General features: G+C 33.8%; 2 protein-coding genes across 2 annotated transcripts; one reads left to right on the top strand and one right to left on the bottom strand.

The window, feature by feature from the left end:
* Window positions 1-24,608: 24,608 nt before the first annotated feature.
* LOC145293863 (uncharacterized) lies at window positions 24,609-126,319 on the bottom strand. Its single transcript, XM_080140602.1, has 7 exons — window positions 125,877-126,319; window positions 84,710-84,764; window positions 78,396-78,424; window positions 52,902-52,962; window positions 33,774-33,909; window positions 32,397-32,495; window positions 24,609-25,026 (listed from the first exon to the last, which is right to left on the bottom strand). Exons 1-7 carry the CDS (start codon window positions 126,231-126,233, stop codon window positions 24,831-24,833), a joined length of 933 nt encoding a protein of 310 aa, XP_079996728.1. The 5' UTR covers window positions 126,234-126,319; the 3' UTR covers window positions 24,609-24,830.
* On the top strand, window positions 50,364-51,152 carry LOC145293864 (histone H1-delta-like). Its single transcript, XM_080140603.1, has one exon. It carries the CDS (start codon window positions 50,431-50,433, stop codon window positions 51,010-51,012), a length of 582 nt encoding a protein of 193 aa, XP_079996729.1. The 5' UTR covers window positions 50,364-50,430; the 3' UTR covers window positions 51,013-51,152.
* Window positions 126,320-144,179: the final 17,860 nt, after the last annotated feature.

Genomic DNA, 144,179 nt, shown 5'->3' with positions numbered 1-144,179 from the left:
TTTCTTTTTAGAGTGCCTCAGGCGATTTGCAATAAACTAACCCCTTCTCAAAAGGTAGAAAGGTGGACTGCCTAGAACTGGACAAGACCATACCTCTGACTGACAAAGAACAAGCCCTCCTCAAAAAACAACAGAGACTCTGCCAGTCTGATTTTGGTATGCATTAACCCCGAAGGGTAGAAGTAAAGATTGTCCAGTTAATGATGAAGAATATTATGAGAGGATTGAAAATATTTAATGGAATATGTAAAGCTTAATTACCTATCAAGCCAATTCACGATAAGTGTTTGTTGACACAGTAACCACAGGACTGCTTCCCTGCAGGCTACAACATGGCCATCTTCAAATCCAGTGTCCACAAAGACTTGTCATAAACTGCCCTCATAAGCAATCAAATTTTATTCGTTTCATTTGTTATTTTCAATCCTCTCATAATATTTTTCATCATTCAACTGACAATCTATCTATCTCATTAGTCCTAATCTTTGAGTGGTTTTTAGTCTTGATAAATGGTGACTAAATTGATAAATGGAATAAACACACTGAAGATATTGCCAAGGCTGTTGCAACAAAGGTAGATTCTTTCTACTCACACCTAACAGTATCCTATATGTCTACAAAGCCATCATTTACCCATGCATGGAGTATTGTTGCTACATCTGCGCTGGTACATCTACTACAATCTCTCCCGCTTAGACAAAGTCCGAAAAAGAATCTCCAACTTAATAACTTCTTCACTACCAACCAAACTCCGATCACTGTCCGATTGCCGCAATGTTGCATACCTGTGCCTGTTTTACAGGTATTTTAATGGAATATGCTGGTAGCACTTGTCTGCCCTCGATGTAAATACCCCTGAGTAACTTGACAAGCAGCAAAATCTCACCCCTATACTGTAGTTTCTTTCCTCGAACTGCTAGACTTTAGAATTCACCTCTCCCCTGGTCTCCTGCTTCCCTGACTGTACTGACATGAAGAAGTTTAAATATAATGTGGATAGGCATCTCGCTGCTCAACTCCTTACATGATGTCCTTGTAAATATGATCCCAAATTGTAGCTCCGTACATCCAAATGGCACTGTGTCTTGTTCGGAGTGAATAAGAGTAAAAAATAAATAAATAAATAAGATAAATAAGTAAAAAATTTTAAAAATAAAAAAGAAGAGGGTTAATCATTTATGCATACGAGGGGCGTGCAATAAGTAATGCCCCTGATCCACTTCCAGTTGTCTGATCTAGCTGAAATTTTGCATGTGCAATGATTTATATCTCTACGGGTTATGTGGCAAATTACAGCTCTGAACTAATTGTGGTTTCTGTTTTACAGGTGTTTGAACTGAGTCAGGTGTGAAATGGAGCCTGTTGAATGTCGAGCAGTGATCCGGTTTTTGTATTTGAAAGGACGCACACCACAGAAGACTTTTGATGAAATGAAAGAAACTTATGGTGATAATGCCCCATCATATGATATTGTAAAACGCTGGCATTGTAAATTCAAACATGACCGGAAGTCTGTGGAAACAGCTCCCAGACCTGGTCGCCCCCCCCCCCATTTCTGCCATTGATGAGGCATCTGTCCGTCAAGTTGAGGCTGCCATTTTGGAAGATCGGCGCATTACTATTTGCCAAATAGCCCAAGATGTCAAGATTAGTACAGGATCTGTGGAAACTATCATTCATGACCATTTGCATATGTATAAGGTGTCTGCCAGATGGATTCTCAGGTTGCTCACACCATTCCAGAAGTGAGAACGCGTTGAGTGCTCGAGGATGAATTTGGAGATGTGCCAAGAAGATGTCAAAGTTTTTCAAAAGACTGATTACACAGGATGAAACCTGGGTCCATCACTATGATCCAGAGACCAAAGCTCAGTCAATGCAGTGGAAGCACTTGAACTCACCACCTCCAAAGAAGGCAAGGGTGCAGCCCTCCGCTGACAAGGTCATGCTCACAGTCTTCTGGGACCAGGACGGAGTAGTGATGATAGATTTCCTGGCAAAGGGTACCACAATTACAGGAGCCTATTATGCTTCACTTTTGAGGAAATTAAGGGAAGCTATCAAAATCAAGAGGCGAGGCAAGATCAGCAAAGGTACCCTCCTCCTGCAGGACAATGCTCTGGTTCACAACTCATATGGCGCCAGATCAGAAGCACGGGTGTGTGGTTATGAAATCCTTCCCCATCCTCCCTACTCTCCTGACCTTACACCCTCTGACTTTCACCTCTTCCCAGCCATGAAGTTGTTTTTGAAAGGAAAGCATTTCCCAGATGATGCAGCCTTGATTTCTGAAGTCACGTCGTGGTTGGAGGACCAACCTGGGGTGTTCTACAAAAACGGTCTCCAGAGCTGCATCAAACGATGGGAGAAATTCATAACTCTGGGTGGTTCCTATGTAGAAAAAGACTAATAACTGACTAATAAAAGTTTCGTTGCTCTACTGCTATGGGAAGTGGGTCAGGGGCATTACTTATTGCACGCCCCTCGTATGTTGGTCCCAAATTTAAGGAAGGGACCTGATTATTTTTCAATCCTTGTCTTGTAAAAGTTGCCAGCCAATTTTGAACCCACCTCGTGTCAAACTTACCCCCTTGAGAAGGTGAGTTAAGTTCATTTTTCTTGCAGATGTTCTGTCTTTAGAACTGCTGACCTAGATTCACATCTGCAAATTGGGAAACCTTGATTCAACTGTTTCTGAATTGTTGACCTACTTTACAGCAACTCAATGACAAAGAAATGAATGACCTTGATCAAAACTGCTAAATTTTAAAGTTTACTTCGTTTCATAATGGGACTTTTGTCAGTGAACTTGATGTGACCTCCGGCTATTTTTGAAAAATACACCAGATGGTGTCACAAAATTTGAAAATGTATACATGTGTATCTATCTATATCCATTACTTATGGGGATTTTATATCTGTCTATGTTTTCCTGATTCTACTTTTGCTTTTTCTAGCTCACATGTCCCTATTCCGAATTTGTAGCAGTGGGCCGACAGCAGTGGACTTTTTTTTCCAATCAAAACGGCCATTAACAATGTTTTTATTTTTTTAATGTTTAACATATTGCAAACTGATATAATTTTTTTGCATAATAAAAATAATGAAATTAAAACAAAAATCTTTTTTTTTTATTTCGAATTATTTAATCAAGTAAAATTTCATTTTTACTTGATTACTTGATTTTTAATTAAGTAAAATTTCATTTTTACTTGATTACTAAATTTAAAAAGTTATGCTAGCAAATTACCTAACAATTTAATAAAAAAAAATATCGTAAAAACCGAATTTAACTTTAAAATATTATGAAAAAAAGTAGCTTTATAAATTTAGTAATCAAGTAAAGAGAAAATAAATGAATTTTTACTTGATTAAATAATTCGAAATAAGAAAAAATGATTTTTGTTTTAATTTAATTATTTTTATTGTGTAATAATTTCTATCAGTTCGAAATATGTTAAACATTAAAAAAAAAAAAAAAAAAGAACATTGTTAATTACTGTTTTGATAGAAAAAAAAAGTCCACTGATGTCGGCCACTGATACAAATTCAGAATAGGGGCATGTGAGCGAGATTAAGGCGAAAGTAGAATCAGAGAGACATCTGCTACAGGGAGAACCTCTGTCTGTTTGAAGAACCATATTATTTCTATCTTTTAATGTTCATTTTATTTTACTATACAATTTCAGATTAATGTACTATCTGTCAATGCTCAATTCAGGGGATAGTGTTGTATCTGTTATTTTGTCATGATACAATCCCCAAGCATTACCTTCTCCTTTAGTGGGTAGTATAGTATCAGCTCTGTGATCATGATACTATCCTTCCAGGGATTACCATCTTTTTCAGGGTTGAGGGAGTAATGTAGTATGTGTTCAGTTGTCATGAGACCATCCTCCCAGGCGTCACCTCCTCCTTTGTGAGGGTGGGGGAGAACAGTGTAGTATTTGTCATATTTACTAACAGAAATATGTGACCAGTGGGAGCATGTTTTTACTTATACTACTAAAATTCGGTGGATCTTGCTATGCTGATTATTTGTTTGTTTCTGCGTATATTATATGACGTCATCATTTTGTTGATATCCGTTAAATCAGATGTACGGATAAGCATGTGCAGCTGGTGATTTTTATTTTACTAACGAGTCACAACTTATCAAGGCTAAAATACACTTAAGTATAAGGATCAGTTGTAAGAGGGCACGTGTGCAAATATCAGCAACGGCCGAAGGATAGATGGCTAGCGAAGGTATTAGCACTAGCAGCTATTTGAGCACTATGCAAATTAGCAAGTGTGTGTGGGCTTGTGTCACAAGAAAAAGAAAAACAAGGGCAGCACATGATCGGAGAGAAAAAAAAGTGCGCACTGAGCAAGATGGATGGCAGCCAGAAGCTTTTAAGCTGGTGTTGAAATGGCAGAGTTTTGTTAATCTCGTGACAGACGAAATAAAAAGTAAAAAAAAAAAAAAAAAAAAAAAAAAGCAGGCATTGTTTGGAAAGTAATGGTGATAAATGCCTTTTGCTAAAACAGAAAAAAAAAAGAAGCTGAGTCAGATTTATTTATTTTTGTTTGTTTGTTCCTTTATGACGGCACCAGCTGGCATGGGTATCCAAGAGAGGTTTGAATTGTAATGAACATGGTTTAAGCATAATGATTATGTTACATAATGACATCGATGAATTGTCTGTTTAATGATGATGCATAAAAGTCTGATGTCATTCATTAAAACAGATGAAGGATAACCATGCACAATGGATCCATCCATCCATAGCCTTGAGCCCCTGTAGGGGCATAGGCCATCTACAACTTTGTAGATGCTTTTGTAGTGAGGAGTTCTTTTTTCAGGGTAAGGGTGCTGGACCCACGCCCAACCTTCCCAGAAGGTACATACAGCGCCTAGCCTTCCCAAATGGTCACCCATCTGGTACTGGCCAGGCTTAACATTGCTTAACTTCGGTGATCTGCCGACCACCGGTGTATTAACGTGATTGTGCTGTACTATGCACAATAGATGACATAAAATAATGATGTTATCTATCAAACCAGAGAGAAGAGGGGGTGAGGAATCTGTTTTAATTTTTTTATCCAGACAAACTAACAACCGCTGTCAATGAATTCTCATTTCCCCTCTGCATACCTAGAACTAAGTGGAACTTCCATGAGCAAAATTTCTCTCTCAGAACTGTCTGTGTATGGAATACAGTACTATGTGGTTGCTTCTTGGCTGACTATAACATTACTGTTTTCAAGTTCAATGTAAACAAATTCTTGTTGAGTCGTCCTCTTAAATAATGAAATTCTGACCAGTTACAACGATTGTAACCAATCCTCTCGATGTCTCACTGTTCAACTCAATAATCCTTATCCTCAAGTGGCAATGGGCCTTGATACAGTGTTGACTCGTTTGTAAAAAAAGCAAGGTCAGACACTCTGTCTGAGTGACCAATAATGATCTAATGAGAGAGCTGACCAAAAATAAATAATACTTCTGGTAATTTTTAGCTGAAGACATTGCCAAGGCTGCCGCAAAGAAGTGGGCTCCTTTTATTGCGCAAGAAAAATACTCCCACGTGACAATATCTATATTTCTATGAGACCATCATTCATCCATGCATGAAGTATTGTTGTCAAATATGAACCGATGCATCATTTATTAGTCTCTCTGTATATTGGACAGAGTCTAAAATATGGTCTCCAATCTAATAGGTTCCAAACTGTCAACCAAACTCTAACCCCTGTCCCATCACTGCAATGTGCTTGTTTCACAAATATTTTAACAAAATATGCTCCAATGAACTCATAACACTGGTGTGCCCTAAATGTAAATATCCCCACCTAATCCGACAAGCAGCAAAATCCGATGCCTTCACTGTAGAAGTCCCTGATATATATATATCAGAGAGCATTCTAGTCTACTAGTTTCTTCACTCAAACTCCTAGACTTCGGAATACCTTCCTTGTTTCCTGCTTTTGCTTGTAAAGGGTGGAACGATAAAATTGTCGCGCTACAAAAAATGACATTTGAGGAAAACCAGTTTTCTTTTTTTGTTGTTGCAGACCATTTGGCCAGTTGTGTACAAATCCCAAGAGCAATAGGAGCCTTTTATCATGTCTGAAAATGACACAATGTTCAACTAGCAAGATCAGAGATGCATCGCAATACAACTCATACAACTTTCTACCAATTCAAGTTATGAGAACAGGACCATTGCCAGCAGACCCCCGGGTGTGGCAGCAGAACTTAGCACCGGCCCACAAGTCCAAAGATACCCAGGCTTGGCTTCAGAAGAAGTGCTTCGACTTTGTACCCTTCTTTCACTGCTCGCCCTCCTCCCTTGACCCCAACTGCTGGATTACTTTGTTTAGTCACACATTGAGAACATCGCCAACATTTCCCACAACCTCAAAACCAACCTGATCACCACCATCTGCCGAATATTCGCTGAGCTCCTGCAAGCGCTTGTGAAAAAGTTATGCTCCCAGTTCCAGACCCATATTGAGGCAGTGATTGAAGCTGAAGACAGCTACATTGAATAAATGTCAGCTCTACTACATGATCAAATTACCCAAATTGATTTTTTCAATAAAAATTTAAAATAAAGCTGTAGTGTTGTTTTCTTTAGGGCGACAAATTTATTGTTCCAACCTGTATTAACGTACAGAAGTTTAAAATGTAAAGTGAACAGACATCTCACTACCCAGTTTCCTACTTAGGAGGTCCCTGTAGGCATGCTCTCTGTGGCAATGTACCTTATTCAGGGTGAATATGAGTAAAAAAAAAAAAAATGAAAAAAGATGTTTCTTCTTTTAAAACTGGTGAATCTAATTGTGTCCCACCCCTCCTCTCCTACAGCTGAAAAGCCACTTCCTTTGTTACCACTAATCTGGATAATGTCAACCTTTGGTGCATGTCAATAGGTAAGGAGTGTCGAGGGAGGTAAACAATTGTTATCTCTAACCTGACATACACAGGATCTTCACCCACTCCTTCATTCCTTTTTTTTTTTTTATTATATAAATATAAAGGATATAGATGTGTTCATTGCTTGTTCCATAAAGCAGCTGCACTAGTGACCAAATGCCTGAAGAAGTGGTTCAGTTTTACAAAGATTTGTTAGCACATTCAGGCCTGACCTCCTGTCACATCTATACCCAGATGAGGAGGAAGGGGCTTCAAATCAGTACAGTTACCCTCTAATCTTAAATTGACATATTGACCATCAGTTTTCAAATAAGCTGAAATAAAAGAGGTTTTACTTTCTTTATTTTCTTCTTTGTTGATCTGATGATATAATAAAAGTCGATGTAACATGTATTTTCCATATTTTATTTATTACATGAATTGCTCCTCTTAACAATGTAGAGCTTTTACTTTATCTTGACAGGTTTGCTTTGCTTAAAGATATCTTTATAAAATTCATTTATTATATATATATATATATATATATATATATATATATATATATATATATATATATATATATATATATATATATATAAACCTGGGATGATGATGGTCCCCCACCTAGGAATGGTGCACACTATTTTTCAAGGTTAAGATCAAAAGTCAAGGTTCTAGCCTATGTATAGCCCACACCTTGGACTTAACCAAGCCTGACATCATGATGGTCTTTGACCTCGGGATGGTTCACATGATTTTTCAAGGTCAAAGGTTAAGGTCATATTTAATGTGGCTCTTCATAAACTCCCTCACCTAGGTATGATGTTCACCAAGCTTGAATTCGTCATCATCCGGGGTGGGGGGGACACTATGGTGCCAGCTAACTTCTTTGTGAATTTGAATCAGATAACTCTCCTCCACCCCCATCCCCATTAACTCAACCAATTAAACAAATGTTAACCATTGTGATTCTTTGTAATTGTTTCAATCTTTATGTGTCACAATATAAGTGTCAACTTTGATATAACCTATTTGCTTTAAAGTTCATAGTTGGATTTCAGTCACTTCAGGAGGTAAAAAAAAAAAAAATTTTAAACACCTTAAGAAATAGTTACTCTTATACTTACCGCATGCAGGTACCTGAGCATACAGCAAATATCTTTGCTAGTATATATATAATTATTCCCAGTTAAAAGTTTCCAGAGGTGAAGCAACCAATGGATGTTAACATGGTTCATACAAGAGTGCTCAATACTAAAGTAGGGCAAGATATAGTTTTTATTTGTTATACATAAGCATTTATATATCACTACACATTCATAAGCATATTTCGGTCAGTTAGTTAAAACTAACTAGAATCCTCTTCAGGAAATAATGCTTATACAAAAATAGAGTTCAGACTATACTTTTGTATAAGCAGTATCGCCTGAAGAGGTTCCTAGTTACTTGTAACTAGTTAACTGAAACATGTTCATGAATGTGTAGCGACATATAAATGCTTATGTATAACAAATAAAAAGTATATATATACTAGCAGAAGGATCCAACGTTGCCCGGGATTGAATGATGTTCAATGGAGGTTTCATATTCTAATATTTTTATTGTCATTGAAATCTGTGAAATTGCCCATTTTTCAATCAAATCGATTGATTGCCTGTTCTAGTTGGGGACCCATTGTGGTGCACAGGGAGGAAACTTCATATGCCTCTACGCAGTAACTTAGTCCACAATACATTGTAGTCTACATTGCACTGTAGAGAACCTGCTGTTGATTTTATAAAATTATTTTTTTTATATATAATCGCTTGCATTAAAGTTTAAAATGCAAAAGTCAAGTATCATGCTTCAATTGTGCTCTTAACAGAAACATTCATTTCGAATGTGCCCCTGTCATATTAAAGAACGTACTGTTGATTTTATATGTCTGGTCTTATTGCTCATGCGGTGATAATGGCTAGAATTGAAGATTAAAATGAAAAAGTCAAGTATTATGGTGCAATTGGGCTTTAAACTGAAACATTCATTTTGATTATATATATATTTAGTAATGTGATTGATAATTTAAAAATCAAATTATAATTAAATTATTAGTCCACAATACATTGTAGTCTACATTAATAATTATTATGAAACGAATTTTTAATTTAATTATAATTTGATTTTTAAATTATCAATCACATTACTAAATATTAAATTAGCTCTAGGATATTTACCTACCGAGCTTATTATATATCTAAATTACAACGAGCACTTTTTCTTTCCTGTATTTTAATTAAACTAGTAATTTCACTATTACATTAAAATACACTCTGCTCTTTAGACGATTGTTCTAATCTCCTTTAAATTATATATATATATATATATATATATATATATATATATATATATATATATATATATATATATATATATATATATATATATATAAATTAATAATGAAAATCAAAATTGAATGAGTTACAACATGTAATCATCCACAAAAAATTGAAGCAATGAATTATAATAAAAATCCTTAATCTGTCACTTCAAATGGGTGCATTTTTATTTGTATTTTATTATCTTTTGGAGTTTTCAGCGAGTATTAAACTGCCCAGATAACCGCCTCGGCGCCTCATACCTTCCATCTTGTTTTAACTTAACAACCCGACACTACTTGTGTTTCGAACTAAATAAACGCTTTAAAATAAGTTGACATACCAAAATCTTATCCCAGAGTAACTTATCTTGCCTTTGGTAACATTTATTCAATATATATTTGTTTTTTTTTTGTTTTTTTTTTTATCAATATTGTAGTAAAAAAAAATGCACCGATTATTAATTTAAAGTTTATTTGTTTTTAATAGAATAAAATATATTTGATTACTTATGAGGATAATTTAGGACAAGCATTTGTTGATAATTTGATTTTATGAACACGCTCTCTCCAGTTTATACCGAATAGCACAAAAAGGGAAATTTAAATCTATGATTTTTTGTATTTATTTAAAACAAAATCATTCAAATCAACAAATAAAGTTAAAGTGAACCAATTTTTAAATGTTTTACAGTTTCAATAAAAATTCAGTTTTCACCTTTGGATATCCTAGATTAGCTTCTACTTCAGTAACTCGATACATAAAAAAACGTTTCTAAGAAAACGCCCTTTTCAATTGATATTATTTTGCCCGTTGCCCGCTTCTTTTTTAAAAAACGACTGACGTCAGCAGCACGGCTGGTCTGTCCGGTTGAATAAGTCAAAGGCGGGAAAGACTGTTTGTAGGCAGACTGATCTCGGGACAATATATGACATTGTAATTCGAGAACACAGTGTGTGTGTGTGGCGGGGGGCGCATACACTACAACCCTATACGCATACACTACAACCTACTGATTATATAGATTATTACATCGGTCGTAACACACACACACACACACACACACACACACACACACACACGCACACAAAGGAAAATTGAAAGTTATGATTTTTTATTTAAAATATTAAATTTACAAAATAATAGAATATGTATATATACATAAATATATATATATATATATATATATGTATATATATACATATATATACATACACATACATTATACATACATATATATACATATATATACATACACATACATTATATATACATATATATACATATATATATATGCATACACATACATTATATATACACACACACACACACACATATATATATATATATATATATATATATATATATATATATATATATATATATAATAAAAGAATTTTATAAAGATATCTTTGAGCAAAGCAAACCTATCAAGATAAAGTAAAAGCTCTACATGGTTAAGAGGAGCAATTCATGTAATAAATAAAATATGGAAAATACATGTTACATCGACTTTTATTATATCATCAGATCAACAAAGAAGAAAATAAAGAAAGTAAAACCTCTAGGCCATGGCATTTCAAAGCAAAATGCTTCTCATCAGAAGAGGAGAATAGGCAATATTATACGAATACAAAAACAAAAACTGGTACTTAGATTAGAAATGAAAAGTATATATATAGGCAAAGACTATAGGTATATATACAACAACGCGTGTGTGTGTGTGTGTCGTGATTATAGTGTTCACACACACACTTTGCAAACACAAAAACATATTTTAAAAAATTGAGCTGTCGACTCCATCTTAACGAGCACCATTTATTCTTACTACAAGTGTGAAATTTGAAAAAAAAAAGTCTTTTGCTCTTCTTGTAGCTGCAAAGTGTGTGCATGTGTGTGTGTCTGCGTGTGTGTCGTGATTACAATGTCCTCACACACACATACACACACACAGCGGTGCTTATTAAGATAGTCTACAGATCGACTTTCTTAATTATGTCGTTTTAAGCAAAAACAACAGTACTTACCTATCATGTCGAAAATAGTAATATATCCTAAAATTACGAAAATTCACTGAGTAGAAAATTATTTATACAGAAAATTGGAGAAATTGCATTTTCCTAGATGTAAACACCTTGAAGATTGCGAATATAAGGAACATACTTATCTCTCTTTTCGATACTTTAATGGCGGACATTTTTTAAAGACCATAGCTATGGACTTTTTTTAAAAACTAAAAACACAATAGCAGTTGTTTGACTTGATGAACTTTCGTAATTTTTGGACATATTACTATTTTCCACATAACAATTAAGTTGTTTTTTTTTTTTTAATCGATCTGTCGACTCTATGTTAAGCACCGAATAAAACTTAGTTAAGGCAAGTTAAACTGCCCTTTTGAAATAAGAATGTAAATTAGGCCAGCCTCCAGCTGGGTTTATAAAAAATGTTCCCTTCTTATTCATGAGACCATCTTCCCAGGCTTTGTCCTTCCTTTTGGGAAGGAGATGGGGGTAGACTTATTGCCTGCTATATGAGACCCCTTCACCATGTAATGGGTATAAATATAGCTATTTTTATAACCTTTCAGTGACTCATTTTTTTTTTTTTTTAGGAGGCTTAACTTTTGTGGCCCTTATTTCATGTCAGATACAGGAGTAGGAAGAAGAGGGAGATTCTTGGCAAACATGCTGGCAGCCTTGATATTATCTTAAGCTTTTAGTAGTCCTATTCTTTCTTGGAATGAGGTATGGTTCTAGTCAGGGCTAGAAAACCATCTTCTAAAGCATTATCTCCTCCTTGGGAAGGGAGGGATTATTGACGATCGCTTCAGATGCCCCTACTGGAGAATGCCGACGGGTTCGTTCACGGCTATTCCAAGTTAACATTACAACAATAGCATCATGCTATTTTTTTAATGTTAACGTGATGCTAACCCTCTCCCTTGTGCTGATAAAGAGATTATATATGAATGAAGTTGATAGCGTCACTGAAACGATCGTACATAATTTTAAGTCACGGGAAACGGATATTTTTAAGGGAAACAAAACTCTGCGAATATTTCAACAAAAATCTTAAGCAGGTTTAAAGACTACCTTCCTCACTCCCTATCCCTTACTCAAGGAGAACAAGGAGTGTTCTAAAAACATCCGTTTCCCGTGACGGACCATATATATATATATATATATATATATATATATATATATATATATATATATATATATATATATATATAATGTCTGTCTGTCTATCTCTATCTATCTATCTATCTATATATATATATATATATATATATATATATATATATATATATATATATATATATATATATATATATTACACAATAGCAGAGATTAGACCATTCTTATAATGAGCTGGTCCCTCTTGATTGTGGAGTAATGCTGATTCTGTGTTGTTCTACAAGGTCCAACATTCCAGGTTTCTTTTCCTTCTCTCTTAGTCGCCTGTGTCGCCCTTACCGGGGAATGCAGACCGGGCTGCCCTGGCACTTATTTTGCAGGTCAGAGTGCCACTCTTCGGTGGAAGGGAAAGGTATTGCTGACATCTCAATCCCACTTCCCGACCTTGGTGTCGCAGTTCTTGCAGTGGGAGAAAACGAAATATCTACCAGTAGAATCAGATTAGACAAAACATAATACTCTGTTTATGAGAGAGTCAGCATTTTTATAGGCCAACAAAATAGGAATATATACCACTCCTTATCGACATTCTTTCCTATCAGTTTCAACAGAACAGCAAGCGACTTCAATTTCCTAGAGACTGCTGTGGTGTGCTTCTTCACCTCACCCTTACATTCCTCCTCAACGAACTCTTGAACAGTGTGTGTGTGAGGGGGGGGGTATAAGGAAAATTAATTGAAAGGTCCAGAAAAATGAAAACAACAATCCAACATGGATGAATGTGGATGGAAGCCCCACCCCAATACCCAGTAGATAACAGGAGCAAAGGTGGACATGAATGCTGGTCTTTAGTCATAGGACATGGTGATTCATGGATATTTTAGATCTATTGCATAGATGATAAATAAATAAATGAAATAAAAAAGCTTGCAAACAGACGATCAATTTCAGCATTTTTTATTCATATAAATTGCCTTTAAACAAAAAAAAAAACAACGTGTAAAGTTTTTTAAGGAATAGATAAAAAAAATCCTTTTTTTTTAAGCACGGGTTAATGAATTTATTTTCACAATTACAAAACATAAACATCTCAAAGTGTGTCAGATATTTAAAATGGAAAACAATGGTAGGATTTTGACGTAAAATATTTTAACGTAGGAGAATTTGAATATGACTTTCTTAAATAGAAGGCCATTTCATTAAAAGTCACATGACATGCTAACGTCACAAAATAAAGCAAAACGGCCACACTACTGTCTATTTATTAAGTTCACATCTAACTCAAAGTTAAATTTGAAAAAAAAAAAAAAAAAATAGTAATATTTGTATGAATTGAAATATTTTCCAACAAAAACAAGACTTTATAAAAGTAAAATTTATATTTACCTAAAAAAAAAAAAAAATTGTAGCTGTTTATCCATAGCCAACACAAAGCACTTTTAAAACCAAAGATCGAATTTTATTAACAAATGAATCCTCAGATTTGTAGAAAAAAGCGACATCATATATATATATATATATATATATATATATATATATATATATATATATATATATATATATATATATATATATATGATATCCCTTCATAGTTTTGTAAATATTGAAAACTAGCATGGGTCTCCGGCGTTGCCCAGGTGTTTGGAGGTGTGTGTTGAGCAAAAAAAAAAAAAAAAAAATGGTAGTAGGAAGGCAGGCTCGAACCCGTACCGCAGAGAAGGAAGAGAACAGGAAAAAATGTGACGTCTTTGCTGTTACGACCACCGCCAAACTGGAAGTGACGTAGGTTTAAATTAAGGCTAGACAATCGAAAAGAGGGGATGACTTTTGAAAATATCGGTGAAAAAAGCGACCCCTCCCTGTAGAAAAGTGCCCAGTTGAGGGTGAAGAAATTAATGTTTTTAGCCAATTTTTCGATATTTGTCGTCTTAACAGTCGAGCTTCAAAACAATACTGATCTTGTGAAAATCCGTTGCCTCTGTCAAAAGTTTTAGGCAGATATGCAAACATACATTTATATATTCGTAGCTCAAATTTTCGACCCAAACCGATTAAAAAGCTTGCCCTATATTTGAATACCCTTTATGTGAAATTTCAAATGTTTAGACCAGAAATTGTCTAAGTAATTTGGTAGAGACTGCACAAGTCAAATTTTTTAAAACTTTAACCCCTATTATGACCCCTTAACATTTATTGTTTTGGGCTCAAATCAAGTTATTAAGTTAGATCCATGTCCAAGGAACCTATATCTAAAATTTCAATTGTTTATACCCAAAATTGTCGGAGGAGTTTGGTAGAGTTCTCAAAGGTCAAATCGTTGAACTTTGACCCCTTAACAGTCAAATTTCTGGCTGCAAACGGATTACAAAAATTTTCCCAAATCTCAATACCCTGTATATCAAATTTCGAGTTTGCAGACTGAAAATTGAGAGTTATTGTGTCCGGAAATGTACACAGACAGACACACACACAGACAGAAACTTTCACTTTTATAGATATATAGATTTATACATAAAATATATATATCTCCTTCTAACATTTTATGTGTAAGTGGTATATATCTCCACTTTCCTCGGCATTGTTTCCACTCATCCTGAACTTATATACTTGCAATTGGAATTAAAACAGTGCTGACTCAGGAGACATATGATTGGAGATTGTGCAACTCTTGGACAAAAATTTCATGTGTAAGCACCCTTCAGTGGGTATCTATGGTCTGTCAAGAATGAATGGTGCCTTTCGCCTTTTATATATCTAAGCTAAAAGTTTTTTAGTTTTCTAAGGAGTATACACATGAAAAAAGTTGATACTGACATAATAATAATTGATTGTTTCTGTGTAACGAAACAGATCTGTGAAAAATGTGCTGAAGTTTTGAAATGCTGAAAGAATTGTTTGGTAAGAAAAATAAATATTTGGAACTTGGAATGTAGCTATATATATATATATATATATATATATATATATATATATATATATATATATATATATATATATATATATACATATGTATGTATATATAAAGTTATATATGTGTATATGTTTATCTATTTGTATGCATAGAATTCTAAACTAACAAACCAATTTGGAACACAGCTGCTAGCTATATGGTCTATATTAATATTTAGTTTAATTTAGTTTTATACAAAGCGATGGAAGCATGTTATGAAAATTCAGATACCTCTGATTTTTGTTAAATTTTTATAATAAATATATAAGTATTCCAAAAAATTCATTTTTTTGGGGGGAGAGGGGGGTATTTTAAAAAGTACATAAGGGGCATTATACGATACAACCTCCAATTTAAAAAATCTATTGCTTTTATAGGATATCAAGTTAAATGCAATTTGTACGTTTTTTTTTTTGCTTGTTTTTTTATTACATTGCAAGTACAGAATTGTTAACATGTTCAGAATGTGTTTGTAAATAATAACGCTATTATTTCAGCACAGTCTGTAAACTTCAAAAGTAATGCTTATGCATGTACATTTATAAATAAATGAAGGGGGTGCATTTTTATTTTATTTATCTTTATATTAAATTAGATTTGCTACTTCTACAGTTTATGAACTGTGCCAAACTGATACTGTTAATATTTAGAAACCGATTCTCAACATCTTAAGTATTCTGTACTTTCACCTAACAATTTAATAAACAAAAAGTGCAGTAAAAACCGAAAGTACCTTGAAAATTCTATCCAAGAAATAGCACGGTCCATAAACTGCAGAAGCATGAAACTTTAATCATGTATATACAATTACAGATAAGTTAGTGGTTGATTTGTTTTTAGTTACTTTTTTTTTTTTTTATTCCTGCAGTTTACCAACTGCAATATTTCTTGCATAGGATTTTTAAGTAAAATGCAATTAATACGGTATCTTTCAATTATTGAATTGTTGTATGAAAGGGCAGAATAGTCAACATGTTATGAATGGGTTGGTAAATAATGTTACTATTTCAGCACGTATGGTAAACTGCAGACCTACCCTTATCATAACTGTTGTGAGGAATCACCCATGCACAAGATATGAACTCTTCCGAACGGTATAAATTAGAGTTACAACTCTCTGTGTGGTCAGTGTACTTTTGTAGTTCGCCATCTTGGCGGTATTTATTACAACGGTTGCTCTTTGTATATGCTGTTTTTTGTTTCACTATATTTTACCTTTTCTAACTCTTCTCCGTGTCCATGTTAGTGGCTCTTCCAGGGTCACAACACTAACTCATATACTACTGTAATCTCTCATCTTTTTTTATTTTTTTTTATTTTTATTTTTTTTAGGGAAGAGATCCTTTTTTAACACAAAAAAAGCCAGGTTACATGTAAATACTGACATACTTTTGCAGGAAATAAAAATATGGTTGCATTGTGGGGAGAGGAGAGGAATCGTTTTTATTTTATTTTTGAAATGAAATTACTTCTGCAGTTTAGGGATAACTTTGCTGAAATAGTAATGTTATTAGTTAGAAACTTGTTCTTAAAATGTGAATTATTCTGTATTTACATTTATTTAATATTTAATAAATAAAATATACCATAAGAAAATGATATTAACTTGTAAATTCCATCCAAGAAATATTACAGCCTGTAAAATACAGAATAACAAAAATGTGCTCATGTGTGTACATTTATTGATAATTTTGTTTTTATTGTATTTACTTTTTTTTTTTTTTTTTTAGCAATTAATGCTATTTTAGTCTTAGAAATTATATAAATTCGATACGTTGTAAGAATTTTTTTTTTTCACAAATGCTACGGTAGTAGTTATTGTTTTTAAAGTTTAATTCTTCAAATATGTTCCAGTCACTGCATGTTATTGAAGGCATTGCCAGGGCCGCTGCAAGAAAGGTGGGCTCTCTCTACCGTGCTAGACAACTACTAGCACCCGAAAGTATCCTGTACCTCTATAAGGCCACCATTCGCCCATGTATGGAGTATTGCTGTCACATCTGGACTGGTGCATCTGCTACTAGTCTCTCGCTCCTTGACAAGGTTCAAAAGAGAGTCGCAAACCTGATAGGCCCTGAACTGGCATCTAAGCTTCAGCCTCTGTCCCATCGACGAAATGTTGCATCCCTCTGCCTTTTCTACAAGTATTTTAGTGGTGAATGCTCTGACGAACTGCAATCACTTGTGCCCCCACGACGTGAACACCCTCGACAAACCCGACAGGCTGCTAAATCCCACCCCCACACTGTAGAGATCCCTAGATGTAAAAGATCTTTTTACTCCAATAGTTTCTTCCTCAGAATCGCTAGACTCTGGAATTCCATTCCCGGTCCCTGCTTCCCCAACAGTACTGACGTGCAAAAGTTCAAGTGTAACGTGAACCGACATCTTGCTGCCCAAATCCCTACATAGTACCCCAGTAGTTGTTGCCCCTGATAGTAGCCCCCTACACCAAAGTGGCAATTTGCCTTGTTTGGGGTGAAAATGTAATAAAAAAAAAAAATGTTATGGACAGAATGTGTGACTTGTTTATGCTCTGTTATAATACTGCATATAATATATATTCTATGCTGAATTAGGGATGGAGAAATCGTTTTAGACTGAGACAATTTTCAAATAGGTTGCTTATAACTTTCGAAAGGTCACCAGAAAGAAATGCCTCATACAATCCATCAACATTAATTCTATTTTGAATAATATGGAAGTATGCTGTATTTTCAATGATATTCCCTCATTTTGTGAATGCAGTCGTATTGACTGGTAAGAAGATAAATAATTTTCGGGAGCATTTGTTCTGTATATAAACGATTGAACATGGTTTATATCTGAAGAAATATAGTATTTGTTAAGATAAATATTTTAGTAAAAAGGGAATAATTGTTGTTTAAAGATTGCTTGTTAATAATCAAAGGTGTTTTAGTAATTGTAGGATTAGGAGATGCTATATTTGTTTATTGTTTGTCAATTATATTTGCATATTCCATAAATAGAATCGTATCAAAATTCCATAAAAATAAGAATCTAAGATGAAAGGACCGGTCTGTATTAATTTAGGAAAGTTCTAATTGGTGAAAGATAAAATCATGGAATTAAAAAATGAAACAATGACGACCCGAGCTGAAAATCAAGAGGAAGTCACAGTGATTAATCAGAGAGTGGTAGGAGATGTTTGTATGTGAGTGAAAGTTATGCCAACTTTCTGTAAGTATAATTGTTTTGTGAGAGTTAGATAGATTAATGTAGGAAATTCTGAAATTGAAATGAACTGACAGGAACTGGAAACATGCATCAGTTATTGGTAGGAAGCATGACCATATTGAAATTATATATAGTGCCTGTGTTTATAGTTCTATATGACTGAATTTGCAGGGGAAAAATCGACTTTATCCTGTTAATATATATATATATATATATATATATATATATATATATATATATAGACAGAGACACACACACATATACATATATATATATATATATATATATATATATATATATATATATATATGCTAATAGGGTGACCCGACATTGCTCGGGATTTAAAGAGGATTATTAACAAATTTTCCACACTTCTAATACTTTTATTGTCATCGAAATTGGTGAAATTGCTTCTCCAATCAAATCAATTGAAACTGGTGAAATCGATTCTTCAATCAAATCAATTGATTGCCTGCTCTAGTCAGGAACTCACTGTTGCGCACTGGGAGGAAGTTTCACCTGCCTCCCCATAATGGCTTAGTCCACAATTCATTGTAGTCTACATTGCAATGCAGAGAACCTACTGTTGATTTTATGAAATTATTTGGAATTTTATATAATGACTTGAATTAGGTTTAAAATGCAAAAGTCAAGTACAAGGGTCCAACAGAACAGAACAGAAGTGTTCATTTTGAACACGCCTCTGTCTTATTAAAGAACGTACTGTTGATTTATAGGCCGAGCCATTCTACTTGTGAGGTCATATAACTTCTTGAATGCAATTATGTTGGTAGGCTGCATAAAAGTGTTAACTTTGACCAAAATTGGACTGTTTTTTCTTTAATCAGATTTTTTTGATTATTGATTTTTGATATTTGTCAGAGGTATTAAAACACTCCCATGCACATAAGGTACATTGTGAAATTTAAAAAAAAATCGGCTCAATTGTTTTGGAGTCTATAGGAAATGAACTCACACACAGAAAAAGTGCCTTTTATATATAAGTAGAGAAGAGATGGAGATAATCTTCTTTTGCAGTTAACGAAAAAAACATTAAGAAATTTATGTGCAGGATTTGAACCTTTCAAGTCTTATAAAATTCTTTGCAATTAATGGAAAAAAATGAAAAAATTTAAGTGTGGAGTTTGAATCTACAGACCACATCATACAAAAAAAAAAAAAACACACTATCAACTTACCCATAGTAGAATTTTCATGGCCCGTTATTCTATCATAGTTGCTAAGCGACATGGAAAAAATGGCTTCATCAATGATAGATAAATTAAAATAACAGTTTTGATTATCGATTATCGGTAATTATCAGGGGTATTCTGAGGCCAAACCTAACTAAGATCACTCCCAGACTTATACACTAAAGTTCTGTAAATTTTAAAGAAAATCTGTTCAGCCATTTCGGAGTTTATAAGGAACAAACTCACACGCACACAGACAAAGTTGTATTTATATAATTGTAGATATATATATATATATATATATATATATATATATATATATATATAGCGCTTATAACAGCAACAACTATGGAAATTGTATTAATATTTTTGATTTTGATACAAAAAAGATTATAAGGAAAATCGAAAAATTAAAAAAATGAATCATAAAGCAAAGTGTCTCCATTGCATTTAATAATATTTGCTTGAATATATATATATATATATATATATATATATATATATATATATATATATATTCAAGCATATATATATATATATTCATTCCATGCTAGTATATATATATATATATATATATATATATATATATATATATATATATATATATATATACTAGCATGGGTGCCCGGTTGTTTGGAAGTGTATGTTGAGCAAAAGAAAAAAAAAAAAAAGTGGTAGTAGGAAGGCAGGCTCGAACCCGTACCGCAAAGGAGGAAAAGAATGGGGAAAAAACATGACATCTTTGCTGTTACGAGCACCGCCAAACCAGAAGTGATGTAGGTTTTAATTAAGGCTAGACAATCGAAAGGAGAGGATGACTTTCGAAAATATCGGCGAAAAAAAGCAACCCCTTCCCCTGTAGAAAAGTGCCCAGTTGAAGGTGAAGATATTAATGTTTTAGCCAATTTTTCGATATTTGTCATCTGAAAGGTCAACCTTCAAAACGATACTGATCTTGTAAAAATCCGTTGCCTCTGTCAAAAGTTTTAGGCAGACATGCAAACATACATACATTTATATATTAGTAGCTCAAATTTTTGACCCAAACCGATTAAAAAGCTTGCCCTATCTCTGAATACCCTTTATGTAAGATTTCAAATGTTTAGACCAAAAATTGTCTGAGTAATTTTGTAGAGATCGAAGCGGTCAAATTTTTTGTAACTTTGACCCCCATTATTATGTGTATGTATATAAATATAGTATGTTTATTTAGGCAAACATTGTTAGCTACATATGTGCATACATGTTTCTGTAGTGATCTCTATTCAGAGATCGTACATCATCAGGCTAGCAGATCGAAAGTCATATATATATATATATATATATATATATATATATATATATATATATATATATATATGCATGCATGTAAAAAGTTGGTTATATGCATATGTTATGTTTGTATAGCTGTATGTTGTATGTTTTATTACACCCAAAGTCAAAAATTTTCTAAAAATGTGCAGAAAAAAAATGGTACTTTTGCAGAATACATGTTTATGAAACTGCATTTGTTGCATATTCTGTTTAGTTGAAATGTTTGCCTGTTATTTTTTGTTGAATACTTGGTTTGTGGTCATTAAATCTAACTATAAAAGTCATCTAATCTCACTTATGCATTTGCCATATATATGATATATAATGAAAACTGTATCCACGCATATGCGTGTGTGCTTGTGTCAGACATGAATTTATATAGTTTTAGTAGAAATTAAATCCAATAGATAATTTACAAAGATTATTTATAAAAAAAGAGAATTCATATTTGAGACAGGAATTGTGTTAATAAGGAGACCATATTTTAATGTAACATAAACAAAATAATGGCACACAAATGAGACTAAGGTAAGATTTAAACCTACAATCTGATATGAAAGTCGCTTGATTGCTCGGCAAAAATTGAAAATTCAATCTGGTCTATTATAGTCATTTATACACTAATACTGTTGGTAAACATATGGGCAAGATAGTAACTTGTGAATTTTTTTTTTTTTTTACATTGGTGCTTTTTTAAACCAACACATTTCAGGTGAAAACATTATTACGTACTTATGTGTCATTGTGAAAGTAGTAGGAATTCAAAAAATCATGAAAAATGATCCAGTAGGTGATATGCTAGAACTATTTTAAATAAAAAATTAGCCACAATTACATTCTCAGAGAGTGTGTTTAAAGAAGGCAGATCCTTAATTTTATCAATTGAAGTCAAGGGTTATCTCCCTTGTTTGTCATGCTGAATTGGTCACACAACTCTTCCACATTAAAACGTGCAATAAAAGTTAATAATTCCATAAATTCTATTTTCACTTGTAGTTATTTATCTATGGGATAATTTGTTGCAATTTTTGGAATTTTAACTAATTTCATCCTGACGAGTTAAGTATGCCATAATGTTTTCACCTGAAATGATTTGCTTTAAAAGATCACCAATGCAAACAAGCAGCTAACTTGTATTCAATTAATCGCATACAATGAATCGCTTACAACATGTATTGAATATGTCAAACAGGGTTGACGTGCCATTTAGCAGACAAGCCAAACTAAATTACCGATTGATAAATTAGAAATTTTGGCGCTTCTACAGAATTGGGACGAGATTTTCAGAAATTGTAAAACTGAATTTCACATGAAAACAATGGTATCTACATATTCCTCATATTTTTAAGATGATTATATCCAAAAATTATAAAAATTGATAAGGTAGAAATTTTTTTATTAAAGAAAATAAAAAATAGAATTTGATAAAAACGAGTGTAAAACACAGGAGAGTTTAACAGGGAGGTAATTTTCTGTTAAAATTAAACAAAGATGGTGGCAATTTTTCACCTGCTAACACGATTAAAGTTGTTTTTTTTTTAATAATTTAGGTAATATTCAGGTAATTTCGACTGCATAATTTGGAAGCTACCATTGTAACTTATTAGAATCGACAAAAAAATCAGTTGAGACCATTGTTTTTTTTATCTGAAAACTCCATTTATCGACTACAAAATCTCGTTCCAAAAATGTAGAAGTACCGAAATTTTCTTCTCAGAATTTGATTTGTATTATTCAAACTACAGGTCTCGCCCTATTTGCTACATTCACAACGTTTTTTCTGTTATAACCGCTGAGCTTCTTTGAGTGCATTTTTTGTTATACTATTGAGGTTACAATTATCAAGGCCAAGCCAAGAGATGCTCAAAGATAAATACTAATGAGATGGGAATGATTTCCAACTGAGTGATGTAGAACACGGAACACTATGTGAGTACTAACATTAATCTATGGTATAAACTATGTTTAATTATTTTTTGGAATGATCCATGTCAAGAATTTTTTGACATTGGATTTGAAGTTGACTAAGTCCTGTCGTTCTATAGATGGAAAGCCCTTTCATAAAAGCTCAGTCCATGGAAATACTGCTTGACAAATGGCACTTAGAGTGAGCTTTTCTATTCAAATTTAGGGATCTTTATGTCAAACTACAGAATTTCGAACTGAACCCTTTATTTAACCCATTTTTTAAATTCTATCTGTCATTACTGGGTAGAAGTGTTGATGCACCTGAAGAAGTTTGCAGCTTATACCTGTTGCAGCATTATGAGCATAACAATGATGATAACAATAATTCAAATAATGTAAATTAATACCCCCCACCTCCCTCAAGGTTCTGAAACAGAATTTTATTTGTTAAACACATGTTCTTTTCATTATGAGAATTATTGTCTTAAATATGACTTCTCTGTTAAGTAAATAACATTTGTGAACATATTGACATATAAATATATTAATGGGATTCCTTGTAAAATCCCTTTTTGTTTTCTTGAATTCGGTTGGAAATAAGTTTGTTTTTTTTTTCATCAAAAACAAATAAAAAACAAAAATTTATCAAAAACAAATAAACTCATTTTGTAATATTTGGGTTATTCGAGTGACTGTTCTCATCTTGAGTGCTGTTTTCACAACATTCCAGTCGATGTAACCTTCAACCTTCTTCACGTATATCTTATTGAACTCAAGAAAGATCCATGGCATAGTATATAGAGTACTTGGTAAAATTTCAGTTGTAAAGTCTCACTTTTCTGGAGGTTGAAGGTTCAATCTTCAGTGCAGACGACACTCACAATAGTTGTGAATTACTTAGGACTTCTACTCATGACTGATGGAACAAGAGCATACTACCTCTACAGATTAAGGTTTCCATCCAAAATTCTGTGTAGATTCTGAGGTTCAACAGAAAAATGCCCAAGTTCAACAGAAAAATTCCCGAGTTCGAAAAGATACATCTGAAGAAGGTCGGAGGTTACAACGACCGAAATGTTGTGAAAAGGACACCCAAGATGAGAACAATAATCCAAAGAATTCAGATAATGTGAATAAACAATCGACAGCTAAAAAAAATTCAGAAATTTAATCTCATTTCAGTTTCTCTTTTGACAATGCTACGGACATGTAACTTTGTTCAGGTGCATTAATTAGAACAAAAGAATTTTTATATTGAAGCCTGTTATCTATACCAAATTTTGAACTGAACACTTTATTTACATCGATGGGAGGGGCAGATTCTTTATGCTCCATTATGGACCTATGTGGCACAACAGATAAAGGCGTCGAATATCAAACATTTCTGATCGAGTTTTCTGCTGGTTAATGGTTCAATCCTCATTAGAGGCAATACTAACTTAGAATAAAATAAAAATTACTTAATGCTTCTACTCAGTTATGGCTGACAGGACAAGGACAATCTACCACTGTGGTTTACATAAAGGATTTAGTTCAAAATTCTGTATCAATTCCTGAGTTTGACATAAAGATTCTCTCAACTTCTAAAGGATGCACCTAAAAATTCTATCCAAACTTAGAAATTTTTATGTAAAACGTGGAGACCTATAATAGAATTCCAAAGACACTTTATTCAACCCACGGAGATAGATTGTTTTTGTTCCATCAGTCATGACCAGGTAGAAATGCTGGCCCACCTGAAGAAGGTTACATCGGCTGAAATGTTGTGAAAAGAACAAGATCAGAATAGTAGTTTGAATAATCCAAATTATCAATCCTTATCTCAAGAACTCCGAAACAAAGAAATTATATTGTATGTGAATCATCTGCTGTTCAGACAGTCCACAAATCGAGGCTGACAATGGAGAAATAACTATTCTTCTCTGTCATATAATAGTTCACATTATAATTGTTAGTATAAGGTTTTATTGCAATCATGTCATGTATGTTGAAATGCCGTATCACCGAATGAGAAATGCTGTCAGTTGCACAATGACTTAAATTTTCAGGCGTCCTATGACAGATCCCTCTGAAAAAAAGAAAAGAAAAATATACATGTTAAATATTGAATGGGTAGATCATCTAGTATATAATTTAGCGGAAAATTACCAGAAATGAGACAGCAGGGGTCAATTTGCTGAACCCAGGGTAAAAAAAATACTTATATCATGGAAATCGGGGATTTGGTAGAGAAGTCAACAAAAGAAAAAAGAAAACATCAAAAATTTAAATACCAAAAATAAGAGGACTTAAAGCAACATGAAAACTGCAAATGTTAAAATGAAGCTTGTTTTCCATGAACAAGATGTTGACGCCATCTTGTTCACAAACAAAATTGAATATTGCAGATGAAATAAAGAACATTTAAAACTACTCAAAAGCACAAAAAAATGAGCCAGGTAACTATAAAAGTAACTTTTATTGACTATGATAACATTTATTTATTATATATTTAATTTTTTTCCCTTAATCATTTGTTGGCTTCTCTGTTAAATCCTCTGGAAATTTATTAAAAATGGACATGGCATCACATGGCTTAGAGAAAAAGGGGTGATAGCAAGTGCTAGTCTGTCTAGAAGTATGCAAGACATCAGTTGTATAATGTATAATGACATGAGCTGACAAGATATAACTAATCAGTAGAGCTAGGACAACAGCATATTTTTTCATTGTTTTAACTCTCAAGTGTGTATTCATTGATATCTTATGTGCTTTTATATAGAGTAATGTGGTTCTCGGTTGATTAACTGTGTCGGATATATACTCGAGAGGCAAAACAAAAAGAATATGCTGTTGACATAGCCCCTACTAATCAGTGATTTTGAATCTCTTCCCTTTCTGTTAGACAACTTTTGAAAAGTTAGCTATTAACCATTAATTATGTCTGCTAATTTTTTTAAACAAAAAAAAAGAAAACAAAACAAGATTACTCCAGAAGATATTTTTTAACAAGCATTAGACTTCTAAGTATTTACTTACTGGTGTCAAAATGTGTCTTAGACAAGGTCCAAAACAATGTCTCAAATATAATAGGTCATGTATTAACGATCAAGCTCCAACCTCTGTCCTATCGCTACAATATATCCCTGTTTTACAAGTACTTTCATGAAATGTGCTGTGATAACCTCATAGCACAAACCCCCTCGACATACATACTCCCAACAAGCAGCAAAATCCCCCCTACCTTTTATTGTTGAGGTCCCTAGACGCCGGAAAGTCTTCTATCCTAATAGTTTCTTCCATCGGACTGCTAGACTTTGGAATTTACTCCCTGTTTCCCTGTTTGTTTTGCAGAAGTTTAAATATAATGTGAACAGACATCTTGCTGTAGCAATAACACAGCATTTTTTTCTTTAGATCAAATAAACTCAAATCAAGAAAAGAGCATAAAAAACAAAGAAATAATATCTAGGTTTTAAAATCGGCCCATTAGAACTGGAGTTATTCAAAGTATAAAAAAAATGTGTGGTCTACTGGACATTTTGCCTTAAGTCAGTCCTATTCAAATGCATATAAGCTTGTGACTAAAAATGGTAGGAAATTTGCTCAATTTACAGACTAACCCATCTTTAAAAAGCTGAATCTTCAGATCTTTTTAAGATATTATGATGAAATTTTGAATATATTATCATAATACCATGAACGTTCAGTTGGCATTATTTACGACCATCTCACTTGGTAACTTATGTAACTTAGTATATTTCAATTTCGTTTTAACAGCTTTAAGTAGAAACATCATAAAGACAGCGAAGAAAAATGGTAAGTAAGGCTTTATCATCATAGGAAGTATTATTCTGATGAACATGATCATTTGCCATTATAATATCATGAAAAATCCAAGATGGCGACCGGGAAATCCAAAATGCCACCATGACATGATTCAAAGAAATTATTAACAAAATATGGCTTGTAGCATATCAAATTAAAGGAAATTTGGTACAGATCAGAATTATGTTTTCAAGTACATTAAACTAATTAGCATACAAATTAGCATAATTAAGTTTCATTTTAACAGCTTCAAGTAGAAGCATCATTAAAAACAGTTTAAAAAATGGGAGGTAAGAAATGCGAAATGTTATTCTGATGGACTTATTTGTCATCATTACATTAAATTATCATTTGTCATCATTACATTAAATTATCGTTTGTCATCATTACATTAAATTATCATTTGTCATCATTACATTAAATTATCATTTGTCATCATTACATTAAATTATCATTTGTCATCATTACATTAAATTATCGTTTGTCATCATTACATTAAATTATCATTTGTCATCATTACATTAAATTATCATTTGTCATCATTACATTAAATTATCATTTGTCATCATTACATTAAATTATCGTTTGTCATCATTACATTAAATTATCATTTGTCATCATTACATTAAATTATCGTTTGTCATCATTACATTAAATTATCATTTGTCATCATTACATTAAATTATCATTTGTCATCATTACATTAAATTATCATTTGTCATCATTACATTAAATTATCATTTGTCATCATTACATTAAATTATCATTTGTCATCATTACACTGTGAAAAATCCAAGATGGTAACCAGGAAATCCAAGATAGCAACTAGGAAATCCAAGATGGCCACCACGACACGCTTCAAAGAAATTATTAACAAAATATGGCTTGTAGCGTATTAAATGAAAGGAAATTTTGTACAGATTACAATTATAATGTTTTCCAGTTCATTAAACTAATTAAGATAATTAAATTTCATTTTTAACGGCTTCAAGTTACCATGACAATTATCAGGTGAGTTTCTACCACGATTTTGTATTTATAAGTCATTGTCGAGACTTCAAGAGACATTGTGGCCATTTTTTTCTTGTGTCATATAATGCTCAACACTACTTATTATTTGAACAGAATAACTACTTACAACACCAAAAATTTATCAAGGTAGGTAGAAGAGTAACTTGCCTTTGGTAACATTTATTTGTTATAAATTTGTTTTTTGACCACTTTTTCAGACCTCTGTGGATTTTAAAACAAACCCAATAAAGTTATTCTTTTACCTAACTGGATAAATGGTTTGTATATTTTAACTCATTTAAAAGCGTGGTCATTGTCGGTTATTGTTTTTCAAAGAATTTATTTTTTTAAAATATTTATTTACTTTCCATAATTAAAAATTTATGTTTTCTAAATAATAACAAAAATAAAATGAATACTTTATGTTTGTAAATCGATGAACATTTTGTTTACAGATTCTCATGTTTATATTAGTTCATCACTACTTCTAGGCCCTGTCGGTGGGGCATTAGAATATGCCGACTGCCCCTCTGCAGAGGGTAAAAGTCCCTCAATGGGCGTCTTTGATATGACCTTAAACTATATCCAGTGGTGAGGCCCCAGCTTGTGGGCTTTGGGGAGTGTGGAGCCACCCTTTAATTACCATTGCTCCCAGGTCCACTCTGACCCGAAGTGGTAGTACCTGTTAGGGTCCCAACTATGGGTTGAATAGAAACCAACGTAAAAACAACAAACATATTCTATTAAAAAAGTTTTTCTTCAAAATCTTTGGATTCGGCATTAAATAACCTGAAAAGGGTTGATATGCCGTAAAACAGAAACAACCAATCATCACTACTTCTATCGATTCGTGCATAAAAAGTTTTTATCCAATTCTTTTCAAATTTTAGGACAAAAGAAATTAATATATTCGCTATTAAATAGCATTTGAACACAGTTTCTATCTTTACTTATCTTTGTATTACAAAGTATTAACTTTGAAGTGTTTTATTTGCTATTCGAAAACCAACAACAACAAAAACAATGTTCATTGTCGGTTATTCTTTTTCAAAGAAATATTCTTTTCCAGACCATAATTAAAACTTGTTTTCTAAATTACAAAAATAAAATGAATACTTTGTTCATAAGTTAGTTGATGAACACTTGTTTACAGATTTTTTGTGTGCGCCACGACGCACAAAAATTCTCATATTTATATGTGCTTGTCACGACTTCCATCAATTCATGAATAAAAAGTTTTTATCCAATTCTTTTCAAATTTTAGGACAAAAGAAATTAATATATTCGTTATTAAATAGCATTTGAACATAGTTTCTGTCTACTTATTTTTATACTACAAAGCATCAACTTTGAGATATTGTAACTCTTGACAGGAAAGTCGTACATGTTATGTTCAAATTATGTAGTAAAGACAATTCTTTTCCCTGATTAGCTAAAACAACTAGAAACGTTGTTGATCGGTACAACTTCCGCTTCGAGTATTTAAAGAAAAAGGTGATTACACATGAATGGATAGTCTGATGGAAGATAAATAATCCAGTGATGGTAAAATCCAAATGTATAACTTCAAGAAGGTTAATTGAATTTTACTTGTGCAAATGGAAATTCAATTAACTTTCTTGAAGTTATACATTTGGATTTTACCGTCACTGGATTATTTATCTTCCACCAGACTATCCATTCATATGTAATCACCTTTTTCTTCACCATATTCCCTCTGCTTCACTTTTTTTGTTTTCAAGTAAGATCTTTGACTTACTTGTTGTTTCATCAAATACTTTTGCATGCAAATTCCGATCCCGCATTTTGCTAATTCCTACCCTCTGATGAGAAGGAAAGTATTTCTTCGAAACTCTGCGGATTAAGGACTATCCACTTATCTAGTGTTTCCTTTTCAGATTAAATATGTTTTTAACTCATTTCAAAGTGTTTTTTAACATGTTTTATTAACTGTTTGCTCGTATTATAAGCTCTATTTCCTATTTGGTTTTATCGAGCTTTTACATCTGGCTGAGATAACTTTATAAATATTAATTCTTTAATATTTATAGTATACTTTAATTTTACCATCTTGGATCATTTTGGTAAATTTAATTGTAATTTTCATTTTATATATATATATATATATATATATATATATATATATATATATATATATATATATATATATATATATATAAGAGCAAATAGTTAATAAAACATGTTTAAAAACACTTTGAAAAAGAGTTAAAAACATATTTAATCTGAAAAGGAAACACTTAATAAGTAGATAGTCCTTAATTCACAGAGTTTCGAAGAAATACTTTCCTTCTCATCAGAGGGTAGGAATTAGCAAAATGTGGGACTAGATTTTGCATACAAAAGTATTTGAAGTCAAAGATTACACGTGAATGGATAGTCTGGTGAAAGGTAAATTATCCAATGACGGTGGAATCCAAAAATATAAATCCAAGAAAGTTAATTGAATTTCCATTCGCACAAGTAAAATCCAAGGAAATGACGTAATTGGAACATGGTCCAAAATAATCCAAAAGGCCGAGATCCATGGAATAATGCACAAATATGTACAAGGAAAAGGGGAAAAAACTCCAATAATATTAATAAAAGAAAAAATAAGATATGCGTTTGACATGGCTGCTGAAACAAAATGTAATTAAGAAAGATCAGTGAAGAAGAAGAGAAAAAAATCAGTGAAGAAGAAGAGAGAGAGAAAAAAATTTAATGGTGATAGAATTAAATAGAAAATAGAAAAGCAAATGTCAAAATGACCCAGACAAAATGATGTTAAAAGGCGCAAAAAATATAGGGCAAAAAAATATTTTATTTTTTATATATATATATAAATATATATAAATATATATATATATGTATGTATAGGTGAAATAAAATAGAAATAAAGAATAAATTTAATTTCTATGGAAGGTGTTCGACTGAGCTCCAATTTTTGGTTCATCCTTGCAGACATTCACAAAAAGAAGCTGTTTTCTTACCACAACTGTAAAGAACTTTCCCTTCTTCTTCTGCGTGTCTAACATCAAACGGAATTTCAATGGATGAATGAAATGAACAAAATTTGATTTCCGAGAATTTCAGCACACAGTGGAAGTAAGGAAAGTTCTTTGCAATTGTGGTAGGAAGACGAGTTTTTGCAGTCATGGAGAAAGCAGAGATTGAAGCTCAGTCAAGCACCTTTGATGGAAATAACGATAGAGTAGCGATTAGCAATGTCTCTCTCTTGGGTTATATTTGATGCTGGAAGGCATGAACGAACATACCCAGAGATGCATAACATTTTCCCCTTCATTTTTCATGAGAAATTTATATCGAATTGTTTAAGGTTATGAGGGTTGTGTTGGAATTTTTTTACCAACAATTATGTAGTCCTCTATGTATTTTTATATCATATTTGTATTTTATATTATACTAGCAGGGAGTACCCAGCGATGCCCGGGTGTCTTGAGGTAAATCAAAACTCCGAGGGGGCTTAAATAATGAAAAAAAAATGTTTTGGTAGGTAAGTATGAGAATCAAACCCGTACCCTTGAGTTGGAAATTAATGTGTGAAAAAAAAAAAAAAACGGGTGACGTTAGTCATTGGGCCACGGCGACATACAAAATACACAGGTTTGAATTTATTTATTTAACTATAAAAACAGGCATGCGCAATAAAAATTAACTCTGCTGCTTCCATTTTACCTAATTAAGAAGGTCAAATAGAAGTCATGCAGTCGTTTACCCAAATTTGACTGTTTTTTTCCCCAACAGATGTTGGGGAGAGGGAAACCAGCTCCCAATTGTCCAGATTGAATAGCAATTGTCTGATGTACAACATTGATCAAAGCTGATTGCTTCTGGATATTTCCCGGCACAATGCTGAGGATTTGTTAATTTTGAATTAGTTTCGCTTGAATTAGCCTCATCAACACGCGAGAAGCCAAAATAGCAATAATTTTGTAAAAGTCAACGTAATAAATCTAGATGCGATGCGCTTTCCCAAATCGTACATATCATTATTTAGGACCTATATAAACAGTTGTAAGCGATCGTAACGACCCCGGAACCGTGTGCGAGAAAAGCTTTTTGAAGACATACACAAAATGGTCACACACATTTTGCCTTTTATATATATAGATTTTGTTGTATTCTATATCCTTTATTGAATTTGTTTTCATACCCTTAAATTTTTGTATAAAACTACTATTAATTTGCTGATGGAAGCAGAGATTGGAGCTTAATCAAGCATTTTCCATGTGAATAACAATATAGCAGAGAAAGACTAGCAATGTATCTTCTTTAAGAAAAAAAAAGATAATCCACGACTAGATTGCAAATTTAATTCTGTACTCTCCCAATGTAATAAATTATATGAAAGACTCAGAGATCTTGCTTTCTCATGATATGTACTTTCTTTTTTTATCATAAAAGATTTTACAATTTTTGGTTTTCAGTATTTTTTTCTTTTTTACTTGAAATAAATATGCTTTGCAATTTACCAGACAAAAAAAAAAAAATCAGATTTTCAAGATTTCATTAGGAAAGTATGGTTGTGCCAAAATTTGGAACTTTTGTAAATTTAAAATTCAGACAAAAAACAATTCTAAATTGATAAAGAATTCCAACCTGTTATTTTGCGTAATTTCTGATAGCATCAATACTTCTTCGTGATTAGCCTTCACTAATACTGTTTTGTATCCATAACTTATGCCATAATTTTGTTGGCTGAAAAAAAAAAAAAAATATCATTAGTCTTATATATATATATATATTGTATTTTGTGTACAGAAAGTTGTTAGATGAGATAAGTCATTGGTACCGTCGGTTTCAAGCCCGATAACTAGAACCGTTTTAGATATCTATATCAAAGCTCTCTTCAGCCAATACTCATCTCATTTGTTGGACAGAAAGATCAAAAATGTGAGAGATGAATATTGGCTGAAGAGAGCTTTGATATAGATATCTAAAACGATCCTAATTATCAGGCTTGAAACCGACAGTACCAATGATTATCTCATCTAACAACTTTCTGTACACAAAATACAAAATATAAATACGCTCTTATTTTTTTGGATATCTTCGGATTTTCCTTTTAATTGTGCACTCTGCTGGATTTCTTCCCCCCCCCCAAAAAAATCATATATATATATATATATATATATATATATATATATATATATATATAGTTCGAATTGCATGTTGTATCCATGTTATTCCTTGTGATGTACATAAATATGTATGGATAAAAAATCAATACAACAAATATATAAATGTTTATGTTTATATTTTTTCTGTATTTATTTTTTATGTGTTGACATGTAGGAATACAAAAAGTCTTTCGAAAAAACAAAAATGTTTCTTTCAAAAGCACATAATTTTCGACCAATCCTTTGGTTTTCTTCAGCATTCACACTGTAAGAATGTAATCTTATTGGCTATCTCTATCGATGATTAATAATTTTGTTAAGTTAAATACACAACACATATCCCATTAAAAATAACTGCAGCAAAACGGATGTTCCGGAGTTTTTTTTTTTTATTTTATTGATGAGGAATGAGAACTTGCATTATTTGTTTTATCCAAACTATGATTCTCATCTTGAAAGTTGTTTTCACAAAGTTTTGGCTGCCATAACCTCTGATCTTTTTGTATGTTTCCCATTGAAGCTGTACAGAATTTCCAAAGAAACTTCTTATTTTATCCTTTCAGGGACCCTTGGTCCAACAGATAATCAGTCTTATGTTACAGCCTCTGGAGACTAATGGTTTATCAATGACATGCTACACTGCGAGCCATCGTAAATTGACTTAAGTACAAATACCTCTCTGTCACCTTGCCAGTAGGACATCCAATAAAACTTCCTGATGTTCTAAATATATAAGTTTTTTAAATTTCGTGGTTGAAATCTAATAATTTTCATATTTTATCAAATGTTGAATTACATATTTATTGAATAAATTTATTATGTAAGAACAAAAATGGATTAAAAAAAATCAAAGTACTTATCGATTCCTTTGACAGTCACTTGGGAAGCAACGAGATAGAACCCCTTTCTTTTGAAAGTAAAAGTCCCATTGGAATTGATGTTGACAAAATCATCTTCAGTGCCTGCATATGTCAAGTTCCATCTAAAGTAACCTAAAAGAAAGAGGAATATATATATATATATATATATATATATATATATATATATATATATATATATATATATATATATATATATAATAAAAACATAAACATCATCCATCATCTATCTAAAAATAACCTAAAAGAACAAAAATCGGAAAAATGAGAAATCAAAACTTTTTCGGTTATTGGGATCAGAAAATTTTCTCTCTATTTTTTGATGCCAAAAACGATTCTTTTAATTGTTTCTTTTTTGTCTTTGTTTAAAACTTAAACTATTGATATTAATGATAAAATATTAAATATTTACAGATTTTGAACTACAAGTAAAACTAAAATTTATAAATCATCCTAATCCCCAGGTGTATTTTTATGTTTTCAAAAATATATGCACATATTACACGGATCTTTACGATAATTCTAACCCCTTTCCCCCACCACCAAAAGAAACAACAAAAAAACTCTATAGTTAAATATTTGAAGTTTTACAAAGAATAGTAAATTGTACTGGAATTTGAAATTTAAAACAAAATCGATAATTATATCTGAATCAGGAAAAATATTGGAATCATCTCATCACTAATCTCTCTCTCTCTCTCTCTCTCTCTCTCTATATATATATATATATATATATATATATATATTATATATATATTACACATATATTATATGTATATATATATTATATATATTATATATATATGTATATATGATATATATATATTATATATATATAATATATATTACATATATATATTATATATATATTATATATATATACATATATATATATTATATATATATTACATATATATATACACATATTATATATATTATATATATATTATATATACTATATATATATTATATATATATATATTACATATATATATTATATATATATTATATATACATATATATATATAATATATATATATTACATATATATACATATATTATATATATATTATATATATATTATATTATATATATATTATATTATATTACATATATATATTATATATATATATATTATATTATATATATATTATATATTATATAATATATTATATTATATATATTATATTATATTACATATATATATCATATATATACATATATTATATATATATATTATATTATATTACATATATATATTATATTATATATATATATATATATATATATATATATATATATATATATATATATATATATATATATATGTGTGTGTGTGTGTGTGTGTGTGTGTGTATTACTAGCAAAAGCACCCCTTGTTGACTGGGTTCAAAAACAGCCTACAGAAAATGGACTCTGATTTATGAAAGTATGATAGGTTATGAAAAGGAAGGGTTGTAAAGAGATAGCTTCGAATTTGGGGGTATCAAAACCAAAGCAAAATATAATGAAAGTAAAAATAAAATAGATAAACCACATAATTTATTATAACATACTTGTTCACACTGAAACACTTATCACAATATTCTGTGGATCTATATAAAAAACCTTGTTAAACTTTGTGACATATTTCCATTCTATGGAGGGCAGGTGCGAACGAACACCCCATAATTTTATTATGCCATATTTCTTCAAACTGAAATATAATTATCAAAGTATACTTATGTAGATAGGTATGAAAAATCTTTATTAAAGTTTGTACCTATTTCCATTCTATGGAGGCCAGGCGTGAACGCAGACCCCACAATTTTATTATATCATCCCTATTTAAGTTAAAACATACTTATCGAAGTATTATTATGTGCATCTATATCAAAAACACTTGTAAACGTTTTTTTTTTTAATTTTTAATTTTTTTATTTCCATCCTTTGTGGACCAGGCGCGATCGCAGACCTCACAATTTTAATGAACCACCGTTCTGCCAGATCATTCTTGTGTCTTGATACATCTTCTATCATTATATGTAATTAGTTTTTTTTAAAATAGTCAACCATATAGGAGCCTATTCGTGACCAGACACACACACACAAACACACACACACACACACATTCAGCTTTATATTATATATATATATATATATATATATATATATATATATATATATATATATACATATACGAAAATCACGACCACCACCCCTCCTCCTCCTCCACCTCCCTGGATAATGCTTGTAAAATACAAATGAAAAGCAATTGACTTGGTAAAGATCCTGATGTACTTCCACTTTTATATTAAAGCTGTCACTACACTTGCTGTTAATTCCAACATGACTTTGAGACTTTAGTAATTTGCTTGAACAGCATTTGCTTGTTCCTCATATATGCAAACCTACTAGACAACATCTCTTAGCATTCTGTCACACCATCTCCTTCCTGTCCCTCAATAGTATCACCAAGAACACAATTTCAATCCTTTTAATATTCAAATCACATTTTCCTTAAACATATTGAAGTATATTTAAACTCCTCTGCACTTTTTCTAAAACACAAGGCCATAATTTGTACTGATTCTATGTCGCAGTGACTAATTCCATCCTATTGTGCTCAATTCTCTCCAAAACAATTATTTGCATGTGTGTGACATTTTTATAATACAAGTTTAAATGAACAAACTTGAACAAATCGTTCGCACGTAATCTTTTTCAACAAATGCATACTTTTGCACTTGTGGAGTTTTTGCTAGTGAGCGATTACGAAACAAATAAAATAATAAAAGTCTTTTTACATACATGCGTGGTCGTTGGTCTTTCATTCTTTATTATTATGATTGCTTTTCCGTATGTGGACTGTGATCCCTTATGGTTGTTGATTTTCTGTTTAACTCAAAACGAATCTATTCATGTGTGAAACACAATGGAAACGTGTTGGCATTCAAAAGTTTTATTCAGGGAGTTTTCTCTTTGGGGAAGAGACCACATAAATTAATTTTTACTTCATTTTCTTACTTAGCCTTAAAATGGTCAACGAATGGACAGAGTTTTAAAAAAATATTCACTTAGATTTCTAAGATCGTCGGGCACGTCTTGTCTGTCTGTTTCCCGACTCAAACTGCTTAAAAACTGTTCCATCTCCTGAACACCTGATCATTTCTAACTAAATTATTTGACACCTGCATTTCTAGTGTGTTTTTTTCTCGGAAGCTAACTTTTGAACTCTCATCTCAATCACACAAGCTGTGCTGAGTCTATTTCCATTTTCCACCAGGTTATTCTGACATGTACTCTGCGTAACTTTCATCGAAATTCATACTAATTAACATAATTTCATAAGGTACTAATATATAAAAACACTACTAATAGCAATTCAATTTTATTTATTAAAAAATATGGATGCTAAAAAGGTTTAAACTTCTCATTTGGCAATTCATTATTCGGAGCCATTATATTTACCAAAAGTAATAATAGCTTCACCCGGTGCAAAAATAAATTAAAAAAATAAAAATAAGTTTATTGGATATACTTCTTTATATATTGTATTTATAGGCAGGAGCTTCACGGATTCCTATCCTGTCTTGACAAAGTTCAAAATTGGCTTTGAAACAAAGTAGATGATGCCCTTCTCTCTTCCCTACAACCTCTTTCCTACAGAAGAGACATTGCGAGCCTGTCTCTGCTCTATTGTTATTTTCATGGCAAGTGATTATCTGAGCATCAATCTATATTCCCCTCTCCTGCTAAGCATTCACAAAAAACACCTGCCTAGGTACAATGACTATCAATAATTTCCTCCACTCTCAACTGTACCTAAATCTAAACGCAAATTCCATGAAGAAAGCCTCTTTCCTAGAACTGCTTGCCTGTGGAATTCTGTTCCACTGACCTGCTTTTCAGCTGACTACAATATGATCATCTTTAAGTCCAATGTAAACAAGTTTTTGTTGAGCCGTCCCCCGAAATAATCCATTTCTACCTTATTTCTATCACTAACTATTACCAGGCTCTCCCAGTGACCAACTTACGCTCATTAACCCTAATCCTTGAGTGGCGCTCAGGTCTTGATAAGTAATGACTCCCTTGTAAGAAAAGAAAAACTGTTCCAATATTTAACATTTGTGGTACTGTTTTGACTTTTAATTTAATCAATCTATGGTAAATTATGAGTCTAACAGTGTCAACAGAATGCAACAAAAAATTGTGTATAGGCGATAAAAATGGTTTTATATTATTGCTTTGTGTGTGTTTTTTTTAAATATTATTAAATGAGGAACCATTTCATATATTAATTTATTTTTATTTCGGACTATTATTCTCATCTTTATTAATTGTTTTTTTTTTTTATCTTTTATTGATTTTTGTTTATTCACAACGTTTCGGCCAACTATTCCTCTGGCCTTCGTCAGGTGGTAACCGCAACGGATAGGAACTTTGAATCTCCTAACTGCATTCTCAGCCATCACTGCCATCCGTAGTTGTTGTCGTCTCACCACATTTTGACCAATTAACCTCTGGCACGCTTTGGGTGGGATTGAAACCGCTATCTTCAGACAATGTCCATCTGGAACTGTAGAGATTCAACGTCTCTATCAACTGCGCCACAGGCCCCGAAGGGCGATCAAGGTTGGATAAAAGATAAAAAAACAACAACTAATAAAGATGAGAATAATAGTCCGAAATAAAAATAAATTAATATATAATGCTCATCTCAAAAATGAATTCGAATTAAGGAATAATATATATATATGAACCATTTCATGTTAAAATCTTTTTAGGATTATGCATTTAATCAGAAGAAAAACATATTTGAAATGTTTAAATATGCTAGAATAATCAAGATTTTAACAAAAAGGAACCAAAACGTATTTAATTCATAGCACCATACATTTTTTTCTTTGTATTACTCAAAAAGAAATATATAACGTCCTTTTTTCCCTACTACTATTTAATATTAAATTCATTAAAATTTAAAATCCACATAAATTAACCTTAAAAATCTCTGGAAAAATAATTATCAGTTTCCTTATTATTTTCAATGATAATTAGTAGATTAAGGTATGAAGATACTGATTAAAAAAAAAAAGTGTATATATGCTTTTTACTAAAAATTGAATAATTATCCAAAGAAGTGATTCACATTTCAAAAATGTCTTTGGACAAATGTAAATACAAAATGCCTGCTGACTTTCAAAAAAGTATGGAACACACATGCCAAAATAATTTTGCTTAATTAATTTAATTTTGTTCTAATAATAAAGGAGATTCTTATTTAATTATAATATTTTTGAATGTACATGAGTAAGAATTTATTTATCTTTATCTAAAATAGATTCATACTTAACTTGGTATAAGTTTTTTATTCAATAACACTCTAAAATTATTGATGACATTTATTTACCAATGTTTTTCCTTTGAAATGAAACTTTTATAAAATGTTCAAAACTTTTTATTTTTGTTCCTGACAAACTGCATACTGCATGATTTTTAGCAATTACATTACTTAATTTATTCTTAAATTTTATTATTCATTAAAAACTAAGCTAAAGCAATTCTTTATTAATGATTAAATAGAATTCAAATTTGAAAGAAAATGATTATTTATTAATGAAAGAATTACAAACTTACTTTTTATTTATTTATTTTTTTTGCTATTCTGTCCATAGATACTTCTTCAAATTAATCTAAGTAGAAATCATCTCAATTTAAAAATATCTTAATAGTCCAGGACCTCAATCTTTTAAAAACTTTTTTGCATTGTAAATACAAAAAAGTTCTTACGTTGGCATTTACACATTCATGCATATAAGGGAAATATTAGAATATCACAAAATTTTCCCAGAAACTGTTATATTAAAAATCACATGAAATATTTTTTGCAATTTTATTATTTTTTTTTGGTGAAAAATTAATGTTTCTTTGAGTTATATTGATTTCATTAACATTGATTTGGGGGGCTTTTTTTTTTTTGTAGTATATAAGAAATATCTGAAAAAAAATTTATATTATTAACATTCACGATGCTTTATTGTCATAATAAAAACAAAAATAAACCCATGCGTTTTTTAAGTACTTAAAAATATAACTTTAATAAAGGTAATCTTTTTTACACAAAATAACACATTTTCATCACCATTTTACAAAATATAATAAGTTTATTAGATTATGTGATTGTTAATTCATAAATATTGAAAATTTCATTATAATTGATTGATTTCTAGAATTTTGTTTAATTTTCCATTTTTGAGTGATTATGGAGACTCCAAATATTACTGTCTCATGTCCACCACCCTTTTCTTGTTCTAACATAACACTTAACACCACTTGTGTTTCAAATTAATTAAACACTTTAAAATAAGTTAAAATACCAAAAACTTATCCAGGTAGGTAGAAGAGTAACTTATCTTGCCTTTGGTGAAATTTATTTGTTATATATTTGTTTATTAACCACTTTTTTAATTTTGTTGCCTATACTAATAAATTCCCAAATATTTTTACATTTTGAGGATCGCACATTGGTTTTGCATGTACCTAGTGAACTTAAATATACTGTCACATGAACTAGGATCAAAGTGTAGTACTCGTTGGAGATATTTTAATTATGATAGCTTGTAAGAGTAAATTTGGTATTGTGGAGACTGCTAATGAATTTAGTTAAAAACAGGATTGACAGAGGATGACCATTGTCTCCTTACTCACTCTGCACATTTTTAAGGACCTTGTGCCTAATTTTTATCACTTCTTTTAGCAACTAAATAATCCAAAGTGTAGTATCTGTTCTGGCTTCATTTAGAAAAAAAAAATCCTTCTAGACTGAGTCAGTTTTTATTTTTGTCCCAATCAAGAGTGCCAACTTTGGGGAGTTGGATATCTTTTCCATATTAAAAACTGTTCTTATGTTTGACTTTGTCCTTGCGTGGAAATCAGCAAATAGGCACAACATTATTGACTCGTATCTGAAACCATCATATTTTTCTATATTTATGTAAGTTAATCACTGAACAGCAAATTGGTAAATAAAGTCACCTTTTTTTTTGTGACAATTTTGTTTAGTGATGCAGTGGAGGGTAACATACTAAATTGACCAATAAGTATACAAGTTGGGCGTTGAAAGCAACAAATAATTACGAGCTAAAAATATTTCAGATTATTTGGGTGTCATTTTAATACACACATTTTTCTGCAACTACGTGAAGCGAAGTGTGAAGTGATCGCGTACTGTTAAAAAGTCTACATCCATTTTAAACTGTTTTTTAGGGATGGGAGCGCAAAAAAACAAAAAAAAAAAAACAAAAAAAAAACATTATCCAATAAAAAAATGTTTATTCATAATTTTGGCACAGACCAAGGGAAATAACTCTGCTGATTATTTGATCAAATGTTAGCCGTAAATATTCGCTATCATTTATGTCTATGAATTTAGGTATTACTGGCACAAGTTAAATGGCACAAATAACAATGATAAAGTTGATAAATAAGAAAATATGGCATGTGGGAAAAATATAAGCGAAAATCTCACAATAAGTTTATACAAAAGCTTGGATGGAAAATATTTTAAAAATTGTCAGATAAAAAAGAAAATTGTATTTACTTTTAAAAGTAAAAATGTAAATCCTAACCTTAACCTTTTCCAAATCTGTTGTAGTGCGGCTGCGAATTAAAGGTAACCTTTAATGCTACAAAGGCCAAACTGCTTTCATTTAACAATTACAAAAAAACATTCTCAACAACCGATTGCCATAACAAATAACATTCTACTTAAACCTGAGAGTATCCTATACCTCTACGAAGCCAACCATTCACCTATGTATGGAATATTATCTCTCTCTCTCTTAGAGTCAAAAAAAGAAAAAAAGAAAGAAAAAGAATCTCAAATCTAATAGGTCTTGCACTGTATACCAAGCTCCAACCTCTGTCCCAATGCTGCAATATTGCATCTCTGTACCTGTTTTACAAAAACTTTTATGGAATGTGCCCTGATGAACTCATAGTACTTGCGCTCCTTAGACATACATACTCCTGACCAACCTCACAAGCGGCAAAATCTCACCCCTTCACTGTTGAGGTCCTGCGATACCAGGAAACCTTCTATTCTAATAATTTCTTCCCTCAGATTGCTAGACTTTGTATTTCCCTCCCTGTTTTCTACTTCTCTGCCTGTACTGACAAGCAGAAGTTTAAAAGTAATCTGTACAGACATTGCGATATTCAACTCCCCGAGAGTACCTTGTCAGATATGATCCCAAATAATAGCCAAATGGCAATACAAGTTTTTGGAGGTAAAAATAGTAAAAAAAATTTTTTATGCTTTTCCTTTACTAATACAGTGAGCAATTAATCATATAAAATAACATATATGCAACTAACACTTATGAGGATCATGGTCTTTAAGTGCACGATTAAGGTCAACTGAGAAAAAAGTTTGAGAACCACTGCTCTATATTCTTGCTTTGTGACATATTTCCTATTTATCTGCTTGAGCCATTTTTTACTGTGCCATTATTATTGTGCACCATTTTCTTATATCTAGATATAAAATACAATGTTTGTCACCAAATTTTATTTTTCTGTCCCCATTCAGGCCTTGATTCTAACGTTCATATCAGCCAGTTCACCTTGGCACCATTCTGGCTCTTAGGGTCTGACTTGATCCATCAGAGTTTTCTTTGTTGGAATCAGGAATGGTTTGGCCAGGCTAGTGGTTCTCAACCACTGTGCCGTGGCACATTAGGATGCTGTAGAATGATTAATGGTATGCTGTGAAGGGGTTATAGGTTTAAGTTACAAAGTGGAAAAAAGTTTTAATATCGTTAGAAGTGAAGTTGTTTGTATTGATGCAGTAAATATTAACTCACACTTTATTAATTGCTTGATATTCATGATTAACCGATAAAAAGAGAAGATGTTATATAAATCGTTTGTTTAAATCGTTAGATATTTGTATTTTTCTGATAATAATAAACATTCGTAAGCGTTGTTATGCTTTATATGAGTAATTTCATTTAAAATATTAACAAATTCTTTGTAGGTGTTTCTTATCTATTTAGGTGTTGCAAATTAAGGTTTTAATTGGGAAAATAATAAATAAAAAAAAACATGATTGAATATCATAAAAATTCTCTTTATGTTTCTGTTCAATTTTAGATCCAATTCATATTTAATTATCGACAAATTTCTACAAAGAAAAAGGTCATGATGACAACAGTAATTCTATATAATTTTATAAAAAAGAATAAAAACAGAAGTTCATCGATTGTATGGTGATGATTACTTGAAATTTGGATTTTGCTGGCATGAAGATGCACAGATTTCTTCTCCGATTTGTGTTGTGTGCAGTCAAACATTATCTAATGAAGCAATGGTTTCAAGTTAGATGGAAAGGCACCTTACTACCGATCACAACTTAGCCTTCAAACTAAACTTTATTATTTTGTTGCAAAAAAAAAAAAAAAGAAAAAAAAAGAAAAAGAAAGCTTTATGAATAGAAAATATTGATTTTTCTTTTTTTAGATAGATGTGCCATGAGAATTTAAAGAGCTCAATAGTGTGCCACTGTAAAAAAATTTGGGAACCACTTGACTAGGTTATAATATGAGGTACACCCTCCCAGCTGTGATGTACTCAAAGGAATGGGGGTGGGGGGACAGACAATTAAGTAGTTGGGCCCAGACATCACCAGATCTCTGCATGCCACTATCTCCTAAGTATTACCCTACTTCTTCAAGAGCAGGGGTTATTGTCAATCACTTCAACTGAAAAACACTGAGACATCCATTCTCAGCTATTGTACCCAACCAGAGCGCTGCCTCAGAGCTGGTTTGACCTACCTCCCAGCCTTACTTCAGTGGTAAGCATTTAAATAGGGTGCCTATCTACGTGGGATTCATTCTAAACCTAATTAACTGATTATTATGAATTTTGGAACCAAGCTGCTAGGTGTACGGGTGAGTAGTAATGTGGGGTATATTTAGTTTTATGCAAAGAGACACTGGAAGCCTTCTGTGAAAATTCAAATAGTATATGAGATACCTTTGATTTTGATGAAGTTTCAACCGTAGATATTAGACAGCAGTTAATAAATATTCAAAAATATGCCAGTTTTTGGGAAGCACAATATGGGCACAATCTCCGATTTGAAAATTCCAATATTACTGATTTGCATGAAATTTGATCCATAATTATGAGATGCCAATTAAGTGAGATCATTTCAATTTGTTCTTAAGCCCTTCCCCCTTAGCCCTAAATTTTAAACATTTTCCTAGATTCAAAATCATTTCACGGATTTTTATCAAAATTGGAACAAGACTTATAGATATAAGATTTAATCTACTATATAAAGGGCAATGTATGTGTGTATGTTTGTATATCCACCTAAAACTACAAAACAAACACCTACAAAGTTGGTATATTCTTGATTGGTATTGCTCTGAATAATTAATAAAATCTAAAACTTAAGAAAATATAATTCATTCTCTGAGGGTCAACTGGGCTGGGTTCCGCCGGTAGTGGGGGAGTGTGTTAGTTTTATTATGTATCAATTTGGAAAGAAAATACCAACTAATTCCACCAGGAATCTTTTGTATAAAGGAGAGTGTGAATATCTAGCTAGAGAAGATTGAGCCGAGGAGAAAGAGGGGTTGAGGAGGGGGGAAGAGAGAGGTAGAGAGATATAAGTTTTAATAGAAATGTTACACTCTTGGCCTAAGCAACACCGGTTAGCTCTGCTAGTAGTTTATATATATATATATATATATATATATATATATATATATATATATATATATATATATATATATTAATCTTCATAAGAAGGCATGAAAATGGTACAAAAACGTTGTCTTTAGCAAATTCTTTTAGTATTAACAACTCATAAGTTCAATATAAAACAATATTATTTGGCTTCCAGGCTAAACTCAAAGTGTATTTTTCTAATGAAATGTTATTACTGTAAATAATTCAATATAACTTTTTTCAAATTTGGGGTTATTTTAAGGACAGTCCCTGGAATGAATGTGGTATTGTGGTAACTGAGATATTTCTAGTTAAGTTCATCACACCCTTGTTCAATGTATTGACTTGAAAAAAAAAAAATAATAGACAATTTAATGTATTTGAAACCAACAACACCCATTATCCCCACACTTTTGAATGGCAGTGTGCTTAATTTGTTCATAATGTATTTTTATATATAATATTTATTTGTGCAATAAATATTTCAAAGTATATTTTTCTAATCTCAGGAGGCTATCAGCTCAGGCATTAGTTTCTCCTTTCGAAGTGAAGGTGGATTGTACCCTTGTTCATGAGGGATTGCTGACAGGACCGTACATGTTTTGATCCAAAGTAATCCTTTTTGGGAAACCAGATTTTTCTCAACACTGACCTAAAGTTGCCCTTGTGGGGAAACAAAGGGACATAACTAAAACAAATGGTTACTGGATCTTTTGGTCAACGGATGATGAAACAATTAATTTCACTATAAAATAATATTCATATTTTAGTAAAAAATTCATTTTTTTCCATGCCAGGATGTTAGACATAAGGCTAAGTAGTGATTAAAAAAAAACAGCATACTAAAGGAAGTGCAGTCTGACCTACAAAAAATGCTTGAGCAGCCGAATTAACATTCTTCATTAGGAGTGCCTCAGGAGATTAGCAATAAACTAACCCCTTCTCAAGAAACAAGATAAAGCCTAGGAGGATGGACCTTCTAAGACTGTATGTAAGTGAGTAAATATAAAATAGGATAGTCAAGGATTCGAACTTGCAAAGCTAGATTTGGAATTGAGAATTCCAATCATAAGTTAAAATAAATACAGAATGTTATTGAAAATAAGGAATGTGGAATTGCCATTAGCTCACACAAAATAGTTAGATATCTATTTATTAAAAAAGGAATGTAATGATGAATTTTGTTTCTGTTATAAAAATGAAAATTAAAATAAGGAATTTAAAAACGGACAATGGAAAATGTTATTTGTGAAGTTAGTTACGAAAATTAGGTTAGAGGGCCAGCTTTGTAAGAAACATGTGAATAACAATGCATGCTTAAACACAGAGGCATGTCATGCCATGTGTCTGAGAGGCACGTGGATCATGCAGTGACGTCATGAGTTATGAAGTTAGTTAAATAAGTCAGAATCAGAATCAGTCAGGAGGAGAACCCAGAGAAGGCAGTCAGATCAGAGAAGCAGAGGAGATCAGACCGATTCTCCATTAGAGTCAAGGCTCCCTCTGGAAGCGAGAGGGTTTAGAGATAACCATGTAACAACTTGAATCCCTGAAATACAAAATCATGTTCGACCGGTCGAAGAAGAAATAAACGTATCATCATGTGTTTTTATAACTGCCGTCTTGTGTTGTGTCATTCTATCAAAACAAAGGTAAAGTGAAATAGTATTAATATGAACTTTGTGTTTATAAAAATGTACAACTGCCAAAACGTAAATGTCAAATGCACTCTCGGTCTATCTATCAAGATATCCATAAATCTCCTCTCATTGAATTATAGGCTTGGTTCTCTTGTAGTAACATGTACACTGTCTATTATATATATACAGAACTGTCTCTCTCTTCATATGTACCCTGTTTATGTCTCCAATATGCTATCTCCACAAACATGAACATCCTAAGACAACATGAACACTCACAATGAATATATATAATATCTAGCATCTCACAACATGATCACACACATGAACACACTAAGACTCTTACAACATGAACAACAACAAATATATAAGTTGTCATCTAAATAAAAACAACGTAACATATTCGCATATTTGGTACTTCAAAAATAACACTTACAACATAACATGTATAGCACCATAAAATTAAATACAATTTTTAACTTTGCTTAAAATGTCTTACTCAGGGAAAAATTACTTGTGGACCATTTATAGACTTGCACCCAAAAGTTATACTGATAATATTAATTTATAATAAAGTTACATTACATATAGAGTGGGGTAATTCTGTGGTGAATTTTGGCAGTCCCTAAGTATTTGCTAACTAGGTAAAAAAGCAGCCAAGAAATTGTAAAAACATCACTATTCGAAACCTGTATACTTTTAACGAGCTGGAACTGTTTTTAAGATTTGTTTTGTTATCTTTACATTTTCCACTTAGTTTCCGGTTGCTCTTCCCCATCTTAGGAATGATTTTTATAAATAATAACATTATTATTTAGAAAAGCTCCTTTTAATATGGGGGAAGGACGGAGACTTCCTTTACCTATTTTCACTTACCAATTTAATCGATAAAAAAATCAATTAAAAACGGACGAACAACCGGAAGAGAAATGGAAACAGTAATCGTAAAGATAACCTTTTTATTTTGAATTTTTATTTCGTGAAACAAATGGGCGTTCCGTTGCGCCGTTGCGTTTGTTGTTGCTAAACCGTTGGAAAAGGGTGGGATAATTTCCAAAAAGTTGTAAACAAAAATGAATTTTCCTGCCACTAACCCTAAGTCAAAGTGGCTAGTCCCGACTTAGGGTTAGCTGTATGGGATTTAAAAAACTTTTCAGGAATTACCCCCCCTCCCTCCAACAGTTAAGCGGCAAGTTAATATCGTTTCATGTGTATGTAAATACAGCTGAAAATGAACAAAAATTAAATAATAAAATTAAAAAAAATAATTTTAGCATATAGGTCAGTAGCTAATTAAATTCTAATTCGTTGTGTATAAGTTATTTTTACAATTGATCGACTGTTAACTATTCTGTACTTTTACCATTAAATTCTCTTATCTAAATTGGTGAAGACTATTGTCGACCCCCCCCTATAGTTTTAAATAGGAGCTACAAGTGAACATTAAAGTTATTTTTCTTGTTGTTTGGTTCATTTTATCCATTTTAAATAAACCGTTGTATTGTATCATTTATTTTTCGTGAATAAAAAAAAAACAAAACAAAAAAAAAAAACAAAAAAAAACAAAACGAAACAATTATTTCAAAATGCAGAATGATGGACCAGCTTGCATATCAATTTAACGTAAAATGGGAAGAACTTGTTATGCCCACCACCAATCAAACATGCATCCCTCTTCTTTAAATTAGTTCCAGTCACCAAAATACCACATTCACTCTATGGGTAAAATTTACTTTGGGAGAAAACACACGCACGCGCGAAGTCTAGTATATTAATATATATAATTATTAATAATAATTATCAATAGATATCATTATATTACTAGGCAAAAGTTTACTACAAAAAACTTCAATTTTTATTTATTGCGAATTATTATCCTCATCTGTTCTTAGCTGTTTCTCTTCGGGGCCCGTGGCGCGTGATAGAGATGTTGAATATTTCTACGGTTCTAGGTGAAAATTGTCTGAAGATAGCGGTTTCAATCCAACCCAAAGCCGGCCAGAGGCTTACTTGGACAAAACGTGGTGAGATGACAACAACTACGGAAGAAGGCCGTAATTGCAGTGAATGCAGTCAGGAGATTCCTATCCCGTTGTGGTTACCACCTGACGAAGGCCAGAGAGATAGTTGGCCGAAACGTCGTGAAACAACTAAAAAAAAGATGAGGATCTGCAATAAATAAAAATTAATAAATAATACTAATCTCAATGAATTCCAATTAAAACAATAAAAAACTTTAAAACGGCCAATAAAGATACATTAAATAAAAACAGAAAAATTATGAAAATAATATTTTTACATTAACTTCTAGTTATTAACAATTTTTACCTTGACAACGCATTTTAGATTTTAATTTTTATGCGTACTTAACCCAAATCGGAGACAGATGCAAAAAATTGAAAAGTGAAAAAAATGGACAAACAATACAGTGTTTACAAATTCTCTTTGGCCTTTTGACAAGGAGTAAAGTATAGTATCTGTTTTTAAATAGCACGTTTAATATTTTCTGTCCTCAGTCAGAGAAGGAGAACTCCTTATATACTGAGGCAATTTAAATTTTTGTCTCAATCAAGAGTGCCCATTTTTGAGAAATGGATTTCCTCCACATTAAATGCCGACCTTGTGTCTAACTCTGCCCACGTCGGGAGGCAAGTAAAAAGAAACATTGGAATGTGATTTTCACGTTTTTCTGGCCAGATTTAAAGTCTTATGCATACATTTATAAAAAATAAATTTAAAAAAAAAGTCGATTCGGGAATTTTAAGTTGAACGGTCCCCTGGAGTGAATGTGGTATTATGGCGACTGAGGATTCTAGCTAGGAATACCTTAAACAATTATAAGGCAGATTGACAAGGGTGACCACAAACACATCCATCTCAACACTTTTGAATGGCCTTGTACATAATTTACTTTATAATTATTGTAAAAACTTCTGAAATTAATAAAATTTTCAAAGTTTTGATGCAAAAGTCAATTTCAATTGCGCCTCCTGCCCATATTTTTCGGAGGAGTCACTATTCTAAAAAAGAACTAAACAAAATTACTTGAAATAAATAAAGATTTAAGCCTAAAAATTGCAACGAACGAAAACTTTGACGAATGGCCAGACGAAATTTAACGTGCTTTGCTTTGCTGAAAATTCAGATAATTTTTGATGCATGAAAATTGACGAAATAATTATTCATTAAAAAAAAAAAAAAACAAGCAAGCGATTTTTAATATTGTAACATCTGAACCTATTGAACCAAAACCAATACAAAAAAAGACAATATCGAATTTAGTAAAAAAAAAAAAAACTAGTCAATAATCAATATTAACGACATTTTTTTAAACAAAAATCTGTTTTTTCTTTTTAAATTTTACATTAAAATTCGTTTAAATATATATACTTTTTAATTATCTTTATTGCAATTTATTCATAAATAATCTATTTCAATTTCACTAAAAACTCAATATAAAGTATTTTTAATTAAAAATATGCGAAACATGATTAGTTATAAATTAGATTTGATCAAAAAATGGAGTCCGCTTGAAGCGAACATACTTTGAACTGGGGCCCATTGTTGCTGTTTGCGTTTAAAGATTATGCTTTTATAACGAAACTGAAATGATTTTATTAAATTGTTTAAAGTGATCGAAAGTATCAATAAAATATTGCTAAACCTAAAAAATGTTACTTTATAAGAGTTAAATTAGTATATGTACACTTGCAATTTCCTGAAGTGCCTCCACCAGTCGTGTGCTTTAGCGATCAAATTTTAAATGGTTTTTATCAAATTATAAATTAATGTTTAAATGAAAATGGTATTGAAATATTAAGAATATGCATCTGACAATCATTTGATATAAAAAACATGATAAAAAAATTAAAAAAAGTAATTTTATAAGAATTTTCATAAATGGGGTACTGTTGTTTGCTTGTGTTATGGCGTTCTAAAATCTCTTTTAAAGTAAAAAGTAATTAGTTTAGCGGACAAAAACTACATACTGAGTAAAAAGAAATATCTCTGCTATCGATATATGAGTGAGGCAATTATATTTTAACACATAATTAATAAAAGAAGAATTGTTTTTAATATCACTATAGCACATATCGCTGAAAATTTTAATTTGTTAGTGCCCGCCGAGACAAGTTTGTATTTTGTCTACAACTACGTCCGCGCGTTTGGTATAAAAGCAGTGAGCGTGCGACTGCTGATCACAATTCACTTTCGCATTCGAGAGTAAACATCTTTCACCGCGTCACTCACTCGCCAACCTGCACGACTAACCATGACTGACACCGAAGCTCCCGTTGAGGCTCCCGCTGCCCCAGCCGCTCCTGCGGCTAAGGCCAAGAAAGCCAAGTCCAAATCCAAGAAGCCATCTCAAAATAACCACCCCAAATACAGGGAAATGGTCATTGCCGCCATCACTGCCTTGAAAGAGAGAGGAGGTTCTTCCAGACAGGCGATCGTCAAGTACATCAATGCCAACTACAAAGTTGGTGACAACCTCAAAATTGTCAACAACAGCGTAAAACTTTCATTGAAAGCCGGCGTTACTGCTAAAATCCTTAAGCAAGTGTCTGGTACTGGTGCATCCGGATCCTTTAAACTTGCCAAGCCAGATAGCAAACCCAAGGCTAAGAAACCCGCCAGCAAGACCAAGAAACCTGCCAAAGCCAAGGCTACCAAGAAGACCGCTACTAAGAAAGTAAAAAAAGCCGCACCTAAGAAATCTGCAAAGGCTAAGAAGTCTACCCCTAAAAAGTCTCCTAAGGTGAAGAAATCCCCTGCCAAGAAGAAGCCTGCTGCCAAAGCTAAGAAACCGGCTGCCAAAAAAGCTGCAAAGGCAAAGAAGTCCAAAAAGTAATTCAAACAAGTTTTTAGTATAACTAGAACTTGTAAACGGCCCTTTTAAGGGCCATCCATTCTGTGTTGAAAGTTTTTTACTTCCTACAAATGTTCTCCTTTCAACTGTTTTCCTCATCTGATTTCATTTTCACCATCATATGCAAGTGGCGCTTGTTTTCATAACCGTTTTTTTTTTTTTTTTTTTTTTTTTTTCTATTCAGAATTTTAACTTCGAGCAACTTTTATGAGCATTTGTTTCTTTAAAAAAAAACTCATTTTTAACTGGAAAGTTATACTAACAATTTTTAATTTGAGATTTTTATGCTTTCGGCGGACGTTGTCGAGTGACCCCCCCCCCTTAAATTCCACAATTTTCATTTTTACTTTTTTCGATTACAGACTCGAGTTTCAGATTGTGTTTTCACGTGGGGGCTATAGTTTTCAATTATAACGTTGTACTAAATTGAACACAAACTTTGACCACGATGAAAAAAAAAAAAAAGGGGGTAACTCTGACCGGAAGGTAGGGGTTAAAAAAAAAAAAAGGATTTATTTACCCCGCTCTCATTCATCGTGGTCGCAAAGTTTGTTCAATTTAGTACAACGTTATAATTAAAAACTGGGCTGATATACACGAGTACCCCTCGGCTCCTATGTTGTACGTAGTTCGACTTGGGGGTCGCTATTTTTACAAGGAAAGAATTTTTGCGTGTGTGACTTGTTTATTTACTTTGGCTTGGACTTAGCGTATTTTATTATTGCATTTTTTTTCTTTTTCTCCCCGAAGTTTATCGGGTTAAAAAAAAACTTAAGGAAAGTCAAAATTAGCACGTGTGGCGATGAACAAAAAGCTTTAGAGTGTACGTACCTCTAATGGAATGTCGTCGAAATAGTGAAATGTTATGGTGCTAGTGACTGCACCTATTGATCCGCGCTATTTTTAGATAGTATTTAAGTTTTACGCTGTTATTAAATTGTTAGGTGAAAGTACCCGCGCTATTTTCAATTTTCCTGCTGATTACCTTATAACGGTAAACTTTCAGATTAGGTCCAGGTCCACCTCAATTTTCTTTTAAATGACGACTTTTAAGGGGTTTCGACTACGCTGAATACGAAAATCGCATTGAAATTTTGCAGAAATAAGTAGTTATCGAAAAATGCAATTTTCGTAGTCGGCATAATCGAAAAAAGAAAATTGGAGGTGACCTAATCTAAAAAAAAAAAATACCCCTATAATAAACTCCGGCAAAAAAAAATATCCATCCAAAACTCGCACACCCAAATTTCTTTCCGTATGCGTTTCGCTACAAGGGTAGCACTCGTGTACGTCGGCCGAAAACTGAACCCCCACAAGACTAATCGATATTAACAAAAAAGCTTTTTCCTAACTGAAAATATCTGCCGCAAATTTTATTCGCCCTAAGCACCATCAACACTGCCATTTCTGAAATGTCTCTTCCCTTTTGACAACGGTATGTTGCTGGTCCTTCCTTTGCAGTTTAGGAGGTACGGCCTCCTTGAAGGGATTAGTTTATTGCTAATCGCTTGAAGCGCCCTTTCCAGAGAACAGCGGAGAGAGAGGCCTCTTCAATCCCACTTTCTAACCCTAGTATCACATCTTTTCACCATAAATACCATATTCCCCTTTAAATTTGCGCTTTACAATATTAAAGCCCTATTTAATGTTTTCATCCTTGCATCAGTCTCGGTATTGAAATGAAGCCTCGCGATCGTAAAAATCTAACCGATATACACTTTCAGATAATTTTCCAGTTGTACGATTTACCTTTGCAACTACATGCGTTTTTTTTTTTTTTTTTTTTTTTTTCCCCCCCTCTTAACTGTTTTGAAACACAGCCGTTAAAATCTTACAATCTGTTTAAAACTTGAAAAGAAAAAATCGCTCACCTTCTGTTTGTCGCTTTATTCCCGGTAAAAACAATGTATATGTATTATTCTTCATATAATCCTACAAAAGAAAAAACATTTGACTTCACTTGAGCGATTTCTACCGTCGAAACTTTAAACTTGGCAAACAAAAAGTGGGTTTGTATTACTGTACACAGATTCGAACAAGTTGTCAAACTAAATTACTTTTCTACCAAACTGGATATTTTTTCGTGTTTTTTATTCAATGTAACATGTTTATTCAGCTCAAAACATGCAGTGTTTACCGATGTATTGAAAAATTCATGGCTCCCGACACTCTTTAACACGGTAAGTTTGGGAAAAGGTGTTATAAATAATAAACTAGACAATATTAAAATACCACTGAATGTCAACCTATGTCACGATAATATATATTGAGCGAATTTCTAATAGTATTTTGTCTAGTTTATTATTTATAACACCTTTTCCCAAACTTACGTGTTAAAGAGTGTCGGGAGCCATTATGAATTTTTCAATACATCGGTAAACACTGTTTCGAGCGCCATTTGGAATTTTCCATTACATCGGTAAACAGTTTTTCGAGCTGAATAAACATGTTACATTGAATAAAAACACGAAAATTATATCCAGTTAGGTAGAAAACTCTTGCCTTTTGGTAACATTTATTTTTTATTTATTTATTTTTTTTTTTTTTTGACAACTCTTTCGAATCTGTACAGTAATACAAATCCCCAAAAAGTTTTTATTACTCGACCCAGCTAGGTTTTCTTTCTAGTTTGAAACTCCCCTGATTACGGGAAGGTTGAAAACAAAACGATTTTAGGAATAAACACCCTCTCCATGTTAAGAACGGTGGACAAGTACATTGACCTTTTTTTAATGATCGCTCCCTTTTCACTTTCGTATAACTCTGACTTTTTTTTTTTTTTTTTTTTTTTTTTTTTAGTCGATCGCGTATTTTTATATTTCTTTGGGTAAATTTGATTCATACTTTTATTTCGTGCTTTATTTTTCTCCACTAAATATTTTTCATGTTCAATGCTTTTGCCCCCTTCCTCAAATTGTACCATCAGTTTTCGTGATTAAATAAACCGGTACTCAAGACATTAAAAAAATGAAAATATCGAAAAAGGTTATATTGTACGTATCCGTTTTGAACTGAAGATCTCCGAAAAAAATCACTTAATTTGATAGTTTTTTTTTTGTACTGGTCGCGATTGAGTTCCCTGCCGAACACCATAAAAAACACTGACTTCTACGCATAAGCAAAGGACATGTTTTAGTTGCCATAGTACCTAAACGATCATGAATTTTTATCGACTTTTTTTTATAAGTTTTACTGTTTATGAATATTGAAATAAAGTAAATTACTACACATTTATTAGTAAATTTTATCGACTTTTTTAATAGCATTTTCTATATATATTTATCATATAGCGCGAATCATAAGTGCACTAGCACCCATTGTTTTTAATAAATGTTTAGTAATTTTTAAAGTCGATAAAATTATTAAATGTGTAGTAATTTCAATTCATAAACAGTATCGATTTTCTTTTAAATAACATTTTTTTAAATGACGTTTTACTGTTTGTCTCACTTTTATCGACTTTTTATAAGTTTTACTTATTCATAAACAGTAAAACTTATAAAAAGTCGATAAAAATTCATGATCGTTTAGTAACTATGGCAACTAAAACATGTCCTTTGCTTATGCGTAGAAGTCAGTGTTTTTTTTTTTTTTCTTATTGTGTTCGGCAGGGAACTCAAATCGCGACCAGTACCTTTTTTACAGCGGAAAAACGGTTTTTATGAGAGCGCGTTGAAGTCGGCCATTATGAAATTTATGGAGCACGCCACGGAGATAACCTCCAGTTAAAACGCCCGACACTCCCTTCCCATCTTTAATATTAGCTTTTCTTAAAAATCTAACCTTTTGCTCGTTATCATAAATTTTTCACTGTAAACCAAATACTACTTGGATATTATGAATTTCATTCCATAACGGGGCTAACCTATACGGATAGGGTCCCGCCTCGTGAGTTCGGAGAAAAGCTCTGTAAGTGGTGTCGAGGCAGAAAATTACCCTAACCCCTTCAGCATGGATTTGACAATCATGTGCAAATTTTGGAGTTGTTACAAGGAGGCGAAAATTCTTACGAGAAAATAACCTCTTACAAAAAGGACTAATGACAGAAGTAAAAAGGAACAAATTGGAGGTGCCATAAAGAAATTAGCAACCCAAACAAAATTAAGGGGCCTCCGGAATGGTTGTGGAGATAGCTGAAAGTCAGTGTCGTTAACGAAAAGAAAATACAACCGAGAGGGCTCATACGACAGTTATTTTAAATTCTAATTATTTGAACTGTTAAATTAAAAATCGGTATGCCAAAAATTCTATTTGTGGAATTAAGGGGGTAAAAAATACTAATTTGAACTGTTTATTTAGTTTTTTCTAAACTTTTTTTTTCGATATTTTCATTTTTCATCAAACCCGTCGCAAATTTAGCGTTTGCATGGTATTAACTCCTGAAACCAAGACCTTTTCCAACAGATTTGCCGTTTAGTTGCACAAATAGGCTCGAAGCCTATTATCACAAAGCCACACGTTAAGTCGACACCGGTATATAACGATTAATGTAAACAAACGTTTGTTTATATTTACGTGATTATTTAAAATGTAATCTTGTGATTAAAATTTGATATCGATTAATCAAGGTGTTTAAAGAATGCAAGATGAAGTCTTAAACTTCATTTTTTTTTTTTTTTTTTTTTTTTTAACGTATTTGTATTGTTCGATATTTTAAATTATAAAAACACATTTAATCATTAAACTTAATCTTTATTTGTTAAAGAACGTGGTTTCGCTATATACCGGTGTCGACCCAACGTGTCCATTTCTGTGATAATAGGCTTCGAGGCTATTTGTACAACTAAACGGCAAATCTGCCCATTTTACAGCTTCCGTTTACGCCGCGCGCGTAAACGACGGCCGTTGAATGTCTCTTCACGTAGCAAACTGCCTTTTCACATGGCGTACGAATCTTATGGAACATTTAAAATTATGAGGAATTACTCCCCCTTCAAATTCCTTTTACCACTCTAATCGGTTTTCGGGGTCGCTGAAAAACCAAAATAACGTTTAAAATTGCGGCAAATTAGTTTCCAAGATATGAAGAAATGTATGTTTTAAAAGTAGGGATCACTTTTCTATAATTTAACGTAAAATGAGCACCCACTTTGTGGCCACGATTCTTTCCACCCTCGGAAAATCGTTTAAAATTACCACTTCCTTTAAAATTCCAGGAAACAAGTAGTTTCCAAGATATGAAGAAATGCAGTATGCACTCACTTTATGGTCACTTTTTTTTTAGGGGGGGGGGGCTGCCGATTTCATTTATTTATTTTTAAGGGGATTCAGTTATAGAACTTATATATAGTTATAGAAGTTATAGTACAGTTTAACTGTTTTGTTTCGGCCGCCACAACACCGCCTCCCACCGAATGTAAACAGAATTTTTAAAAATTTTTTTAATTTTAAACGTTATTTTCGTTTTCAGCAACTCCGAAAACCTATAACAGTGGTAATTTTCGAGGGTGGAGTAATTCTAGGTGTATCAGAATTTTTGTAGGAATTTGACACCCCTAACACGAAACTGCAAATAAAATATAAAACTCGTAATTTCTTTTAAAGGTGGGTTGTTTATTTTCTTTATGGATTATACTTCCAAAATTAACTATTAAAGTTGTATAAAAAGTAATAGAAATATTAAAAACAATGAAATTAATTGAATTTTACGAGTTCAGTATTTTTCAATTTTTAAACTTTAAAAATCAAAATTTTTCTATTTTTACGATATTTTCAGGGTCAATGTGAAATTTTATGCTCTTTCCAATAAATCGAATATGATTTAGACAAACGTTTTTTAAAAATTTTTTTTTAATTCACCCCCCTCATTTTAAAATGTCTATTAAACATTAAATAATTTTATGTACCAAAATTTTATATATCACAAATTGAAGATAAAAGATCGATAAATATACTCAAATTTAAAACAAAAGTGTTTTTTTAGAAATTTACCTGTAGTCCGAAGTTTAAAACCTTTTTAAAAACTTTTTTTTTTTTTTTTAATGAAACCTTGGTCCTTGCTCCTTTTAATTGGGGGGGGGGGGCGAATTAGGGCTTGAATTACATTTTTCGAGGAGTTATAAGCTTCGAAAGATAGCGAGTGGAATTATTCAATAGTTTTCACGAAATTTCTGACACTGCTAGTAATTCTTCATATTTACTAATGAAAAGCATTCAAAGTGTGTGGGGGAGGGGTAACGTCGGAAAGACTTTTTTTTTTTTTTTTTTTTTTTTTTATCAGAACAACTTAATTTTTCATTAGCGGATAACTTAACTTAAAATTCGATGAAAATTGTCTAAAACAATTTAAAGCATAGTACTTTTGGGATTTTTGGATTTTTTTTTTTTTTACGTTTTTAGTACGGTTTACAAAAACCTAAGCATCAAACATTTGTTTTTTAACAGGTGTTTCTGCTGTTTAATGAACCGTTTTTCCGTAAGTAACGCGCCGACATTTACCGATTAGAATACCTTTTAACATTTTTAGATTTTAACTGTTTTCTGTTTACATTTAGGGGGGGGGGGTTAGAGCGCACGTGCCTATGGAAACAAAATCTAAAAATGTTATCTTAAGGCTTTAACTTAATACTTAACTTGGAAATAATTCCAGAATGTAAACCCTATCATTGTCATAATGAATTTTTACGTGAAATGTAGAGTTTTCCAGATTTGAGATAAAAAAGATTATTCCATGTATTTATTTCACTTTTTTTTTTCTTGGGGGGGGGGGATTAACTTGAAAGATTAGTTTAAAGTACAATAAAGTAATTTAAAATTATTAACCGGCGTTAACCCCCCCCCCACCCTACCGAAGCAGCCATTTAATTGCCCATACCTAAGAAACACTCAAAGTAAAAACTGAAAACACGCTCGATTAATTTAGAGTTTAAAATCAATTTGGTTTTTTTTTTCCTGAAAGTTTTTCATGGCTAAATAGACCAGTGTTTGCGCAGGGTCCACACCACTCCACACTCGTTATCAAGTGCCGCAAGTGCTAATCTGGTCTTCAGACACCTCCAAAGGTCACCACAGAATTACCCCCCCCCCCATACGTAAAATGATGCAACTTTATTATAAATTAATATCAATAACTTTTTTTTTTTAAAAGGGCAAAATAAACTAGTAATGATTTAAACAATTTTTTTTTTCATTGTACGAAAATAATAAAAATTGCGAGACGAAAATTGTGTTTACATAATTGGCGCTTTGAAATAACGTTCCCATTTCGTTCCCATGCATTTCGAACGTGAAAACAGCAAAAAATCTAGCAAAAATCAATTAATGGTCAGATTTTCGTGAAATTTTCGATACTTATCCATTTTAGAATGAAATTACATATAAAATGCAGTTTCCGTAAAATATACGAGAGAAAATATTTTTAGTGCGTGCCCCCCATTTATTTTTATTTTTTATTTTTTTGAAATTCGAACAAAATATATTTAAATCTATCGACAGTTCTATTTTATGAAAGAGTTTACACGTATTGAACAAAAATTTACCTTGAAGTTGCAATTAAAAGATATAAATTTAATGTTTTTATTTTGAAATAGCCTTTTTTCGAATTAAATTGCTAAAAAGAAACTTCCTAAATTTTTTTTAATTTTAAAAAGATTAAAACGACTAAAATTCCATTTCAAAATGTCCCGTTACAACATAGATTTTTAATTGTTTAAATTTTTTAAAATATTAAGTTTTAATATAAACATGACTCTTGTCTGGCGATTTTATCGCCAGATTAAAACCAATTTGAAAATATTGCACAAATATTAAGCATTTTGTAAGCCCCCCCCCCCACTTATATTATTTCTTTTTTACTGAACAAAATATGGAAGCCCGTAGGTAACCAATTGAGCATTAAGTAAAACCGTATTGCATATTTAATATACAAATGTTTGATATTAATCGTTAAACTATGTAAATCTTAAAACCTAACAAGTATAATATCAATTATTAATTGCAATTTGAAGATAAACAAAGGTTTTAAAAAATCATTAAGTCTCTTCCGCTTTTGCATAGTTCGTATAGTTAACACAAATGCGGTCCATTTTTCAATCATTTGGCAAACCCTACTGGACTTGCACCAATTTTTCTGTTAATTAACGGCAAATGTGTAGTTTAGCGGCGTAAATTATTTGACAAAGTTTTTATGACACCTTAGACGCTAAGGCTGAAATGAACCCCGAAAAAATTTTTTTATTTTTATTTTTTTAACAATTATTAGACTAAATGTAAAACAGTCGTGACCGCAATCTTGTTTGGAAAATATGGCTTTTCTAAGGCTTCACAGATTGGCCTTTTTGAGGCCAAATTTGCACGGAACCATGGTCCATGCAAGAGCTTAAAAGGGGGGTGTGCAAGTAAAGAATTTGTAGCTTAACATTGGGGAAGGGGTGGTGTTGGGACGCCTCCTCCCCAATGTAAACAGAAAACGGATCTAAATGGTATTCTAATCGGTAAATATCGGCGCGTTACTTACGGAAAAACGGTTAATTAACCTGCAGAAGCACCTATTAAGCTACACAAGTTATATAATTGTAATCCCCCCCCAAAAAAAAACGCAAAATGTTTGGTGCTTGTTTTTGTAAACTGCTCGTTAACTTTTTATTTTTAACTTTATTTCAAACTAGCGGGAGTACCCGGCGTTGCCCGGGTGTGGTGTTAAATAAAAAAACGGGGGAGTGGTAGGATCGAACTGGAAGCCTTGAGGCAAAGTTTGAAAATAAAATCGGCCAGCCAGAATGAGTTAGTGAAAGATTGAATTTAAGAACCAAATTGACAGGTGCGAGCCTGGAAGTCGTAAATCGTTACGACGACGTCAATGACCAGGTTTGTTATAAGCAAAGTAAAAAAAAAAAAAAAAATTTAACACTTAAGCGGGGGACAAAAAACTAACGTAAGGCAAACGAATGATGAAACCAGAAAAACCAACACGTAAAAAAATGGCTTAAATAAGCCTGTTTCGATATTAAAATTTAAATCGGTGGGTACCTGGGTGTGTGGTCGGGGGTGGATAAGCGAAGTTTAAAAAAAACGAACGTTACGTGAAAAATGACTTAAATAACACTGGTTCAATATTTAAATTTAAAAAATCGAAAAGTCTCGCACCACCGTTTTTGTTGACCGCCCCCCCCCCCCGTCCCTGTCGAAATTGTCGATTTCAGGGTGAAAAAGTTAACGTTTTTGGCCAATTTTTCGATATTTTTCAAGCAAAGGATGGAGCTTTGATGTGATACAGAGTTTGTGAATTTTCGTTGCGTCTGTCGAAATTTTTTAGCAGACATCCATACATACATTTTCGCTTTTATATATATATATATATATATATATATATGACTAGCAAGGGGTACCCGGCGTTGCCCGGGTGTTTGGAGGTGTGTATGTGGTTTTGGGTAAATCAAAACTCCGGGTGGGGTGGGGGTTAAAATAAAAAGTTTTGGTAGGTAAGTATGAGGATCGAACCCTTGAGGCAAAGTTGGAAATTAAAGTGTGAAAAAAGAGAGCAACGTTAACCATTGGGCCACCATGAGATGCTAACGGTGGAATTTATTTAACTTTACTTAGATTTTGCAGGTGCACGTTTTAATGACTTAATGAGGTCAAGTTTGACTGCGGGATAGTATTTCATTTACTGCAGGAACGCCATTTTTATTTTACCGAGATGTTGGTGGGAGGTGGGGACCAGCTCCACTTGTCCAAATTTAATAGCAATTGTTTGATATATGGAAAATATTTCCACATTGATCAAAGCTGATTGCTTTTGGACATTTCCGCCGATAGACGGAAAATACCGCCAGGATTAGTGTTCCTTTTATTATAGGAAAAAGACTAATCTACATGCGACAAATGTTGAATATTTATCTTCCCGAAGTCGAGCAAATTAAATAGACAGGCGAGCTCCGTTGTTAACTCTGAGATATTACGATTTACATGTGATATAAAGTTTTAAAAAGTTGTGAACCGACTGACCGCTTCTCTGAAAAAAGCCTTTTGTAGACATACAGAAAAAGCGAACACACATACATACATTTTTGCTTTTATATTTATAGATAGCTGCTTAAAAATTCTTGCGCGACAAGTCACTTCACTGCTAGTCAGAATTTTTTGGGAATTTTTGACACCCCTAACACAAAACTGGGAATAAAATATAAAAAAAACTCGTAATTTCCCTTTTAAAAGTGGGTTGTTTGTTTTTTATGGAATATACTTTCAAAATAAGTTTAAAAAAAAAAAAAATAAGAGAAATATTTTTTAAGTGTTTACAATGAGCCTGCGCGCGTTCATGCAGCCAATTTTTTTTTTTTACGTAATGAAATAAATTTAATTTTAAGAGTTAAATTTTTCAATTTTTAAACTTAAAAAATCTATCAATGGTTTAATTTTTACGATATTTTCAAGTTTGATGGGAAATTTTATGCTCTTTCCAATAAACCGAATATAATATTCTAGATTTTTTTTAATCCCCCCCCCCCATTTTGAACTGTCTATTCAAATGAAAATTCATTTTCTCCCCTTCAATTTATATCACAAATTGAAAATAAAAGATCAATAAATAAAATAAGCTAATTTAAAACAACAAAAAAAAGTTATTTGCAAATTTACCTGTAAAGTCGAAAGTTTAAAACCTTTTTAAAAACCATGTTGAATTGTTTTAAGTGAAACCTTATCTTGTTATAGTGTCCAGAATATTTCGTACAATTAAAATTCTTTTTTCTATTTCATTCAATGTTTTTTTTTAGATTAAGTTAAAATTCATTGAATTCCGTGAAATCTTTTTAAAGAAAAACCTGATGTGTAAAAAAATTTTTTATATTTTTCTATAAAACCTATTTTAAAGTTTGGTCTTTGCTCCTTTTATTGAAAAAAAAAAAAAAATTTAAATTACATTATTTATATTGTTACAAGCTTCAAAAGATAACAAGTCTAATTAATCACTTTTTTAATGGCGACTTCTGACACTCCTACTTCACTACACCTGTTCGCACACAAATGCATCATGTAAGAAAAACATTACTGAAGGCGGTGAAATCGCAAAATAGTCCCAAGGTCCAGGGGTTCATACCATGTAAATGGTAAACTTGCAACGGGTTTGATTCAGATTCGTTGTCAGCGACCTCGAATACCCCCCCCCAAAAAAAAAACAAATTAGTGGTCAGTTTTCTGTCGTAGTGTAAGATATTTACCCATACAATAAAAACATAAATTTAGACTATACACATAGATTCCAAAGTTGTCAAAAAACAAATATATAACAAATGTTATCAAAGGCGAGATAAGTTACTTTTTTACCTAACTGGATAATTTTTTAAATGTTATTTAATGTAAAATGTTTTAGTTCGAAAAACAGTGTTTACCGATGCATTGGAAAACTAAATGACGCTGGACTCTCTGAACACGTTAAGTTTGGGAAAATGAATTAAAAATGAAAAACTGCACAAACTAGCTCCATGTTACCGTGACATAGACTAACATATTCGGTGGGTTTTTAACAGTATTTTGTATATTTTGACTCCTTTTCCCAAATGTAAGAAATTTCTTTCCTACGCACTCAATTTTCTCCCTGCAGAATCAAATGAATTCCACAAAGGTTCTGGATATGACCTTGAACTATATCCAGTGGTGAGGCCCCAGCTTGTGGGCTTTAGGGAGTGTGGAGCCACCCTTTAATTGCCATTGCTCCCAGGTCCACTCTGACCCGGAGTGGTAGTACCTGCTAGGGTCCCAACTATGGGTTAAATAGAAACCGACGTGAAAACAATATATTCTATTAAAAAAATTTTTTCTTCCGAATCTTTGGATTCGGCATTAAATAACCCAAAAAGGGTTCATATGCCGTAAAACAACCAACCAACAAACAAAAGCCATACCTTTTAAACTCAAAATTTATTCACAAGTAACTGCAATGAAAGTTCTTTCGTTCTGGTATAGTCTTTTTGCAAAACAGTAGCCCGATTTGTTCCCATATACATGGAGCCTTTAGTTCGAATTCTTATTGTTGGAATGTTAGTTCGTTGTTCCTTTGGAAGAATCCATGATGTTCATGGAGAACATGGCGCGAATGATGGCGCCTATAATCAGGCATAATGTGAGCCCATTGGGACTCAAGAAGAAATGAGATAAGATCCAATATTTGGACAATAAACATGACAGTTTCTTGAATGTCCTCTTTGATTTGAATAGATTCAGCAATATAAGTTGTCTCTGCTTGTAGAGAAGTGTTCTGCATTCACCAACTGTTTGGTGTCCATGAAGGAATTGTCATGGCTTCCTAGTGAGAGAACCGCTGTGGTTTGAGTCTATCCTGATCCCGTGTTTTTCTTAGACTGAAAATAAATGCATGAATGCAAAAAAGGTGCCAAGTCAAATCACCTGACACATTCAAATTAAACCAATCACAGACCAGCTACTAGAGCTGTATGGCCGGCCTAAATGAAAGATGGCGGTTGTATATGGAATTTCTCACACACAGCCAAGGAGAAGAGGAAAAAGTAATGGATAATCATTACTTTTTTCCCAATACAAGTTAATTAATAAAACGGTTGGATAAACGATAAATAGCAAGTTAATCCAATAAACATAAGTCTTAGGCAAATTTATAATTCGATATGTTTTAATTCAGTTAAATTTCTTATTAATGTTTGTTGACAATTTAAAGAGATTCAAAAATTATAACATTAATTCTTAACAGACTTTCTTAATAGTACACAGAGGAAAAAGTAATGGATAATCATTACTTTTTCCCAATACAAGTTAATTACGACTTAAACTTTTTTATTATTGTGTGCCACTCTGTCAATTTTCAGTTTAAACTTAATTCTCATGCATCCAGAGATTAGCTAATTTCTACTCCTAAGGTATTTTGCCAATTAACTCCTACGCAGCTGAAATGGTACCAGCTGTCACAGGAATCTCAGCACACGATTGCCGATGTTCCATCATTAGGAACATAACAGGATGGACAGAAAAAGGGACCTCCTTCTATAAACTCAGTTGATGTAATATGATCATTACCCTTCTAAGGGCACAAGATTTTTTAAGGAATGGACCTGTTCGCACCCATCCTTAAGAACAACCGCGGAACTAACGTTATTGTCGCTTCCAGTAATTAATTTATTTTACCAAGATTCCAAAATTGTCTGGTTTTGTTGGGCGTCTTAATAAGTACTCTCTCCAACAGATAACTTGGGGACAAAATTGCTCCCGCTTTTGGCATTGACTTCTCTTAATGTCAAGTGGTAATCATTATGCCAGATACGATTAAATTTTACAACAAATTTATTCCTCATTTCAAGGGAATGTAATAAGGCAGTCCTATTTGGGGGGGGGAGGGTCAGGACATAATTCAGCATCATAATTGTTAATAAGCAAATGAGGTTGATATCCTGTTTGAAGAAAATAATTTGGACTGAAAATACTAAAGTCTTTGTTGGCAGAAGCAATATAAGTGAGGGGTCTGTCATTTATTGCCTTTTGCACATTCTGATGTGAAGTGCAGTCAAATTCAAAATAAGGAAACTTTCTTCTGTCCAACAGTTTCCTCAAACATTGTTTGACAGTTTTAATTAGACTCTCCCAGGCTCCCTCCTTGCCAGGCAGAGTAAAGGGGAATTGTTCGATGGATGATGTGTATGGATTTAAATTGTTCCTTCAACTTGTCCGATTCAAGCATGTTAGATAACAATATTCCGAATGCAACAAAAGATTTTGCGTTATTGGAATATACATGCGTAAGGATACCGAATAAATTGGTAAACCTAACAAAGGCCAGCATGAAAGAGCGGGTGCTCATATCCGGCAATTCTAAGTGAATTGCACGTAAACTCATGCATGTAAAGAGTAATATGTACATTTTAACTTCTACCCCTCCAACCTTTATAGAAAATTGACCGGTGAAATCCACACCAACTTGTTTGAATGGGCGAACAAAGTTCGCCCTATGAGCAGGTAATATCGACTCTACAGGTGCCTTACAAGGCAGAGCATTTATTTTTTACATATAGTGTAAGTATGTACGAAGGCTTTTACGGCTTGTCTCCCCTGAGGAATCCAAACTCCAGACAGCCTTAACTTACTGAGGGTTGAATTAATTCCCATGTGGCAACAGTTAAGATGAGCTTCCTTAATTGCCAGTTTTGTTAAATGATTTTTTCCCAACAAAAGGGGAAACCTCAAAGGGCAGAATATCAGAATTCTGTATCCTACCTCTGGTTCTAATTAACCCATCTTTATCAAGGAATAACCCTAAGGCAGTTACCCTAGGGGGAGGCGCTTTACCAGATGGTTCTTTCAAGTAACCTAGTTCATGAGAAAAGGCCTCCATTTTCATATTAGCAAATAGCAATAATTTGGCCCTGTTAAAATTGTTAGCACTACGGTGATGTAACAAATAAAATTTGAACACTTTTTCTAAGATGCTGATTGTCTTAGATAAGCTGGAATACCTTGTAATATCCAACGGGAAAGTATTTTCAGAAGGATGTGTCTCCTGAGAGTACAAACATGATACGATTTTATTAGTTTCGTTTAGACAAAGGGTGAGATTGGCCGATCAATGCTATCTCTATTGAGCCATTCCGGGCCATACATCCAGAAATTGAATAATTGGGAAAATTTAAAAGTATTGATACCTCTAGTTAGATCTGCCGGATTTTCCGACGAAGAAACATTTCAATTTCAGTAAAACGCCAAATTTAATATTTTCTGAAAAGTTTTTGATCTCTGCGATCCTGTTTTCAATGAATATATTTTTCTTGGATCCTTTACCGTTCAGGACCCACGAGAGGGCAACTTGGGAATCGGACATCAGGAAAAAATTATCAATGTTAAGGGGCCCCAGAGCACCCAAAACCTGAGAGGCTACCTTAAGGGCTAAAAACATAGCCAATAGTTCCAAAGTGGGAAGTGACTTCCCTTTAATTGGGGCCACTCTGGCCTTTGCGAATAACAGAACAATTTGCTCCCTGTTTCACATACAGGGTGAATCCGTACGCATTTTTCGAAGCATCACAAATAAATTCAACACTGATTTTCTGACAATACATGCCTGGGAAATTCAAACTTCCCCAAGTCCTTTAGATCCTTGGCATGGGTTTGAGCTCTTCGGGTATCTATTCATGCCATGATAACTTCCTTTTCCAGATCAAGCTGACAATGATATTCCCCTGTATCGTGACGGGGAGAAGCATACATAAAGGGTCATATACTCCTGATATTTGCGAAAGAATCCCCCGGTTGGTATTGACCTCAGGGCCCACTAAAGTGGGAGAAAGTTTGAACGTGTCCCGAATAGGATCATATAGATATCCCAATACCTTCTCAAAGGTTGGGAAGGGAGAAGAAATAGTTTTATCCTCCAACATTTTATATTGTATCTTAGAACAGTTAGAAATGCAGGATCGCAAATCGAAGCGTGCCTCTAATAATCTGCTATGAACATTGTTATAAATAGCAAGTAGGGACTCTCCATCACAACTGATGACAAGATTATCCACATAAAAATTGTGGAAATAGCATATGATGCTGCATCTTTTGCATATTTTTCTGCATGGAATTTCAAAATGAAGTTCAGAATGAAGGGGCTAGCATTGAACCCAAATATAATTGTTTTGTACCTGTAAGTGCACAATTTGTCACCCTTTTAAGGAAAAAAAACAATGTTTTTATCCTCTTCCGATTTAAGGTGAATTTGTAAAAAGGCCTTCTTATATCGCCTAGGACATATTCAGTTTTCCTGAATCTCAGCAATAAATCCAATAAATTAGCAGGTAAGTTCATGCTCACGTAGGCAGCGTCATTAATTGACGTCCCCTCTCGACGTTTCAGGGAGCAGTTAAATACGGGACGAATTCTTGTCATCACTCCAGTTCCCTCCTTAATAATGGGTCTATGAGGAACCCAAATATAATCTTCCCAGGTGACTTCTTTGCTGTCTCTAAACTGGAAGTAACGAATATTTAACTTAAGGCTTGACTTTCGAAAATATCGTCGATAAAAGTGACCCCCCCCCTCTCAGTAGGAAAGTGCCCAGTTGAGGGTGGAGGAATTAATGTTTTTAGCCAATTTTTTTATATTTGTCGTCCAAAGGGAAGCTTCAAAACGATACCAATCTCGTGAAAATTCATCACCTCTGTCGAAAGTTTTAGGCAGACATAGATACAAACATACATTTAAACAGACAGGTGAGATTTATATTATAGAATAGCGGGAGTGCCGGGTGTTGCCTGGGTGTTTGGAGAGAGAGAGAGAAAAAAAGTGGTGGCAAGCAGGCTAGAAGTGGAAAAGAAAGTGAAAGAAAAGCTGAGATCTTAGCGCTATGCTACGACGCAGGAGGAAGTGAAAAGCATTCAAATTTATCAATGTCAATCAAAGTTGACTTGCTAAATGAATGAGTTTACGCAGGCGCAGAAATGAACGTCTGGCTGCAGGCCAGTTAATCTTCCCGCTCTCTGCCGTATTTATCCATTTCCCACGATGTTGGGGAAAACTAGCTCCGCAATAAAAGTGGGGAGCTCTGGCAGTGTCCAAATGAATAGCAATTGTCTGATATGAAAGGGTTTGCCCCACATTGATCAAAGCTAATTGCCTTTCTGGACGTCCTGGCATGAAAGTCAGGCGATCTATTTTGCTTTGATTAGTTTCGCTTTATTTATAAGAAAAAAGACTAACAAATACACAAAAGGACGGAATAGAGGGAATTTTTTTAAAAGTTGATCAAAATAAATGTAGAGACGATGTCCGTTCGCAAATCCTAGATATTATAATCTAGGAAGTATATAAAAAGTTCTAAATAAATGTAACCTCGTCGAGAACCCCGGTGAAAAAAAAGCTTTTTGTGAACATACAAAAACGTGTGGGGCCGTTGTGCCTTAAGTAGGGGTGCCCGGCATTGCCCAGGTGTTTGGAGAGCACTAAAGTGTTATTAGGCAGGCAGGCTTGAACCTGTTTGTCCCTCATGTTGAACAAAAAAATGTTCATGTATCTGGTCGGGGGCCGGCCTGATGTCTTTCCATTAGAGTACACAGTTCGTGAAAAGTTTTCTGCTCAGGCTTGTTTTTGGCTAAACCCCTAAGGATAGCATAATGTTTGGCACCAATAACTGATAAAAAAAAAAAAAAAAATAGCATGTTTCTTACCTTCACTCAACACATCATTGGCAGCAAAAAAACTTTACTGTTTTGATATAGTGCGACAATTCTTCTTTTGCACTGTCCCAATCTTTAATTGTGCTTAACAGCAATGCCATTTTATTCATTCTTTTCTGATGCAGCAACGTTTACTCTGGTTCGTTGGGTTGTGAGTTTTCACTATTTAAAAATTTTTTTATTATAAATTGTTTCTGTATTATTCCCCCGCATTATTTGTGCTTTGTCAATGTGTACTTGCTGGAACACTTAGTATAAATAAAAACACACGAGACTGAATTAACATGGTAACAAAATAAGTAGTCGTTAAGATCGTACCAAAATGACCACTCCCATGCTCTCTATTTACACTCAATATCGGAAAAACTATGCCCCCTGGTTATAAAGAGCCATAATTAGTTCCATTAAAATTAGTGGTGTAAGGGAACTAACTCTGCCCAATATATTAGATGTTTTGAGGTCTTAATTCACCTTAAGGCTAATTCGTTGGGCCAGTAAACGATTAATCAAGATCAGCAATTTTTACCTAGAAAACAGCAATTCTCCCCTGTGAGAAACATCGCTCATGGAAAGTAAGAACTAAAGGATAAGGGACGTTTCCATGCATTTGCTTGAACGAATCTGTTAATTGTATTAAGGCATGTCTAATTATATATCTGGTAATGAAACTGACCACTCTTCTGTTTTACTGTCAAACTAGTTGAAATAAGCGTTCGATGTTGCACATATTTTTTTATTACATTTACATTTTCACCCCAAACAAGGCACATTGCCACTTTGGTGTAGGGGGCTACTATCAGGGGAAACATCTACTGGGGTACTATGTAGGGGATTAGGGCAGCAAGATGTTGGTTCACGTTGCACTTGAACTTCTGCATGTCAGTACAGTTGGGGAAGCAGTGATCTGGAATGGAATTCCAAAGTCTAGCAGTTCTGGGGAAGAAACTACTGGAGTAGAAAGATCTTTTACATCTAGGGATCTCTACAGTGTGGGGGTGGGAATTTGCAGCTTGTCGGGTCTGTCGAGGGTGTTCACGTCGTGGGGGCACAAGTGCTTGCAGTTCTTCAGAGCATTCACCATTATAATACTTGTAGAACAGGCAGAGGGATGCAACGTTTCTACGATGGGACAGAGGCTGAAGTTTAGATGCCAGTTTAGGGCCTATCAGATTTGCGACTCTCTTTTGAACCCTGTCAAGGAGCGAGAGACTAGTAGCCGATGCACCGGCCCAAATATGACAGCAATACTCCATACATGGGCAAATAGTGGCCTTATAGAGGTACAGGATACTTTCGGGTGTTAGAAGTTTTCTAGCACGGTAGAGAGAGCCCACCTTCCTTGCAGCGGCCCTGGCAATGCCCTCGATGTAATTGTTCCAACTCATGTTTCCTGTGAACGTTAGGCCAAGGAGCTTGAGACGTACTCTCAGATAAAGAGTCGTTGGCCATTGCTACAGGTGGTAGAGAAGGTTTCTTGTAATTATTGAATGAAACCAGTTTTGTCTTGGTGGCATTGAACGTTACCATCCATTTTTGTCCTCCATTCCACTACTGATTGGAGGTCATCCTCTAGTGTTTCTGCCATTACTTTAGATATATGTTCATTTGTTTTCCTGTCGTGCCTGCTATAGAGTGTGGTGTCATCAGCATATATACCCATCTCAGAGGCAATCTTGTCGGGGAGGTCATTTATGAATATCAGGACCAGCAGAGGTCCAAGGATAGATCCTTGGGGCACTCCCGCATTTATATCATATTGTTTAGATGTACGACCGTCGAGGACAACCTCGATTTTTCTCTTATCTAAGAAGGATTTAATTATGTTGAGTATTCTACCAGTGATACCGTAAGATCTAATCTTCCTGAGGAGACCCTCATGCCATACCCTGTCAAAAGCCTTAGATATATCTAGAGCTACCGCTCTGCCCTCTCCCGCTTTGTCCAGTGAATGGTATATGCGTTCAGAGATTACAGTGAGGATGTCTGCCGTGGAACGGGCTTGTCTAAATCCATATTGATGGTCGGTCAGAAGTTTAGCATCTCTAAGGTGCTGGACTAGAGCATGGTTAATTAAGGTCTCAAATATTTTGGCAAAAAGTGGGAGGAGGCTAATAGGGCGATAATTTAATGGGTCAGTTCTTTCGCCAGAATTCTTGAATACTGGTACTACAGAAGCAGTTTTCCAACAGCACGGAAAGCAAGATTCATTAAGGCATTTGTTGTAGAGTTTGGAGAGAACTGGAGCTACTTCGGCTGAGCACTTTTTTAATAGCACAGCTGGGATGAGGTCGGGTCCACATGCTTTGGAAGTGTCAAGGTTTTTTATGATAGCATGCACCTGAGCAGGGGTGATTTTCAGATCGTCTAGCGTGGCGTCTGTCCGCATAGGAAATTGAGGTAGGGGGTGGTTTAGAGGGTCCAGTGTGGAGTTTGAGGCAAACCGACTGGCAAGCATGTTAGCCTTCTCGGTTGCTGAGCAAAGAAGCTCGTGATTGTTGGTTAGTGGGGGAATTGTTGATTGCCCATTATTTACTACACTGTTGTAGATTTTCCAGAAGTCACGAGTTCCTAGTTTTTGTGCTTCGATGCGTTTTTTAGTGGGTTTCCGTAAATTCCCTCTTAGCTGTCGCTATTTCTTTCTTAACGTTACTTCTAGCTTCTATGTACTTCTGTCTGTTTGAACTGGACTTATGTCGATTAAACCTGCGGAATGCATGCTGCCTTTGAGCAATGGCAGTTGTGCAAGTCGAAGTAAACCATTGGGGAGAGTGGGGCTTGCTATAGAATTTCCACATGGGAACATGCGCTTCGATTGCAGTTTTGAACCATTCAGTGGTCTCGGTTGCGCACTGTTCAGCAGGAAGAGAAAAAATATTTCCCCATGGGGCGTCTCTGATAAGATCTCTGATAGCTTCCCAGTCAGCCTTTTTATAATATCTCGTTGTTTTGAGCACTGGCTCTTCAGTTTTGGGTCTAGAGTTTAGTGCGATTTCCACCATTATCACCGCATGATCAGCGTTCCCAAGTGGGCTGTCGGCTTTCGTTACACAATCATCAGGAACTGTGGTCAAAAACAGATCTAATAGTGATGCGTGTTGTTCTTCCTGATCAGGGAAGCGGGTTGGAAAAGTAACAATTTGTGATAGGGAGTGAGATACAGAGAAGCTATGAGTTGCGCTGCCTGCTGCATCTGTAAGTAGAGAATCCAAGCCAGTTTTTGTGATGGACATTAAAGTCGCCAAATACATGTACTTGAGCGCTAGTGTCGAAGGAGAGTGCTGTGTCTATGCTGTCAGATACTTTGTTTATTATGGTGCAGTCTTGGGTCGAGGGAGAGCGGTAGAGAAAGTAAAAGTAGCTAATGTTGTGTTGCATGATTAGTCTAAAGCACATAAAGGCTTGATCATCCGTTTCTAGGTTTGTTTCTCTAGTCAAGGGAAGGGTATTACGAATGTAAACTCCATTATTCCAATTTTTTTAAGGTGGCCGGAAAATTGGGCAAAGTAGGAAAATTTAGTATTTATGGAATAAATACTTTTAAGAAAAAAGGCCTTTTCCCCTAGGTATGAAATTTGGGCAGTCATGGAGTAAATATAATAAAATTTAGGAACCTTCCCTCTAATATCATTTTAAATATTTACTGTTTAAAGCAAACAATCTATTTTTCCGTCTTTCTAAAACATAGTTATTCGATATTATCTTTTCTAATTAAATTAGTAAATTAAGATAATATTAAAAGATAAAATCCATAATGCATTGTATTCTTAAATAAGTCGGCAATTTTAATGTTAATAATTGAAATCACTTCGTGACTGTTTGAAATTTGAAAGTAAAATAATCTTTAAACTATCGAATCGTCCTTTAGGTGTGTTTTCTGAACTGAACTTATCTGCTCGGGTTTGAATTCTTGCAAAAAAAAGTTTGGAAGTTTCTCTTGAAAAAAAATCTATATCTCAGCTGTGTGTGTCTGCTAAAAACTTGTCATCCACATTGAAGCGGCACAAATGTAGTGTTTTAATATAATATCGAAAAATTAGAAAAAAATCGTCAATTATTTCATATAGAAATGTTTTGTTTTAAAAAGCTAAATTTGCAACGTCATAACGGTCGATAACATGCTTGCTTAGAAACTTATATTTTCCAAGTTCGTTTTGTTTTTTAATTGTAATTCGTATCCAATGAATGTTGTGTCGTAATATTTGTAAGATTTACCCTACGATGCTCAGCATAATATCAATTACGAAGGTGAATTATTAGTTTGAAGGTTTAAGATTATGACGTTAAAAATGTTTTAGACTTTTAAGTTAATATTACATAATAATTAAAAGATGTTTTCAATAGTTTTTTTCAATGTGAGCGATACAAAAACACAATCTTGTAAAAATAGCGCTTACATACACGATTTTTTTTTTTTTTTTTTTTTTTAAGATTACATGCGTTGTACCAAGTTGAAATGGTTTCTAATTTAATATTAAACAGTTTTATTACACATACACTTATTTTATCACATTCTTTGCTCCTTCAGAAACTCCAGCCCCCAACGCCCCAAATGTAATAGAATTAGAATTTATTATGAGATTAAATCCCCAATTCAGTTTAAGCAACCCTGGATCTTCTATAACATTTGCTGCGGCTGGTGTGGTAAGGAATGCAATGGTTTAACACATATTGTAACCAGTGGTTTATGGTCTGTGATGATGGAAAAAGCTTTTCCATAGAGGTAGGTGTGACGTCGTTGAATACCATACAAAATTGCCAACATCTCCCGATGTTGCTGTATCTCGTTTGTGCATCAGTTAATATTTTGAATCCAAATACCTCTCGGATCAGGCCTTTCTGAGAGGTATCCACCTCCAGTAATATGGTATTAATCTTTTTGTAGTCTGAAAGGCATATGCAATCATTTCTTTGAGTGCATAGCACTTTTGATGGTCAGGGTCCCAAATTCATGGTGATCACAAGGTAAGACTGAGCAATTGGGGAGCCTTTTAAGCAACATATGGAATATATGCTGAAAGACAACTCAGCATACCTAGAAAATGTAGTTACTCTTTGTTTTGTGGATGATGTTGCACATCTTATCCAGGTCTGGTTTAATTTCAGTAGAAGTATATTTCAAAGATATATTGGGCTGCTTTGTAAAAATGCTTATACCTGTCCAGATCCAGCTGCTCAAGCCATGAGGTTATACAAGTTTGTCAGGGTCCTTATTGTTTTGGCCAAATAAGGCTACATCGTTGCATAAGCCATCTGGGTCCATTTTTGCATGGAAAATATCTTGAGACATCTTGCAGGCTGTTAACATTTGTAATTCTTCATCCAGGTGGGCTGACCAGTATCCTGCCTTGGCATAAAGTTTACTGAACTACTTGGCTATTGCAAAGGCTGGGTTTAGCTCTTTTACTGTCGCTATTTTGTGCGAACATCTTTTGAGTCTAGCATAGGGGTGAGCAAACTATAGGCCGCATGCGGCCCGCCAAAGGAATTCATGCGGCCCTCCAAGTACTGAATATTGAATTGTGGTTTTCTCATAGCTGTGCGGACTGCCAGACACAAGTACGGGCAGATCCTTGCAAAAAAATTTTGGAGATGAAAAAATACCTTCGTTAACAATCTAACTAAATTTCTGAAGAAAGAAAAACAAAGTAAAAGAAAATGAAGAAACCTTAGGAATTACACATTAAAAAATGACTTTTATGGGGACTGGTAAGTTTACACTTGGTTCCCAGCTAGACTGCCAGGCGTAGCTTTATCGGATCCTTTTGGATTTGCCGTGCCCGAAACTTTTGCCTGGCCGAAAACGGGCAATAAATTATTTTGATATACTAAAAATATTGTGGGGACCATAAAATCTGGCGCTTGTTGTCTGGGGTACAGCCGATCGACCGGTCAAGTCTTAGCGAACTCTCTCTCCCATCTCCGTTACTCCTAAAAGACACTAAAATTTCCATATGATATTTAGAATTTCCAAAGAAAGGACATCTTATAAATTCATTGCCAAGCATTTTAGTAAGTAAAAAAATATTGACTAATTATTTTGTTTACATCTGTAATTATGCTAATTTGTTACAAAAATTTAGTAAATTTAAATTCCCATTATGTAATTTCGTAAGTCAAACTTTTTAGAATATCAATAAGAGGGTTTTATGCAAATTCAAGCAAAATATTTAAAAAAAAATGTAATCAATATTGACCCGTTTTGTCAAATATTTACTTGTTCAAAATATCTTGATTGAAATATCTAAAATTTAAAATTTTACAGGACGCCTCCATATATATATATATTAGTCAATTTTGTACATTTATTACTAATTAAAATTAACTGATAAAATATTAATAAATATTTTTATCTTGTTTTACATTTTTCTATAAATGATCAAAAATTAATTCAATATATGCAAAAAGTTTATAAAAGGTAACATTTGTGGGTGTTTAAAAAAAAAAAAAAAAAATTGCAAAAAATGTGTGAATACCAATCGAATCTTCGATTTGTTTCATGCAGTTTCTAATTTTTTGTTTTCGATATATTTTGAAGTCCTCATTTTACTTTTTTTTTTTTTTTTAATATTTTCGTAAATTGTATCAACATTTATGGTAAATATGGATAAGCACGCTATGTTTTTCGGTTGTCACAAAAATGGAATGGAACTTCTAATTTCGTTCGGGTTTTACTGTTTAACTACGAATGCGTGAAATAAGTCAATTTTAATAGAAAAAACAAATTCAGCGAAAAAATAATTTATCGAAAAAAATATAAAAAAAACAAATAATTTAAAATAAATTTATAAATTTAACGTTTCATGTTAATACAAATAAACTAGTAATAATTAAAAAAATTTTCATCGTACAAAAATAATGAAATTGCGAGACGAAAATCGTGTTTACATAATTGGCGCTTTAAAATAACGTTCCCCCGTAGTAAGCATTGAAAACATATCCGTTTAACAAATCTAGCAAAAATCAAGTAATCGTCAGATTTTCGTGAAATTTCCGATGCTTATCCATTTTTGAATTGACAAAAACTTTGAAATTACAGAATTGCTATCCATGGAGTCTCTCAAAGACACAACCACTGGAAACGATTTATACAACAGTATCATTAGCAGTCTAATCAGGTCTAGGTTAAGCCTGGATAAACTGGCAAGTATTACAACTGATGGCGCTCCTTCACTCAGGGGCAAACACTGTGACCTTGATGAATAAAAAAAAATCCAAGATTTTCCATCACACAGTGTGTTGTCTTTTTACTGCATCATACATCAAGAAAGCCTCTGTAAATCATCTTTGAAACTCAAACATGTTATGGATCCAGTAGTGCGTGCAGTGAACTTAAGAGCACAGGGACTGAAACACAGGCAGTTCCAATGTTTCTTGTAAGATATCGAGGCAGATTTTACTGATGTGCTGTATCACACAAATATCCGATGGTTAAGTATGGGAGAAGTACTGAAGAGAATATGGGACGTCAAAGCAGAGGTTGTTTTTTTTAATATGAAATTCCTTGTGACTTTTTAAAAGAAATGGAGTGTGACGAATGGGTTTGTGATTTTGCATTTGCTGTAGACATATTGCAAAAGCTGAGTGAGTTAAATACAAAACCACAACGCAAAAGTGTATTTGCTCATGAATTGTATGTTGAAGTGAAAGCGTTTCAATTGAAACTTAAGCTTTTTGCCAAAGAGCAAAACTTTATTCATTTTCTGCTGTTGAAAACACGAGCTGTTACACAAGCATTATCAGACAAATACAGTTCCCACTTGATGGCTCTAAAAGAGGAATTTATCAGATTTGCTGATTTCAAGGCAATTGAAGGACAGTTTGATTTGCTCAGCTCACCTTTTGCATGTGACGTTGAAACAGTTGCCGAAGAACTACAGGTAGATCTTATTGATTTGCAAGCTGACAGCTCTTTAAAAAGGCTCTTTGAAAATAAACCACTAGTCGAATTTTATGCATCTCTGCACCCAGAAAAGTTTAAAAATGAAAAATTTTCCAAGGAAGATGTTTGTGTTATTTGCTTCAACTTATATATGTAAGCAGACTTTTCCATATTGAAAATTAACAAGTCAAAGAACAGATCACTTCTCACAGACTTAAATCTTTAGCCAGTGTTAAGAATCAGTATAAGCAACTTGACACCTAATTTCAACAAACTGGTAAATGATTGCAGTCAGTTGCATCATTCTCACTGAGTCATTTTGATCCTTCTGTTGCTCAGTTGCTGAGCTATTATGTTTTTCAAATAAATATATTTCATAGGAAGTTACTGTTTTAAAATATCAATAGAAATGTTTTCCTCTTAAAATTGAGTTACTTTATTTTTAAATAAATGTGCTTCATGTGACGGTTCTTTTTTAATATATAAATTCATTTTTGTCCTTTGAGTTACTTTATATGTGTATGTTTTAAAGATTTTATCCTAAAATATTAAGATTTTTTAATCTCTTTAAACAGTTACTTAAGAATTGCTTTTATTCTTCAAACAAGGTTATTTGTTTTTCAAATGTTTCATGTGAAGCTCATACTTAAAAATACATATTAATAAAATTGTTTTCTTTTAAAGTTACTCCATCTTTCAAATGTGTTTTATGGGAATCTTCTATAGCACTTTAAAATGCTAATAAATGAAAATTATATTTTTTCTCTGAAATCCTTTTTTGTCTTTTTTAAATATCAATTATATTGGAAAATATACTATGCGGCCCAGTAAAATTTAGAATTTTTTAATGCGGTCCTTGCACTGAAAAGTTTGCCCACCCCTGGTCTAGCGTTAAGTTTCTATGAATCCATATATATTTGGAGAAACCTTTCATTGTGCTGTATGCTAAACTGGAGCACCAGTCTGTTCCTCTACTTTCTGGAGCACATTTTCCTCAAGGAACCTCCAATTTGACTTAAGTGGATACTGCATTTATGTGGAAGATCGATGGAAGGTTTTGTGACATAAGTTGGCTGATAGATAAGTGTATTTAAACACTTCAAAGGTGTCCATGTATGGTTATTAACTTCAGCATTTTACATGCTGGAAGCCATATGATTGCAAGTCCTGGTACTTCTACAACATAAAATGTATTTGTCCATTCTGAATTCCTATACTGACATGAAAAGCTGGTTCCAAGACGTTGAATTCAGTCATCTCCGTATGAGATGAATTTCTCATGTGGGCAGTGTTGTAGAATGGAGATGGTTTTTAAAAATTAATAATCCATAGCCTCCATTTTGGCATCCAAGGATTGTAAATTATTTTCTACCCCAGCAGTGCTGTGTCTTTTTCTTAGTTTCAGTTTTAGGATTAAAGAACAATGTTCCATTAACATCATGTCTTACTTGACCGGCAAGCAATTTTGCTTGCCATTAGTTTTAAAATTAAAGATAACTTTAAGTATACATATTTCTATGTCCGGTATTAGATTTATAAGAATCCAAGTAATAAAATTCTAACAAAAAATAAAAGCACTAGATATGGTTTAAAAACATGTTGCTCAGCATAGTCTGTGCTAAGAATTGGACATTTTTTTTAGTAATTGGTAAAAAAAAACAAAATTGGAGATATTTTTTCTCAGCTGGAGTCAGATATCACTTGAACAGCCATAATACCAATTTACAAGAATATACATGTTTATTTTAAAATGTTTAATTCTAAATTCTCATTAAAAACCGAATAAGCATGAACTACACTATTGAGATTATAAAAATTTACCTAGAGCCTCCCCTGTGTCCAATTTTACATTTTTAGATTGATCTTTTAAACCAACACCTTACATGTTGAAATTATAAATTACAAAAAATGATTTAGTAGTATTTTTAACAATCACTTATTATGTTCTGACAAAGATGACAAAATGTCGAATCCTTAATTTAGGTTGAGAATTATCTCCTTTGTTGGTCATAATGCATTGGTTGCTCAACTTTTCCACTATATATATATATATATATATATATATATATATATATATATATATATAGTATAATTCGATTAATTTTATTTTTACTTGTAATTTTTCTACTGGGTAATTCTTTTCAAAATTTATATTGATTTGGACATAACGTGTAAGTATGTAATGTTTTCACTTGAAATGTGTTGGTTTAAAAGATCACCAATGTAAACAAGCATCCTGAAAACAAACAAAAAAAATGTTTAAATCGTAGAAAAAATTTTTGTAGATGAGACAAAATTGAATTTCATGAGAAATGTCAAACAGGTTACATTTTAAGCAACTTCAAAAATATCTTAACAATTCAACTTACATGAATTGCCTCCTTTATTTTCCCATCACCTGCAAAACAAAAATAAAACTCATTGATACAATGTGTGGCCAACAGTGCGGATTAAAAAAAGTACCCAAGCTTTAACTAATAAAGATTTAAAATAAATTCTTCATTATGGCATAAATAATTTTGGTGCTTTAGAATTCAACCTAATTTCAAATCAAATAAGTTTAAAACAAGGCTTAAATTTTTTTTTATCTGCCACAAAGGGAGATAACTCAATTTCAACTACAACATTCAAAATCAGCTTTGTAACTACAATTTACTATTATCACACAAAAAAAAATCGTAAAATGATTATCTATAATATAAATTTCACCTGTCTGTTTAAATGTATGTATGTTTGTATGTCTAGTAAAAACTTTCGACAGAGGTGACAATCTTGACAAGATTGGTATCATTTTGAAGCTTGATGTCTTGGATGATAAATATCGAAAAACTGGCCCAAAACATTAATTCTTTCAACCTAAAAGCGGCCGTTTTGTACAAGGAGGGGGTCGATTTTTTAAACCAACATTTTAGCAAGCCATCATCACCGTTGGATTGACTTTGGTTAATTTCAACGCTTTTGGCTTCTGGTCTCGTCATGACTTCGACTAAGATGTCAGATTTTCTTTCACTTTTTTTTTTTTCATCCTTTCTACTACCACTTTTTTTTTTTTTTTTCTCAACACACACCTACAAACACCCGAGCAACAAGGATATACATATATGATCTGCGTGATTTTTGGAATGACGTTTTTGTTCTGAGACGGGTACGTGTATAGATTTTTGGATTGAACTCTAATAATTACCTAAACTAATTTAGATTTTTCAAAGTTTTAAATGAATCTCCGCAATATTGAATTTTTTTGCTGAGAAGTTATGTTCCTTGCATTAATTTTTCAGAGTATTTTAATGGATGTGTTGTACAACACTCTTTAATGTCCTCATTTGTAAAGTCTTTCAGTTGTAAATATGCATAAGACTTCATTAGAAATCATTTTTGTATTTGTTCTTGCAGAATCTCACTTTAATTACTGGCAACCCTAACAAACAGCACAAGTTTAAAACTATGCAGGTTGGAAGAAAACTAAATTTTATTTAGTAATCTATTTGTTTGGATAATGATGCAAATTAGTCGCATATGAGTTTCCAACACTATTTTATAATTTATATCGTTAATAGTAATAATTACCATCTTTTGAAATTACCTAACGTTAATCGGTAGCAATTTAGCAAGAATTTTGCTTTCTGCACTTAAAGGAATGACTGCTCCATTTATTCCCCAAATATTTAACACTATGAAACTGATCTAATTTATAACTTTTGTACCAGAAGAAGCTTCAAATTAATAATTTTAATTTCTTCACCATACAAAAATGAAAATGTGAGACTAAAATGGTATTTACATTATCAACATCTTTCTGATGTAGTGATCATTTTGAAAATGTAAATACACGTTTTAAAAATCTAGCAAAAATAAAACTAATGGTCAGATTTCATGAAATTTTCATTACTTACTCATTTTTAAATTAACTTATATTTTAAAAGCAATATTCATTAAATATGAGGGGAATTTTGTCCCCCCCCCCCCTATTTTATATTCAAAACCTAAACAAAATAAATTTAGGTTGATAAAAAGTGCAACAATTTATAAAGCTGAAGTGTGTGTGTGTATATATATATATATATATATATATATATATATATATATATATATATGTATGAACCATTATTTTACTTGAAGTTGTAAATAAAAATGGGCATAAAATCAATATTGTCCATTTTTATTTACAGCTTCAATTCAAATAAAAAAATGGATTTATATATAATATATAAAACATTAAAAAAAAAAGAAAAAATTTCAAACTCTTCAGCTTTTTAAAATTTTGCAATTTTTATCAACCTAAATGTTAATTTTTATAATATAGGGGCAGGGAACACCACTACAAAAATACTCATATTTTAAAAGCAGTTTTTTTTTTTTAATATATAAGTTAATTTATAAATGAGTATCAAATTTCATGAAAATCTGATCATTAGTTGATTTTTGCTATATATTTTTTTTTTTTTTTTTTTTTTTAAACAAGAGTATGTTTACACTTTCAAAATGATCTGTGCAAGCATCAATAATGTAGACACTATTTTAATCTCATTTTCCTTATTTTGATATGCTGAAAAATATTTTAAATATTACTAGTTTATTTGTTTTTTCTTTTAAATGATACATAAATTATATTAAATTAGATAAGTTACATTGTGTTATATATATATATATATATATATATGGGTGGGTGTAAATCTGTCGCGTGCATTGGAAGTACTTACTGCTCCATCTTTTCATTAGGAGCAAACTGTAGTTTGTTTTCATCATCCATCGTTTGTTCTGTCTTTGGTCAATGAAGGAGAAATTTTAATTTGTCTCTATCCAGAAAGCCTTCCTTTTTCATTTATCCAAACAATGAAAATCTATAGACAAATTGTGAATACACATTTCAAACTGGGATCAAAGTGTGGTCTATCCTGTCAGATGAAATCTTTACTGCCATGTTTATTTTTTACCCCCCCCCCTTCTCTTTTATCTCGCACGAAAAAAAAACGTTCTGATTTGGCGCTTCTGCGGTATTTATCCACTTTTATACATTATGTCGACAAAAACTTTTCTGAACGAACTTGTACAAATTGGAACGAGTCCATTTTAAAAGGGAACTAATCTTAAGGGAGGTAATCCTTGCCCAACTCCTTAAAGCAGTTTGGTTAGATTACCTCCCTTTGAAATAAATTTCATCCTCCCTTTGACTTCTGGTAACTTTATTTTTAAAATTTTTTTTCTCTTCATAATTCAATGTTTTTACAGAATTTTTTTCCAAAACAAACCTTAAAAGAAAAATTTATTTTTTAAAACTTTTAAATGTCAAATTTTAAAAAATATTTAGTGCTAGAAAATTGATGCCAAAATTGTCAGTTTCCAAAAGACTGCCATAAGTTGTATATAAAAAAAAAATGCAAAGATTTGTGCAAATATTAGCTCTCTCTTTCCTTTATAAAAAAAAAAAAAAAAAATTAGATAACTGTCAGTTGTTCCTCGGTAACTTCCTAGGCAGGAAGTTGAGTGAAAGACTAACTTATAGGCAAGTCCACCACTCTCAACGTTTGTATATAAAACTAGATATTTTATAAATGAAAGCAAATCTGAACACGCTAAGTATTCACGTTGATCAGACCAAAGTATTAAAGATGTTTATCGGATGACAAATATTGAAGTGCAGTCGAAATCATAATGGATGCTAGCAACAAATGAAAGATGACAATGCGGCATTCTACAGTATAATGGTGCCATTTTCAAGCAAGTGATGAAGAAGAATAAAGCTAGCAGACCTTCAAGTTTTATTGAAACCTTGAAGACTAGGGATGAAACAAGCACTGAGATGATCAGACTTGGTGAAGACTGGAGAAAAATCCAATACACTTTTAAACTGTCACAAGGATGAAGGTACTCTGAAGCAGTAATTAGAGGTTTAAAATTAAGGGATCAGGTTTTGAAGTAGTTGAGAATAGTAGAGCATCAAATAAATCTGAAATGCAGTTTTTTCTTATGACTTGGCAAAGTATCACTGATGCTATATTTATCCTTAGACAAAATACAAGTAAAGTACGTTTGGTAAGAAAAACTTGCACTTTGTTTTGGAAAAGACTTTTGAGGTGTTTTCTGGGATTTGTGTAAGCTAGGGGCATTAATGTTGGGTGAAAGAATCTATATATCTATAAAAGTGAACGTGTGTGTCTGTCTGTCTGTGTACATTTCCCTACGCAATAACTGTCAATTTTTAGTCTATAGACTCGAAATTTGAAATACCGGGTACTGAGATTTGGGAAAATCGATGTGACGGGTGTCAGCCAGAAATTTGGCTGTTAAGGGGTCAAATTTCAACGATTTGACCTTTAAGAACTCTACCAAACTCCGACAATTTTAGGTCTAGACACTTGAAATTTTAGATTTAGGTTCCTTGAACCTGGATCTAACTTAATAAAGTGATTTGAGCCCGAAACAATAAATTTTAAGGGGTCATAATAAGGGTCAAAGTTTTAAAAAATTAACCATTTTTTTTGTTTTTTTTGCACAGCATACACCCCCAAACACCCGAGCAACGCCGGGCACCCCTGCTAGTATTCAATAAATGTTTAAAGTTTTTAGAATTAACAGTACATTTATTAGCCACTGTAATTATGTGGGATCTGCACAGTCCATTGCTTTTCATTTGTCTTAGAAGCATTGTTTAAGGTGTCCAGGAGATGGTTTATGTTGATTTTAATGCTTGCTTAATGTCCGAAAGTTATGGAAAATAAAAGTCTGAGAGTGTTGGAAAGTTTCCATTTTTAGTTGGATGTGTATATACGGCACAATCGCATTGTCACACTGATTCTCGCCAGATCACCAAAGTTAAGCAATGTTGAGCCTGGCCAGTATCAAATGGGTGACCATTTGGGAAGGTGAGGCACTGTATGTATCGTGAGGTAATATACCGGGTTGGGAAACTGGCGTGGACTATCTCTTGAGGGTAGATGGGACTCTCTTAAGCCGTGGTAGGCAACCCATCTAGTAATGGCGTCACGATAAAAAATATCCTTGATAGTTCTAGTGATGCATCAAGTATTTGGCTATGGACAAGATTTGAATTACACTACAAACTCGTGTAGTGAGTTCAATCTTGGCTGCAGGCACATATTACATTTACATGGAGGGGAGTTTAGCAGCTGTATTTTCTGTGTGGTAGTTATAAGCAATGGATATGCAAGTGCAATGGAATTACAGATTAGTTGAAATGTTAACCAATTTGTGTACAAGATGTTTAAGCCAGTGGAGATGGATGTAAACTTGAACTTAGTTTTAGAAAAGACTCGACTGTGCCAAGAGATGTTTTCTAGGTTAGGTGAAGGGTGTTCAAGAAATGTTCAGTTTTTTTTTTTAATTAACCATACCTTTTTATTAATCACCATAATAATGCAGGATCAGTACAGCATATGGCACAATCACGTTGACACACCAGTTCTCGCCAAATCAAAGTTAAGCAATGTTGAGCCTGACCAGTACCAGATGGGTGACCATTTGAGAAGGCAAGGCGCTGTATGTATCGCGAGGTAAAAATACCAGGTTGGGGTAACTGGCGTGGTTTATCCTTCTCTTGAGGGTAGATGGGGCTCTCTTAAGCCATGGTAGGCAACCCATTTAGTGATGGTGTCACGATAAAAAACCCCTTGATCGCCTTGGTGAAGCATCAAGTATTTCCAGCCATTAGAAAAAAAACGTGAAAGATTCCGCAGAATTTGTTCGCGTTTCACCTGCGCCTACTGGCATTGGATGAAATAATAACAGTACAAAGTTTGTTGCTTTTGTCTTAAGCATTGTTTAGGGTGTCCAGGAGATGTTTTATGCTGATTTAATGCTTGCCTGTGAAATGATGGAAGGTTTACTTGAAGGAAAATAATGGTCTGAGAGTGAATGTTGGAAAGTTCCCATTTTTAGTTGTAGGGGAAATGAGTTTAGCAACACCATTTTACTACAGGCAAAATATAAACATTGGATAGATAAGTGCAGTAGAATTACAATGGAAATGAAAACTCTAATGTAAAGAAAGGATTTGGATAGCGAAGCCATTGTGGCTAAAGTGTTACCATTGAAACACTAGGAGGTGCTGGTGTGATAGTAAAAGTTAAGCATGGATGACATAAGTTCAGGGAACTTGTCATTACTAACCAGCAGAGAGTTACCACTGTCAGCCAAGCAAAAAGTTTATCTGGTATATGAATTGGTGTCATGTATGCAGCAGTGAAATCTGGCCAGTGAGAGTTGAAGATATGTGTTGCATGAAGATAAATGATATGAAAATGATGTAGTTTTAGACGGGATAAGATCTGAGGAAGATTAAATCTGGCTTGTAGAGGGCGGTGTATGAAGAACAGGATTTTGTCAGTCACATTGAAATAATGGATGCAAGATGTAGAACAGTTGAGATAGCAGGGTCAAGTGGCAGGGAAGGCAAAGTAAAACTTGAAAGGAAATAAAGATTAGAGGGAAGGATTAAGATTTGACCAGATGCGTTTGTTTGGAAATCCATTTTTAAAAGCCGTGCAATGTATAAAACGGATGTTAAACTGAATATGATTATTTAAATATCAGAAAAGACATTGGTTAGATTCACAACCTTTACTATAACATAATGTGATGCACTACATTGGCTGAAATGAAATATCTTGTCTAAGGACAAACAAGCCCAGATATTTTAAAATTTGAATCCAAGATTTATACTTACGTTGTCGTCGCTTTCTCCTCCGTCTATTTTGGGCTGAGTGTTTGTAAACCATATGCTAAAATAAACAAGACATTTTTTTAAATTTCAGATGACAAAATTTTAAGCAACATCTAACAAAAGCATTCTGAAAAAGATTCTGAAAAAGATTCTGAATATTAGCGAAAGCATTCTGAAAAAGATTCTGAATAAAGTGAATCTGTTCACCTGTGATACTATTGGCCTTCTTCCCTTCCAAGTGGTAGGAAGGAAAAAGGAAAGGAGGAAAAAGTATGACAAAGAGGAAAGAAAAGTATAGGAAATAGGGTTACGGTTGAAAGACAATGGATAGGAAGTTATTCAACAATGTGCACAAAAGAAAGCTGAAATAGGATTGTTAGTCAAGGTGTGGCGATGATTGGGGCAGAGGTCAATGTCTTTTAGAGCTAGTTTTAGTGTCATTGAGTAATGCGAAAATTCACAACTAAAGGGATGGTTTGTAGAGTCCGCCTTGGGTTTGCGACTGAAGCCAGTTACAGTTGACAAGAGTTGCAAGTTTAACACAGAGGAATGCAGATTGTGGCTCAAAGCAGATCAAGATGATCTAATGAACAGTCTTGACAGACTAAGATGCAGATGTTAGCATGTAATCAAAATGCAACAGAGATCCACAAAATCTACTTTCTGTTTTATTTTGAGCTATTGTTTTTTTTTTTTTTTTTTATACTTGTGAACCTATATGCACCCTCTTGGCAGCTGCCGATATAGACTGATATGGTCAGAAAAGTATACAAAGAATACCATGGAACACAATGTTGGGGTTGGCGACCATCATGTAATTTTTATTTTTTCTTTGAAAATTTTCTTTCAAACTTGCATTTTATCTAATAAATTTTAGCCATCTTTTTACAACAGAAAGTGATGAGTGTAAAGCCATTCTTTCTTTCATACTTAGAATGTGCTTCGTAGTTTAAAAAGTTAAATTTAAGAATTTCAGTAACGAATTCCAATTTTTTTTACTCTTCAAAATGAAATATTTAATGACATTAATATTTAAAACTATAAAACTTGTGTATTATATAAAAATTAAAAGGAAAACTTATTTCCAAACCATTTGTTTTATAAGGTTAAAAATAATAAAACAAATTGTGGTTTGTGTCTTTTATTACTTGTCAATTTAAGTAAACATTTTTATTATCTTTCAAAAATAAAGAAATTAAGGGATAATTTTTGATATTCTATAAACTATTACAAGACCATATCTAGAAGTGTAAGCCATGTTTAGTTTCATAAAAGTTTCAGATGGTTCGTTGTTTTAAACAAGTCTTGAGAGGTGACTGGTTTGCAGTAGACAGAACAGTTTCCGATGGTTCGTTGTTCTAAACAAGTTTTGAGAGGTGACTTGTTTGCAGTAGACAGTTCCACAGAGCAAAATATTCTTATCGTGTCGAGACCGGGGGGGGGGGGCGGGCATGTGAAATTGCTCCAGAAAAGGTTTAATATTTATGAAGCAATTCTGGTTTCTGATTGGTTGGTAGTAGAACTTAAATTAATTCGATTCGTCAGTTCCTAGCAGCATCGTTTATAAATAGAATCGTCCGACTGTGTGGGATCATACCCCATCACAAGTCCAAAATATTGCAATATCCTCCCTATTTTTTATAATGGGGAAGTCCCTTGTGTTCGTTCTGCTCAAAAATAAATATATATTTGTATATTCAATTATACATAACAAAAAATTAGAAATCATTTGTATCTTAGAATTTTAGCATGTAAAAAGACACCATTTTTAATTGTGTTCAAATGTCAAAAACAGATGTGTACAGAGAAGAGAAATAAAAGAAATGGAAGGTATTTCAACCTAAAAAGCGGTGGGTATGTGAAAAAGAAACCATTTCTTAAATTTGATTATGCAGTTTTGTAAAAAAAAAAGAAAAAAGCATACATATAAATAAATATACATGCAATATGTACCCGTTTAAAGAGTTGTTTTTTTTTTTTTGTTAATGAAAATAATGCAAAAAACATAGGACATTTTTGAAAAATAAGAAAGAAAACTAATGTGCACAAAAAAAGTCAATTGTAATTACTGCGCACCTTAAAATAAGCATGCAAAAAGTATTTTGTCAAAAAGGAAAATTGTAAAGAGTTTTTTATTTTATTTTTTTTTTTTCAGCAAAAGTATTAGTTATGCATTAGTAGGTTAAAGTGTTAATACAAATAAAATGGATCCAGTTTAACGTCTTGTCCAGGACGTTTTTTTTTTTCTTTTTTTTTTTTGATATATAGATATCTATATACATACAGAGCCGTGGAAAAAAAAACATTATTCAGTCGAATCCCCCAACAAGTTTTGAGAAAAAACGATGTAACTTTATTCTTGTTGCGGGTTTCGTGAATACATCAGCGATATTTTGTTCTGATGATATGTAATTCAAAATAATCGATTCCTTTTTCACCTCGTTTTTTATGAAATGGTATTTTATATCTATATGCTTAGATCTTTGGTTGATTACCGTGTTCTGTGCTAAGACTATACTGGCTTGATTATCACAATTAATTACTACGGGGCTTTTAGTTAATTCTGGCTCTAAAATAGTCTTTAGGATATTTTTAAGGTAGAGTGCTTCCTGGGTCGTGTGCGTGATCACGATAAATTCTGCTTCACACATAGAGAGAGATACAATCTGTTGCTTTTTAGATTTCCATGAAATAATAGGCCCATTTTCTGAGAGTCTGAAACAATATCCAGATATACTCTTGCTATCTTCGTTTCCCCAATCTGAATCCGAAAAACCTAATTTTAGGGGATTTCTTGATTTTCTAAATACTAACTTCTGTTCTTTAGTTCCTTATAAATAATGCAGGACTTGTTTAGCTCTGTTTAAATCCTTCATTGTTGGTCGTGTTAATTTTTGTGACAGTTTTGTTACTGTATAGCATATGTCTGGCCTGGTTGCAGTCATTAAATATATAAGACTACCTATAATTTGGCGATATTGTGTGTCATTTATTATTTCAGATTCTGTGTGTATATTTTTATTAATATCATTTTCAACCGGTGTAGAGCGTTTCTTGTACTCTCCCATTCCAAATTTTAATAGTATTTTGTCAATGTATCTCGATTGATTCATCGTAACAAGTCCTTTGCTTTGAGTAAATTCTATCCCCAGAAACCAGGATATTTTGCCGAGATCGGTCATTTTGAATCTTTTACTTAATTTGTTCTTAACATCAGTTAACATTATGTCACAATTTGATGCAATTAAAATATCATCGACCCATAAAACCAAAAATCAGTAGTTTATCGTCTTTGTGTTGGGTATATAAACAGGGGTCTACAGCGCATTGTCTAAATTGTTGTTTAATAATATAATCATGAAGTACTGTGTTCCAACACTGAGCACACTGCTTTAGACCATATAATGACTTGTTAAGTCGCCACACACTATTTTTATTTTTCATTATAAATCCCTTATATAGGGGTTATATAAATTTCACAGTCTGTTGGTGCATTCAAATAAGCATTTTTTACGTCCATTTGATGGATGTTTAGGTCATATTGTGATGCGACTTGCAGTAAAATTCTGATTGTCGTTAGGTTTGTGGTCGATGAAAACATAGAAAAATATTCTATACCGTGAATCTGAGAGTACCCTTTAGCAACAAATCTAGCTTTGTACTGTTCTACGCCTGATGCTGTAGTTTTTTTTTTGTAAAGACCCATCTTGTAGAAATAATATGTTTATCTTTTGGGAGAGGCACTACCGTATAGGTATCATTTTCGGTTAAGGCATCTATTTCTTTTTTCATGGCAATTTTCCATTCATCACAATGTTCTGAATTAATTGCTTCGTTGAAGCTTTTTGGCGCATTTTCTATTGAATAGCAATAGTCGATTTGATAATCTTTTATATTGTCGACCACAAATATCATGTTGCACAACTCCCCACTTAGGGTGCCCTGCCCCCATTAAATCTGGCTTTAAATTCACAATAGCTCTTGCATCTCAGTGGTAATATGCCTTGTTTGGGATGAACCAAAGTAAAATATGAACCAAACATCTGCACTTTGACCTGATTTTCAGAAGCAATTTCTGCCAAAAAGAGAGCGAAGACCGTGATCAAATTGCCTAAAGTGGTACTCTCTGACCAAGGGTGGAAATTCATGTCGAAGATATTTTAACAGACTGTGAAACATTGGGTGTTAAGATAAGGCAATCGAATGCATATGTAACACTATTTCTAGTGCCAAGCAGCACTAGATTGACTTGCTGGGTAGGCCTGGTAGGTCAGATGTGGTCATGTTATGGTTGACACTTTGCCAAGGATCCCAGATGGCTCAAGGTGTGATGAAATGTCTTCTCTATTTTTTTGCTTTTTTTTGTTTATAATATCTCAATGATAAATGGCAATTGTTGGACAGGTCTAGCTGGTGTTGGCAGATTGTCAACCACTGGCCATCTGTCTAATATTCCAAAAAAAAAAGTTTTTATTTTTATTATTTTTTTTTTGATAAAGGATTTTGAGAAATGAGGGATCGAAAATGACATGTTTGCTTTCCTGAATTAGAGTGAGAGCGGGGAGGGATTGTGAACACATCAGTGAATGATCTCCCAGAGAGTTGACCACGAAGACAGGAGATAATTTAAATAATGCTGAAAGGGGATTGTAAGCATACAAATAGATGATAATCAATTTGGGAGAAAGAGAAAAAGAGGGTTTCAGAAGAAAGATGGGGGGAGGGCGAAAGAGGAGAGACAAGGGTGATTTTAAAGAGCTGGAGGAAGAAATAGCCAACTTCGTAAAAACCAGGTGCTCAGCAAAAATCGTTGCTCTTTTACCTCTGGTCAGCTGGAAGATACAGGTCTCCACTTTGTAAGCTATTTGAAAAAATTTGTTTTAGTTAAAAATCCTGCATCCAGAAACAATTTGTTTTGCTTAAGTCCAAAAAGGCTCCGAATTCTTTTTTTTTTTTTTTTTTTGTTACAGACTAAATATTGAATTATTTTATGCAAATAATTATTTTTGATAAGAAAATGATCTCTGGTATTTCATTAATTATTGATTGCCTGTTGATTTGAAAATGACTCAGTTGTTTCCAGACTCGTCAGGATTCTCAACACTCAGGTTGCAGCTGGGAGAAGTGGCATATCAACCAACTCTAGAGCATCTATGAATGAAAAGTTCAACCATAATGTTTGACAACAAATGACCAGTCAAGAGACCCGACTGGTAGGGTCACAAACCAGCTAGCGTGTCAAAGGTATTGCCACACGGACTTAGGGTTGTTTCGCATTTTGCGCAGTCAGAGCATTAAATTCCAGTGAGTTTCTGCTTACATTTTGAGGGATCTAGCACTAGACAGAACTAAAGATGTTGCCACTGGGACTTAAAGTTAATACGCATCTTCTTGCCCGTATGAACAACCTGTACCCAGAGGGTTACACATTTCAAGGTTTCACTCGAGATTATGCAGGCACATACCAATTTGACCATCAACAAAATTGCATTGAGTGCATCCCATTTTTAATGTTTGCTTAAAAGTTCAGTGACTGAAAACTTCATGTAGTAGGCATCAGCAGGTAAAAGAAACACTGAACTGAATATCATGACAAAGACAATATGTAACAAGCATAAACAAAGTAAAGATTTCTTTTCTCCTTAAAATCGATGTCCGTGCTAAGCAATTTGGCCACGCATTGACTAATCAGCTTGCAGGGTGCACTGATTCAATCCATCCCCTAAGAGTTTTTTAGTCTCTTTGGGAATCATGATCGGTGAGCAAAAAGAACCCAACAAGCATCGAAGAAAGACCTCTCTTCTCTTCCTTTACTGTCTTTGCACACTGGATGCTCCAACATTGACGATCTTCGCTTGAAGATAACTGCTAGCTGGCCTTAGAAAGCCAGCAGAACTTTCAACTCTTCTTTTACATCACTTGGCCACTGTCCAACTTTCTGCCGCTGAAATAATTTAAAAAATTTTTTTATTATTTATTCCATGTCGTGTTTTCAACTACTAATTGATTTATAGAGTTACAATCTTGCATCTCTAAAGATATTCTAATGCGTAGGTTTAGCTTTGCAGAACCGGCATACTTTGGGAGTGACGATCGTACTTGCTCGATAAATGATGTGAAAGAAGCAAGAAACTACAGAAGATATGAATGAAGAAGACATTAAGTAGTATGTTGGTTCAATTGGCATGGAATTTGCATAATGCATACAAAGCTTGTCACCTGAATTTTGCTTTAATCTGAATGTGTTACGGTCGAACGAATGTGATTTTGTTAAATTTTGTCTATTTGTGTTTTGATTGGCTAAAAAGTTGCTGACGTCATAATTTTAAAAATACTGCGGTTGACTCTTTTTTGTTGTTACTTCGCAATGTTGTTTTGTTTGATGTCATTTGAGAAGGCGAATTTAATTGCATGTGACGACTACAGCAGTTGTCCATAAATCCTTGGATTGCAATGAGGGTTTAAAATAATTTAATCTAACCCGACGGTTATCATTGTGTAAGTTTCATCTTAATACTGATTTTGATAATTAGAAAATATATGAGACCTCCGAATGCAAATGGCACCATTAACTGTAATTGGAAAATTGAGAAAAAAAAAAAAAAAAAATCAGAACTTTATGGAGTATCAGAATCAGAAAAATTTGTGCCTATTTTCTGATGCTAAAAACGATTCTTTTTTTTTTTTTCTTTGTTTTTGTTTAAAACTTTTTCACGGCTCGTATTAATAATGATGCAATGCTAAATATTTATTGATTTTTAAACTAGCAATAAAACTAAAATCTATAGGTCACAACCATAAGTGTAATGATTTAAAAAGTTAAAAATGCACCATCATTGAGAATCTAAACCAAAACGTTTAGCTTACGATTTACTTTTTCTTTTGACGTTAATGCCAGAGCTATGAAGACCTGTTTGCTGCAATGCTAAAAATAAAAACATGAACTAATAGCTATTACATTACATATTCATAATGTCATCGTTCAACCATCACCTAGCAAATTCCATTTCTTTAATTTTCATACTTTTGCATGGGTTCAAATACCCTATATGGACCAAAAACTGTAGACCAAAAACTGATACGAGTTTGGTAGGCAAAATTTTTTAAACAAAAATATATATATATATATATGCATACATAAATATATATAGAAAGACGTTTGTGTTTACTATAACCTTTTTACGCAAATATTATGCAAGTATAACTCATGTAGAATGTCTGCATGAATATAATTACATGTAATAGTTAACTAAAGATGATCATCCCATAGGAAAACCGAAAAAACTAATAAGGAATTAAAATGAATGTTTAAAAGAATATACAAATTAGCTAGATCTTTTGCAGATGAATGCAATTCCACGACCAATATATAAGTTTTATTTTCTTTGCAAATAAATAGAAAAAAGGGTTTTTAATAATATGAGTATAGATAAGATAGATAAGTAATTATGCGCTATCTAGGTGTAAATATTAAGTATTTTATGAATACATCAACAAAGATTTAATCTATGTATTTCTAAAACTGTGAGGATGTTATGTGCTTGTCGCCATGCACACTTTAGGTGGTGGGAAGAAAGTGAAATAATGTAAATGAAGGGAATCACGAAAGGTGTAGTAATCTGAAGGTTGAGTTAGCCTCGAACCCCGACTTTAAGTGTAAATAATATATGGGACAGGCCCAACCTATTTTTTTACTAGCAGGTTACCACTTATCAAAGCCCAAGGGCCACTTGAGGATAAGGGTTAATGAGTGTCGGGTGAACTGTGAGACAACACCTTGATGATCAGTAATGGTGGAATTTGGATAAGGTTTAATTATTTAAGAGGACAACTAAACAAGAACTTACTTACATTAGACTGGAAAACGACCGTGTTATAATCAGCTGAGAAGTAACTTGAAGGTTAAGTTTGCCCTGAACCCTAACTTCAAGTGTAAGAGATACGGGAGATAGGCTCTTTCTATTTACGGTTGTCTGTACAACATGGTACTAGATGACAATATCCTGAGACTAGTAAAGTTTTTTTTGTTATCTTGAAGATGTGCTAAGTGCAGGTGGTGGACATTAATGTAGTACGGCTACAAAAGTGAAGACAGCTTGGGTGAAATTATTTTGAGGTTTTGAAATCTCCCTTTTCTACATTCGGGGTAAATAGTATAGCTGCTGTGTCAAGAGCATTATGATATATGGATAGTCAATGCTGGGCAACATCTACAATGCAAATTTCCCAACACATCAGGTCAGAGGATTTACTGAATCCATAGAGGTTATCTTAAGGATGAATCAATTACATTGGTATGATCATATAGACAGTTCATTCTTCTAGGTTAGGGGTCTCCAAAGTGGTCATATTGCTAACGTTGTAGAGCTATGCAGATCAAAATAAAAACATGACCAAGAAACCATGAACAAATAACTATAAAAACAGGATTAATAGGCCATTTGTTTTCAAAATCTGAATCAGTGCAGAATTTTCTATTAAAAAAATTAACCTTTCAACTTTATTATACTAAATAATACTAACAAATAATGATATAGTTAATTTAGAAGCATGAAGTTGGTGCATTTCTGACATAATCGTATGAGAAGGAGGGGATCCATCACAAATGTACTATCAACTTTATCAAGTTTATCAACATTATTAAGTAAACCTCAACCTTTTAGAGTCCTGGATATGACCTTAAACTATATCCAGTGGTGAGGCCCTAGCTTGCGGGTTTTGGAGAGTGTGGAGCCACCCTTTAATTACCATTGCTCCCAGGTCCATTCTGACCCGAAGTGGTAGTACCTGTTAGGGTCCCAACTATGGGTTAAATAGAAACCGATTTGAAAACAACAAATATATTTTATTTTAAAATATTTTCTTCAAAATCTTTGGATTCGGCATTAAATAACCCGAAAAGGGGTTGATACGACGTAAAACAACCAACCAACCATCAACCTTTTAGGGGGGGGGGGGAAAGAAGGAAAATTTGTCTTGGATGCAATGCACAGGTGCAGAAGACAATTGAAACTGAGGGCCACCAGTGGAGAGTCAAGATAAAGAAAAAGAAGATTCGGCATACCCATACAAAAGGGCGTGTTTAATGCTATTCTGCCAAATAGTTTTGCTTTTTAGTGAAATTAGTGCTCTAAAACCTAATTTGTAAAAATTTTTCCAAACAAAAATAAAAACCACCATACTATTTTCAGACATTTCCATTCTAAACATTTTTCCTGAATATCTTTTACATTTTGCATAAGAGCTCTGAAGGTCAGATTAAAGACCTTGGTGGTCTGGGTTTGGTGTGCATATAATACTTTGGAGACTCTTGTTCTAGATAAACCATTGTAGAAGCATGAATGTTCTAAATCCCAGAAAGATTGGCTGGCCAAGGAAAACACTGAAGCAAACGATTAGACAAGATTGTACAGAGCAAAATTTGGAGGCAATTGACCTGCTGAACCATAACATCCACAGAGTGAGCTTGCATAATATCAGAAAACGTTTGACTCCTTGAACAATAGAAAAATGGTATTAAATGAATGAGGAAGAAAGAAGAGATAAATTAAATCAAATCAACAAAATTTCGAATAAATATATTGGAAATAAATCAATTAAATGTATAATGTAAAGAAGATTGGCCATCCAAAAAGAACCTGGAAGCAGATGGTTGAACAGGATTGCACAGAATTAAAGTTTAGAAATTATACATTTAATCTATATATCTATAAAAGTGAGAATGTGTGCGCGTGTGTGAGGACACTTCTCAACCTATATACTCAGTGGATTTTCGATCTACAGACTTGAAATTTGGTATATAGGATACTCAGACATATGGAAAACTTTTTAATTGGTTTTCATCCAGAAAAAAGGGCTATTAAAGGGTCAAAATTGAAAAATTGGTACGTGAGAGCAATCAGATTTTTATCTGTTTGCTAACTGTTTCACCAATGCGCATGCACGAACCATTCACATGACAGATTCGTTATGTTAAGAATAAGTAGGTTTGAAAACACTTTTTAAAAAACGTGTCAAGCTGATCTAATGGTTATTGTACTTGATTCTATATATTTAGGTTTTGGTTTCGATCTCAACTCGAGTATTCTTTTTTTTTTTTTTTTTTTTTTTTTTTACAAGAAGTGAATTGTTTTGAAAAATATAATACTCGCATGCACATATCTCAATTTCTGTATGAATTAAAATATAATATTTATGGATATTTTATGACCAGGCAATGCTGGAAGGGGGGTGCTGCTAGTAATCTATATAACAAATACTTATCAAAGGAGGAAGTTTGTAGGGAATATTCAGTTAACAAACAGTTCTCAGTTGCATCAGTATGCCGTTCATTATCGCAAGTTGTTTGTTTCTTTTTTTTTTTAAAAAAAGCTGGTGTTACGATACCATGGTGTATCCAGTAGAAGTGTTATGTAGTTAATCTTTAATGAGTGCCCAACAGCAGTAATATTAGCATGTTTATTAATAGTTTACGATTTTTTGAGGCAGTAGAAATTAATCTGAATTCTAATCAACAGTAAAAAATGCAAATTTTTTCAAGCATGTATGCAGAGTGATGCAGTATGAAAATGAAACTTGGCCATTGAGGGTTGAGGATATGCGTTGCATGGAGAGAAATGATATAATAAAAATGATACAATAGATGTTTAATGTGAGTCTTAAAGACATGCATACATCTGCTAATGTTAGAGGAAGATTAAATTTGTGCAGAACAGGAGACTTTGTTGGTTTGATCAGATTGAAATAATGGATAAGGATGAATTTTAATCAACAACAGCAAAAAAAAAAAAAAAAAAAATACAACAAACAGAATTTGTCCATCCTTAAGAGTGATCTTGATTTCTGAAGAACTATGATGCATTTCTTTAACTTCTGCAAACTAATTGGGTTCATAGTTAAGTAAGTCAGATTTTCAGGAATTAACCTTGTCCAATATTACCAAAGGTCCTGTTCTGTTCTTGTGTGGCATGCATCCAGGGTGGATTGAGTCGGTTTCATACAAAGGAGGAAGTTTGTAGGGAATATTAAGTTAACAAACAGTTCTCAGTGATGAGTATCCCGTTCATTTGAGATGATTTTAATATTATTATTACTTTTTTTTTTTTTTTTTTGCAGGAAAATGTTGCTATCCTCCCACATACAGCGCCTGGTATTCCCAAATAGTTACCCATCTGGTACTGACTAAGCTTAAAGTTGCTTAAACCTGGTGATCTAATGAGAACTGATGCGTCAACATGATCATGCCATATATTGGTAAGGGTTGAGATTACTCTACTATGGTGATTTGAATGGACTGTTATGACATCATTCAAGTTCCAAATATTGAAGGATGATTGTATCCATCCTGCAATGTTAGGGTGGAAAAGAGGGGACCAAGAAGGTGATCTTGTTAGACCTCTGTGGATGATGAGATTAAATTTTTATCAAATATTAAAATGAATAGTTATAGATAAGGTATGTACAAAGTGGAATGTAGTTGAATATTATGTTTGGCAAACTTCAAGAATATGACTCCATGCAGTTATGGAGTCAGAAACATTATTTTCAACTCTTCTAATATTCAGACTGTTTATTCTTTGAAAATTAAATTCAGACCACAAGCATTGTAAGAACAAATCCGATTCTCGCCAAAACCCTTAACTTTGCGACCCTGTTTCAAACACTATTGAAAGCATTGTGCAAGTTAACTTTCAAAAGAGTCAGAACTCATTATCATTTCTTGCATCACGAGTGGAACCTTTACGGCAACTAGAATTGGGAATTAAGCTATGAAGAGATTCTATCTAATTTATTTATGAAGGCAAGTCGATGAATTTGTCCATCTTTCTACGAGACCAGAACATCATTTAAATGTGAGAGTATCTTATACATCCACAAAGCCACCATTCGTCTATGCATGGAGTATTGTTGCCACATTGGGGCGGGTGTATCTACCACTAGTCTCTCCCTATTAAACATATCTAAAAATATCTAAAATCTAATTGGTCCTACAGTATCGGCCAAGCTCCAACCTTTTCCCCCATCGCGGCAATATTACATCCCTCTTTTATAATTATAATAGAATATGCTCTGATGAAATCATAGCACTTGTGCTTTCTCAACGTGTATACTCTCGACTAACCAGACAAGCAGCAAAATCCCACCACTTTACTGTTGAGATCTTTAGGTGACAGGAAGCCTTTTACTCCTATAATTTCTTCCCTCAGACTGCTAGACTTTGGAATTCCCTCCCTGACTGTACTGACATGCAGAAGTTTAAATGTGTTGCAATATTTTGGACTGGTAATGGGGTATGATCCCACACAGTCGGACGATTCTATTTATAAACGATGCTGCTAAGAACTGACGAATCAAATTAATTCACGTTCTGCTACCAACCAATCAGAAACCAGAATTGCTTCATAAATATTAAACCTTTTCTGGAGCAATTTCACATGTTCTTTTCCCGGGTTTTGACACGGTAAGAATATTTTGTTCTGTGGAACTGTCTACTACAAACAAGTCACCTCCCAGGACTTGTGTGTAACAGCGAACCATCTGAAACTGTTCTGAAAGTCAAAATGGCTTACACTTCTAGAAAATGTAATGTAAACAGCCATCTCACTACTCAACTCCCCACAGTCCCCTGTTAGACATGATTCCAAATAGTAGTCCCTTACATCCAAGTGGCAATATACCTTGTTTGGGGTGAAAAAATACTTCTGTACGCATCAACGTGCATGCACGCATGCACACACGCACACACACCCACAAATTATATGAATTTTGATAAGAATTTGTCAATATTTTTGCACCTAAAGCGTTAATGATTAAACAAAATGAAAAATAGAATTATATTGTTAACCAAATCAGTTTTCTGCGGAAAACGGTTTATAATAAATCTATTTAGAATTAATAACTCTGAAAGTTCGCTTTGAAATGTAGGGATTTGTGTAGGAGGCCAAGTGTGTAAGTTTTAGTTTTGAATGTGACAGTGAATTGGTTGTTGACATTGCGACTAGATACTGAGTGTCACTCTGACATTTTGACTTGTGTTACATCTTATAGCAAGTGTCCTTATTTACTTGTCTCCTTATGAGGGCAAAGTTAGTTACGAGGTCTGTTTTTTTTTTGTTTTTAGGCCGAGAATTTGAAGCTCTAGAAAAAAAAAAAAGGATCGCTCTGATGGGACAAAAATAAAAAATTGCTTCAGTCATAAAGGATCTCTCCTCCTTACAGTTAATACAGAACTGATACTATGATTTTGCCTTAACTTGTAGGCCAATAAATAACAAATGTTCTTATTTACTTACCTCATTGCTAGGAGAGTTACACTCAAGGTCGGTTTTTAATGTAGGGAAAAATCTAGCTTCTTAAAAAGGGTGAAGATAAGAAAATGCATTAAAGCCAAAAGGAGTTCTTCTACTTCTATAAACTGTAATTCTAACAACTGGAAGTTGTAAATGTTGCATATCGCTAGTTGATCACCTGTTCTTTTTATTCTCCAGATAGGGTTCAGTTGTAATAATCTTAAAAGTGGCTTATAATCATAAATATTAATTACTAGCAGTACCTGCTAACTGGCATTGCCCGGTGGAAGCGTGCCCCCCCCCGCCCTCGTAAGCAGCTCAGGTGGAGAGAGGTGAAAAAAAAAAAAAAAAAAGAAAACATCCATTTAGCTGTTGAAGCTGTGATCATTTTGACTGATTACTTATCAGCCTCAGCGACTAAAAATAGTTTGTATCAAAGTTATATTAAGAAGCAGAAATTTATTTAAGAACAAAAACATGGAATCCTATCTTAAAGAAATGAAACGAAACTTTTTCTGTGTATTTTTCATTTATTATTATTTTTATTAATTACTGCAGTACTTGATTTCAAATATTTTACTTTTCACTGTAAAAAAAAAAAAAAAAAAAATAAAATAAATATAAACCCAAAAAAAACCCCAAAAGAAAACACCCTAAAAACAAACGTTTCATTTCGATAATAAAAAAAACAATAAAAAGGGGGGAAAAAAAACCCCAAATAAACTGTTTGAATTAAACATAGTTGTGACCGTCTGAATTTGTTGTGTTTTCAATAACGAAAATAAGGAAACACATTATCTAGCGTGAGTATCTGGTGTTGCTCAGGTGTGTAGAGATAGTGTAATAATGATATTGAGCAAGGGTGAGGCGTAAAAAAAGAGCATGGGAAAATAAAAAAGAAATAAAAACAGGAAAACAAATGAAAAAAAATCACATAAATAACCCTGTTTAAATGTTAAAATTTCACACACAAAAAAAAAAAATCCTGTAGGTTACGATGCAGTCCCAATATCTACTGCTCCACAACGACGTACTCGATATAACATCATGTTGTTAATTGATTTAAACCAATCTCAGAAAGAATCCTAGACGCACATGTGTGGTTGTCAAAGTCAGTTAAAAAGGAACGATTTTTTGCAACCCTCGCTGAATTTGTTGTTTTCAACATGTTATCGTACATTCATAAATAATACCCCCCCCCAATCTGCCCCCAAAAAATGAAATGAAAAATAAAAGAAATGTGGGTTATATATGAATGCTTTTTAGTTGGTTAAAATGTAATTGTATTTATGTAGTGGCAAGTGAGGACAATAATGTTAAGTTATTGAAGCGTTTGTTAAATACTAGGATTAGCTTCATTCTGGAATTGGAGAATGACACGTATTAGCCATTTATAAAAGCTGAAACATGCCTGGGGAGCTTATTATTTTTTGTTTTGAGTAATGGAAGTTTAGGGATCAATTTTGAAGGGTGGGGTCTCAATATAAGTACCCTGTGTGTAAAATTACATGGTATATGTGGGGAATGGTGGAAGGACTTAGTGAATAGGAGGGAAATTGGGAACTACTTTGTCTGTAAGTTATTGCGATGATGATGATGTCACTCCTAGGATTAAATCTAGGGTTTTATTATAATGAATTAATGTGTATAAAATGTCGTTCTTTAGTTAAATAAGGTAACGGCTAATAGTGTAAACAATAAATTTGTATGTGCCATCTGTTGTTGTAAACCTATGGTGTTTTGGTCCAGATAGGAAAAACTGCAATGTTTTTATTATTTATAGGGATTATTTTATGCTTACAAACACATGTTTAATGCTTCCGCAATCATCAGTGCAGGAAGTGATAATTACTGCTGATCAAGAAATTCGAATCCAGTTATAAAGTCACCTTTGACTCCATTGGCTAAGATGTTACCTCTGGGTCAGCATCAAGTTACACGAGAATTAAGGGAAATTAAACACCTATAAATGCTAAATGTGGGTATAACAGTAAAGCAGTCTGAAAGTTTTTTTAATGACCAGAAATCGTGAATGTTGCATATTGCTAGTTGATTGCCTTTTTGTTTTTCCCAGATAGTGCTCAATTTTAATAATCCTCAAGGGCTTATAATTATAAATATTAATAATTATTTTTATACATATGGACACTAGTGTTTCATGCTTTTGCAATCATCAGTGCAGAAAGTGATTATATATATTTCTTTTTAAGGCACACAAAGAAGAGCTAATAACTAAATAGGATTGTTTGCTATTTACAAAAATAGCACAGAAAAAAGACTCAGAACTCAATATAAGATAAAATCTAGACAAAGTTAAAGCATCTATACAGCTATTTAACCCAGCGGAAAAAATAGCATTTTGTTAATTTATATCAGTATAATGGTTCACATAAGATTTTCAGTAATAAAATAAAAATAAAAACATCATCTTTAGAAATAAATGCATTGTTTTCAAGATTGATTGTGAGTTTTTCTTTACATTATCTAGTCATTCAAGCAGCCTAAAGAAAATTATTCTGTTCAAAGGTTTTCAGCAAATCAAAACAGAGTTGTGTACAAAAAACCAGAACCTTGAAAATATAGGTGTTTTTTTTCACACCTGCCCACTTTGAATCTAATATGGATGACGAAAAACCCCAATAAGATCGAAAGAAGTTTAAGACTTAGTAGTAATCTCGTTTTAAAGCAACCAGATGATTAGTGATGTATTTTGCTACAAAAGTTAATAACAGTAATAAATTCATCTAGTTAATAATTCAAGGGGAAGTAACTCTAATTATTTACAGTCATATATTATCTTCCTTTAGTATTTTTAATAAGGAAATTTAATTAACAAAAAGGGTGAGATAATACAGTCTTGCTTACATAAAAGCATTTTCGAATATAAAAAATTCAAAACTCCATAAAAATTGATAAACCTAAATAATTAAACTAGTTGAATTGGATATATATTATTGAATTAATTTTCTTGACGAACTTTATAGAATATGAATAGATGATCTCTAGTATCAATTAGAAAGAGAATATATTAATTGATACACTTTAGTATAGATATAATGATCTATAATTTGAACCTTTAGAATGATTTCAACTCTTTTTAATAAAACTTTCTGAAGAGGAGAATTTTTTTAAAAAAGATTTTCGAAAGGTTTTTAAAGAATATTTTTATGAGTTTTAAAGTAAAAACAAAACATTTTAGAGAATTTTTTCCAAGAAAAATGTTATACATTTTCTTTTCTCTTTTAGTTGGGGGAATAGTGACTAAGTTTTTAAAAAAAAAATTGTTCAACAGTTTTTTTGGGTTTTTTTTTTTAAGCTCTTTTAGAATTAAAATTTTTTTTTTTTTATAATTAGATTTTCAGAATTTATTTTTTTAGGGTTTTAAAAGATCTGAGAGGATTTTTTACAAAATATTTTGGGTTTATTTTGTATCAGTTTAGATAAAAACAAAATATAATAAGTCTTCAGACGTACCTCTCCACCTGTATATCGATACTCTACAGCTGACTGGGATAGCTTCCGTACATTTATATCTGATCTACCCCTGTTTAAAAAAGATGTGTCCTCTATACTATCAGACCTGACCGAATGGTTAATTGTAGGCATAGATAGTTCTCCCCAGAATATGCTGCTGCCATCGCACACAGAAATCACTTTTTCCATAGCTACCAACATGATCGATGTACTGAGACTAAAGCTACTTTCAGGACTGCCAGCAACCACTGTAAAAGAGTAATAAAAAATGCAAGAGAGCTATATGCTCAATCCATTAAATCCAAAGTAGCTGAGCAGCGGCTTGGTTCCCACCAGTTTTGGCAAATAGCAAACAGGATCCTGAACAGAAGCGTGCGTTCTATCCCAACCATCATCAATGGACCTGAGGTCATCTCATCAGCATCAGACAAAGTAAAACTATTTGCAACGAACTTTGCAGCTAATTCTACACTATGCGACGAAGGTCATCAACTCCCCGTATTTCCTTCCATAACAGACAACACGCTATGCAACATACAAATATCTGTGTGTGAGGTCACCAGGTTAATCAAGAACCTAGATTTCAGTAAAGCAACTGGCCCTGACGACATTCCAGTTGTAGTGCTGAAAAAGCTCCAACCAGAACTTGCCCCCATACTTACAAAACTGTTTAAGCGTTGCCTTAAGGAGAAGTGCTTCTCAACACCCTGGAAAACCTCATCAGTATGCCCTGTATTTAAGAATTCAGGTGATAAGTCATCTCCCTCTCAGTACAGACCAATAAGTCTCCTGTGTGTCATGAGTAAGTTGCTGGAAACCATATTAAATAGAGAAGTAGTCAACCACCTCAGCAGAAATAACCTTCTTAGTGACATGCAATATGGTTTCTGTTCTGACAGATCTACAGCAGATGTGCTAACGGTTATATCTCATAGGATTAGTGAATCTCTCGACAAAGGCTTCCTTTCTAGGGCAGTTGCTCTTGACATATCAAAGGCCTTCGATAAGGTATGGCATAAGGGCCTACTTCACAAGATTTCCAGTTATGGTATAGCTGGAAATGTTTTCTCAATCATTAAATCATTTCTCTTTGATAGGCTCATAAGAGTAGTGGTTGATGTGCAGAAATCAGAGGCCGACAGTATTAATGCTGGAGTCCCTCAGGGGTCCATACTGGGCCTAACTCTCTTCCTGATCTACATCGATGATCTCCCAAAACACATACTTAAATCATTCGTTTTCATTGACATCTATGCTGATGACACGACCATCTATTGCAACACATCAAAGGCCATAAATGACAAAGTTCTCTCTGATTCTCTCTCCTCTGATCCTGAGTGCGTGGTACAGTGGGGGAAGAGGTGTCTGGTTACTTTTAATGCATCTAAAACCATTCTATCTTTACATCATCAACACTCTGATCCCCATCTGGCATCAATTGAAATGGATGGATCTCGTCTAGAGGAAGCTCCATGTTTTGATAAGCTTCTGGGCTTGACCTTTACTCCTGATCTGAAATGGAACACGTACATCAAGTCAGTTGCCAAGGTCGCTGGTAAAATGGTAGGATCCTTCTACAGTTCCAGAAGATATCTCTTTGCTGATGCAATTCTCTATCTATATAAAAGCCACGTACATCCAAGGATGGAATACTGCTGCCACATCTGGGCAGGAGCTGCTAAAAACAGTCTATCGACAGAGTACAAAATAGGCTTTGTGGCTTAGTGGGGGATGCCCTTTTCTCTTCCCCGCAACCTCTCTCCCACAGGAGAGATGTTGCAAGCCTGTCTTTGTTTTATCATTACTTCCATGGCAAGTGCTCGTCTGAGCTCCAATCTCTGGTCCCTCCTTGCCAATCTTTCATGATAAACACACGTCTAGCTGAAACCACCGTCCAAAATTTTCCCCACTCTTTATCTGTGCCAAAACCAAAATGTAGATTCCATAAACAAAGCTTCTTTCTTAGAAGTGCACACCTGTGTAACTCTGTTCCGTTTTCCGGTTTCCCACCTGACTACAACCTGGATGTCTTCAAGTCCAACTTAAGCAAATATCTGATGAACCGCCCCCTTAAGTAAGACACTTTATCAAATCTCAAATACTAACGATTACTACAATACTATCCCACTGATTACTGTACATGCAATAACTTTTATCCCCCAGTGGCTTCCAGGCCTTGATAAGTAGTGCCTACCTTGTAATAAAAAAAAAAGAAAAAAACGTGGGTTTCAAATATAGCACAAAGTTTTTCAGTGGTGTAAAACTAGAGCTACAATAAAAATATTTTAATCTTCATAAAAGTGAGAACGTGTGTGTGTGTGTGTGTGTGTGTGTGTGAGGACACTTCTCAACCTACATACTCAATAGATTTTTGATCTATAAACTTATAATTTTGTATATAGGGCATTCAGACATGAGAAAATTTTTTAATCCGTTTTCATCTTGAAAAAAGGCTACTAAGGGGTCAAAATTGAAAAATTGGTCCTACATATACAAATCAACCATTACTATTGAAGAAAATCCCAATATAAGTAAATACTATATTGGCATGGCTGGTAACACCTTCAAAGAGAGGTTCTCCAGTCATAAATGTTCATTTAATAATCCAAAACACAAAAACAGAACATCGCATCACTTGCCACATACTATGGGAATTTAAAAGAGCAGAACATAAACACAAGTTGTTAAATAGGACATTCTTAGGAAAACAAATGCGTGCAAATCCCTTAACTCACCTTGCTATCTTTGCTTGAGTGAAAAACTGTTTATTTCTAGATTCAAGCAAAGATATAAGCTCCTTAATAAAAAAAATGAAACCTCTATTAACTGTGGACACTATAAATCCCACCTTCTTAGCCACTTTGATTTCCTTTCGTAACTGTGTGCTATCTTTAATGTTAGCTTCATTTTTCATTCATGCACTGTTATGAACTATACAGCACGCAAAATTATGTGTTGATTACTTATCATTTTGCAATCTTAATCTTGTTGCATGTCTTGCCTTTCTAATTACATTCTAATATACTATCTCTTACCCTTTTGTCTTCCTTAGTTTACTGTTCATTTGTTTTTAACTTTCATAACTCCAAGTTGATAACTTCCCTCTTAGATTTATTACTCTTTATTGTCATTATACTCCTCCACTATAATTAAAAAAAAAATTTTTTTTTAATTCCAAATTTTTTAATCTAAATCCTTTATTATTTACTTCTACATCTATGATTGCATTATGTTTTAACCCTTACTTATTTGACATCACTTAACGTCCATCCCACTTCCATAATTATTACTGCATTTAATTTTTACCTCCTATTATGTCATTCTAATCATTAATTATTACTCTTATTCTTATATTCTAGTTTATTTTCTACTTAGTATTTTGCATATTCTTATTACTTCCTAAATATTATTTATATTTTTATATTTATTATATATTTATTTTATTAGCTATTACTATGCCTCCGCTATTTACTAATTTATTCTCCTAAAATTTCTTACTTTATTATTTTATTTATGTTATGAATTCCCCTCCGTTGGGAACGACGAAGGAGGATTATGCAAAAAAAAGAAAAAAAAAGAAAATATATTTTTGTCCTAGGGTTTGAACGCATGCAGTGTATTGAACAAGAGGGGAAGGGAATACCTTTCTCAGACCAAGAAACACAAAAAAGTAAACAAATAAAATAAAATATAAAAAAGGAGTCGCTATAGAAGAGACAATTCTTTACAATAATTATCACTTTGAAGCAATAAAATGAAAAAATAAAACAGGAACTAATCCTGCTTTTCTATCACAAAACAAAGAAAAAACAAGTTTTACTTGAAAAAAAAAAGAAAGACTGAAAAACTGAAGAATATGCAATAAAAATTCAATAAAAATTGTTTTTCATAAGAAAGTCTAAAAATGTCCTTTTCTTTTCAGTTTTCTTCTTTCAACTAATTCCCTTCAGATTGGGTTCTCTTTTTTATCCAAAATTTTCCAAAAGTTCAATATTTTGAGGTTTTCTTACTCAAAAATGTTAAATGAAAATACCTTTTTTCCTTTATTTTTTTGTTATAACTTCTCCTTTTCACAGAAAATGAAATTCTTCTCTTTTTAAAATGCTTCTGGTTTGACTTTTCTTTAGACTTTCTCGTCTTTGCCAATAAACATTTTTCTTTTTGCATCAAAACGGAATACTTTTCTTTCCTTCAAAAGAAAACTTTCAAATTAACAGTCGAGGACTTTCCTTTTTTTTTTTTCCAGGCCAAGCTAGTTCAAACATTTAACGTCTGTATCCTTACAGATAGAGAACGAAAAAACACACAATCTTCCATCATGGAGGGAATTCTGAATCTGAATCCAAGATAGGCATAAAAAAGGTACCAAGGGATTCTATTCCAGCATCCAATTATCGCTCAGTATACCTGACTGCTACAGTGCCCCACCACATGCCAAAACAGAAAGTGACAATGATGATGATTCATAAGGAACTAACAGCCCCACATCGGGCAAGAAAGGTTGACCTCTCCACCTCACTTTGACATTACCGAATAGCTTAATAAAACTTTTTAAATTATTAAAAGCAACTGCATAAATAAAAAAGCAAATTCTTTGAAAAAGAGATGTCTTTTAAGGTTAAACCAGAGTAAAAATAATTAAAATAAAACATTGAATTCTATATGACCGTTATATATTCCAATTTCTTTGATTTTTATAGAGAAACCCGCATCGAGTATTTACTGGAAAAAAATATGAGAAAGACTAATAATAAAAAGTAAAGTAATAAAAAGTTTTTTTTTCTTTTTAAGAATGCCTGTTAAAATCAAACCAATGAAGAGATCATTAATTCTTCCTTTCATTTTTTTATAATTATTTTTTCAGGGTTCTTTTTGGATAGTTTTGAAGGAGAACACCACAAATTAGCTGTCAGAAAAGAGAAATAATAAGCATATTTTAATAACAGTAAATTTATACCAGAAGATCACCTATTTTCCCAATAGATCAAATATGGTTGAAACAAGCCAGTGAACAGTTTTTGATTAAAAGTCTAGAAAACTCAGCTGTCTTTTGCCCGGGTCAGCTTCTTCAGCTTGAAACCTAAGGTACTATGTTTATCTGAACTTTTGTAATATTATAAATAAATATTATATTTTTATTATTAAAATATTGAACATTGTTGGAGTTCTAAATGAAATGAAATCAAGAATTATAAAATATAACAAACGAAATGAATGAAATAAAATATAACAAATGAAATGAAAAATTACGTTGAGCATATTTAGAAGTGATATACGAATTACCATTAGCGTATTAAGCGATGCTCTTTGTGTAAACAAATCAAGCTTAAGTATTCGGACGATGTCAAAACATATTTTATTCACTACCTGCACAGCAGCAGCCATTTAGCATAATGGTTAGAAGCCTTGACTGTCGTACGGGTGGTTGGTTTTCGATCCTGGCTTGAGGTAGTTGCCTGTCTAGCCGCAGTGATGAGTCGTGATACAGCAAAACAGTACTTTATGTGGATGACTACATATATACATACATATATATATATATATATATATATATATATGCATGTATTATTTTCAAACATTTATTTTTACATAATTTTTACATATTATATTATAAAAATCTCTCCAGACAAGGCATAAAGCCAATTACTGTAAGGGTTAACAAGAAAAAAAAGATGATTATCACAAAAACAGGTGATGCCTATTGACCTTAGTCTTGAAAAGATCAAGGTTATAGGTAGGAGGAAAACAGTGAGCAGGAAGAGAATTCCAGAAGTCCACGGTTCTTGGAAAGAAGGTATTAGAAAAAGGAGCCATGTTGCAATGACGTATCAAAACAGTGAATTGATGGAAACCACTAGAACAATGAGTCAAAAAATAAAAAAGAATCAGGGAATAGATCAGACAATTCTGAAGGACACATATCATAGTAATGTTTGTAGAAAACACTGAGACTAGCAACATCACGTCTGTGAGAGAGAAGTTGCAGAGAAGAAAGGGGTGAGGGCCAATCAAATCACAGATACGCTTCTGCACCTTATCCAAATCCCTCAAATGGGGCAAAAATTCACCAGCTCAAATATGACAATAATACTCCATGAATGGTCTGATAGCGTCAGGTGTGAGAAAGTGTTTAGAACGATAGAGAGAACCTACTTTAAAAGCAGAAAGAGCAAGGGATCTAATATATGAACTCCAAAAAGAATTTGATGAGAATGAAAGATCAAGAAGTTTCAGAGTCGATTTCTCAAGAGCAGAATCATCTATAAGAATCTCAGGAAGAAAAACGGGCACACCTATGATTAAAAGACACAAGCTTTGTATTAAGGGAATTCAATGAAACAGCCAAACTCAGATCAATTTTTAGATCAGCTGCATATTTCAACTGATCTGAGGGAGATGGATAATGCCAGGATAGAGAATGGTATCTGCATAGATCTTAATTTTCTGAATAATATTCCCAAAAAGATCAGTGATATAGAGATAAAACAGTGTCGGGCCTAGAATATAGCCTTGAGGAATACCAGTATTGATAGAGGGAAAGAGGAATGAGGAGACACCATCTAAAATTACTTTCAAGTTCAGAAAGAAAAGACCTAATAATGTCAAGAACGTTATTATTAATAGCATAACCCTGAAGTTTGTATAGAAAACCGAAATGCCACACTGTCAAATGCCTTCGAAATGTCAAGCACACTGGTCTTACCCTCTTCTAAATTATCTATAAACCGACAGATCTGCTCAGTTACAATATTTAAAAAATCAGCGGTTGAACAAAAACCAAGAAAGCCATACTAAACATCACTAAAGAGGTTCAGACTTTCCAGAAAATGAACAAATTTGCTGTTGACTAACCTCTCATTAAAACGGAATACTTTTCTTTCCTTCAAAAGAAAAATTTCAAATTAACAGTTGAGGACTTTCCTTTTTTTTTTTTTTTTTTTTTTTTTTTTTTTTCAGACCAAGCTAGTTCAAACATTTAACGTCTGTATCCTTACAGATAGAGAACGGAAAAACAAACAATCTTCCATCTTGGAGGGAATTCTCAAAAATACAGACAATTACAACCTCTCATTAACTTAGTTAATAACAGAGAGGGGACTAACAGGATGATAGTTGGGTTGGACCGATCATCAACATTTCTGAAAATAGAGATTCTTTCCAACAAGGAGGGAAACAGAGAAATCAAAGAAAGTTCAGGAGCATAATGTTTGAGAATAACAACAGGAATTGAATCAAGACAAAAAGCTTTAGACTGGTCCACATCGAAAAAAAAAATCCTTAGCAACCAGTCACGAGAGTAATTATTTTTCAAAGGAAAATCAGGAAGAACAAAATCAAAATCGTCAGGAGAAGAATTGTCAGCAAAAAGACAAACAAAGAGATCAGCCTTATCCTTAGAAGATGAAATAACTTGAATATCATCTACAAGAGGAGAAACAGCAGACTTGCCATAATTAACAACACTGTTGTACGTTCTCCAAAAATCACGAGAGCCAAGCTTTTGAGATAAGATAGTTACAAATTCTTTGGGAATATATACATTGAACATCATCATGTAACCTCAAACATTGATATCCCAACAATTGTGAGTTCTCTCTGACCTGGCCCTTGGCTCAGCATGCCTTACCCCTCAATGACTTGCTATGCAGTGCAGGATTAGAAGATTTGAGGTTTTTTTTTTCTTTTTTAGAATTTTTCATCACAATTCTGATACCCTCTCGTCGTCAATCTGATAACTTCTCTGGGATAATATAATTAGTATAAAATAATGATACTCAACACACAGAGTAAGTTATAACAAATTTATTCTACAACGGTACAATATAACAAATAGATATTGGCACTTGAACGTATCTTGAATGCCGTAATATCAAGATTAGCTTACTCGCCGTCCGGTTACCGCTTTCTGCAAAATGAAGACAGAAGAAATACCAGATTACACTTTCTTCTTGAGCAGTGCTGAAAGCATCCTCTGTGGTTAACCACGACTCATGTAATTGACAACATTGGACCGTTATCAGACAAGGAAAGATAATGCTTTTGCAATTTTGGCTGTAGCATGAGTGACAGTGTAAACATCGCATATGAGAACAGGATGAATCTTTCAATGATCAGAATCTGATTGCATTCTTCAAGCATCAGCTTAAAGTCAGGATGATGTATTATAAAAAGATTACATTCCTCAGAATTGGATAAAATGTGGATACAAGTTGTGAGCTTGTGTGTATAAAAAGGAGTCAAGTGTGAGTATGTGTTCTCTGTCTGAACAGTGCATGTGCGGTTCCTGGTTCTGTTGGACCCTACCCCTTCAGGTAAGTTAGCGAACGCTTTTTCAGTACAAATCAAATTTTTTCTTTTTTTCTGTGTACTATTATGTCGCCAGAGAATTCCTTTTAGTTTTTAATTTTTTTGCCCAATATTTTGAATTTTAGAGTGTGTGTTGTGGGAGGGGGGGGGGGTCGTTTCTTCTGTAAATTTAACCTAAAATGATTGCCCATTTCTTGAACATCAATTTCCGGAAACTTAAAAAAAATGTAATGGATTTTTTGTGACGCTTATGCACATATTGTACTGTGCTAGTATTTTCAAGGTAAATTCAAGTTTTATGATATCTTTTTTTTTTTTTTTAATTGTTAGGCGAAAGTACAGAATAGTTACAAAACACCTTCCCCTCCCCATGTTAAGAATGACTTTCTAAATAATAATGTTATTATTTCAGCAAGGTACAATAAGTTCATAATTTACTGTTTTTTGTTTATTTTTACTTTGTCTTTTATTTTATAATGGTAACAATTTGTTTCTTTTTTTTGGGGGGGGGGCTTATTGACTAGTTTGGAATTGTAGAATTAAAAAAAAAATTTTTTAACACAAAAAGAAAACAAAGTGCCAAAACATCATCCGAACATTAGTGATATAATTATTTTTTGTTTGTGCTCAACAATTTCCATAAAGTAGTGAATTTTGACATAAGGTTAAAACAATTTCATCCCACCCCTCATGTTTGAGCATATTACCAAAAATGATGCCAAATGAATCTTGAACGCATTAGTTTGCCCATGCAACTGAAACTGGTGAACAAGCGCAGCTACCACTCGACTTGTCTAGCCTCTATGGGCAATGACTTTTAAAGAAAAATGCATAAAGGAAAAAATACTACAAAATACAAGAGAAAAATGCAACAGCAAAATGTAACAGATGAAAGATACAACTCTGGAATTTCCATGGGTCTCGCTAGCGATTTAAAAATTTTCTTACAACCTCACATTATCCTCACATATACCCACTCTCTCAGATATGCAGGTCGCCTCAAAAATACCTTGTTGGTCCCCTGACAAAAGGAGGGTGGACTTGTAAATTCACCCTTGTCCGGTCATCTGTCCACACTTTTCTCAATAACTACGCCTTGGAATTTTTGGAAATTTTGCACAAACATTAAACACGAGTAAAAAAGTAACAGAACGGATTTTCCGGGAAAACTCCGGTTGCTCCCATAAGGGTGCCTTTCGGATTAAAATGGCTAAAATTGACACTTTTGTGCTTATTTAAAAAAAATTGATGCCTTGGATTTTTATAAAATTTTCTGAAAGGTTATAACTAACTGATATCTATATAATTTTGTTTGTCTATACTTTGCAATAATTCTTGGGTGTGCTCCAAGGGCTCTTTTAGGGCTAATAAAAACACTCCATTTTTAGGACTATTTTACCATATTTGTCCAAAATTTTCTGTGTATGTCTATTTAGCAGTTTTGCATGGTGCTGAACTCAAATTTAAATATGTTAAGGCCTTGGGGACTATTGGGGCTAAATGGGAGGAGTGGGGGGGACAAATGATTAACTTAGTCATTTCTTTTTTTGCATGGTGCAGAACTCAAATTTACATATGTTCAGGCCTAAAACTACACCGTTTGTTCATTTTCACCAGGATTTGACAGGGGACTTTTGGGGCTAAATGAGAGGGGGGGGGGCAAATGCTGAACTTAGTCATTTTTTTATGCCTTGTTTACTGTGCACTCACAGGGGACCATGCATGCTTCACTTGTTTTATCAGATATGAGAGTCTGATCGTTCATAGAGAGTGAGGGAGTATTTATAGAGGTCGTGTTTCTTTTGTTTCAAATGTCTTGGTGTAAAGCATATTGCTTGAAACATTCCAAATCTATGCATACATTTCTGAGTGTAACGAAAGATTAGTTTGAAATGAGCACAAGGCCAGCCTAAATCGGTTACCTATGAGAAGATGTGGTTTGCTGATTCATTCAGAAATGGAATGTGCCAGTTCAATGAGATTTTATTTTATTTAACACGTTATATCTACTTATTTATTGCCATTACATAATGGGTAGGAAATTCTCAGAATTGAATATTACAGAAATTTATTTTATTTAAAGCTCTGTGATTTTATATTTTCGGGGTGGAGATGGCATACGAATACAACTGCAATTTTAAATTATAGATCCTACTACGGTGAACAAGTTGTAACTAGACCTTGAAAAAATAATCTAAAAAAGAAGATAAATTTTTAAATAATTGCGTCCTAGCAAGCATCCAGATTTCAAAAAAGAAAAAAAAACGGGGGGGGGGGGCAGCTCCTGAGTTGGTGGTTTAAAAGAATGCGGTTCTGACTCCTTCAAAAATGACCAACTTCCAACTGACTCCCTCTATCAGAGGTGGGATATTAGCTAAAAATAACAGGTTTCATGCATGCAGCGGCTCTGCTGTTTTAACAATGTTGGCGACCATGGCTCTCTAAATTGTAGATCCATTGTAATCTCAGGAAGACAAGTAAAGACGGTAGTTTCCTGTTACTTTCCGTCTTGATTTGGTGGTGTATCTCCCCTGGTGAGTTAAACGTACCCCCAGATACCAACCTAGAAATTTCTATAACTCGGCATGGTACATACAGTGCCTAGCCTTCTCAAACGGTCACCCATCTGGTACTGGCCAGGCTCATCGTTGCTTAACTTTGCTGATCTGGCGAGAATTGGTGTGTCAACATGATTGTGCTGTATATTTCACAGTGGTTTCAGGGTTGGTTAAAAAATAATACCTTTGATTCTTTATCCGTGTAAAAATCACAGACTCTGAACTCTTATGCCCATCTTTTGAAACATCTAAAATTGTGCCAGTTCCTCTGTACTTTGTACAGATGTTGCATCCTCATCGATTCATGGGTAAATAGTCATGTGTTATTCTATCTTATTATTGCTATGTATAGTGAATCACCTCTTGTATCAACTTCAATAACACGCCTAATTTTACCACGCACTAGAAAGCATGATTGACCATAGAAGACCTGGCTTGAGTGCGTAAGAAGTGATTTGACTGAATGCGATATGACTGATATCAACCTTTTGAATCTGATCGCAAGGAGAGCAGGCATGGAATGTTGCCTGGTGTTGCTCATCTTGGAGTCTGGCACACTCACAGCATCTTAAATGACAAAGCATGATGATGCTGGTTCCATCTTACATATACTTAAAAGACTGAAAATTCAAAAGAAGTTTCAAAAATCATTATTAAGCTAGAATTATTTATCAAGAATTCAATACTATTAAAGATTGATCTTCAATTTCTGTGTTTAGGCCATCAATTCTTTCATTGGCTGTTTTATTTCTAGGCTGAAAAGTTGTTTTGATATATCTGCAAGGATCGTATGACTACAGCAATTACAATGCTGAGATCTTTTTCTTTTGTGTTTACACATAATCTATTATATAGTGATTAGTTGTGGTTCGGTTGGTTGGAACAGGCATTGGGGAATTTGAATACTTCTGTATATACTTAGTGTTCCTAATTTTTGTCCAGCCTAAAAAGACAACTAACCCCAACCAAGCCTGAGTTTACTGCTAAAAATAAAAGCAGTTCCTAAATAGATGTCATGGAGACTAGATGCTATAAACATGAAATGGCAAGACTAGATGAAACTCCTAAAACGCAATTCTCTTTCTATAAATAAAGCCTGCCTACCGAACCAACTTGCCTTACATTTTTTTTGTTTCTGGGTTTAATGAAACTGTTAAATAAAGTTGATTTATTTTGTATTACTCTGAATAGTCAGACTAATGTTCTCATCTTGAGTGTTATTTGGACAACTTTTCAGTCAAGGTAACCTCCGACCTTCTTCAAGTTTATAAGTTGCCATATTTGATAAATGTGAGAACATTAGTCCAATTAATCTAAATAATATAAACAATCATCCCTCATCTAAAAAAAAAAATCGGAACTGTAAAATGTTGTGGGGTACAAATCACCCCTATTTGAGAACTAAGTGGAATCAACTAGTCCTATGAATACCACTGGTTTCAGAGACAAAATGAAGACATTCATACCATGATTAACTGCATGCTATGAACACGTTCCTCTTATACCACTTTAGTGGCTCCTGTATTCTTTATGATAAATGCATATTATATTTTATACACTTTACACTACTTGTGGTTTCTTTCATTTGTAACCTCTAGCACGGGTCTACAACAACTGGCTAACGAAGACGATTCAAGAACTTCCTGGATCAATCTACAATAATTGCTAACAACAACTCAATGACGAACATTCGGGCAACGAATTCACTCTAAAAATAAAACAGCCATTGGAAGACAGCATTTGATGACCAAATGGATTCAAGAAAGAGAACACATGTGGATATTTGAAATAATTTTTTCCTACACTCGGGGGAAATTCGAAACTTCAAGAGTATTTATTTTTCAAAAGTTCGGTGAAGAATGGGAAAAACTACTGGTCTACATTCGGGGAAAAAACAACATTTGAGCTTAAAAATCCACAAACATGGGATAAAGGACACTCCGAAAAAGGACAACAATTCTTGCCGAAAAAAGGATTTTATAGAGACGTTGTCAAAAAGCCTTATCTTGCTGTTAAAAAAGCTAATAAACCGTAAACTATGAGCTGAAATGGAATTAATAAGACGATTTGCATGGAGAACTATTATTACTGAATTAACGAGACCAAGTTTTCAGTAAGTACAAAAAAAAATTTGTCGTTCTGAGAAGCATGTCTTGCTAATACGTCTTATGGTAAAAAGGCATTAGCGTTGGAAAAAGAAAAACACTCCTGCAAAAATAAATGATATATTTTATTTTATTGGTTAAAGCAAGTATTCACACAAATTAAAAACGACGTCAGATTTTAATCCGATTAAAATAAACTTTTCATTGGTCAACGGGACTGCATGTCGAAGAGAAAAAAACAATTTCGCTAAGCACGATAAATAAAATGTTAACGAAAAAAGGACATTCTTTTTCACAAAGATCAAAAAGAATAGCCAGTGGTTCCTGGCAATGAAGCAAGATTCCCGAAACATAGAGGAAGCAGGTATCGCTCACATTAAAAAAATATGCTTAAAAAATAACACCTGCCCACCAGCAATTACCAATAAAGAGGCAAAAAGAACCCTTCACAAAATTATCAGGATAGACAAAATCCTAAGACCCCTTGTAGCAAATGTGGAGGACCTCATGGGTACAATGCATGTCAGTACCAAAGGAAAATAACATATGACCTATGCAAGCGGGCATGGCACAAGGCCTCATATTACAGAGCAAAAGTAGCAAAAAAGAGCTACGTAAAAACTGCAAAAATGGACCTTTCACCAACAGAGAACATAAGGAAGTATGTTACGGGGAGAATCAGAAATAAAGAAGTAAAACTGCAGCTTGATTCAGGGTCGGATTTATCAATTATAAATTTTTACACGTGGAAGAGAATAGGAAAGCCCACGATGACAAAGACGAATAAAGTTGGAAGATCAGTAACTGGTGAAAAAATAAATTTTGAGGGTGAGCTAGTTATTAATGTGTCAAAAAAAAGAATGACGAAAAAGTTAAAAGTGTTCGTTCTAAGGAATGCAATAAAGTTATTTGGGATCGATTTGATTCAGGAATTTGAATTATAGAACTCGCCAATGAGTGATTTTTGTCACAAAGTCAAAAACCTGATGGCCGAAGCTGACAAACTCAAAAAGGATCTCAAAAAATGTTTCCCAACTGTTTTCTCCGAAAAACTTGGATACTGCACAAAAATAAAGGCAAGATTCGAATTGCTGGACGAAGCAAAATTAATATTCAAAAAGCCACGGAGCGTACAGTTCACTTTGAGGGTAAAAATTGAAAAAGAATTGGAAAGACTAGTTAACACTGTGATTTTAACCCCTACTAACTATAGTGAGTGGGCAGCCCCCACTGTATACGTGAAAAAAAAATCTAAAGAGATTAGGGTATGCGCGGACTTCTCGACCGGATTGAATGTGGCGCTCAAGGATCATTACTACCCACTACCAAACCCAGACGAAATATTCGCTAAGTTAAATGGCGGAAAATATTTTTACAAAATAGACTTAAGCGAGGCGTACCTACAAATACCAGTAGAGGAAGATGGCTCAAAACTTTTGTGTATCTCAACACACAAAGAACTTTATAAATTCAATAGATTAGTATTTGGTATAAAAGTAGTACCTGCAATTTTCCAACAGGTAATTGATACTTTGCTAAGCGGTTTGGATTTCGCAATAGGCTATCTGGACAATATTCTTATGCATAGTCAAAATGTTGAACAACATAGAGATCATGTATTTCAAGTGTTTGACAGAATAAAAGAATATGGCTTCACATTGAAGGAAGCAAAATGCGAATTTTTTTTGGAACAACTTAAATACCTGGGTCATATCATAAATAAGGATGGGAGGAAACCCGATCCAGACAGGTCCACAGCTATAAAAGACATGCCAGAACCTCGTAATGTAACTACATTGCAGAGTTTTTTTAGGGCTTGCAAACTATTATCAAACGTTCATTAAGAACATGCACAAATTGCATGCATCATTGAATTTACTATTAAAAAAGGACAAAAAAAGGGACTGGAAGCCTGAGTGCCAGGCAGCGTTTAAGAAATTAAAAGATGTATTAACGTCAGATTTATCCCTGACTCATTTCAGTCTGAAACAAGAGATTATTGTCGCAACTGATGCAAGTTCTTATGGGATCGGGGCGTGCATTCTACACAAGATGCCTGATGGGTCCATTAAGCTGATTGTCCATGCGTCAAGAACTTTACTTCCTGCTGAGAAGAAGGACCCCCAAATCGAAAAAGAAGCACTGGGATTCATATTCGTTGTTACAAAATTCCACCAATTTTTACACGGTTGTAAATTTAAATTGAAAACTGACCATAAGCTGCTTATAACCATCCTTTGCTCTAAAAAAGGTTTGCCAACTTACACAGCCAACAGACTGCAAAGATGGGGGACCATTCTACTGAATTACGATTTCAGTATGGAATTTCTTACATCTGCAAAGTTAAGTCACACAGACAAATTGTCACGGTTAATGCCGAAATCAAGGGAACCGCTCGAAGGCACAGTAATAGCGTCACTACAAAGTGAAAAGGACTATACACAAATACTATGTAAGGAACTACCAGTCACTTTGAAAGATATAATAAAGGAGGCTGAAGAAAATAGTTTCATCAAAGAAATGAAAAAAAATTTCAATCGGATGAATCAGCGGTGGAAGCTTATTCTATGTGCAATGAGGTACTGCTGTACCGGGAAAGAGTAGTAATTCCAGCTACACTACAAACGAAAATTCTAAAGGATTTTCATACAGAGCAACCTGGGGCTATGTGAATGAAGAGCCTCATGAGGTCCTATGTTTACTGAAAGAATATGGACACTGATATAGAAGGCACGGTAAAGTTGTGTAAGGGATGCGCATTGGCTACAAAAGTGCCCCAAATACAATTTAGCCCTTGGCCTAAGGTGGACCATCCATGGCAAAGAATACACGTAGATTATGCAGGCCCACTGGATGGAAACTATTATTTAATAGTGGTAGACAGTTTTTCAAAATGGCCTGAGGTATTTCGATGTAAAAGTCCAACGACGGATTTTACAATCAGTGCTCTTCATGAATTGTTCACTAGGTTTGGTGTGGTTGATTGTCTAGTGTCAGACAATGCCACACAATTCACTTCAGCAGATTTTAAAAACTTCTGCGAGGATTTCCAGGTTGACCACATAACGACGCCAACATATCATTCCCGATCGAACGATCAGGCAGTGAGGTTTGTAGACACGTTAAAAAGAGCCCTGAAGAAGACTAAAGGAACGTCCTCAGAAAAGGCATTACAACAGTTTTTACAAGTTTATCGAATTACGCCAAATGAAAGGACTCCATCGAAGATGTCGCCAGTAGAGTTAATGTTTGTGAGGAAAATTAGGCCGGTCTTCGAGAAACTTTTATCAAAACAGGTGAAACTGCCAAATACTATAGTTCCTAAAAAGATATATTTACCTGGTGAAAAGGTACTTTTCCAGGTACACAAAAATAATAGTACGATGTGGGAACTAGGAAAGGTCCAGAAAAGGATAGGGTGGATGGTCTACATTATCGAAGGTCTTACCCACAAGAAACATTTAAACCAAAAGATTTACCCACAAGAAACATTTAAACCAAATTCGGAAATGTACAACTGATGACAAAAGACAACCACCTGCTGAACAAGAAGTAATGGACCAGATACATGACATGTTCGACTTGGTAACACCACAAGTAGCTGGACAACGCCGGTCCTCCAGGAAAAGGAAAATGACTGACCCGATAGAGATTAACCCCAGGAAAAAGAGCTATACGATCATCCCAGGGGAATGAAAAGCTCGGGGGGTGGGGGGTTACAAAGCACCCCTATTTGAGAACTAAGTGGAATCAACTAGTCCTATGAATACCACTGGTTTCAGAGACAAAATGGAGACATTCATATCATGTTTAACTGCATGCTACGAACACGTTCCCTTCATACCACTTTAGTGGCTCCTGTATTCTTTATGATAAATACATATTATATTTTATACACTTTACACAACTTGTGGTTTCTTTCATTTGTAATCCCTAGCACGGGTCTACAACATAAAGTTGATTTAATTGTTGAGAAAATGTTGGTATTTTTATATGGAACTCTGATGACCCTATTTTCTTCAATTCAATATGAGGTAAATACAGACGCTACTACAAAATGGTTATCTTAAGTCTCTATGAACCCTAACCTAACATTTACAAATTCTTCCTCTAAAAAATTTCTAAAATTTTTTTAAATTCATAAATAATCAGTTAATCCCAATTGCTGCCTTCTCCCTTCTGTCCATTTATTTTTTATTACTTATTTTTTTTTTTTATTTACACTTTTAAATTCGTTACTTGTTCAAAATTAGTCTTTCACGCTTCACAGTACAATTGCAAAAAGAAATTAAATGGTTCATGAATGATGACAATGCTGTTGATTATGACCATGATGAAGAAATATGCAGGTAGGAAGGATGTTTTTCTGATCAGTCCAAAGCTAGAATATGCCACATCAGTATGGTCACCGTGATATATGCGTGACATTGGAATCACAGAAGTGGTGCAGAGGAGGGCTGCAAAATTGGTTCTAGATTTGCATGATCTGTCGTACAAGGAGCGACTGAAGCAACTGAATCTTCCAACTCTGATGATGAGGGGATGCTACCCAAATCTTCAAATATTTCCATGGGGATCACGATGTGGACTGTCTCAAGATACTTCCTTTGAAACAAGATTGTAGGACCTGTGGATATTTCCTTGTGCTTACATAAGCAGTAACATTGGAAGCAGGCAGCTGGGTCTGTTTGAGCACACGTCTCCCAACACCGGAAGAAGTGGTATTTGCAGAGTCACTCAATGCCTTCAAAGTCAGACTAGACAAACATTGGAGGAATCACGCACTTCGCTTTGGTTACAAATCTAGAGATGATGTATATTGAGACATTGTAATCTCGGGGTTATAGGCCTGTGTTCCTTCTCACAGTATATTGTATTGTATTATATTGTATTGTAGATATAAAGTGCAACTCTTGGCCAATCATGATTTTTGTTTGCTTTTCCCACTGAGATTCTTACTTTGACTTTAAATTTACAACAAGTTTGTTTAGTTTTTAGTTGTTTTTGTTTCGATCAATTCACAGTTTTCAATTCATGTACAAAATTCTTTGTGTCAAAGTGACAAAAATCTGAAAAAGTTTTAACTAAATTCTTATCAGGAAGTATTGTCAAATAAAATCTTTAAAGCTGTCGATTGAAATGTTTCAGTCATTGTGTATAAGTGTTGATAATAGCACAGCAACAGATAAGAGACTAATCCCCTTTTTTTCTTCAGCCAACGTCTGCCATTCGAATGTGTAACAACTACAATTACAGACAACCACAGCAGTAGTAGCAGTGACACCTCGCAGTTTTCGAGTTTGAATCTCTTTGGTTTTTAAACTCAGTACTGATTGGTGCAAGCATTTAACTCCTCTTCTAATCTCCTGTAATAGAAATCATCACTCTCACAAACGACCTCGTGTTTGCTTAGCCTTTAAAATGACAGCAGAAAATGTAGAAAAGAAAAGACAAATCTAATTTTGTCATTGGTGAATGTATGCCACTAATTTGCATATGTGCACAATTGATAACTGTTAAAAGGGACGAATTCTAAAGCATGGGCATTGAGTTGAGATTTTTGTTGGACAGCTTAGAATGAGAACGAATGGTGGAAGATAATATCGAATACACAAGGATTAATTGCAAATTGAGGAAAGAAAGGAAAAAAGACTTTTTGCATTGTATCAATAAGAGGACGGTTTGACCCTGCCATTTTTTTGTTGTTTTGTTCCCTTTTCATTTTATAATTTGTGGAATCGGAGGAAATCTCTCAGGCGAACTAAGCACATGACATGACAGCACATGGCTACTTCCTCTTTCCTTGGTCAGGTCATGATACCCACAAAATTCCACATGACTCAAACCATTTTTACATAACAACAGATGAGAGAAGAGCTCAAATACATAAAATTAAAAAAAAAAAAAAAAAAGAATAGAGAAACAGACCCAGATGCATGTGCATATCTACATATTTTAAAAGATTTTTCTGTTATGAAATTGACTTGATATGTTTGGCCTTCCTCTCTGTTGGGACATCGATTGGCTGTCAGATATTCCCAGGACACTGTTGATGCCCAAAGTCTCCATATCATGCTTCACATCAGCTGTCACCTGGTGGGTCTCCTTCCAGTGGCCAGGAGATTTTCGAGGATGCTTCCATCTAGCAGACAGTGGACATGGTCCAGCCAACATAGTTTGCATTGTCTGAGTAGTGTAAACATGCTGGGTAGACCTGTTTGAGACAGGACCTCAGTGTTGGGCACCCATCTTCTCATGTTACTCCCAGAATGTAGCAGATGCTTCTCATGTAGAAGATGCTGAGGTGTCTTTAATGTATGGTCCAATGCTCACTGCAATATAGCAGGAGAAGGGGGCTGATGACACAGGGGCTATACACAAGATTCTTGGCCTTCACTAAAAGCTTCAGATGGGTCAACATATGTATTGTGAGATGCACAAGCATCATGGCTGCCTTCCCGATTTTCTGTCATTCTTTGCATCTAAGGAGAGATTGTGAGTGATGAAGGGGCCAAGGTACGAGGGGTATTACAAAAGTAATGCTTCCTATTTTTTATTCTGCCTGAATGAAGATGATTATAAATTACATTGTTATGATAACTGGAGTTATGCATTCATAACTCGAGAGTTTCCACTCTCTGTTGCAGATATTGATGGTGTGAAACTATAAAAATCCAACCGCTATCATAAAAAGCAGAGATATGTAGCTCATCAAGTTTTGGAGTAAAAAAAGTAGGAGGCTCATATGACAAGGTGAACTCTGGACTCCCATGCACAGCCATCGTTAATCACTAGCAGAAGTACATTGAGTCACTACCTATGAAGGGCAAAAGCCACTTAAGGATAAACATTACTGAGATTGTCAGTTGATGAATGAAACATTACTCTGAGAGGATTAAAAACAATGGACAAAAGCTGATTACTGACTGTTGACACTGGACTTGAAGACGACCATATTTTAGTATGTAGAGAAGCAGTGGCATAGGAATGTGTCTCATTGAATAGTTCTTGGAAAAATCTTTGTTCATGGAAATTCCATTTACTTTTAGGTCAAGGAAGAAAGGAAAGTTTTTGTAATCGTGGTAATAAGATGAGTTCTTGCTGTGAATGTTTTAGAGAAAGGAACAAAAAGTTGGAGCTCAGTCGATTATCTGTCATAAAAATAAGGGTGAAGTAGAGAAAGATTAGTAATGTTGCCTCTGTGAAAAAGGGGCTGTGAGGAAAAGGCCAGATTATCTCCCACTAGATTGCAAAGTTGATTTTGTAGTCTGTCAAGGCAAGGAAGAGTACTCAGCTTGTCATCGAGCTTGCTGAATCTTTATGCCTTAGTGAATGTTCATGCGAGCTACTCTATTGTTAGTATATTATAGGGAAATCTGTTCAGGTTAGCGTTGAGATTTTGTAAATTGATGCATATTCAGAGAGATCCATCCTTTTTTGGGATTGAAAGCCAAACTGGAACATAAATCTGTCTTCTACTTTTCTGCTTGTCTATTTCTTCCCTTAGTTCATTGAATAGTGTCTTTGTGTAGAAGATCACTAAAAGTTGGCTTTGCAAGAAAGATTGGTGAAAGTTGTCTTTGCCTGGAGGATTGATGAAAACTGCCTTTGTGTGAAGAATCAGTGAATGCTGTCTTTGTGTGGAGGATCAATAAAAGTTACCTTTGTAAGAAAGATCAACAAATGCTGCTTTTAAGTGGAGAATCGATAAAAGTTGCTTTTGCATGGAAGATCAGTAAATGCTGCCTTTGTGTGGAGGATCAATGAATAGTTCTGCATCATTTTTAAGTAGGAGTTTAGCTGTTCTGCTGAAGTTGCTGATTTTATAAAACTGTTTCAGATACATGGTTCTCGGTTGTTCCATACCTAAGATAGGTGATTACTCCAAGATTGTCTACTTTTTTTTTTAATTGTTAACAGCATTGGGTTCACAAGAGGTGCAGTGGGCTATGGGGAAGATTAATCCCTATTGTAAACTATCTCTGTGGAAGATGTGCTGGTACTGCTCGCTCAATTAAAGGCAGGCCCTGTATTGAGTTCTGTGTGAATGGTCTGCAGAAGTTGAAAGTCAACAACTTCTTTTGCTATCTGTGTGATATGAGCTGTGTTAGTGGAGGATGTGAATTAACTGAAATCTTACGTGCACGGATTGCTTGGGGAAAGTTTTGTGAGTTTTCCTCATTTTTAACTGCCATTCACTTTCACATGTTACTTGGGGTCATGTTTACAACAGCTATGTTCATAGTGTAATGTTATATGTAATTGAATGCTAAGCCCCAACTGTTAGATAGCAATCGTCAAGCATACTCAAACAATGAGAATAAATAGTCCTGGTTATTGAACTCAGGTGGTGCAATCAAATCAAAGAGAAGGAGGAGATGGCACTTCTGCAGTTTAACATTCCCAAGCAAATTTAGAAAGCCATTCTTAATATGGGGAGAGGTGGCTTTATTAATTCTATGCGAACAGAACTCTCCTAAAATGAATACAATTAATTTGCTTTGTGGATGTTAAACTGCACTAGGGCTGAGGAGTTTAATGAGGGGCGATAATTGAACGGGTCAGAAATTTAAGGAGACTTGTCACTCAAACTCCAGGGAACAGCACTTGTTATTGTTAGTGAGAAATTACTGATAATGATTCGTGTGAAGACTCCTAGTAAGTAAATAATTATGGAATGGAAAATAATAGACATTTGAGAAGATTTGATGTCATTCATATTCTATGGCAAGCCATCGTTTTTTATTAGCAATAAATCACTGATAATAACTGGTGTGATAACTCCGTTAGTTACAATAATAATAATAATTTGCAAAGGTTGTCGAAAGAGGTAGAGAATACTGTTGTATTACTCAGACTCCAAGGAAGACTACAGACTGTTTTCAAAGAAAATTCTTAGATGATGGCCTGTGTGAAACCTCCTAGTAGGTAATAATAATAATAATGATAATAATAATAGAAAAGTTATGGTACTGTCCAATCAAACAGAGATGAGGGCACAAGGTGAACATGATAGCTACAAATACTTGGAAACAAATACCATTAAATGAAGGAGAAAATTGGAAAGGAATACCTCAGAAAAACAAGAAAACTCGAAATTAAACTATATAGTAGAAACCTAATTAAAGGAATAAACACATAGCAGTGACACTAGTAAGATACTGTAGACCGTTTATAAGTTGGACCAAAGAAGAACTGAGGAATCTCGACCAGAAGACCAAGAAACTTATGACAAAGCACAATGCACTACACCCAAAGGATGAAACTGACCGACAATGTGAAAAGGAAAGACGGAGGAAGAGGGCTGGTTCATGTAGAAGATCGCATAAATACCCCCCCCCCCAAAAAAAAAAATTAGAAAAATATATAATGCAGAACACTGAAACAATAATTCCTGCAGCAAGAGACATTGAAGAAACAAACAAGATAGAAAAAGAAGAGATGAGGAAAGAAAAATGGGAAGAGAAACAGCTACATGGGCGATTCATAAGGATTACAAAAGATGAGACTAACAAAAACACTTGGAAAAACAAAAGGAAACCTAAACAAGGAAACTGAATCACTAATTACAGCTGCACAAGATAATGCAATTAAAACCAACCACATCAAAGCAAGGATCGACAAGGCACAAGAAAACAGCAAATGCAAACTCTGCAGACAAAGAGACAAAGCAATAAACCACATAATAAGTGAATGCAGCAAACTAGCCCAAAAAGAATATAAAAATAGACACGATCAAGTGTGGGGGGGTCAGTGCATTGGCAATTATGCATCTTGAACACCCAGACAAATGTTACAAGCACAAACCGGCAGCAGTACTTGAAAATGAAAGTCACAAGATCCTATGGGGCATGGATATACAAACGGATAAACCCATCCAAGCAAGAAGACCAGATACCGTAATAGTTAACAAGAAGGAAAAGTCCTGCCAAAGTATAGATTTTGCCGTTCCAGCAGAGTACAGAGTGAAGATCAAGGAGACGGAGAAGCAGAGCAAATACACGGAATTGGCCAGAGAGCCTAAAGGGATTTGGAAGATGAAGAAAGTCAAGATAACGCCACTAATAGTAGGAATGCTAGGAATGATGCCGAAAAACTTGGAAAAAAGAATGGGAGAGATTGGAATCGGAGGAATGGTTGAGAAGATACAATGGATAACAATAATGAAAACGGCTGAAATATTAAGACCTCTGCTGGATAAGTGCAAAAAGGACTGGGACCTTGGGGAGGCGTATTGCCACCCAAATCCCAGTAAAGACCAATAGTTGCTGCCAACGAGAAGTCAATGGTAAGCCGCTGTTGCGATAACGCAAATTCTTTTGCAAAGGTTATCAAAAGAGGTGGAGAGTACTGGAAATCTGGGGAGTTGTCACTCAGACTCCAGAGAACACCACAAGTTATTCTCAAAGAGAAATCTTTGATGATGGCCTGTGTGATTACTCCTAGTGAGTAAATAATAATAATAATAATAATTGGAAACCCGGGAAAACTTGTCATCCAGATTCCAGGGAACATCACCGATTATTGTCAGTGATGATAATGATAGCCAGTGTGAGAACTCTTAGTGAGTACAAATAATAACAAATAACATTAAATTATCATGTGTTAAAAGCCGGGGAAAATGTAAAATAAAACAAAAGCAATAAGCGTTTATTTTACGGACTTTTTTTTTTTTTTTTTTTTTTGATAATCTAGATTATTTGGACTATGCAACCTCCGATATTATTCAAATACAACTTTTCGAACTTGTGAATCTTTACATCGATTTCGGGAATGTTTATGTCATTTCGAACATGGACTCATGGCATAACGGTGAAATGCTTTGATTAGCACCAAATTCTAAGCGACAGTCTTCTGGGATTTAGTACAGACGATAATATCTAAGAATAACACATACCTCTCTCTCTCCCTCCTTTCTCTCTCTCTCTCTCTCTCTCTCTCTCAACAAGGCAATTGATGATGAAAATAAAAATAGAATAAAGCGCAATATTTATTTATCAATCCATCAAATATTCAAAGAACGAATCAAAATAACGTTTTAATATTTAATAAATAAATATTGTAACTTATCCAATTTTTATTAGCATCATCATTTTTTTGGGGGGGGGGGAGTTAATCGCTCTATCTAGTATACTGAGCTTTCTATTATTTTGATAGGTTACAATATGAGGATAAATATTATCTTTGTAATTATTTATATAATCAAAATATTTACCCGATCATGGCTGACGGAACGAGAACAATCTACCTTTGTGGATTAAATAAAGGGTGTTCAGTTCGGAATTCTGCATAGGTTCCCAAGTTCGGGATAAAGGTCCCCGAGTTCAAACAGATGCACCTAAATACATCGGCCAGTACGTTGTGAAAATAACAATTGATCCGAACGATCAAAATATTAAAATAAAAAGGGTATGTAAACTGTCGTAGTAGCACTCACCTCAACATCAAAACGGTTAAAGCCCGGTTCGGGTTGCACCTTTAATGGGTGACCTTTCTCCACCTGGTTTGAATCGAAAGAACCAAATGCGTTTCTTAATTCTTTAATGTCAGCAGAGAGTTGATAGTTGCTCCATTGCAACCAACACATCCAAGTAAACAAAACGCAAACGGCACACGATTTAACCACCGATATCAAATCGGACTTCACACAAGATAAGCCCAACATCACAGAAGGAGGGCAGTAGTGGTACTTCCGATGATTTTCAAGTGGTTGGGTAGCATAATGATGAGACGTGGTTGTCTTGTCGACAAGAACAGTCAGTTTCTCCGGTTGCATATTTTTGTGGATTGTCATTGTAATTTTATTTTTAGCAGCTTACAAGAAAGTAAAACCGCCCAGATGAAAACAAGGTAAACAAACTAACTCGGCCAAACAAACTAACCCGGGCAAGTAAAACAGGAAGTGTTTGCTTTCTAAGCGACGAATCAGATTTGACTGCTTCAATAAAATTATCTATGAACCAATCAAAACGGTCAACCTTGAACATGTTTTATTTTCTTTTTTCTTTTTTAGCACGTTTCTCGGAAAATAAAAAGGTGCCTGTAAAGTACAGCAACTGAACTTTTTATCTAGGTATGACACTAATAAAGTCGGAATTTTCGACATCCATAGTAAATAATGACAGTAAAAACTTATAAAATCAAATTGATTCATCGTAATTTTTGCTGCATTCTCAAGAAGAAAGATTACATAAAAGAAAATCTCATATATATTTTTTTACTCTCCGTAAATCCAGTGAATTTTCCAAAAATTCTCTAAAATACTAAAAACGGGAAAAACGGAACCGAGTATTTGGTGCTTTTGTCTATAATTGGGCCTAAAAAATATTTTACAAGAAAAATCTGAAAAAAAAAAACAACAACTTTATAATGTACGTATTTTTCACTGCTTGAAGATGTCATATTCCAAAAATTACGTAAATCGATCAAGTAGTTTTTTTTTAATTTAAGAAAATCAAATATTATGACAAATTCTAGTGAAGAATTGCTTCATGCCATCTTGCTTGCGACTGATATGCTACTAACGACACCTGTTTGCGATTGTCGGAAATATAGGATCAACAAGGGCAGACAATCGACTTGGAAATAAAAATGGCAAAACCCCTTTTCTTTTCTTAAATGTCAAAACGAAGAATGCCTGACAAAATCCCTAAAAATAGTAAAATTTGATTTTCTTAAAAAAAAAAAATACTTTATTGATTTATCTTGTATATTTTCATCTAAGTTTTTCATGTTCGCTTATTAAAGTCTGTTTTCAAACAACAAAACCCCCCAGTGTTTTCGACATTCTCTTTATTAAAAGAAGTCAATTTATTTATTTATTAAATAAGTTAATTTATTATATTGTATTATAAAAAGTGCTTATTTTAGAAAAAAAAAATAAAGGGTTTTGCCATTTTTGTTGATTGTCTGCCCTTGTGGATCCTATGTTTCCGATAATCGCAAACAGATATCGTTAGTAGCATAGGCAAGCAAACAAGATGGCGTGAAGCAATTCTTCGCTAGAATATATCATAATATTTGATTTTCTTAAAAAAAAACAAAAAAAAAAAAAAACTACTTGATCGATTTACGTGATTTTGGGAATATGACATCTTCATGTAGTGAACGTACAGTATAAAGGGTTTTTTTTTCAGATTTTCTTATAAAATATTTTTTTAGGCCCAATTATAGCCAAGCACAAGCACCGTTATTTCTACGTATTTTGACGTAAACAATGAAAACAACACAATTTTTAAAATTCTCTCGAAAACAAATAATTGATCAATTTCGTTCATGTTTTTGCAGACTTATTTAAAAAGCAACTGAACTATATACAAATTGAAATAAAATAATTAAAAAAAAAAAAAAAAAAATTCTCATATTTCCCCCAGAGCGCTGTTTCATCAGAAATTTTTTTTGGGGGAGGGGAGAGGGGGGGATTCACATCTTTTTTTTTTTTTTTTTTTTTTTTTTTTTGCATATTAAAATAATATTTAAAAAATATACTAGAATGATAAAATAAAATATATTTAATTTTAGGTCACAATCGTTGCTGATTCATACGATTTTTCTCGAATTTTCAGAAAAAAAAAGTTGGAAAATATGTTAAAATTATTTAAGTTTTACGAAAATATTTTTTATTATTTATTATTTACATTTTAAAATTTTCGTTTGTGAAATTTCTTACTTTCTTAATGATTAAATCTGTGAAAATCTTTTTATTAGATTAAAATGTTAATAACTACATTTTATTTCAGTATTTAATTTATATATCTATTTTTTTTTGTTTTATTTAATAATAGATTTTCTCGTCCATAAATGTTCTTTGTTATATCTACCAAGTTGATCTTAAAGATGGCATAAATAGCTTAGGCAATTGTATTCATTTTCAGTTAGTGAGAGGGAAATTTATCGCCATAGCTTAACCTTAGACGCACCAATTGGACAATACTTAATAAATCATAATTTTTTTTAATGGCGAGTAGACAATGCATTGTGGATGCATTATCGGCAACTCCTGTTACTCTTGCTTCTCTTTATTTGTCCCTCAGTCCTCATTTTTTAATGGGTGATTTTTCTGACGAAGGGAGAAGAAAAAGCTGTATTCTAGGTTGGTAGTATTTTGCATGAACAGTCACCAAAGATGTCAGAAATTTTCTGTTTCTATGTCTATCCTTGTAGCTATGTCACTAGTAAGGGTGCTGGAGGTAAACGTTTTATCTGGGCTGACATTATCCACCTCATAATCAGGAACCCGAACCTTGGATTAAGCACTAAGGAGGCTGTCATCAGCAGGTGCAAAGTACTGGGACTTCTGTATTGTCATTTGGTGAATGGATTCTGAACCATGCAGTAGTTTCTGGTGGGGCCTCTCGATGCCATATTACTAGGTAAATGTTACGGCTTTACCTTATCATGTGCTACAAAAAAAATATATTTCTTTGTTTATTTTTCTCTCTTACTTTCCCTCTCTGCCCTGCTTTAAGCAAGTCTGTTGACCTAGTCCACAAATCTCAAAACTCAATCATGAAAAGTTTCCAGAAAAAATATATGATTAAATCCAGATCTCCAACTTCCAACATAGACCCCCCACTACCATGTCTCCTTCTCCAACATCAGGGGTCTACGTTCTAACCTTCTAGAGGTTGAAACCCAATTACAAGAGGCTAAACCAGACCTATTATCCCTAAGCGAAACTGGCATTACAGACTATTTCCCTAGATGAGTTTGTAAATAAAGGATACTCTAACTTCCAAATCTGATCTCCAAAATCACCATGGGCATGGGATATGTGCCTATATTAAAGATGGCTTTCCATGTGATAGGGACATCTCTAGTGAAGATCCTAACTTACCCTATATGTGCTTCCGGGTTGCATTTGCTCACACTATTGCGTTTATATTTGCTCTCTATCGCCCCCACAACAGCAGAGTTACTATCTTTAAAAGCATATCTGAGAAAATTGACCACGTCCTGTCTGCTTATCCTTCAGCTAACATTCACGTATGTGGAGACTTCAATGTTCACAATGTGGAATGGTTAACCCACTCAAACAAGACAGATGATGAGGGGAGATTCTGTCATGATTTCTCCATTGCTTATGACCTCACTGAGATTGTTCACGAACCCACCCATGTGCGCAACACTGATGGCCAGTATGCAAGTGTCCTAGACCTTTTTCTCACAAATTATCCTGAACTATGTTCAGCTTCCGTTCTGTTTCCACTTGGATCTTCCGACCACTCAGTTGTATCAGTTAAGATAAAAATGAAATGTAATAAGTCCTCAGATGTACCTCTTCATAGTACAGTATATCAATACTCTATGGCTGACTGGGATAGCTTCCGTACATTTATATCAGATCTACATCTGTGTTCCATGTTTAAAAAGGATGTGTCCTCTATAGTATCAGACTTGACGGAATAATCAATTGTAGGTATAGACCGTTTCATACCCTCAAAAAAGTTCCAACAAAAACTTAACAGCCAGCCGTGGTTCTCTCCAGAATGTACTGCTGCCATTGCACACAGAAATCACTTTTTCCATTGCTTCCAACGTAATAGATGTGCTGAGACTAAAGCCGCTTTCAAGACTGCCAACAACTACTGTAAAAAAGAAATAAAGAACACGAGAGAGTTGTATGCTCAGTCCGTCAAGTCCAAAGTAGCTGAGCAGTGGCTTGGTTCCCACCAGTTTTGCCAAATAGCAAACAGGGTTCTGAATAGAAGTGTGTGCTCTATTTCATCATCAATGGACCTGAGTTAATTTCGTCAGCATCAGACAAAGCCAAACTCTGCCAAGAACTTTGCAGCTAATCCTACCCTTTGCGACCAAGGCCGCCATCCACCAATATTTTCTCCTGTATCAGAAAACATGCTATGCAACATACAAATATCTGTACGTGATGTTGCCAAGCTAATCAAAAACCTTGATTCCAGTAAAACAACTTGACCTGACGGTATTCCAATTATAGTGCTCAAAAAACTTCAACCAGAACTAGCACCCATACTTACAAAACTATTTAAGCATTGTCTTTAGGAGAATTGCTTCCCATCATCCTGGAAAATCTCATCAGTATGCCCTGTATTTAAGAATTCAGGTGATCATTCATCCTCTTCTCAGTACAGACCAATAAGTCTCCTGTGCATCATGAGTACGTTGTTGGAATCTTTTTTAAATAGAGAAGCAGTCAACCATCTCAGCAAAAATAACCTTCTTAGTGACACACAATATGGTTTCCATTCTGCTAGATCTACAGCAGATGTGCTTACAGTTATATCTCATAGGATTAGTGAATCTCTTGCCGGAGGCAACCTTTCTAGGGCAATTGCTCTTGACATATCAAAGGCCTTTGATAGGGTATGGCATAAAGGTTTACTTCACAAGATCTCCAGCTATGGTATAGCTGGAAATGTTTTCTCAATTATTAAATCATTTTTCTCTGATAGGTTCATGAAAGTAATGGTTGATAGGTAGAAATCAGAAACTCATAGTATTAATGCTGAAGTCCCTTAGGGGTCAATCCTGGGCCCAACTCTATTCCTGATCTACATTAATGATCTTCAAAATCACATCCTTACATCATTCGTAGACATTTATGCTGATGACACTACCATCTATAGTACATCAAAGACTGTAAACGACCAAGTTCTCTGATTCTCTTTACTCTGATCTTGAGCACATGGTACAATGGGGGAAGAGGTGGCTGGTTACTTTTAATGCATCTAAAACCAAGCTTTTATCTTTACATCATCAATGCTCTGATCCCCATCTAGCATCAGTTAAAATGAATGGCTCTCGTCTTGGGGAGGCTTCATGTTTTGACAAGCTTCTGGGCTTGACCTTTCCTCCTGATCTGAAATAGAACACATACATCAAATCCGTTGCCAAGGCTGCTGGAAAAATGGTGGGATTCTTCTATCGATCCAGTAGATATATCACTGCTGATGCAATTCTCTATATAAGAGCCAGGTACGTCCAAGAATGGAGTACTGTTGCCACATCTGGGCAGGAGCTGCTAGAAAGGACTTATTCTGCCTTGATAGAGTTCAAAATAGACTTTGTAGCCTCTTTCTCACAGAAGATATGTTGCGAGTTTGTCTCTGCTTTATCATTATTTTCATGGCAAGTGCTCATCTGAGCTCCAATCTATGGTCCCCCCTCGCCAAACTTCCACGAGAAACGCTCATCTAGCTGAAAACACTATCAATAATATCCTCCACTCCTTATCTATGCCTAAACCTAAATGTAGAGTCCATAAACAAAGCTTCTTTTTTAGAACTGCACGCCTGTGGAACTGTCTTTCCAGCTGACTACAATATAGTTGTCTTCAAGTCCAATGTTAACAAGTTCTTGATGAACCATTCCACTTAAGTTAACAAATTTACCGAATTTCCATTATCAACGATTACTATATTCTCCAATTGACTACTGTACACGCTTTAACCCTTATCCTTGAGTGACCTTTGGGCCTTGATAAGTCGTGATACCTATGTAAAAAAAAAAAAAATTGACTCTTAAAACTTATGAATAAACAGACAATCTTACTGTTAATAATTGTTATTATTTTTTAAAGATCGATGCAGTTTTTCGTAAATGAGCAATTAAAATATATTTAGAAATCGAATGTGAATAATTTTTCTATGGAAGACCAATTTGTTCATCTTTGAATCTCACTAATAAAAATCATTGTGTAACCTATATTACTTGTTTCTTCATTGTTATAAAAAAAATTATAATTTCTAAACCAAGTAACTGAAACAATTATGAGTTCAGAGTTAATTAAATTTCTTTGTGCACGGCTGATTTTACAATCTATTAACAATTATTAACTATTAAATAAAAAGTGACTTTTAGTTTATAATTCCGTACAAAAATTTTGAATTGAAAATAAGTTTCAGATAAAGTTAATTTAAGGATCCAGTTAAAATTTAAATAAAGCTTAGTTTAGGAATTAAAAATTAATATTTCCTAAAATCAAGAGGAATTTAATAGAAATAATTTAATTATTACTTTTTTTCAGGCTACAAATTACAATACCGAAAATTAATAAATTGTTATCAACAAGCAAAATTTGTCACGTAGTACATAGATACCGGAAGTTAAATTGTTTTAGGAGTTGTCTGCTTAAAAGTGATATGTTTTCTAGATATATACAGCTATATATGTTTTATTTTTCACAAAATTTTAAGCCAAAGGTAAGGCTTTTACTGTTATATTTCACTTGATTTATGATTGAACCAAAACTTTAACGAGGTATAATGTATATTTGTACAAAGTTTTTTTTTTCCTATATTTTAAATGTTCAATTTTGGTTGTTTTTATTATATTTACAAAAAATTTGCCGCCATTGTTATTTTTTGTAATTTTTTAAGGTTTTGTCATTTTGCGATGTTCAAATCAAATTTTGCCAGTTTTATGGTGTGTAAAATATATGCTATATATATGCGATTTAAACCCATCCTTCTTCTTCAATATAGAGTAAAAATTACGATGAATTAATTTTATTTTACTAGTTTTTACTTGTATTTTTTGGTATAGGTATTGAAAATTAGTGTCATACCTAGTTTCATTTTTCTGTGTGGGAGAAGGGGGAGGCCAGTGAGAGAAAGGTACAGGTCAAAGCACTTCTTCTGAAGCCAAGCCTGGATCTCTTTGGATTTGTGAGCCGGCACGGAGTCCTGCTGCCACACCCAGGATCTGCAAGTGGCTACCTGATTGCACCAGGGGATCATCACACTTTTCAGCTTATCCAGGTACACTTTGGTGTTGACTTTCAAGCAGACTTTGAAGATATGAGGTTGCATGATGTGGCCCTCACTTGAAACCACACCAAAGGCCATAACCGTGGCCGGAAACTTTGTTGAGCTGTGTCCTCAAGCATTGAACCGTCCGTATTTGCATTTTGAGGGTGCTGGCAATGATCCTGTTGTCATAACTTGGATCGGTAGAGGGCATGAGTTATACACCCGTACATCTCCGATCTCACTTGTTGAACATTGTGTCACTTTCAGACATGATAGAAGGCTCCTATCACTTTTGGGATTTGTACACAACTGGCCAACTAGTAGATGGTCTGCAACAAAAAAAAAATTGTAATTGAACTGAACAACAATCCGTTGGTTCTGCAGAATTGACAAAATAGGATTCACAAAAGAATCGCTCTCATTCGAACTTGAAATCCGTCCAGTACAAGAAATTACAAGAAACCTTTTCTACCACCAATAGCAATGGCCAATGACTCTTTATCTGAAAGTACATCTTTTAAACTCCTCAGCCTAACACTCTCAGGAAACATGAGTTGGAACAATTACATTGAGAGTATCGCCAGGACTGTGCTAGAAAGCTACTAACGCCTGAAAGTATCCTATACCTCTATAAGGCCACCATTCACCCATGTATGGAGTATTGTTGTCATATTTGGGCTGGTGCATCTGCCACTTGTCTCTCGCTCCTAGACAAGGTTCAAAAGAGAGTCGCTAATCTGATAGGTTCTGAACTGTCATCTAAACTTATGCCTCTGTCCCATCGACGAAATGTTGTATCCCTCTGCCTGTTCTACAAGTACTTTAATGGTGAATGCTCTGACAAACTGCAAGCACTTGTGCCCCCTCGATGTAAACACCCCCGAAAAACCCGACAAGCAGCTAAATCCCACCCTTTCACAGTAGAGATCCCTAGATGTAAGAAAGCCTTTTACTCTAGTAGTTTCTTCCCCAGGACAGCTAAACTTTGGAATTCCCTTCCGGCTCCCTGTTTCCTCAACTGTACTGGCATGCAGAAGTTCAAGTGCAACGTGAACCGACATCTTGCTGCCCAACTCCCTACACAGTACCCCTGATGCCTATGTCCCTGATAGTAGCCCCATACAACAAAGTGGCAATGTGTCTTGTTTGAGGTGAAAATGTAATAAAAAAAAAAAAGTACAAAGAAAATATAGATATGCAAATTTTGGTACCGTCAGGATTTAAAGTGATTGCATATAAAGACGTTTTTTTTTTTTTGCGAGAGTGACATAACCTAATCTTGTTGATGTGATCGTACGTAATTGTGATTTTGTGGAGAAGAAAAAGAAGAAGAGAAGAATACGACTGTTGACTGCGTGGATGACGAAAGACGAACGAGGAAAAGTCCTGACATTTTTTTTTTGTCTTCAAAAAGTAAACCAGTTTTCATCAAACAAAAATGGAAGCATGTCGTCTTTTCTATGGTGACAATTTTATCATTCCACGCTGTAGTTTACAATTTTTTGAGCAGTAAAAATGAATCTGAATTCTAATCAACAGCAGAAATGCGAAATCTATTAAGCATTTGTGCAAAGTGGCGCTGTATGAAAGTGAAACTTCGCCACTGACATTTGAGGATACGCATTGTATGGGGATAAATGATATGAAAATGATACAATAGATGTTTAATGCGAGTCTTAAAGACAGGCTTAGATCCGCTAATGTTCTCACTCACGGAATAAATATACTGGGTGAACCACCTTTTTACTAATGTGTGAGTGGTGAGTTAATTGACTGGCATCATCTGCAATTTCTTACCACAACCCTAATCGATCCACTTGTTTGACAAAGTATGATGTTCGTCTTATGCCGAGGTGGCCACTTTGGTAATGGACAGACTTCATCCAGCCAAGGTTGTACTTACTTGGCGACATGGCTCCTACACAGTACAAAGGTTCAACCACTTTTTTGATGAGATCAAACCATTGCTGTGGTACTCTCATTAGAGCGTCTGTTCGTTTATGTTCTGACCTCACTAGGACTGCATTTATGGACAGGTTAAATTCTTGACCAAAGTTGCAATGCGTCAAGTTGCCGTCTGATCAACATTTCACTTGCCGCTTTGATGCGCACTCTAGCTTTACTCATGAGGGTGTCTGTGATCCATTTGTGCTCACACGCAGAGTCAGTGTTCTCACTCACTTTAATAAGAACACACTGGTATGTTCTCAGTAGTGACGTGTTGGGTGATAAGAAGATTCTTTGTGTAAACTGTGATCGCTTAAGCTGGTTTCATGCAAAATATAAACAATTTCGTTTGAGACGCCACTGAGCCAAGTTGTATATCTTTCTCTTCTCCTCGTTAGTAATGGTTTTGCTAAATAAGAGGAAACTCATGAACTCAACTCCATTTTTATTGTAGATACATGTCGACTGAAACTTAGCAATTGAGGGTTGAGGATACATGTTGCATGGAGAGAAATAATATGGAAATGATACAATAGATGTTTAATGCAAGTCTTATAGACAGGCTTAGATCTGCTAATGTTCTCATTCACGGAGTGATTAGTACATGGCTCAGTAAGAACACACTGGTATGTTCTCAGTAGTGATGTATTAAATTCTCAGGTTGGGGCATCCTACTGGATGCCAGATATTTATCTATTATCTCATACATTCAAACTGAGAATTTTTTTTTTTTTTTTTTTTAAGATTCTACCCGTCCCTTTAAGTTCAATTGTTTGTGTCTCTCTTGCACTTGGTTCACTCTGTATATTTACCAGGTAGTTTTCAAAAAATTTTTTCATTAGTCCGGTTGCTCATTACATTACTGGACAGGAATGATGGAAATTTTCATAAGATTACAATTTCTTTTGCTGTTGTACATAAGACCTAGGTATAAAACTATATAAAAAAATAAAAAAATATGTAGGTACATATACAGATGTATATCTATCTATCTATCTATCTATCTATCTATCTATCTATCTATCTATCTCTTTATTTTTACATATTTTCTTATATGATTTCTGAGAGTTTCCAATTCATTTTAACATTACTTATCCTTTTCAATTTAAGGAAAAATAAACTGCTTATTTTTTCCTGAGGAACATGTAAGGATTTGATGATTTGTTTGGTATATTCATACAATTCAATGAAACACGTGTAAGACGCGGCAATAAAACAATATGAATGCCCATTAAGTGAATACTTCTGTGAAATCAGAATGTTTAATAAAGTTATGTGTGTGTGTGTGTGTGTGTGTGTGTGTGTGTGTATATATATATATATATATATATATATATATATATATATGCAGACATTGAAAAACAATCATATACACAATACCCACAAACATACGTACAGATACATAACCACGTGTAAATATATATATATACATACTGTTACAGAATGGATTGAAAGAGAGAGAGAGAGAGAGAGAGAGAGAGAGAGAGAGAGAGAGAGAGAGAGAGAGGTGAGTAAACGTGGAGTGTAGACACGTTTACCAGAACCGAGGGTCAGCTGACCAGATTACGTATGAGTGACGTGGTCAGGTTGGCTAGATCTGGAGACTGGATTTGGGCTTTGAAGAAGACGGACGGCTTAATAGCTGTTCCCTCCCCTTCACTGGGGGTGGGGGACGCTGACGTGTTCAAAGCAATCAAGATTCACTTCCATATTCTGTGTCGACATCTGGAAGGAAAATAAAAAACTATAAAACCAATTCATCGTCTTGGAGTGATAAATCTTCGTCTAACAGGTACCAGTCTCCCTCCAAGAGAAGATGAATTCCAGATGGATCAACATCGACGACATATGAAGTAAGGTATGTCGAAGAAAATGCATGTAACACACACACACACACAAAAGCATATGAACAATTAGAGATGAACACGCACAACCGCATATGAAACTAGACGATCATACGCACACGGAATTCTTTTATGACACGCATAATCCCCTTTTATGTTATACACCAAACGTCAATTTGGTGCCCCTCTATGATAACCCTAGTGATAACTTCAATGATAACTCTATGTAACAATACGCACATATATGCAATATATACACGTGTATACACACATATTCATAAATTGTCTATCGATTCTAAGTTCAATATTGCTATTTTAATATTAAGACTATTTTCCAATAGCTTTGATTATGGTAGAACTTATCAGTCCAAAGTGCTTAGATGTGAGAGATATACAAAAAAACACTATATTTAAAGGTATAATTAAATTTTTGATAATAAATAAATTACTATTCATCCTTTAGTGCATATATTTTATTTAATACAGTGTAAGAAAAAATCGAAATATGAACTTTATTATAGTTGTATCTATCTAACTATATTGTATGCATACAATTAGAAAGAACATCGCCCTTTTAATTCATTAGGTTCTTCTTTTGGCAGAACTTTGCAAACGAAGATTCTATGAAGGGGGTTTTCCACATCAACTGCAGGCACGCTTGTGGCTGATGAGCCCGATGCGAGACAAGCAGGTTTAGCCACAGTGGCTGCTGAGGCTTCCCGAATCTTCTGTGCGGGAGATCTCAAAGGAGGCGACAACCTGGTGGACAGTACATCACCAGGTAACACGGTCAGCAGCGAGAGTAGAGAGAGGAGGTGGTCAATGTGGCAGTCACTGAGGGACTTCTTCAGAGAGTCTTTATATCTTTTCTTCGGTGCCCCTCTGTCACAACGGCCAGTAGAGAGTTCGCCATATAGGACTATCAGGCAGGCGATGATGGTCCATTCTGGAGATGTGCCCGATCTAGCGTAGCTGTGACTTCTGCAGCCTGGCCTCGATGCTAGTGATTTCTGCCCACTCGATGAACTCAACATTGGTGATATAGTCACTCAAGTGGACGTTGAGAATGGTGCGGAGACAGCGTTGATGAAAACGCTCGAGGAGTTGTAATTGGTGTCAGTAAATTGTCCAGGATTCAGAGCCATACAGGAGGGTGGAGAGTACTACGGCTCTATACACACTGATTTTTGTGCAATTTTTTAAGTGTCTGTTTTTCCAGACTCTGTTGTACAATCTGCCAAAAGCGCTGTTTGCTTTGACCAGTCTGTTGTCTATTTCTCTGTCGAGTTTGGCATCTGATGTGATGGTACACCCCAGGTAGGTAAACTAGTGAACGGTCTTTAGGTTAGTCTCACCAATGGTGATGTGGAGGGGGGCGGTATTCTACCCGGGGAGCTGGTTGGTGGAGAATTTCTGTCTTTTTCAAGCTGACTGAGTCCGAAGAGCTGGGCAGGCTCTGCGAAGCAGAATGTGAGGCGCTGCAAGGCTGTTTCAGTGTGAGCAATTCAAGGTTACCAGTATGTTTAATTATGAATAATTCCTCCAAGCATAACCTAAAAAGTCCATCTAAAATCTTATCAGCTTTATATATTTTTTTTTTAACTATGAACAATCTAAGTTTATATCTTTTTAAAGATTTAATATATATTTAGAGAAGATTTCATATATATGTAGAAGTAAAATTTGAACGATCAAAATTATTGAAAATATGTTTGTTTCAAAATTCTTGGCTGTATAGACCTGACCTAATTCCGAGGTAAGTGGTTTTAATACTATATAAGTTTCTATCGTTGTCCCTATCAATATTATTTGTTCCATTATTATTATTGTTATTATTATTGTTGGAAATATAGTTTTTCTTATCGTTTGAGATTTATAATTTAAATTTGAAGGTTTTTCTACAGTATGAAAGGATATTTTCTTTGTTATTTCTGCATCCATAGGTATTTTAAAGCTGAAAAGTATTTACTGTTAAACAATAACTGTAGATTTTACTAGAATATAATAGCGGAACTCTTTTTGAATTTAATTATTATTTGCTCAATTATACAACGTTATCCTGCATGCAGAAAGTTTCTAACACATTGAAGTTTCTGTCTAAACAATTGTGCTATTCATTTTTGAGCTTATTAATTTATTTGTATTTTTATACATTATTCTAAGTTTGTTATTGTAAAGAAAAAAGATCTAATTATATTTTTGTTTAAAAGTTCACTGTATTTGTATGAAACCTACAAGTTGACTTCAATAATTTTTAGGAAACATGTGGCTATGTCAAATTAAAAGTATTTTTTAAAAATCAGTTAATAAATTATTTCATATGAAGCAATTTTATTATCCACTTTTTCCCGTGGAAGTTAATTCTTCTTAAACAATTAATCGTTACTACTAACTTTGAAACTGAAGGAAAAAATTACAAACAAAAAGAGAAAAATAGGAGAAATAGAATTTATTAACAAAGATATCTAAATGAAAGGTTTGTGACCTCTATGGGCTGCGAAAAATGTCCATCTGGCTTACAAGAGTCTTGTAGTAGTAACCAAAACGGGGGAGAGAGAGTGAAGGGAAATAGAAGGAAGGAGAGATAGAGAAGGAGGAAAAAGGGGGGGAAAAAGGAGGGGAGCACTTACTGGAAGCTTCTGGGCGCCCTTTTACGAAAGGAACATTTAGAAAGTTCGTTTCCTTGTGGGGTTTATTTTTTGAGTTTGTGTTGTTTAAAAGTTCCCCTTTTCTTTCCTTTTCCTGGAAATTCGTTTTTCGTAGTCCTTTCAGCAAGGTAGAAATTTCTTGAGGCTGAATATTCTGGTGTTTTCTGGTATCTTCGAAAACTTCCCTGCGGCGAATTTTCTGTTCAAAACTTCTATTATCTTTTCTCGATAATAGTATTAGTTTTCAAGTGTCTTAGAAAACTAGGTTCTTCTGTTCAAAACTTCTATTATCTTTTCTCGATAATAGTATTAGTTTTCAAGTGTCTTAGAAAACTAGGTTCTTCTTTTCAACTTCTATTATCTTTTCTCGATAATAGTATTAGTTTTCAAGTGTCTTAGAAAACTAGGTTCTTCTTTTCAACGACTTTAATGTCTCGTCAAGACAGAGTTGTTCAACGCCTTAGTAAATTCCAGGCGTCCCTTTTTATCCGAGACCGACAGGACAGTTCTGCTGGTCTCCTCGAAGCCTTGTTCACAACTGCCCACTTTAACTCAAAATATCACACACGTGCGTCAATTTAGCGCGAAAACGTCTCATCCAATCAACGGGCATAAGGAGTCAGGTGACATAAAAAAAGGGGGAAGCTAGGGAAGGGGGTAGGAAAGAGGTTAAGAAGAAAGGAAGGAAGAACCGAAACAGGAGAAAGAAAAGGGAAAGAAAGATGGTGGAAGATAATTTCCACACATAACATTTTTTGGTTTTCTAATATTTTTGAATTAACCTTGGGGAAATGTTTTCAAGATATGACTAAACTCCTATTTTATTTTTTTTTATATTCCTTGCTTAAACATGTTATTGTTTAATAAATATTGTAAATTTTTCAATTTCATGATTCATTATTTCAATATATATATATATATATATATATATATATATATATATATATATATATATATATATATATTCAAGGTTAAAAATATCCAAAAGTAATAAACCATTGAATTTCAATGAGATTGTTGATAGCAGGATTGCAGAGTCAGAATCGGAGGGAGTTGGAGGTTTTAGCTGGAGTCGGAGTCGGAATCAGATTTCTAAGTGTACTAGAAGTTGGAGTCAGAGTTGGAATTTTTTGTTCGACTCCGACTCGAAGTCCAATAAATATATTTTTGTACATGGTTTTTCCGTTTGGTTTTACCAGCTGCACAATTTAGCAGTTTTTGTATGGTTTTGCTTTTATTTTTGGAGATATATCATATTTTGACTATACTGCAATATCTTCATCAAGATGTTTCGGTCCATTGGATCACTGCAAATCCTGTTTGGACAGCTGTTTCCGTTTTGGTTGTGACGTCACACAGGATCAATGAAAATTCTGTCTTTTAGTGAGATCACTATGGATTATATCAGATAACAATTGGATTGTAATCCGACAGTTATCCAGTTCCTGAATCAGATGGAATTTGGTAATTGGATTAGTCTGGTATCAATCCGGAATTACAATCTTATCTGAAAAAACAACGCACCTAAATCAACAAGAAGTAACACATGCTACTATAGCCCTTTACAGCCTTTTCCTTTTTTTTTTTTACATAGGAGTCACCACTTATCAAGGCCCTGAGGCCACTAGAGAATAAGAGTTAATGAGTATATAGATGTCAATGAGAAAATATCGTAGTAACCGTGAGTAGTGGAAATTTGGTAAATTGGACTACTTAAGGGGACGGGTCATCAAGAATTTGTTTACATTGGACTTGAAGATGGCCAAATTGTAGTCAGCTGGAAAGCAGGCAAACGGTGTGCAGTTCTAAGAAAGAAGCTTTGTTCATGGAATCTACATTTAGGTTTAGGCATAGATAAAAAGTAGGGGAAATTATTGATAGTGGTTTCAGCTAGATGAGTGTTTTTCATGAAAGTTTAGTGAAGTGGGGACCATAGATTGGAGCTCAGCTAAACACCTGCCATGAAAATAATGATAAAGCAGAGACAGGCTCGCAACGTCTTTTCTGTGAGAAAGAGGTTTCAGGGAAGAGAAATGGGCATCCCCCACTAGACTACAAAGTCTATTTTAAACTTTGTCAAGGCAGAATAAGATCTTTCTAGCAGCTTCTGCCCAGATGTGGCAATAGTACTCCATCCTTGGACGTACCTGGCTCTTATATAGGTAGAGAATTGCATTAGCAGTTAGGTATAGAAAAGTAGAAAGATCCCACCATTTTTCCAGCAGCCTTGGCAACAGATTTGATGTACGTGTTCCATTTAAGATCAGGGGTAAAGGTCAAACCCAGAAGCTTGTCAAAGCATGGGGCCTCCCTAAGATGAGAGCAATTTGTTTAAATTGATGCCAGATGGGGATCAGAATGTTGATGATGTAAAGATAGAAGCTTGGTTTTAGATGCATTAAAATTAACCAGCCACCTCTTTCCCCATTACACCACATGCTCAAGATCAGAGGAGAGAGAATCAGAGAGAACTTGGCCATTTACGGCCTTTGATGTAATGTGTTGTCATAAATGATAGTGTCATCAGCATAAATGTCTCCGAATGATCTTAGGATGTGATTCGGAAGATCATTGATGTAGATCAGGAAAAGAGTTGGGTCCAGGATGGAACCCTGAGGGACTTCGACATTGATACTATGAGCTTCTGATTTTTTCCAATCAACCACTACTCTTATGAACCTATCAGAGAGAAATGATTTAATAATCTAGAAAACATTTCCAGTTATACCGCAGCTGGGGATTTTGTGAAGTATACTTTTATGCCATACCCTATCAAAGCACATCTGTGGTAGATCTAGCAGAATGGAAACCATATTGCATGTCACTAAGAAAGCTATTTTTGCTGAGACGGTTGACTGCTTCCCTATTTAACAAAGATTCCAACAACTTACTCATGATGCACAGGAGACTTATTGGTCTGTACTGAGAAGAAGATCACCTGAATTCTTAAATACAGGGCATACTGATGAGATTTTCCAGGGTGTTGGGATGCAAACAGCTTTGTTAAACAGCTTTGTAAGTATGGGAGCTAGGTCTGGTTGAAGCTTTTTCAGCACTATAATTGGAATGCCGTCAGGTCCAGTTGCTTTACTGGAATCAAGGTTTTTGATTAGCTTGGTAACATCATGCACAGATATTTGTATGTTGCATAGCGTGTTTTCTGATACAGGAGGAAATACCGGGGGGTTGACGGCCGTAGTCGCATAGGGTAGAATTAGTTGCAAAGTTCTTGGCAAAGAGTTTGGCTTTGTCTGATGTTGACAAGATTATCTCAGGGCTGAGTTAGAGCATACGCTTCTGTTCTGGATCCTGTTTGTTATTTGCCTAAACTGGTGGGAACCAAGCCGCTGCTCAGCTATTTTGGACTTAACGGACTGAGCAAAAAACTCTCTCACATTCTTTATTATCCATTTACAGTCCTGGAAGCGGCTTTAGTTTCAGTACAGTTTCCTGTTTTTCCTTTGATACTCTTTCCATAAAGGCAATATTATCTTTTAATAAATTTCTTCTCTGTATAATATGTGTCTTAAATCCCCTCTTTTGATGAGAAGCATTTGGCTTTGAAATGCCATGGCCTAAAGAGGTTTCTCTACCCTAAATATTGTAATCCCATTTGAATTGATAGCATAATAATAAAATTTAATTGTAAATTTTTTTAATCCTTTATTATCTTAACTTATTCTATAAAGCTGGTTGAGTGTATATGTGAGTATATTTATCATACAAGTGAATGTTAAACGTAAAAATAATATACATGAAAAGTAATTATAAAATGCTTGCTGAATAGGTGTGGGAGGCTGGTATATGGATCTACAGAATAGATTTATCCATAGAGGTCAAGTAGTTGGGTCGGGAGTTGAAATTGGAGTCAGGAGTTGGAGTCGGAGTCATCAAAGGAGTCGAAGTTGAAGTCGGCATCCTAGGAATTCTGGGAGTCAGAGTCGGAGTCTGACTTTTACCATCCGACTCCACAACTCTGGTTGATAGTACTCAATTTAAAAGTGTAAGATATTATTTTATTCAATTTAGGTAAACAAAATTACCATAAGTCGCTATAATAAATCTATTGTTTCAGTTTTAAAAGACATCATCAGGCAACAATATACATCTGTTCTTATTCAAGGCCAGTTCCTTTAATAAAAATGAAAACCGAGTATAAAAATAGAAAGACTAGAACAAAAATAGAAAGAAGAGAAAAAAAGGAAAGGAAGCAGAGAAAAAATCGACTAGACATGAATTATTTTTTTTATATAAGGAAGGGGCAGTCCTGAAGACTGTTTTTTCTGTGGAAAGCAACCATTTATTAAGTCACCTAATGAGGACTTTTGGTTTTAACCGACCATTTGTCCGAAGCATTAGCATGGCCAGTGTCGCGACTATATAAATTTGTTTATATATATATATATATATATATATATATATATATATATATATATATATATATATATAAACAAGGAAAATTAATGATGAAAATAAAAATGGAATAAATTACAATATTTATTAATCTATAAAACATTCAAACAAGGAATTGTAATTACCATATAATATTATACGAATAATATAATCATTTTAA

The sequence above is a fragment of the Euprymna scolopes genome, chromosome 15 (assembly GCF_053919585.1).
Source record: "Euprymna scolopes isolate OS-2025 chromosome 15, ASM5391958v1, whole genome shotgun sequence".
Classification (NCBI taxonomy): Eukaryota; Metazoa; Mollusca; class Cephalopoda; order Sepiida; family Sepiolidae; genus Euprymna; species Euprymna scolopes.
The sequence above is the reverse complement of the archived record's forward strand: the minus strand, read 5'-3'. Positions and strand labels throughout refer to the sequence as shown.

Coding starts and splice junctions, on each gene's coding strand:
- LOC145293864 (XM_080140603.1), top strand. CDS start 50,431: ATGACTGACACCGAAGCTCCCGTTGAGGCTCCCGCTGCCCCAGCCGCT.
- LOC145293863 (XM_080140602.1), bottom strand. CDS start 126,233: ATGACAATCCACAAAAATATGCAACCGGAGAAACTGACTGTTCTTGTC. Junction 78,425..84,709: donor GAGGAGAAAGCGACGACAAC/GTAAGTATAAAT, acceptor TTTGTTTTGCAG/GTGATGGGAAAATAAAGGAG. Junction 52,963..78,395: donor AAATAAAGGAGGCAATTCAT/GTAAGTTGAATT, acceptor TTTCTTTTGTAG/GATTATATGAAGAATAATAC.